General features: G+C 39.2%; 2 protein-coding genes across 4 annotated transcripts; one reads left to right on the forward strand and one right to left on the reverse strand.

Moving 5' to 3' along the window:
• Positions 1–22,956: 22,956 nt before the first annotated feature.
• On the reverse strand, positions 22,957–83,522 carry Klhdc10 (kelch domain containing 10). Of its 3 annotated transcripts, XM_026392783.2 has the most exons (10): positions 83,270–83,522; positions 56,365–56,451; positions 38,561–38,782; positions 36,997–37,151; positions 34,874–35,022; positions 33,314–33,398; positions 31,753–31,819; positions 31,181–31,228; positions 28,856–28,995; positions 22,957–27,941 (listed from the first exon to the last, which is right to left on the reverse strand). In XM_026392783.2, the coding sequence occupies exons 1-10, from the start codon at positions 83,433–83,435 to the stop codon at positions 27,732–27,734; spliced, it is 1,329 nt and encodes a 442-aa protein (XP_026248568.1). In that variant the 5' UTR covers positions 83,436–83,522; the 3' UTR covers positions 22,957–27,731. The 3 variants fall into 3 exon arrangements, with proteins under 3 accessions (XP_026248568.1, XP_026248567.1, XP_026248566.1); XM_026392782.2 differs by lacking the exon at positions 56,365–56,451 and having other exon boundaries at positions 83,366–83,522; XM_026392781.2 differs by lacking the exon at positions 56,365–56,451.
• Positions 83,523–105,334: 21,812 nt separating this feature from the next.
• Zc3hc1 (zinc finger C3HC-type containing 1) lies at positions 105,335–130,210 on the forward strand. The gene is made up of 10 exons (XM_026392786.2): positions 105,335–105,486; positions 107,488–107,599; positions 113,888–114,038; positions 114,572–114,655; positions 121,321–121,448; positions 122,590–122,744; positions 123,831–124,074; positions 126,302–126,514; positions 127,124–127,330; positions 130,057–130,210. Exons 1-10 carry the CDS (start codon positions 105,341–105,343, stop codon positions 130,123–130,125), a joined length of 1,509 nt encoding a protein of 502 aa, XP_026248571.1. The 5' UTR covers positions 105,335–105,340; the 3' UTR covers positions 130,126–130,210.
• The last annotated feature ends 13,969 nt before the right edge of the window (positions 130,211–144,179 follow it).

Consider the following 144,179-nt stretch of genomic DNA (forward strand, 5'->3'; position numbering starts at 1 on the left):
TCATCCTCATCAACTCTCTGGGGATTCCCCTCCCATCGCACACTCTCCCCCTGCCTTGAGACTCTCTCTGATTAAACCTGCTGTTTGGACCTCATCCTAACTACACCAGCTGGCACGAATTCTCCCCAAGGGCAGAATCTGTGCCCCTTTTTTGGCACTCAGCAGCCATACAAATGGACTCAAAAATGACTTTTAGTACAACAGTAGGTATCAGATCACATCTCCTCTTCACACAGAACTGAGTTTTTACTAGTTGGAGCTATAAATGCTGCTGTTCGAGAATACTTGATGGGTAAAGCTACCTTTTGGAAAAGGTGTGCATCCTCCTTTCTGAAGCACACCTGTGAGCCAACCAAGCATGCTAGCTTTCCTTTTGTGGTGAGGCAAGGCCTGAGGAGGAGGAGGAAGCATTCCCGGCCTAAAGCGTTAGGTATTTGATGCAGCTGAGCCATGTCTTCCTCAGTGATGGGGGTGAAGTCCCTGCACCTATTCACAGCAGTACATTGTTCCAGATACTACAGGGATTGCTGTGAGGTTTCAGGAGAGCCTACCCATCCCTCTAGATATCTCTAATCATCGCTGCCCCTGGACTAAGAGTTGGGGCAAAAGTGTTGGAACATAAGCAGGCTCTGGCAGAAGGCTCTGGGAAGGATCCATATAGGGCCTTGTCTGCCCAGTAGAATATGAGCAGTTTGCACAGCCAGCACCTTCTGTTCTTTGGCCCCTGCAACACTGCCTAAGTCACTGGGTCTGCCAGCACTTTCTGTCATGTCTGCAGGATTATTAGGTATCAGCTCTTTGCCACCTCCCTCATTTGATCCCTGGACAGTCATCAGTAATTTAATTTCCACATTGAATGAACTTCAGTGACCTGGGGTGGGACAGATTATGGCTTCCACAGAAGGGGCACTCTGACAGGGTTAGGAAGAAGCAGCCCAACAGCAGGATGGAGATGGCCCAGGTGTACCACAGAGGGACAGAAATACCCAAAGGTATTTCTTAACAGTTCACATCCAGACTATATCAGACACTGATATGGATGAAATTCCTGCCCCCACCCCAGGCCAAAGTCAATATCCCTAAATTATTCTGCCTAGAAGAGCTGCTGGCCTGAATGGACAGGTAGGGACTGAGCTCTGTCACTAATTGGGGCAGGGAACTAAACTTTCACGTTAGGAATTTCTGAGAGAGATACAAATACTCTATACCTCAGAGATAATCAGGAAGTGTTGGTAAGAACATACAGGCATAATAATGAATGACAGTGCCTAAAAGCAGGTAAAGAAAATTACTTTGAAAAGTTTTTCAAAATAACAAGTTAGTGTAAATCTAGGGAATGGCCCCTTTGGCATTGGAAAGTAACTCTCATTCTTGGATCATGCTGAGATGGAGATATTCATGACTTTAAAACTTACACCCCACCCCAGCTGGCTCAGCCCAGCTGTGTCTACCTTCTGCTCCCTCTCTGCCTCCCCACCTCAGACTTGGCCCCACACAGACAGAACCACCCTTGTGTCCTGAAGGCTGGGCTTTATGGTATACCAAGAAATGCCTCCTTCCTATCCCACTTCTAAACTAGAAGGAAAAAAATAACAACTCAGAATCAGACTCTGCTTTCATGAACTGCATCCCATAGGAGGAAAGTCAGAAGGTGACAATCTACTCTAGTGGGGGCAAAACTTGTTTTTCCAGGAGCAGCAGTCGGGTGTGACTCTTCCTCAAACACATGGCATGTAGACTGGAATCAGGCAGCCCTGTGATGGTTTTGGCCCAGAATACAGGCACCAGTTTACTGAACTCCAGCTCTGAAGAAAGGCCCCTGTGTTTCTGACAGGGAGGGGTGTTGTGGCAGGACAGCCTGCGGCTGGAGGGGTCCTGCTGCCTCCTGTAAGAGATACTGAAATCATCAGCCCTGAAACCTGGTGGCTGGAGGTGTTACAAGGCTTCCATCGCAAATTAGCTGACAACCCTTAAAAATAAAATTCAGTACAATGCTCTGCTGTCAGTTCAGTGTTCTGCACGAGTTCTTCATGTTCTTCTTATGCCCATCTTGGAAATTCCAAAAGTTAAGGACCTTAAAGTAGTGGTTAGACTCTGCTTAGGCCAAGTGGCTTTGATCAAACTCTGAAACAAATCCCAGAAAACCAAATGCTGAATGTCGTCTCTGATATAAGGATGCTGATTCATAGTGAGGATGGGGGCGGGGGTGTGTGTGTGGGAGAAATAGATGAACTTTAGATAGGGCAAAGAAAGGGAAGCATAGGAAAGGGAGGGGCCGGGGAATAGGAAAGACAATGGAATGAGACAGACATCATTACCCTAAGTACATATATGAAAACACAAATTGTGTGACTCTACTTTATGTACAACAAGAGATGTGAAAAATTGTGCTCTATTCATGTAATATGAATTGAATTGCATTCTGCTGTCATATATAATAAATTAGAATAAATAAAATTTTTAAAAAACTTGGAGGCAAATCTATATCCTACAATATGATGTCTCTTAAGTAAGACACTAGATATTTTCTGTGTGGTTAGAAAAATTATCTTGAATTTAAACTGCTTGGTTGCCGTATCAGAAAAAATTGCTTCTTCCCCCTACCCCATCTTTATTTCCCCACTTCCCCACTCCTAGTAGTGTGTGTTGGTGAGAACATACAGGCATTTCTGATGTGCTCCTCCTGCCCCTCCCCTGGCAAGTGCAGTGTTGGAGCACTGCAAAAACACATCTCTGAAGAAAACTAGAGGTCTTTGAGGGAAAGTGCATGCAAGGTGCTCAGTAAGTATTTGTTGAGTTAATAATTTGGCTAAGTAAACAATTCACTTGAAAAGCAGACCTTTCCTTTTCTTGAACTGGAATTTGGATGAATGTGTCTTCTCTGTTGAAGACCATGAAGAGTTCTCTGCCTAGTAGGTAGAAGGGTGAAGAGAAAAGAAGCAAGGAACTGACAATTGGCAGTAGGAGCTAAACCCTGAAAAGAAGACCAAAGGGTCCACTCCAGTTCCATGCCCGCCTGTTGATGAGGCTATATGGAAATTGATTCAGTAGTAAAGGATCTATAAATGGGGCTGTGGTTGTAGCTCAGTGGTACAGCACTTGCCTGGCATGTGTGATGCACTGGGTTCCATCCTTAGCACCACATAAAAGTAAATAATTAAAAAAAAAAAAACAGGATCTAGGGTTGGGGTTGTGGCTCAGTGGTAGAGCGCTTGTCTCATGCGCATGAGGCCCTGGGTTCGATCCTCAGCACCACATAAAAACAAATAAATAAAAAATATATTGTGTCCATCAACAACTAAAAAAATATTTTTTAAAAAAGATGTATAATTGCCTGGAAAGAAAAAGGCATCTTAAGCTATCTACTGGTAGTTTCTCTGCAATGTGCAAATTTGGTGACATCTTACAAGCCCTCTGAGAACTGGATCAGGTTGAGATGTAGTCCTGAAGGCTGGAAATATTCTGACCTATCACAGGATACCCTGATTCCTTTTCTTGAAACACTGGAGAATTACCTCCAAGTACATTTCTAATTGGACTAGTGGGTTTTTTGTTTGTTTGTTGTGAGCTATTTATCGGCCATCTGCAGTCCAATCTAGTCATAGGCTGAGTCCCCTGGTCAGGATAATCTCACAAATGCTTGCTCTCATTTACCTATATTTTGAACAAATGTACAAGCATATACCAACTGCCAACCATGAACTCCACCAAGGACTATAAGCAAGAATGCAATGATATATCCCCCTCAAGGAACTGACAGTTTAGAAGATGAGATCTCGTGAGAGAGGTATCCCCAAAGAAACCAAGCCAGTGCATGAGATTGTGGTGAATCTGCCACATCCCTCTTCTGTAGTCAGTGCAAACTAGTACAACCATCAGGGTAAAGTGAAACTACATGTGTATTCCAATCACTCCAGCTCCATAACAAATTATCACAAAACAACAATAAAATAGCCATTTAGTATTTTCCTATGGATCAGGAATTCAGACAGGCCTCAAAAGGGGTTGGCCCCTTTCTGCCTCCACAATGTCTTTGGCTGGAAGACTGAATCATCTTAAGGCCTATTTATACTCTGTTTATGAGTGTCCTAACAGGATATAAACAGAGCACTTTGGCCTCCACGTGTGATTTGGGCTTCCTCATAACATGGTGGCTGGGTTCCCAGAGCAAATGTCCTAAGTGAGAGAAAACAAGAGGGAAGGAGCTAATAACAAACATCCTTAGAAGTTCCACAGTGTTTCTTCTGCTTCTGTCAATCAAGGCAGCTACAAAGAGCTGCCCAATCTTTTTTTTTTAACATACTTTTAAAAAATATTTTCTTTTTAGTTGTAGATTTATATTTTTATGTGGTGCTGAGGATCAAACCCAGTGCCTCACACATGCAAGGCAGGCACTCCACCACTGAGCTACATACAGCCCAAGCCCAAGAACTGCCCAATTTTTTTTAATATTTATTTTTTAGTTGTAGTTGGACACAATACCGTTATGTTATTTATTTTTATGTGGTGCTAAGGATCAAACCCAGGGCCTTACACATGCTAGGCGAGTACTCTACTGCTGAGTCACAGCCCCAGCCCAAGAACTGCCCAATCTTAAGGGGAGGAAACTCCCACCACCACCACTACTCAATGGAGAAATGCCCCAACACCCAGTGTGAAGGTAGCATGGGATATATACATATATGTATACATGCCCATTTTTAGAAAATACAGTGTCAATATGAAATGCAAAAAATGTGTATTTGTATGCTTTAATTCATTGATCCCAGGAAATTTTCTTCTATTCAACAGAAAAAAAAATAGTTATGCCTAAGGTATTTATTGTGTGTATTTATTATTTATCCATCTATCCAGTAAATACTGATTGAAGTACTTTGCTAGGTGCTAGGAATACAAAGAGAACATAAGGTAGCCTTTTTCCTCTTAAATAAACTTCTAGTGTGTAATAGCTTAATACGACCCATCCTAATGCCCAGTGATAAAATGATTTAATAAATCACAGTACACAATTCTATGAGATACAAGCTTGAGACAACATAATGAAACATCAGTAGACTTTTATTTTGATCTTTTAAAAAAAATGGCTTTGAAAGACTATGTAGAATGATGGTAGAAATGTTGGATAGAACTGAAAATGGGGGGGGGTGCTGGGGTTGTAGCTCAATGGTAGGACGCTTGCCTTGGCATGCATGAGGCACTGGGTTCGATCCTAAGGACCACACTAAAATTAAAAAGGTATTGTGTCCACCTAAAACTAAAAAATAAATATTAAAAAAAGAAATGAAAAATCAAAGTTGTGTGTCTACCATGATAACAATTATGTAAAAATATTCATGCAGGGCTGGGGTTGTGGCTCAGAAGTAGAGTGCACGCCTAGCATGCGTGAGGCACTGGGTTCAATCCTCAGCACCACATAAAGTAAAATAAAGACGTTGTGTCCACCTATAAATAAAAAATAAAATATTTTTTAAAAATATGCACGCATATCACTAAGAACTAGAAGAAAATATACAAATGTGAACTCACTTGTTGAAGTGGGAATATGGAAGATTGTTTTTCTGTTTTCAGGGGATTTTTTCCCCCCTAAAGTACTTTTCAATGTTATATTGCCTTTAAAATTGAAAAAAAATCTAGATAAGAAGAAAAGGGGTACAAATAAAATTTTATAGATTAAGAGAAGGGAAAGTTCTCGTAAGTGAGAATCTAATGGGAGAGAATTCATGCAAGAGGTGGCATCTGGATTTTAGTAGAAGGAAGAAGTAGGAGTCAAGACATGAAAACAGGAAAAGATGTCTCTAGAAAACTATAGAGAAGCCAACCTGAGCTGGGTTTAGGGGCACACAGGATGATGGGACTGAATGGAAAACGGGGTCTGAAGTACTATAGGAAGGATCACAAATGTTATTAGGAGATACCCTGAAGCTTGTGGAACAGAAACTCAAAGCAGTGCTGAAGGAGGGTGGCTCTGCCCAGAGTCCTGCAGGTGGACCAGAGCTAGAACAGCTGATGAGAGAGGGGCTTTCTTTGAGGAGGCTACTGTAGTAACCCAGGGCCTGGCTTCCTGAGGTGGCAAAGAAGAGAGAGCATTAGTTGAAGGATGACCACAACCAGTGCACACAACTCGAGGTTTCAGTCTCAGTGGTTGAAAAGATGGTGGCACAAATAACAGCAATGAGGAAGGAAAAGGAGTGGAGCAGAAGAGAAATTTTTTTTTTTTTTAAGAGAGAGTGAGAGAGGAGAGAGAGAGAGAGAGAATCTTTTTAATATTTATTTTTTAGTTCTCGGCGGACACAACATCTTTGTTGGTATGTGGTGCTGAGGATCGAACCCGGGCCGCACGCATGGCAGGTGAGCGCGCTACCGCTTGAGCCACATCCCCAGCCCTCAGAAGAGAAATTTTAACCATGTCACCCTTGAGCTATTATTGGAACATCCACGTGAAGATGACAGTGGATTGTTAGAAATCTGAATCTTAAGTAGGAGATCCTTACCTTAGGCAGAACACCTTGGATGTAACCCATCCTCAGAATGTTCTTCCTTTGGCTATCTTTACCAATTCCTTCCTGTCTTCATTAAGATCTCTATCCAAAAAAAAAAATCTCTGGGCTGGGAGTGTGATTCAGTGGTAGAGTACTTGCCTAGCCAGCAGAAGGCCCTGGGTTCCATCCCCAGCACTGGGGCAAAAAAGATCTCTGTCGAAATATCACTTCTGCGTTCATTTTCATGGCATGTGACATGCCATCACCTCACCCTTTCCAACCCTTCATTGCACATACCTAAATGCCCCAACTAACAACCTCTGTAGAATGGAACCCTGACTTCATCCTCCTGTCAGAGGAACTGAACACTAACTATGTAGCCAGACACCATGATGGATGCTTGTAATCCCACTAATTCAGGAGGCTGAGGCAGGAGGATCACAAATTCAAAGCCACCGTGATCAACCAATTTTGTCTCGAAATTAAAAGGATTGGGAATATAGCGCAGTGTTAGAGTGCCTCTGGATCCAAGCCCCAGAAACACACACACACAAACACACGCAGGCACACACAAAAAGCAACTCCACAAATTTCTACTGTGAATTTATGCAACAAACAGCATGTTTTTCTGACTCCTTTAGTTCAAGGGTTTATATTTTTCCTGCTATGTTATAGGTCAAAATTACAACCCATCTGGGCACAGTGGCAAACACCTGCAGTCCCAGTAGTTCAGAAGGCTGAGGCAGGAGTATCACAAGCAGGTAGTGTTGGCTTTTCTGCTGCTTCAGCTTTTAGTTGAGATGTTTTTTCTTCTTGTCATGGCTCAGGAAAACTTAGAAGTGGTTTTAGAGATCAAGCAGTTGGACTGTCGTTTTACAAAAGGCCTGGAAGCCCACAGAAGGCCTGGAGTGTCCCCGCCCTGCTTGGTCCTGGCATCTGAGGAACCAGGCTGCTGTGCTCTTTTCTCCTCTCCTTTCCCTTCCCCATCATGCTGGCTCTCTGGTGCCGGGTCTCCAGTCTGGTCTGACACTGCTGGGACCTCCCATTGTCTCCTTGGGTCAGACTGTTCTTTCAGCTTCTGGTTAAAGAGACAAGAGGCTGCCCAGTCCGTGCCTCTCTTGAGTGGAAGTGATGGGAAGACCTCATGGTGGCTGAGAAAGGAGAGTGGATCACGGTGCTGATTCTAGCTCCCTTTGAACCACTCAGAGTCTACCCCAAGATGGCTGGAGAGGCTGCAGGAGGCCTTCCTGGCTGGACCTAGCCTGGGTGCAGGCTCACTGGGATGGAGCTGGGGGCAGGCAGACCTTCATCCTGGGGAAGGCAGGAGCAGGGGGGGACGGACTAGGCCCTGGGGTTAATATAGAGCAGAAGAGCGACAAGGACAGATGAATGTGCCACAGGGAGCCAGGGGCAGGCGGGTGAGGTGTCAGATGGGCACGCTTTCCTCCAGGGGCAGGCAGGTTGTGTGAGAACTGAGGTGGAGGAGAAGGGAGTGATTAGCAAGTGGGGAGTGAGTCACACATCCAGTCCCCTGGCAGCCCCATGCGCTGTGCGCCCTCCTGGGTATGGCTCCATGCCAGGCTGCACAGCTGGTACCAGAAAGGGGGCCAGGGCTCCCATGGGGCCTCTAGAAGATGAGCCTGGAACCTGGCTTCTAATGGCCACCTGCTCCTGGCTTGAATTCAGAGTCGTGTGGCAGCTCTGCCTCTGGGCCTTGCTTGCTTTTCTTTTCATGGCTCTGAGCAGACCCTGAGCTAACAGGCAGTATTGCTCCCCACTGCCCTGGCCACCTCCATAGACTGAAGGCTTCTGGTTTCTAGGTTCTTTGAGCTGTGAGGGAAGCAGGAGCAGCCAGTGTCCCCCCACAGCACTCCTTTCACCTGGGCCAGCCCTGAGGAGGACAGCAAGGCCCAGGCCCACCTACTGCAACAGGGAGAATCTGGCACGACAGAGACCCAGAGAGAACACGGTTGTCCTCACCCTGGAGGGAAAAGGCACTCTAGAGATTCATACAGAGGTACTCTTAAGTGTGGCCCTGGCCAGGGAAGCCCAAGGTAGCCATGGCTCCCCAACACAGCCATGCTGCCTCTCTGATGACATTTAGGTCACTAGTTTTCCATGATACGTTGAGTTGTGGGCAAAAGAAACAGCTGGTTTTCATTCCCTACCATGGGCTGAGAACTGCAGTGGTTCTCAGGTGGCCAGGTCCCTCATCCTGCAGCTACACTCCGGGCCAGTGTTTTCCAGAGCTGACTGACCTCTCTTCCTCACCCACATGAAACCCAGGTTGACATTTCACTGTCTAGTTAGAGGTCCCTGAAAGGGTAGGAGTGGGGACAGGGTGGCCATGGGCAGAGAAGACCCCAACTGTAGAGAGGGAACCTGCCACAAGAGGCCCCAGGATGAGCCAGCACTTCCCTGGAGCTGCCATTTCTTAGGAGCTTCTGCTCCTAATGCTACCCCCTGCATAGGACCTGGGCAAGGAGAGGGATGAAGGGCCACAGTGATCGTGCCATCCTGACCCTTGTTGCTGTTCAGGCAAGGTGCTGCTGGCTCTTCTGAGGTACCCTTTGGATGTGGGCAGTAACTCAGGTGCCACATGCCAGGTGTAGCCTTTCAAGTTGTGCCAACAGCCCCAAAGGACCAGAAAGTTTTACATGCCCTTGTGGTGATCCCTTATGTTTGCTCTCTCCTGCCAGAAACAGGGTGGGAAGAGGGGGTTGGGAAGCTGGAGGCCACCCCTCTCCTCAGCTAGCCCCAGGACAGGGAAGAGCCAGGGGTGCTGCACGCCCCTTCTTTCCCCTCTGCTAGACACTGCAGGAGGGGATCTGGCCTCTGGCACTCAGCATCCCTCCCCTGCCCTCTGCGTCAGTCTGCGGATTTATTGAACAGTTAATCTGCTCAGGGCCCTGTCTGCTTCACCTTTGGCTGATCACTTTCTTTCCCTGTATCCATTTTCTCCGTCTGCAAAATGAGATCAATAAATCTCAGTGCTGAGGTACGAGGCCCCTTAACAGCAGAGCTGGTAAAGGAACAATAGCCAAGGGCCTTCACTCTTCTGCGCAGCCTGAGCCAGTGTGAGGCAATGACGCAGTTTCTCTCTAATGGCAAAGACGTGCAGAGAGTGAGTCATGGTCAGGACCCTTGTCTCCTTGCTGCCTCATGGCGTGGGTGACAAACTTGGCCTGTTCAAGTCACAGATTCACTGGAGGCCAGGAGTGAATGGGCTCCTGGTATATTTGGTGGGGGTGGGGGGGTATATATGGGTGTGGTATGCATGTGGTTTGTGAGGTGTATGGAGGTTTGTGAGTGTGTGTGTGGTATTTATGGTGTGTAAGGTGTGTCTGTGTGTTCTGGTTTGTGGTGTGTGTGGTGTGAGGTGTGTGTGTAGTTTGTGGGGGTGTGGTTTGTGGTGTGTGTGGTGGGTTGTGAGGGGTGGGTGTGTGTAGTAGGAAGTGTATATGTGTGGTACTGAGCCACGGAGGGTGCTGCCCGGTAGCTGGAGTCAAACCATGGGAAATATCCCGATTTATTTTGCCCCCAGGGACTGCTCTAGGGAGGGGCTTTGGTTTGAATTCCTGATTGTGGTTCTTAAAGTGTGGTTTGCAGCCTGGCTTAGAGCAGAACCCATCTGTGGGTTTTATGTAAAGTGCAGGTTCAGTTTACTGACTGAGACTAGGTTGGCGCCTCACCACCTGCACCTTTCCACAAGATCCCGATAGCTCTTCAGCACACTCAGGCCTGAGCACCATGGCTGCAGCCGGTTGGGTTCACACAGACCCCTGCCTGCTCTGTGCGGGTCACCACTTGCCAGTGTGTACTTTCAGGGGTGGCAGCAGTCACCACTACGGGTTACTGTCATCCTTGTGTGCTAACATTCTTGAACTTTTTTTGGGGGTGGGGTGGGGTACAGGGTTAACCAGGAATTGAACTCAGGGGCACTTGACCACTGAGCCACATCCCCAGCCCTATTTTGTATTTTATTTAGAGACAGGGTCTCACTGAGTTGCTTAGCGCCTCACTTTTGCTGAGGCTGGCTTTGAACTTGCAATCCTCCTGCCTCAGTCTCCCAAGCTGCTGAAATTACAGGCATGTGCCACTGCACCCGGCCCATTCTTGAACTTTTAACATCGCCTCTGATTAGCCTGCATCACATTGCACCATTTTGTGAGTGGATTTGTTTCTTAATCATTTTATATCCTTGAGAGTAGACCCATTTCCTGTTTTTTTTTCTTGTTTCCTTTTCCCAGTATCTAATGTGGGTATAGAGTGTGTGTGTGTGTGTGTGTGCGCACGTGCGCGCGCACGCACACACTGGGCCAGGATTCATATGTGCTTAGCATATGCTGTACCACTACACCACACCTCAGCCCCTGGTATGGGAGCTTTGCCCTCAGCCTGTGCTAAACTATTTGCTGAAACAAAATGGTCACTTAGAGAGGGCCTGGAGGACCCTCAGAGCCATGTGTGGAGGAAGCCCTCTTTGCAATGGACCACATACCTTCAGCTGCCTGTTCAACAGCCACCCCTTCCTGGGGTGACCTGCCTTGTCTGGCTCACCTGCCCTCCCCATGTAAGATGAGGGCCAGGCTCCTTCCAGCAGATCCAGAGCAAAAGAAGACACAGCGGAGGCAGCAGCAGGTAGCACCCGTGTCTTCATCTTCTAGGGGGGTGGGTGGGGGCTCATGAGTCTGGTCACTTAGCCTGGCCTCAGTGCTCAGCCCTCCCAGCCCTTACCCCACTGCTTCCTGTCAAGCCCAGCAGCAGTGAGAGCACCCTTCTGCAGGGAGAGACCCTGGTGCTGCGACTCACCATGAGACTTCAGAGAGCAGGATCTGGGAGAGGGATAGCATGTCTTCAAAGCCAAGCAGCCCCTGGTGGGAGCAAGAGGTCTTGAGGGCTTTCATGATCTAAGGTTTCTCAAGCCTTTCACCTCCCCCTACCCTCATGTTGAATCAAATTTTAACTGAAACCTGTAAAGTGCAAAGTCTTGCAGAAATCATTACAAGAATCTTCTGGAAAATGGGGATTGACAACACTCCCTGCAGGGATGAGGATGAAAGTAATTCAGGGCTTACTAAGCCCTCTGGGCAACAAGTCCCAGGGCACCCAGCAGCCATCTTTGCCATCTCAGTGCTATCCTATTCATGGTCTCATTAAAAGAAAACCAAAAGGGCCATATTGGAGCTGGGGGTGTAGCTCAGTGGCAGAGCGCTTGTCTGGCATGTGTAAGACCCTGAGTTCCATCCCCAGAACTGAAAAACAAAGCAAGCCATATTATTTGGCTCCCATCTGGTCTTTTGAAATGTAAGAAGGACTTTAATCCATAGAACATTAAAGAATTAAATCACTTTGCAATAACAAGGAAGCTACCAGCTGGCCCTTACAACGTGACCTTGCCAGAGTGGATGGGGAGTGAATGGCACCACATGGGCCTGCCTTTCCTCTCAGGGAAGAGTGAGCAAGGGCACCATTTCAGGTTCCAAATTTACCCGAAAATGACTTCCCAAATGCAGAAAATTTATGCCTCTGAACAACTTATATCCAAAACATCACTGGCTTTCTTCATCCCACTGTACCCACCCTAAGCCAGCCCCCTTCAGTTTCCTATTCCAGGTCAAAAATTCCAACATGCCCTTGTCAGGAAGTGTTGGCCTTTCTAGGCCCTCCAAGAAGGCCCCCAGAGGAACAGTATGGAAAAGTCTAAAAGGAGAAAATAAATTACCTTGGTAGATGAAACAAGAGTTCACCTCATTCTTCCCCCAAGCCTGAATCTAGGACGTACCACTGCTCTTCCTGAAGCCACCTTTCTCTCAAGGGGAAGAACCCGACACTAAATCTGTGGAAGAAAGATGAAGAGGCAAACTGCCCAACAGTCTGGGAGCACTCTCGTGGCACAAACTGGCCTGCCCCTTCTCTAGGAGCCACAGAGAGGGAGCCTAAATGTCTAGACCTGGGAGCGCAACCCACAGTGGAAGATTCCCACACATGCTCCTCTGGCAATGGTGCCCGAACTTTTGTGTCCCCAGGAAAAAGAGAAAAAGGGGAGTGGAGAATCTTTGGGAGGCAGGATGGAAACTGGAGCCGGCCTTGGAAGCACTGTGAGGAGGCAGCTTGGGATCTACTTTCCCCAAAAGGGCTGTTGAGGAAGCAGTTTGAGGTCAATCTTCCCACCAAATGATACTCTTGCAGACTGAGCCACTTGGCTGGCTCCCCTTTCATCTCACTGCTCCACCCTGGGCTCTTTACCAGCTGTGGAAACTACCCCCTGGTACTTGTTGAGTACTAAGGCCTCTTGACCAATGGTGCCCTTTTGGAGGAACTGGCCATTATCACCCTGGGTAGCACTCTGGCCCACTCAGATTGGGGAGGTCCATCTGAGGTGTGAAGTGGTGAGGAAGATATCTCCCTGAAGGTGAGTAGTGATCCTGGGAAGAGCCCTCCTGACGTGGGCATTGGCTCAAGGCATGTGAGGGTGTGGGGCAGCTCATGTGGCTGGAACCACATGTTCCACAGGCTCTTAAATGTGGCTTTGTGGTCCTAGCCGTGTCTCACAAGACTCCTACCAGACACTTTTCTGGTCACCCTTTTATAATTCCTGTACTTGATCTTCACAACCTTTTCAGTGGGGCCCAGGTGGTCATCAGAACCCTTCTGCCTGCTGGGCTGTTCTCCTCAGGACATGGCCCCCCACAGTTTCAGGCTCAGAGCCTATGAGTTCAGCAACCCCAGAAGAAAGCAGCTCTTTTTGACTTAATTCTTTAAAAGAAAACCTAGAGAATAGCATAGACAACAACACTTGTACCTCCCACCCAGAATTGTCACATCATCCCATTATGTAAAATCTGTGCTTAAATTTTTTTAATGAGAAAGTTTTATTACAGAAATACCAAAACATCAAAAACACTACCACCCAGGTCTTGACTTTGCATGATGCCCCATTGTATAGTTCCCTGGCTGAGTTAAACGAGAGACATTTATTCTCCCATATTCTAGATGCTTGAAGTCCAAAATGGAGGTGTCAGTAGCGTTAGTTCCTTGTGAGGGGCAGCTGGGTCCATGCTTCCCTCCTCACTTCTAGAGGTTTGCTGGCAATCTTTGATGTTCATCAGCTTGTAGACATATTACCCCAAACTCTGCCTTCATATTTGCATATTGCTCTGCCAGTGTGTGTGTGTGTCCAAATTTACCCATTTTGTAAGGATAACATTCATGTTGGGTTAGGGCTCATTCTAATGACTTCATTTTAATTTGATCATCTTTGCGGAGACCCTATTTCCAAATAAGGTGCTGTAGTTTAGGACTCGAACATATCTGTTTTGGAAGGGATATCATTCAGCCCACCACACCACTAAGGACCTAACTTGCCCTGACACGTGGCCGCCATGGAGCCTTGAGGACAGCGTTGATAACTAGCCTGGGCAGAGTTGACTGTATCCCATCTTGGAGCGCTCACAGGTAATTTCACAAGTCAGATGCAATTCACACCTCCATGTTCCATCACAGCAACCTGTCAACACGCCTGTCGACTTGGTTAGACACAATTTCCAGGTGTCGCAGGACCATTCAACATGTGGCAGGTCAGCCTTCGCTCAGCAGCAGGGACAAGCCTCCTGCAGTCAAATGCAGAGGCTGTCCTGGAGACCCGGATGCTCCGGTAGCTTTCAATTTCTTACTCTGTGCCAGTGCACCCACGCCCGACACTCTGCCAAGCAGGCAATTCCAGCAAGAGTTTTCTCAAGATCTATTGCCCAAAACATACTTACGTTTGGCATGGCCATTTGTATTCCTTCTAAGTCCATTTTTGCATTGCTGACTTCAAGAAAAGCTAATTAATTATTTTAGACACCACTATTAAATTGACATAGTGATTAATCTGATAATCCTTTTTATGAAATTACCTCTGAAATGCTAACTTTTCATCTTTTGAAACTCACTGTGTAAATTACTCTGAAGATTACATTGTACCAGCTTTGGGCTCTGTAAATCTTAATGGCAGTTTTTTTTTTCTTTTCTTTTCTTTTTTTTTTTTGCCAAAAGCAATAAAAGCTGTCCTGAATTTATCAGGTCAATCAGAAAAGGAGGCAGGCAGGAAATTGAAGGTGACTCATGCTGCAAGTGGAAGTTTCGACTGATGGAACTGTTAGAACCTGCTGTTACTGGTTAGATAGGAGCCTCATGAAGCAGAGGAGCACACGCAGCCCCTGGTTGCAGATATCCCTGAGAGAAAGCCAGCATGAGTCTGAGAGATGGTCCCCTCCCCTTCTCCCTCACCCCTGCATCTCCACCTAATGCATAGGGCTGGGTCTCTCTCACTGCCACTTACTCTGTGCAATCCCCAAAATTCTTTGGCATGGGGCAGGAGCATACCTGAGCTATTGTCTTCCACCCTGCTGAACCCAGTGGACAGGACCCTGGCACTCCAATGGTGCTAGAGATACTGCTGCATAGGACCTTAAAGCCGGGCTGGAGCTACCAAGCTTGGTAGAAGTAGCAGTATCTACTTTTAGTCTTTTTGTTAAAGCTAGTTTGCTGCTTTTTTGATTTAGTAGTAACCCTTGTACATCTCTGTGTATGCCTATCTTAAGGCACAGGTCTCACTTGTCTGGAGGACAAAACCTGCTGAACCTGTGGTCCCATTTATCTACTGTTATAGTTTTGATATGAAGTTCCCCCAAAAGCTCCTGTTACTACAGGAATGGAGGTGGAATGATCAGATGAGAGCTGTGATCTAATTAGCCCATCCTAGTTTGAATGGATTGACCGGGTGGTAACTGTAGGTAGGTAGGGCATGGATGGAGGAGGTGGTCACTGGGGGTGTGCCCTGGAAGGGTGCATCTTCCCTGCCACTCCTTCTTTTCTCTGGTTTCCTGCTGCCACAAGGTGAGCAGTGCTCCACTGCTAGGCTTTCCACCATGATGCGCTTTCTTACCTTGGTCCCAGAGCAACGGAGTTGGCCCTCTATGGACTAAATCTCTGAAATTGTCAGCTCAAAAGAATCTTTTCCTCTTCCAAGTTGTTCTTGTCAGGGATTTTGGTCACTGTGATGAAAAGTTGACTAACCCACCATCCATCCATCCATCCAACAGCGAGGCTCCAGATAGCACAAGAACAAGGCAGATGATTCCGGTCCTCACAGCACTTCCATTTTACAGAGGGAGTCAGACAACAACAAGATGATCACAAAGTGAGATGGGAAGAGGACAGGGCTAGGGGAGGAGAGGGTATAGATACAACTTAAAATCAAGGCACCAAGGTCTGGTGGCCTCATGGTGATACCCTAGCCGTGGCTCTGCCTCACTGAGATGGCATTTGAATAAAGAACTGAAGTTGAAGAAATAAAGAACTGATGGTGTTAGTATGGAGGACAGCATTCCAGGCAGAGCCAGCCACCAGTGCCTAGGCCTCAAGAGGGAGTGTGCCTGACTAAGGAGCAGCAGGGAGACCTCTGTGGCTGGAGTGAGCCAAGGGACGAGGTAGGTGTTCAAGTTAGGGAAGTTTGGAATCTGTGGGCCATGGAAAGATCTGAGATGTGGCATTTCAGGATTTTTTGCAAGGGAAAAGCAGGCCTATTTGCCTTTTCTTGTCTTTGCCCTTGGTTCTTTCCTGAAGGTATCTCCCAGGAAGACCACAAGCATCTGAGGTCTTATGTTAAGAGAGGAGGCCTGAGGCCTGGATTTCCTGGGCCTAGAAGCCTCACTGCCAGAGGGGGTTGTTGTCTAGCCAGGGGAAACTGAGCCAGAAGAATCCAGCTTCCGGCCAGCATCCCTGCTGCTGCGTCAGGGGCCGCGGGTGGAAGCTACTCAGGTTCACTCAGCTTTGCTGGGACAGGAAGCTTACCCACCCACATCTCCCTCTCTCACACAGAGGTGAGAGCTGAAGGATAAAGCCAGCTGCTAGCACCCCAGGAATGGAATGAGTTTCTGAGGAATCTGACAGGAAGTCTCAAGAGGTTTCTGACCCCCTTCAGGTTGCTCCTGGGAGAAGGGCTTTGGTGATATGGCTTCCGTCAGTGGAGACTTCATTCAACTACTGGAGAGTGACATGGTGACAGTCTTGGCCTTCAGGACAGGAGGGGGTAACCCCTGAGACCCACACCCACAATTCCAAGCAGGAGTTATTCCGTTGTTCCCTGCGGCTCACCTCTTTGAGCAGCCATTGATCCCATACTGAGGGATCAGGCTCCAGAAAAACAGGACAGGTCTTAAGGAGGAAGATGGGGCCAGCCAGGTGCTCCCAGGGGAGCAGTGTCCTGCCAGCTCTCTGAGATGGGGAACTAGGGATCTCTCTGTTTCACACAGACTCGGGCCTGAGTCCCTGGGTCTCTTGGTCCCAGCTCCGGGGCTGCCCCTTGGAAGGGCTTTCTGGAAAAGGGCAGTGAGGTGGGAGTGGGAAGGTCTGGGACCTTTGGTATCTGTTTTCTGTTTCTTGGGTGGATGACTGCATTTTTGGTGCAAACCCACTCCTGGGGTGTCTCTGTCCCCAGGCCCTGGCTCATCTGCCACTCCACTAAGGGTGCCCAAGGTCCCCTCTCCCCCCAACACCAGGCCCATGTAGTTTTCCAGAATGACTCCCACTGCGACCACGGCAAAGGCTTTTGCAGTGAATCTTTTTCTTCCCTGAAATTGCACGCACACATCGGAGAGCCATGTCGACCGCCCTCTGGGTTGCCATGGAAACAGAGCGTTCTTTCCTCCCCACCTCCCCCCTGTTTACCTTGGTCAGGGACTGCGGCAGAAATCAGCCTGTCGCGGGAGAAGGGGTGGGCGGCAAAGAGGAGGAGGGAGAGCCAGCCCGCCCTAAACCAGATCATTCCGGTTCGGAGTGGCTCCCCCTCCCGCACTGGGAGCCGCCCTCTGCAGTCTGGTGGCGGGGGCTGCGTAAGCTCCGAAGAGTGGCTCTGGTCCCTGAGCAGCTTTAATGGAGAGGGTCCGAGACTTCCGTGCCAAGCCCCTGCCCCAGTTCCACACAGGGTCCTTGTCTCCCTTCCTGCCAGGGCCTGGCTCTGGGCAGCCTCTACAGGAGCTGCCCCAGGTTGTGGGCTGTTTGTCCTGAAGGATGTCACTACTCAAGAGTCCATGCTCAGGGTGGGTGACTGAGCACCCCGGGTGCCCAGGCCTAAATCGGCCGGGACCAGGGGCTTGCCTCTTGCTGGCACGCTCCCTGTGGCGCCAGAGGGGCCCTTGGGTGTGGCTGTTGGGCTGAAAGCTTCCCGTGCTGTTAGGCGAGGTGACCAGCGATGCCACAGCTGCCCGCTGCCTCTCCTTCCTCACTTCCCACGCCCCCTCCTGGGCTTCCCCTGGGACGCGGCACCTGAAGGCACTTGGAGCTGGGTACTGTGTCTGGAAACAGATGGAGTGTGCCACTTTCCAGCACCCTCGAGTACGCTGGCTCGGTCCTCGGAGGCTTTCGAGAACTTTCCGCACAGCTCCTGGTCAGCCTCCTCCCCTCCTCCCATGGAAGCTCCCTGAAGGCAGCGCCGTGTCCCGGGTGCATCCAGCCCTGCCCGGGGCAGGGCAGTATCATGTGCTCAGTTAGCAGCGGCCCAAAGGAGGGCCACCGCTTAGCTTCCCCGAAGCGGTGGCCATCTCCTAGCGGAGCACCGCCGGGCTCCGCTGCTCGCTAGGGGGCGGCAGAGAAGCCACCCCGCAAGGCTTTTTGGAGACGACTTGGCGTGAGCACGAGGCCATCTTGTTGCGACCTGAAAACCGCGACTTTTGCTCTCCAGCTATGTGTGCGGCGGGCGTCCTGCCCCAGCTGGCAGGGATCGGGGGGCTGGTGGGCGGCTGCGGGCAAGGTGGCGCTTTGGGGACTCCCCGCGCACCGCTAGCAGCACAGCTTCACCGACCAGTCCCGGGCTTCACGGCGCTGCTAGGCTGCTCCGCCGTGAGCTCCGCCCACCCCGGGAAGTGTCCCTTTTTAAGAGCTCTGTTGGTGGCGATGCAGGTTAATCGGTAACCAGGCGGGAGGGTGCAGGAAGGATGCGATTTCTTAAGCATAGGCCTTCTTAGGATCATAGGCTGCTCATCCTTTCTCTGGGCTTTGAGGGCCAGGGAACTCCCTTGTTAAACCACTTACCTTGGCTAGCCTTGGCCTACCAATCTGTGAAATGGGGCTAGGATCTCCAGGCATACGTTCCTCTACAGATTGGCTGAGAAGAGAATGCTGGGCTACCAAGGCACAGCTTGCTGGTGTGGTGGGGTGCAGAAGCAGATGGAAAGCGGACGATCTAGGCCTGAACGTCCCATTGTGCAAGTAGCTCTGTGCAGCCTCCATGGTCATCATTCTTAGGGATCATGTCTTTGTGGGTAGTGCAGGATGAGCAAGGGACAGATGCTGACACCCTGAACCATATTCTGATCTTGGTTGTCTTCAGGATGACCTGGTTCTGGTGATAAATAAGAGCCAGATGCATGCTGGGTGTGGTGCTGACCACCTGTAATCCCAGCGACTCAGAAGCCTGAGGCAGGAGATTTGCAAGTTCGAGGCCAGCCTGAGCAATTGAGCTTGAGACCCGTCTCAAATTTTGTAAAAAGGGTTGGGGATTGAGATGTAGCTCAGTGAGTGGATAAGCGCCCCAGGGATCAATCCCCAGTACCAAAAAACACAAACACAAAAAACAAACTCCAGGTGCGGCAGATGCCTGGGTAGTCTGAACGTATTTCTTCGGGGTTGTGCACTAGGTAAATTTGCTTCCTTACAAGGGGTGGAGGGGATTTGGGGACACACCCTTGGCAGTTATGGTAAGAGCCTCCTCAGCTCCAGAAGCCAAGCAGCTTTAGTATAAGAAGGATAAACTGATCTGTCTGTGGGCCTCTGAGGTGACAAACTGAATGACAGCTGTTTTCTCTTCTCACAGATGCCATTTGCAATAAAGACTGTTCTAAAGATCCCCGCCTAGTGTGGAGTCCCCAAACAGTAAATGGCCACACTCCCAGTCATCTCTAGTCTTCTCTTTCCTGGGGCTGGAGCTGGGCTGCAGGGCTTGTTGCCCTTTGACTCAGGTCTTGCCGTTCCTTCCTGCCAGGCTGCCTGCGCCTCCCAGTTGATCTGTCTCACTTTTTGCATTCAAGGTTTCATTGGCAGGACCCTGGGCAAAATGAGCAAATCACTGGGTAAGCTTGGTATGCCACTCAAGATTCCCCCCGGTCCTCCTCTTACCTGGCTATGGAGTGTATCAAAAAACAAAAAAACTCTGCCCTTGTTCTTGAATAAACAGATGGTAAGGAACAGACTGGGCAACAGGATAGGAGCACACTTAAACTGACAAATTGTGATTTTTCTTTCTTTTTTTTTTTTGGGGGGGGGGACCAGGGATTGAATCCAGGGTGCTTAACCACTGAGCCACATCCCCACTCTTTTTATACTTTATTTAGAGACAGTCTCATTGAGTTGCTTAGGGCCTCACTAAATTGCTGAGGCTGGCTTTGAACTCACGATCCTCCTGCCTCAGGCTCCTGAGCTGCCTCGGCACCCAGCCAGTTTGTGATTTTTGTTTTTGTTTTGTTAGGTACTGGGGATTTAATCCAGGCTCCCTGTACCGGAGCTATATCTCCAGGCATTTTATTTTTTATTTTGAGACAGGATTTTGCTAAGTTGCTGGGGCTGGCCTCAAACTTGTGATTCTCCTGCCTCAGCCTCCCAAGCACTGGAATTACAGGCTTGTGCCATGGTGACCCTAACCGTGTATTTTTAAAAAGCCCCTCCCTTGCTCTGTTTTTTCCTCTCACTAACCTCTAGGATTGGTTATTAAGTTAAAGATTCTCAAATGCCAGTGGAGCTGAATCTGAATAATGAGAGACTAATACTCTTTGAGTCACCCAATCTGAAAGTCTCACTTAGAAGAAACCCACATTCATAGTATTACATACAGCTCATTTGTTTCTTTCATTCTTTCTCTTTCCCTCTACCCCCCACCCCACCCCCCTTTTTCACAGTACCAGTGACTTAACCTAGAGACACTCTTCTACCAAACTACACTCCCAGCCCCTTTTAACTTTCTTTAAAATTTTTTCAGACAGGGACTAAGTTGCCTACAGTGATCTCAAACTTGCTATCCTCCTGCCTTAGTCTCCCAAATCTCTGGGAACACAGGCTTGTACAACCATGTCCTACTCATTGCTTCAATTTGAGACATTCCAGGTATCCCGTTTTGGGGTGGAATGGAGGACTTGACTCCTTTATATCCCCATCTCTCCTCCTCATCCTATGTTTAGTTTCCTTATTGGTTAATTTTCTACTTTATAGTAAATATTTCACTTTCATCAGCTACCAAGAGCAGCAGTAGGTCAAAAACCATGTAATGTGTACACAGCTACTCATTTAAGCCCCACAAGAATGTCAAGAGATAGGATATTATTATTATGAGTTCCATTTTAGGAGGAAACTAAAGTCATTTCATTGGCTCTCCAAGAAGGGGAAGAGATAAATATGTGTGGCCAGTGTGTCATCTTGACACTGAGTTCTGACAGGGCAAGGGCTGGTGATATTCACTCTTGGCTCTAGAGTTCCATGCTGGAAAATTATGACAGGATTCCCAAATGTCTTAAGCCAGCTAAATCCAAATCAACTGAGTTTGTTAAAACAACACATCTACTATACTGAATCTCTGTGATTTGGGCCCAGGAATCTGTATTTTTAACAACCATGCACCACATTTTGGAAACAGTGGGTCACAGGTGGGCCTGTTTTGTTAGGTACTGGGGATTTAACCCAGGCTTCCTGTACCGGAGCTATATCTTGTTCTATTTCCTACTCTGTCCACAGCACTCATACTCAGAGCCTGCACCTCACAAGTGGGGATCCAGACTGTAGCACTCATGAAGGAACTGCCTGGCCTGTGCTGCAGGCCACCAAGCACCACAGTGGAACCAACTGTCTTAGTATCAAATCAAGGTGCAGAAGAAACTCTAGTCCAGGCCTAGCGCTGTATAGATGGATGCTCCAGGCCTTTGGCCAAGCATCCTAATGGCAAAATGTTGAATCTGAACGGGATGTGGGGGATTATCTAGCAAACCTCCTCTTTGACCAATGAGTTAATCAAGGCCCAAAGTAAAATGAGTTGCATTCAAAACAGGACTATTATGAACTGGGCCAAGAGCAGAGCCCTGGTGTCCCAATCCCTGGGTCATCTCTTTCTAGAATTGCCCTAATAGGTAACCACATGTGGTTATTTACATTTAAAAAAATTTAAATTACCAAATTCAAAATTTAGTTCCTCAGCCACAATAGTTACACGTGGCTAGTGGCCACCACCCCAGTGGATGGTGCAGATACTGAACATTTCCATCACTGCAGAAAGCACTACTGGTTCACAACCTAGGCCTTTCATCTGAAAGCACTACAGAAACTGGGTGGTTTTGCCAGTGTCCTCTCCCTTCAAGCAACAACTGAGGAAGATTACCTGCAAGAGAATGTGTTGTACTGTTCAATCATGATAGCTGAGTAACAGCAGGCTGACAAACTAGAATCATAAATGTAACTGGAAGAAAAAGACACCCCACTGAAACCTCTTCCCCTAGGCCAAGATGGGGCTAGATGTCTAAGAACCCAGTCAGAAGCAAATAAGAGTCCATTTCAAAGCTCTGACTGATTGAAATCTAAAGGTACAGGGGGGCTTACTTCTTAATTCTGGCAGATCTGAGGGGAGTACACTTTTGAAGAGGTGGTGGGGGAGAAGACAACTTGTGATACATGTCAAGTATTAACTGTAAGGTGGGTGAATAGGAAGAAATTGTTTCTTTTTCCTTGTAGATTTACATTGTAGTATTTAAGCTTACTTATCCTTGGAAGGTATGTTTGATCCATAATTAGCCAATAGAAACACTGAAAATTAAGAGGTATATTTGCAATTCTGGAAGGGAGACCTTAAAAGTGACCAGACTTGGAATGTCCTTGCCTACTCTGGACTTAGTGGATTTGGGGTGACACACTGCTGGCAGAAAGGTTAGAGGGTGAAGTTTTGGAGAAGCAGCATCTGGAAGACTAAGGCCAGAGGTAGGAACTATGGTTTCATCCCCTGAAAAGCCCCCTGCACGGGGCTCTCCTCCTGTGGTGGCTTTTCCCTTGGACTATAAAGTCCTATGACTCTCTATGTAGAGATTTCCATTTTCCTTTCAAATTCTCTGAATCTCCCCCAACCCTTCGAAAAACTCTCGATGTACCCATACAAACTTGCCCAGCAGTTGTTTGGGGAATACAGGATGGGGCAGCTGCTTCTTTGCTGAGGTCCTTGTGGAGGGAGTAGCTTCTACTGAGCGAACTACTACATGTCCAGGAGTTCCAGATGGTGAGCAGACAGAAGGACCCCCAGGAGGCAGATGACTCTCAGGTATTACAGAAAAAAGCTAACCCACAGGGAGATGGTAAGGGGATTGATGGAGATGGTGGGATTGATGCTTATGTCAAACAGGTGAGTCCATATACATACAAATGACTGTCAGACAATCAAGGTGGACTTGAACCAAATAGATTTGGATAAGATTTATTGATCAGATTGTTTTAGAAAACCAACAGCAAAACACTGACAAGGTACATAAATACAGATTGGACATTTCAGGGTAAATTCACTACATTTCCCACTTGATTGTAGGAAACCAGGGAAGGTGGAAAAGCTGTCCTGGTCATAAGGCATGCACACCAGACTGCAAAAGGACTTTCACACTATTTAACAAGACTGTGGCAAAAGCTTTAAAGTAAGGCAAGCATTGTGTGTGGCCTAAGCATACCCTGCAGAGGAGCTCAGCCTAGGCTCACCCCTCAGAGACAGTTTCAGAGACAGGCTTCCCTTTCTTGCCTGGATTCTTCCAGTCAGTGACTTGTCACTGGCAAGTATCTTTACTGGGAGATGCCTGGGCTCTCCCTGCATAGACTCTGTACCAGGAAGTGGCTTTAGAGAGTCAGTGTCTCCTGACGCTTCCTTTGTATTCTATACGTGTAACTAGTAAAATAGCAATTACTACTACCTGGTGAACTTGCTATTTCTCTGAAAACTGTCTCTGACTCACCCTGTACATTGACTAAGCAGGGCCTTTAAAAAACATCTCAAAAGTAAAAATTGAAAACATAAAAATTACACCAAAAGATGGTACCACTTTTGAAGCACAACTCAGAACTTCTGTTTATAACACCAGACAAGGGAAGAGGTCACTTTCCACCAAATTTCACGACGATAGAAGGGAAATTTCATTGCTAGATATAATCTGGTGGCGACATATGGAGGTTCCAGAACTCTACTGAGCCTACCTCAGGCCCTGCCAAAGCTCCTAGAGTCCTAAGATATTTGAGGAACCAAAGCAATTTAAACCAACGGTGACCAGTTTTTGGAACTTATGGTCATAAGACCATAAACCCTCATCTACCCTGGAGCTCAATGCCAGAAAAATGGGACGAAAAAAACAAAAAGAAGCAAAAATGGCTTTTTGTGCTACATCAGAATGCTGGCAGATAAACAATTCGGTAACCTGTGCTACTTTCTAAACATCTGTAAGACCACATAAAAATAAACTGGTATTATAGGATATAAAGACCAACATAGTCAGAAAGGACAGTCCAACCTTTCCTATATGCCAGGCAATCGGGAGATATAACTGGAGAAGGTATCTCCAAAGGAAAACAAAAAACAACAACAAAAAAAGCAAGGACTCATCAAGAGTCAAAGCAATGTGTTCAAATGATGGAATTTCCTGTCATACACAGCTTTTTTCTTCCCACAGGTGCTGAGTTCTTTGGTAATTTAAGAGTGACAGCCTAGAACTCAGGGCAGGAGATGATGCTGAAGAGTGACAGCTAAATTCGGGATTGCACCTGTGGCTCCTCCGCTCAGTGTTCAGCAGTGCCAAGTGGACCAAGTGTAGCTAACCAGGCTGCTCTTGTGTACGCTGCTTGCCAGCCCCTCTGGGGGTCTTCCTTTCCCTTTTCTAACTACTCATTCCACTGAAAAGGAGGTGCGTGTGGCACAGGGACGGGAGGGAGAAGAAATACAAAGGAATCAATTGTTTGATAGAAAAGTTGAAACATTGATTATTATCTATGGATTTCAATTATCTGTGCTTTACTCTTGCTACTGTGGGTAACCAAAGGTCACTGTCAATGTACCTTTTGCTTAGAAATGTTAATATGTTTATTATTATACTTTTTAAATCTAGTTATGTAATGGACAGGAATGGTATAGAGCAAATTTTTACATCGTGTCATTAAGACCCTGAAAAAAGAAGAATCTGCCAATGGAAAGGATTTTATTTGGCTCCTGAAGAACAGTTAACATTTTATTCTAACCTTTATCAGTCTGAGGTTTCTCCAGGGTGTGGAAAATACTTTATTAAATGAAAAAAAAGCATCTTTTTCATCATTTAATAAGATATTACATTCCCAGATAAATAGTGTACATGTGAAAAAACTGATAGTGCCAAATATTAGGTTTTGATTCCCCATGTAGGAAACACCTTACACTAGTGACTTCCTTGTTCCTGGGCAAAACACACAAACATGAGATAGTATAACGAGGTGACTGGGGAAAAAAATTCTCAACTCTAACAAACCCAGGGAACAATAAGTCTCTATGACCTGGAGTAAGAAAATATGGACTTGAAAATCCAGCTTTACCAAGATTTAGCTTAAGCCAGCTGATCACATCAAAAATTCTAGGCATAATTTTACTCTAAAGCAATGAGCTGGCTTCGCCAAGACAGATACAAAAAAGTAGTGTAGCTGCTTTATAGTCACATCCTCTATATAATCTGTATATATCCATATGTGTTTCTATATATTGCACTTCAATTTCCAGACTGTAGGAAGATGACTGGGAATACCTCAAAGAGGCAGAGGAGCATCAGGCACAAGCTTTCCCACATCAAGTAATGGTGTCGGGAATTCCAAGTGCTGGTTATAGGTATACTAAAATGCCTGGTGACTGTTACATAAAAGTCCAGTCATCTTCATTTAAATCACCATACACACAGTCTCATTTGGCATTCAGAACTTGTGCATGTGAATAGCACTCAGAGCTGGTCATACTACATAATTTTCACAAGTGTTATATTCAAAGAAGACACCGTAGACCAAGGATGTGCACTTTCATGAAAATGTCACATGCAAGGTCTTCAATGTCAGGCCTCCAAGATCTATCTCAAAGAAAACTGCCCTCGGAAGGCTTAAAAAGGATGCTGGCAAGTGTGGACTGTCTCAGATCCCCTCTCTCTCCAGCTTTCTGGTGCAGCAGAGCCAGAGACCTGCTAATGTTCCAAGGACCAGGGAAGTCTAAGCATAGAAGCTAAGCATTCAATCTTTGGTCCCTGCAAAAATCAATGGAAAAAAATCCTTTTGCCACCCTAGACAGCATGACTTGGTTGGTTTCGGATGTAATCCCAACAAATGCCCAGAGGCAGGCTGACGTCATGCACCAAAGCTCTGGAGAGAGCTCCTCTGAGGAACAAGCCTAGCAGTGGGTGGTAAGAGGTTAAATGCCTCACTGATTGGGAATGGCAAGAGGTGGGGGCAGGGGACCCCTAGAGGAGCTGTCCTTTTCCTGCCTCTCCCTCACATTCCTCACTCCCCAGGAAGGACCCAGATTCACAGATAAGTGCTTATTACAAGACTCTGCAGAATACAGGTTCCTCTGACACAACCCAACAAGAATGGGATATAATAAGGCCTAGAAGTTAAGAGTCCAAGTCTATAGGCCGCAGTTGTCTCTTCCCCAGAACTGAACACTAGATGGTATCTTTTTAGCCATAATAAGTCAAAGGTGATTTTTAAATCCACACATAAGCTAAAGAGATCCCTTCTGGGGTAATGGGGGAAAAAAAAAGAATCACTTTAAAAGCTAAGTGAAAAAGAGGCACTTAAAGAAAAATGTGTCCCACATCTCCCACATGAATCTCCCTCTGTGAGGGGATGGCGGGAGGGTCAGCACTGTGCCTTCTTGCATGCCTTCAGCACCTTTGAGAACACCTGTGCACATCCAAATGCTCATGGCAAGCGACTGCTCAACCTCTCTAGCAGCCTGCTGGCAAAACAAGTGAAAACCCATATCATTTTTCTTTTTAAAACTAACAAATCAGAACTAAAATTTCACACATGAGAAAGCAAATTCCTTCCTTGCGCTAAGTATCTGATACTTGGGTTTCAGGAAGGATGACCTGTGGCTTTTCCCTCAAGACTACTTATCCAATTATTACACAATTTCAGCACCATGCGCATTAAAGCAGACAGAAAAGGAGACAGCAAGCTTCGGGGAAAATTGAGGACCAACTGCCTAAGGAAATGGCAGGTACATGGTCCACAGATTAGAAAAGAAGCAAGTTTTGAAAAGGAAATGGCCAGTGTGACAGTCAAAGGCCATCATTCTGAACAGAAGCCAAGTTATCAAATCTGAAGGCGCTCTTTGCCTGCTTTCCTGTTCTGTGGCCATTTACACCACACATTTCTTCCCCATGAAGAAGTCAGAGAGAGAAGCACAGGAGAATTTCAAAACTGCCTAGAAAGAAGAACTTGAACAACATTAAATTTCTCAATTTAAAATATTCTTGGTGCCATAATTTCTAAGAGCAACAACAAAGACCACAACTCACATAGAAGTCTCCTGGACAAACCAATCTAACAACTGCTGGCACCGTAAGGAAGAGAAAAGATATCATTAACCAGGAGTTGCTGCGCTGCTTAACTTTCCTCCAAAGTCAAAGGTTAAGCTTAGGTATACATGCAGCAAGATGTCAATCACTGCTGCCATGCAATCCAACTACTCAGACACACCTTGAAAATACCAAGTTAAACATCCTGTTTTTTAAGAATAACCTGCAAGATTCTCAAGGTTAGTTTTCTCAATCTATCCCCCAAACTACTTGTAGCTGTTACTACGTTTTTATTTTTGTTTTTGTTGATGATGTTTTAATCTGTAGAGCATTGGTTGACATGGTCATTATGTCCAGAATTCTTTTTAAAAAATTTCTTTATCTTATCTTGATCAATGACATTATTAAAGTACTTTTAAACTTTCCCTCAACTCCATCAAGAAAGAGAAAGTATGTGGGTATGTATTGAGGCAGGAGGAAGAGAAGCAAAGAAGAAAGCACATGGAAAAGTGAGATGTCCATAAACTTAAAAACCAATTTACAGAAAGGCATCTGATGTATTTTCTGAATAAGGCCTTGATCAGGGTAACCAATTCTCTTTGTAGCACATCCTACACTGCCCATAAATAAAGGAGTCTCTTTAAATTAACATTTCCAGCATCAATGAACAGTCCAGATATCCTCATTTCAAGCGCTCGATGAGTCCCTGTGTTAGTCCAAGGTGCAGAAGCTGTATTTGGGAGAGGTTTGCTAGGTTGGGGAAGGCCGCGAGCAGCTTCTCCCATGCCAGTTCCAGCAAGCTAGGTACCACCAGCCAGATCTTAAACAAAGACCCAGTCCGCTTGTTTTCGTGGATGTTCACCACTCCTCCATGAATGTACATGCAACCAGCCTATGAACAAATGGCAATCAAAAGAGGACAAATTCAAATGGAAGAGAAATAGATACCAGTGCTGAAGACTCAGCAAGAAAAAAATTAACAAAACAAATAAACCATTGCAAATTAAATCCAATGAGTTGAAACAGAATTTCTCAGGCTGTGCATGTAGCTAGCTCAATGGTAGAGCACTTGCCTAGCATGTAAAAGGCCCTGGGCTGGATCCCAGGTCTAAGAAAAAATTTAAAAAAAAAAAGAAGTTTTCACTGATCCCAACATATACAGAAATCAACAGAGTTTAAAAAAAATGAATGGGTTACTAAGAAAAAAACTATAGGTGTGTGTATGTGTGTGTGTGTGTGTGTGTGTGTGTGTGTGTGTTTTACAACAAAAAACTTCACTATTAACTAACATTAAATTTTTAAAAACTTTTTTTTTTTTAGATGTTGATGGACCTTTATTTTATTCATTTATTTACACACAGTGTTGAGAATTGAACCCAGTGCCTCACACATGCTAGGCAAGCGCTCTACCACTAAGCCACAACCCCAGCCATTAAATTTTCACTATTCTAAGTACCCCAAATGCTAAATGTTGGGAATACAAAATTGAAAATAAAGGTCTCTGCAGTGATATCTTCAATAATATGGTACAGGAGAATAAAGTTATTTTACCCTCTCAGGAAACACCTTTGATATCATTGCCAGGACCTAAATGCCATATGTAGTGTTTCTTTTACATTTATGTTGTTTGTTTAAACTTGGGTATGTTGGTATTTTCCTCCCCTTTTCTCAGAGGAAGGGCTAGCTTCAAAAGGAACTTTTAAAAACAATTCTTAATTCAAGGTTTGCCAATATCAGCATTTTTTTTCTAAAAGATTTTCTTATCATCTACAATTACATAAAGAAGATACAAAAATAAGAACTTACTGGTGTAACAGCTGCACAGTGGAAATAAACTGGCTCTGGCATGGTAGCAGGAAGCTTCACCCATTGAAATGTCTGCAGATTCAACTTCCAGATATCTCCCAGGATCACTTCTCCATTATAGCCCCCACAAATGAATACATCTATCAAAAAAAGAGAAGGCCAAGATCACACAAAGGAAAAGGGCCAAAGCTACAGAGTGATTTACAATAGATCACAAGGCTGGCTGACAGTTAAGGGGATTGCCCCATAAGAGAGAGGACTTCAGCTGTGTGGTCCGACACGCTACTGGCTTGTCCTTCAACAGAATTGGGATACTGTGTTGGAAGAGTCTTTGGGGGGCAGGGGCTAAAGCTTTTTAGGAAGTTTCATATCAAGCCTTTCAAATTCAAATACCTCTAGGTTCCAGGCAAGGGGTTGAGGGGAAATAAATGTCAGGAAGTCTCAGTACAATATATAGGCGTACTCATGTTCTAAAGAGAGCTGGTTATGATTAGTAACTATCAGATCTTCCATTTTTTCAAGAGAAGATGAAAATCTGGATTTTTTTTTCTAATGAAGTATTTTGATTATAAGTATTGGCCACTAATTCAAAAGAAATTTAATGCACGTAGGAGCCAAACAAAACACATCTATAGATCACTGGTTGCAAGTTCTTCTTTTAAATAATGTTCTGGAAAGTACGTACATTTATTTGCCCACAGAGACTAATGTCCTCCATATGGATTCCCCCTTTCTCATACTGGGGATTGAACCTAGGAGCAGTTTACCTCTGAGCCACATCTCCAGTCCTTTTTATTTTTTGAAACGGGGTCTTGTAAAGTTGTTGAGGGTCTCTCTAAGTTGCTGAGCCTGGCCTGGAACTTGCAATCTTCCCCCCCTCAGCCTCTGTAATCACTGGGGTTACAGATGTACACTGCTGCGCTCAGTTTCCCTATAGACATTTAACCTGAGAAGCACTCAGTGCAATGTGCAGCTTGGGTACACAAAAGAAGTTCTTCTAGGCTTTCTTTAGTTGAAAGAAGATATTCTGAAGCTCTATTTGATCTGTACAGCTCTTTGTCAGAAACACAATTTTCCCCAAAGGAAAGGTGGAATTTTAATTTTGTTTTTGTAAAACCAGTTAGTTCTAACTAGTTAGTCAACTTGTAATAAAGACTATGTGAATAGTCTAACTAAATGCCCAGAATTAAGGCCGAATTCCATTTGTATGGTGCTTGGCTACAAAGAATCAAACGGATAAATATCTTAATTCAGGTCTAAATCAAGTTTAAGCCAATAATTAATTAAACTATAAAATACATCACAATTTTTTTGGTTAGGATTCAAGGAAAAGTTTTTAAGAACAGCTCCATTCTCAGAGAGGCAAAGCTAAACAATGACAGTATCTATATATCCTATCCCCAAAGCAGAGCATTAAAAAAAGCCCCTCTCTGGGGCTGGGGATGTGGCTCAAGCGGTAGCGCGCTCGCCTGGCATGCGTGCGGCCCGGGTTCGATCCTCAGCACCACATACCAACAAAGATGTTGTGTCCGCCGAGAACTAAAAAATAAATATTAAAAAATTCTCTCTCTCTCTCTCTCTCTCTCTCTCTCTCCCCCTTAAAAAAAAAAAAAAAAAAAAAAAAGCCCCTCTGTACTAGAAATGGTAGAATAATTCTGGTTAAATATGAATGAACTACGTTGTTGAAAAGATACAGTCTATCCAGCTCATTTATACACACCTTCCTGGAGTGGGGGAAGCACTTGAGGAAGTATATCAAAGAATAAAATAAACTGTAAATGAAAAGACAGGAAGTATCCCAAAAAGAGTCATTATCACACTCAGATAAAGGAGCTGCTACTGCTTTCTGAAGCCATACAATGCCTTTGTTATAATATGGCCAAAGAATGAACTAGTTCTATTTGACATTAGTCAGAGAACAGGATAAACTTTATGAAATAATACTCTGAAGGAGTTACTATCATTTTAATATAATATCTACCAAGGTTTCCACTATATAAGCAATCACCCTTATTTGTGTTATAAACATAACCACAGATATCTATTGAGGTCAGATGCTGAAAGATTAGGTATACAATAAAAGCTTATTTATTGCCAATTTTTGAGTTCTCTGTTAACTGCAGGAATCCAGACACTAGTTTAGTTTACATCATAACAACTGCTAAGAGAGGCACAACTCTATAGTTTTCCCTTTAAGTTTAAACTATCAGAAATGGATTCTTCCCAAAGTTATGAACCTCTTTTGAGAAATTATCATTAGGAAATAAGTCATTCTCGGCAGATACAATTACAGAAATGGATCAAAATATTATTTAGAATCCTTACCATTTTTTATTTGAACACAACTGTGACATCTTCGGGCTGCAGGAAAACCTGCCAAACACACATAAAAACAGAAATTATTCCCAGAAAGATAAGGAATGATGTTGATATGACACAGTGAAAGATATATTTGTAAATAACTCAAAACAATCCCTTTTTTGTATTAAGCAAACATTGACTAGTCCTTCCAATCCTTCCTTATTTCAAAAGCCATCAAAACTTCTCTCTTTATAGCAGCACAATGCTAAGATGCCACGGGAACAAAGTGGGGTGCAGGGACAGGGGTTACTAGTGGCTTTCCCCAACCCTTTTACTCATAAAAAGTTAGGGAGATCTTGATTTCTCTTCCCACCCACATTTCCCCACTTCTGCCACAGAATTCAATAATCCCTGGTAAAATTCTTTGCTCAGTTGCTAAAAATAATTGTGTTAAGGAAGAAGTGATTTCTAATATCAGTTCAACAGATATTTTACTTGCCATGTAACTCAAGAAAATTACCTCCCTCTCCCCCCCAAAAAAACACAAGTAAAAGTATAAAATAAATTCGTTAAATGAATTAATACTTTTAATTTACCTATTTTTTCATGAGGTTTTGTCGCAATTTCCTCCCATGCATTGGTTTCAAGGTTGTATGCATGTATCTTGGGCGGGGAAAAAAAGAACATATATACAGATAAATAACTTGCAATTTTAATTAGCCTGAAAAAAATTTTTTTTAAATAGACATATTTTTTAGAGTAGTTTTTTAAAAAAACTGAGCACAAGGAACAGAGATTTCCCATATAGAATAACTTATTTTTTTTCTTTTTTTTTTGTGGTGCTGAGGATTGAACCCAGGACCTTGTACATGCTAGGCAAACACTCTACTGATAGGTAGACACAATATGTTTATTTAATCTCCAGCCCCAGAATACTGAATTTTTAACAACAGCCTACGCAAATATTCTGGGTTGAAAAAAATTCTTCTTTTCCTTTGCTTTTCTCTGGTATTTCCTTTTTTTTTTTTTTCCTCCTCACCCTACCCCACCCCATAATACTGAAGATTAAACCTGGGCTACTTTACCACTGAACTACATTCCCACCACCTTTTATTTTGCGTTTTTTTTTTTTTTCAATATTTATTTTTTAGTTTTAGGTGGACACAATATCTTTATTTAATTTTTTTATGTGGTGCTGAGGATGGAACCCAGTGCCTCATGCATGCTAGGCAAGCACTCTACCACTGAGCTACAGCCCCAGCCCTTATTTTTTATTTTAAGATAAAGTCTTGATAAACTGCCCAGGCTAGCCTTGAACTTGGGATCCTCCTGACTCAGTTTTTCTAGCAGCTAGGATTACTAGCATGTACCACCACACCCAGCTTCTGATCTTTCCATATTAAATAAAATAGGACAGTTGAAAATTAAGCACATATATGATAATAATTTTTTAAATTCACAGGGGAAAAAAGTGGAATAAAAAGTAGAAGTGCACACGACACTTGATTTTCTTCTGTGTGCTATCTGCTCTGTAACTTCCACATTTTCTACAGTGAATATGTATCATTTTAAAGCAAGCTTTGGTAAGGAAATATGGGAAGATAGCTTTGACAAAATTTGAAAAGTTCAATAATGTTTCAAAGCACACCAAGAACTCTGTTGCCTAATTGAGATTTCCCTTGGGATATGTAACCATGACATTTCAGAAATGCCACAAGGATGGGTGAATAAAAGCTCTTCAGAACTCAGCTTTCTAAAATTAGTCATGTGTATTCCTAAAAATGTCTATTCTTTTTAGCATCGACGATGAGAGGGATGTGACATTGTGAGAATCCTGATTCTGATTCTAATTCATTGCCCCATTCAAGCTACTATACTTCCCTTCTAGTCATTTTCCTCATCCAGCATGAAGGGATAATTTTCATAATATACTCTCAGTGTGTGATAAATGCAACTGTCAACTGAAGAGTATCGGGAGCAGAATTCAGCCTTATATTATAAAAAGCATCTACCACAAAGCAGGTGTTGATGAGGAGGATGCTTGAAAATTAAAATACCTAAAGCAATAGAATTATTTCGCTTAGTAAGACACATGCCTCTGTCTACTCTTCTCCCTATCCTTTTTTTTTTCCTTTCTTTTTTTTTTTTTAAATGTACCTTGTTTAAGGAATAAGCTGTCCAGGAAGTACCACCTCCCAAGATGTAAATCCTCTGCCCATCATGAGCAATTTCATGTCTGTACCTGAAAATATACCCCCCAAAATATTTATAATTAAGTCAAAAATGATCTAACTAAGGTTTAGCTATAATATTTTTATTTCATCATTATTTATAATAAAAATTACTGGGAATAACCTAAGTGTTTAACCACAGTGAAAACTGGTTAAATGAATTACAGAATACACAGAAATGGGTTAATATACAATCAATAAGAATGTAGGCACCAAGGAGATTAATATATTGACAACCTCTTTTCATGATATTTACTGAAAAAAAAGCAGTTACACCAAAGTAGATAGGCCATAATCTCATTAAAAATGTATAGATATGCAATACACATAGAAAATGACTATAAAATATAACCTAAAATGTTAATCCTAGTAATCTCTAAATTTAATTTTTAATTTTTTTTCATTTTTGCTTATTTGTATTTTTTAACATCTTTTTGTGATAACTTTGCATAAGGGGGAAATGGTTACAGTTTTATTTTTGCAGTGCTGGGGACTGAACTCAGGGCCTCATATATGCTAGGCAAGCACTCACCCCTGAGCTCAGTCTTTTTATGGAGTTTTAAAAAGTGATCTACCTACATTTAATTAGAGACCCTAGATGTGAGTTTTCAAATTAGAACCCTTATTTTGCAGAAAACTATGCTATATAGAACTGTGATATGAAATACCTACCAGGATTTTTATCCAGGCAGTCTAGTCTAGCTAAAAGCTGAAATAATTTATAATATGTCCATAAAATGATTCAAAGAAGGCAACCAGGTCAAACTACTTTGAAATCTACTTCCTTCTTTCCCTAAAAAATCTAGTGCGGATAAAATAAATTTCATTGAAATCATTCCAGTATCAGGCTGTCTCCCAAGTCTTCTCATGGGAGTTTTGCGATAATCAGACCACTAATATACCATACAAAAGATAAATATTATAGGTGCTTCCTTAGCATCCATAGCCATTTTGTTTAAAGGCAAAAAAAAAAAAAAAAGACACTGGATAGACTAAACACTGAATTAAAAAATTATTTGCTGTCTTTCTTTTAAACTTGAGGGGAAATAATTTCAAGTTTTTTAAGGAATTCTAAGAGGCAACTACTATTAGGAAAGGAAAGTGAAAGGTCTAGGACTACTAGTAGAAAGCCACTAGAGAGAACTATGTGACACTGGAATGTTTAACAGAGCATTTAAAACAAATAAACTTTTTCACCCATCCACCTATCCAATCAACATTCATTGATCACCAATATGAACTTTTGCTACCATTGGTTTCTTCTTCAAAGTATTACAGAAAGATTAAAAAGTGTAAGAGGAAATAACATGAAAACATTTTACAGTTCAGGGGGAAATGTCATATTCTCACTAGAATACCTTTCTTTACTGCTGACCTGAGATCTCACAGCCAATTAGCTATAGTAATCAGGGTCATTGGATTTTCTTCACATTACCAATATTCTAAAAGAGATCAATCTTAGTATGCTTTAATATTAGAAGCTTACCTCTCTTCCGGCAGGTCACAGGACAGGTTGTTTGGTTTCAGTTGTGTCCACTCTCTGGTATTGAGATCTAACTTGTGCAGGTCTGTGCTGTAAATATAGCCAGTTGTCCCCCCAAAGACATAAAGGGAGCCATTGATGATAGCCATTGCCTGGGTAACAAGGAAAAGCAGACAAGAATGACTTAACACTTTTTAAAAATATATATATCTTTTTAGTTATAGATGGACACAATATCTTTTTTTTTTTATTTTTATGTGGTGCTGAGGATGGAACCCAGTGCCTCATGCATGTGAGGCAAGTGCTCTACTACTGAGCCACAACCCCAGCCCAAGAATGACTTAACACTTGATTACAAAATGTAAACTTGTTAAATGGCCCAAATCAGGTTTTATGAAATTCTCTTGAACTTTGTTTGTTTGTTTACTGGGGATTAAACCCAGGGGCACTCAACCACTGAGCTACATCTCCAACCCTTTTTTGTTTGTTTGTTTTGTTTTTTATTTAGAGATAGGGTCTCGCTAAGTTGCTCAGCCTTAAGTTGCTGAGGCTCGCTTTGAACTTGCAATCCTCCTGCCTCAGCTTCCGGAGCGCCTGGGATTATAGGTGTGCGCTGCTGCACCCAGATCTCTTGTACTTTTTAACCATTAAAAATACCAGACCCAGGGCTGGGATTGTGGCTCAGGGGTAGAGCACTTGCCTCACAGTTATGAGGCACTGTGTTCCATCCTCAGCACCACATAAAAATAAATAAAGGTATTGTGCTCATCTACAACAAAAATATATTTTAAAAAAATACCAGACCCTAAAGCTGGGTCGGTGGTACATGCCTGTAGTCCCAGTTACTTAGAGAGCTGAGGCAGGACAATTGCTTAAGCCCAAGAAACAGAGGCCAGTCTGGGCAATACAGCAAGACACCTTGTCTCAGAATAATAAAAAATAAATATCAGACTCTCAAAGGAGTAAAGATTTTGAGGAATCTAGGTAATATTTTTAGAACCTGGAGATTCCCTTTAGAATGGTAAAGTTTTGTGAATTCTACCTAGAAAGGTAAGGAGAAATGATTCTTAGAGTCCTAGTCAAGAATGTACCGATCATGACATGAACATTTCCACTGAAAGCTACTTCTCTTTCTAAGCAATCTGAAGAAAAATGTTCTCAAGAAGCAACAGCAGAGATGAAAATAAGCCATGAGAATTCTGTAGATAGGAAGGCTAGAGTTGGCAGTCTCAGGAACACAATAGCGTCCATCAATCTCTTCTTCAATATAAATTCAGCTATCGTTATCACTGTGGTCAGATAGAGAGTATGGTCCAGTATGTGCCCCTTTCAAAGCTAAAGTTCACAAGCTGTTTATCAGTACCAGTGCCAGTTAGTCAATAAAGAAATCAAACCGTGGTATTTTAACTTAGTCCATTATTTTCAAAGAGTCTCTAGTGTAGAGTGGGCAGCTCCCTATCTTTCTGGATATAACTTTGCAAATCTAAGGTTGAAACACTGGAACCTAAACTAACCTGCACAATGTTTAAGCTCATGTAAAAGCCTCTTAGCCAAGTATAGGGATCATCTACTGTACTACTTAGGATTCTATGAAGAGCCTTCTCGCCCATCATTCTAAAAATGACAGGTTGTAGACTGTCCTAGAGCCCAGTCTCTCATTTGGTGTGGAGATGAGGTGAGGTTCTAACATTTAAAGAAACTTCCAAACAGGCCTAGATGATGGCCCTAAACTGGATTAGAAACAAAAAGTGAAGGAAAAAGGAGAGAAATGGCAAAATTAAAGTTTCACATCAGAACTGAAAAATCAAATATTAATCACACTGAATTCATTCTCCATTTTTAAAAAAGACCAGCAGCATGTTGCGTGCCTGTAATCCTACAAACTCGGGAGTCTGGAGCAGAAGGATTGCAAGTTCAAGGCCAGCCTCAATAATTTAGCATGATCCTGTCTCAAAATTGGAAATTAAAAACAAAACAAAAAAGGACTAGGGATGTAGCTCCGTGGTAGAGCACCCCAGGTTCAATCCTCAGTAACCATCCCCCTTAAAAAAGTAGCAATATAAATATCCTGACACGGCTAGAAAAATATGAACATACAACCACAGTAACTGGCCACAGACTGTTACCTGTCCATATATACGACTGGGTTTCTTCCCCCGACAGCTGAGTAAAGCCCATCTCTTGTACTTCACATTACAGACATGGACATCATTGCCGTTGCTCTCACCAAATGGAATGCCTGTACCTCCAAACACTAACAGGTTGTTTCCATGCAGCACAACTGAGAAGGAAGCACAAATTCCATTTATGTACTGGCTACCTGGAATGTGTTCTCACACAAACTCAGAATAGCTGAAAAACTAAAAAATATCTAGTGATCTTGTAAGCTAGCCCAGCCATTGGCTATTTTATCTAATTAGCAACCCAACATCTAACTACTATAAAGTTCTGCAGAAAAAGGTATAATTCATACTGTGTGGACTATATCATATAGTTTCACCATTAGGAGTATGATACACAGTCAGTATGTATCTATGAAATCTATTAAATGCCATGTATACAGCAATGCTGAGTTCTATGAACTATAATATGCCACTGTTGCTCAAGACAGTTCAAGTATGTGATAAAGTAGAGGAAAACCAAAAATATCATAAACCCCCAGGGGACTCAGGATGAAGAGAGTACAGGATCATTGAGTGTGTGTCAGAGAAATGATCTCCACATTTAAATTGTGGTTTCTGACATCTTAATCCCTTATCAAATACTACTATACTAATATACTGCATACTAATATCCTATAGGGAACACTCTCTCTTCTGTTCCTGCCACCCCACCAACACACACGTTCTCCTTTCTCTCTCCCCCTTTTCTCTCTCTCTCTCATGCCTGTTTTCTCCATCTCTCAAAATAGTACCACTGTATTATTTCAGTGACTATTTTAAAAAACCATATTTTAAACTGATACACTATAGTGGTCAACAGCTGGGCTCTAGAGCCAGCAAGAATTGGCTGTGACCTTCAGAAGATATTTAACTTCCCTAACTTAACTTTATTTTCACAGCAATTTTACGAGGCAGGAACTATTATTATCTCTCCCTTTTTTATAGATGATTAAACAGAGGTGGAGAGCAGTTCAAATAACTTGCTGAGGGTTTCCTAAAAAGAACCTTGCCAAGCTGGGATTTAATCCCAGGCAGTTTGGCTCCAGAACCTTCACTCTTAACCATTAACCTTAGGGACTCTAAAAGTCTCAGTTTCTTCATTTGTACAAATGGCAATCACTGTAGTAACTGCATCACAGGGATGCTGTAAGGATTAAACAGATAATGTGTGTTAAGTATTTCAATAGCTACTTACTCTCATCATTATAACCCTATTTATTGATCTCTGAAAACATTTTCCCTTGCATATTATGATGCTTTTTATTAAAACCTCTGAGATATTATTAATCCAATTTTACAGGTAAGGAAATTAAAGCTAAAACATCTGGCAGTAAAATGATATATAAATGGATTCAAACTCAGGACTTAATTCTAAATCACCATGCTATATTATTACCAGAGTAAAATGCATATTAAAAAGGTTTAACATATTACAATGTTATAAATTATTAACAAGGAACATGTAGATAGTGAACCTGGACTCTCAGATATTTCATAAAATAAAAAATTCAAAACTGTTTGCACTCACGTGACATAGATGCCAATTCCCGGGGCATATAGCCATCTGTGCCCATTTGGTGCCATACTCCTGTTGCAAAATGATACCTCCAAAGCTCCCTGAAGAGAGGATAGTCTTCATTATCTGGCCCTCCCGATTCATCATAGTCTGGGTTATAACCTCCAAACACATACAGATTGGTATTATCTGCCACACAACGATGTCCACTGCGTGCTGGTGGAGGTCTGTGGCCTAGGAGAGAAGAAGACCCTTTTCCACAAGTGGCCCACTAGATAGAAAGCACAAACAAAACTGGATAACAACCATTTGAGCTTTAAAAGGGAATCAGGTAAGATTTATAACATGAATGTACTTTTCATTTGTTTAGGTTATTTTATACATTCGCACATACTACTTAAGATTTAAGGAGCTAGTCTCCATTTTTATTTCATATGACTACTTTTAAATTTTAGTAACTGTAAAAAGATATTTCCCAAGGAAGGTTGCATAGCATGATAAACTCAAGAAAATGGCTGACAACTTGGAATTTTCAAGAAAAGAAAAAAATGAGGCTTGGTAATCTAAAAACTAACAGGATAAATTTCTTATTTCCTTAGAGAAAAAAACACAGGAAAACTAAACTGTGAATATTAGAGAACTACATAAATATAACCACAAATGTGAATGAGTCATGTATAAATAAAAATACACACACATAAATCTATGATTTTTCCACAATATATACTTATATACTTTAAAAGAAAACTGGCTTTCAAGGGGTCAAAGAAAAATTTTAAATTTAAAAACAGTTCCAGATATTTAACAAAGAATATCCTTACAAGTATCTCAAATAATATTTTTCATTCTATTAAAAGTAAGTTTAAGAAAAGATATTTCTATAATTTATACTTGAAAGTTCTCTGAGGTTTAAATTATATCAACTAGTTCACTAAAATATACTTTAAGGTTATTTTAGAGTTAAAAAAACCCAAAACTTTATATTATTTCTATTATCCTTACAAATTTTTATACTAATCCACATAAACCCTTAAAGAACTATAGAACAAAGATCCTTAAATATATATGGGATAGAACAAGACACTACTGTAGCTGTCTATTATCCTAAAGATTAACCTACTTTCACATGTTAGTAATACATTCTAGTATAATATTAATTAATATATAGGGTACTGTTAGACATTTGATAAACATCACAGGCCTTACATTATTTTTTAAAAATCAAAATCCCACTTTCTAGGGTATGCTTTTAAATAAGAACTGAAAAGAAATTTTGCACAGATCTAGAGCAACTAAAAATTTGATGGTTCCTTACTGCTCAAAGACCAAGACCTTGGCCCAGGATTTTAAAGCCTATTTTCTCTCTCTTGCCCCTCTTTTTGGGAAACCCAGAGTCCTTCCCTTATTCTTGGCCTGGCCCTTCAGTCCCTAGTAGATAAAATGTCTCCAAATATCCCTTGCAGCCCTTTCTCATTAAGGACCTAGGGCCCTTCTGATTTGGGTCCATACTCCTCATATTCTAAGATAGATGTATACAATTAAAAAGATGATTGTACGATAACCATGTAAATACATGAATATAACAGCAGTAAACTAAAATCAGTTGGTGTATTTACCAATGAGCCACAATTTACCTTAAATGAAGAATTCAGTTTCTCTTTCTAGAGCTCTGAAAACAGAAGAATGTGGTATGGAAGAAAGAGAGCCAAGTACCCTCCTCATATCCAGGTCTGAATCCAGGTTCTTTCTGTCTGCTACCTTGAGCAAGTCACTGACCTTTACTGAGCCTCAGCCTCCTCATCTATATGTGGGGATATTATTACTGTACTTCACAGATTTATTTATGTTAAAATGTATATTGGTTTAAATATGCATCTTTCCAGGAGGCTGTGAACTATTTGAGGAAAGAGGAAAGTATTAGTACTCACCTTCCTATAACCAAGCCTAGGCACAAAGAAAAACACTGATCAAAGTTAGGAGCCAGCTAATTTGCATTTAATTCTACTCTATTCATTTAATCAGCTTGTTTTCCTCTCCAAATAGAGAATAAGCTCAAAGACAAAGATCATGTGTAATAATTATCCTATATCACCCACAACACCTAAAATAGTTGGAGATATATTAACAGGTCCAAAGTTTGGTTGACTTCAATTCTGGTAAAAGTCAACAGTGACAGGGATCATCAAAACAGTGTCCCACTCTCTGTGGACTTTGATATTATTATGCTTAAGAGACAGATGATGGGGCTCAGTGGTAGAGTATGTGCTTGGTTTGTGTGAGGCCATAGGGTCAATCTCCCCCACCAAACCAAAAAGGAAGAGGGAGAAAGAGAAGGTGAGAAGGGGGAAGGGAGAGAAAGATATGATCTAGGGGATAGGTATTGGATTATGAAATGGTCTTCTCAAAACACAATGCAAATCAGGTGTAGTAGCTCATGCCTATAATCCCAGCTACTTGGGAGGCTGGGGCAAGAGAAGGGCAAGTTTGAGGCCAGTCTTGCCAATTTAGTGAGACCCTGTCTCAAAATAAAATTTTATAATGGGCTAGGGATGTAGCTCAGTGATGAAGTGCTTGCCTAACACGTATAAAGCCCCGAGTTCAATCCTCAGTCTTGCAGGGAAAAAAAGACAGCAATGCTTCCAAGAACTAATATCAAGACAATCACAATTACACAGATAGGAACTCAAAGAACTCTGTTATTTGTTCTATTATCTGCAGCCAGTAGATAATTTTTAAAGCTATTTTTGAGCAAATATGAAAAGAAATACAACATATTCTAGATTTTTCTCTAAATGACCATACAGCAAGAAAGGTATTATAAGTTTACTACCAATTATTTCTGTAACAAACATGACTCAGTCACATGGATTACAGTTGAGTCAATGAGATAATGATTTTATGTTTGTTCATTCATCCACTCATTGAGTGAAAATATTATTGGGGGCTGGGGTTGTGGTTCAGAGGTAGAGCACTCATCTAGAATGTGTGAAGCCCTGGGTTCAATCCTTAGCACCACATAAAAATAAATAAAATAAAGGTATGTGTCCAACTACAAATAAAAAATATTTACAAATAAAAAAATTGGACACCAGCTACGTACTATGGTATACCAGCTCCTGGTATACAATGATAAACCAATTACTATCTATGTCCTCTAGAGCTTACAGTCTGGCCCTTCGTTGGTCAATGCCATAGCCAGCCACTGGCCACATATGGCTATTAGACACTTTAAATGTGGCTAGTCCAACTGAGACTATGTTAAACCCATTGGATTTCAAAGATCTCCAAAAAGAAAATGAAATTCTAGTTTTTATGTTGATTGCATGTTGAAATAATATTTCAAATATACATCACTTTTTTTTTTTTACTGTTCATGTGGCTACTTACAAAACTTTTTGACCCACATAATATTTCTATTGGACAGTGCAAGTCTAAACCAATTATTATTGGCCTCTGTTAATAATTTCATGATCTATGCAAATTAAACTACTGAGTAAAGAGCATCTGATCTATGTTTGATAAATGTTAACCTTCCTGCTGGGCGTACACAGGTGACTCACTCCTCTTTTTCTAGTCAGAAACTAGATTTCCTTTTTTTTTTTTGAGAGAGAGAGAGAGAGAGAGAGAGAGAGAGTTTTTTTAATACTTATGTTTTTAGTTTTCGGCGGACACAACATCTTTGTTTGCATGTGGTGCTGAGGATCGAACCCGGGCCGCACACATGCCAGGCGAGCGCACTACCGCTTGAGCCACATCCCCAGCCCTGGAAACTAGATTTCTTTCTCATATTTATAGCCAAGAGCGATTAACATATTAGAGAGCCACTTCATTTTTAATAAATCAGAGATATTTGTCAGGGTGAATACCATGGATATTAAGCATTAATTTTCATTATATGGAATACAGCATATGCTCCTCAACATTGACAAAAATGAAACTGGGTTTTAGAGTCTAAAGTAGCTCTCTGAATGCTCTCCCAAATTCTCCATGTACAAATCCCTTTCTTAAAAACTACCTTGCTGCTAATAAAATCACCCATAGAATTGGGTTACTTGGTTTGGGAATGCCTATTAAAAAATGCAGAAGTAGGGGCTGGGGTTGTGGCTTAGTGGTAGAGCACTCACCTAGCACATGTGTGGACCTGGGTTCAATTCTCAGCACCACACAAAAATAAATAAATAAAATAAAGTCATTGTGTACAACTACACCTAAAAAATTTAAAAAAAAAAAAAGCAGAAGTAAAAAAAAAAATGGGGCTAGAGCCCTGTATTGTGGCACATACCAGTAATCCCAGTGACACAGGAATCTGAGGCAGGAGGATCACAAGTTTAAAGCCAGCCTTACCAACTTAGATCCTGTTTTAAATTAAAAAAAAAAAAACAAAAACAGGAAAAAGGGTGGGAAAGTAGCTCAGTAGTAGAGCACCCCTGAGTTCAATCCTCAGAGGCTAGGGGGTATGTGTGTGCTGGGACATGGTTTAGTGGTTGAGTACTTGGCTGGAATGTGTGAGACCCTGGGTTCCAAACCCAGCACCAACAAAATGAAAAGAAAAATTATCTATACACAGAGATAAACATTTTTTTTTAGTTGGGAGGATTACTGGGGATTGAACCTAGGGATGCTTTACCACTGCGCTACATCCCTAGCCTTTTTTATTTTGAAACAGATTCTCATTAAGTTGCTGAAGCTGGCCTGGAACTATCTATCCTCCTGCCTCAGCCTCCTGAGTTGCTGGGATTACAGGCATGTGACACCACACCAGGGTCAGAGGTAAACTCACTAGCTAGAGGAGACCAGGCAGTTGCAGGGTTGTGTACCTGGGTTATCTGAGTTCATATTCTCTTTCCATTCGCAGGCACTGTTCTTAACCCCAGGGAGAAAGCAGGAACTTATGGTAACCAGGGAAATAGGTTTTAATTTCTAGCCCAGAGGCAGAATGAAACTAGCTGTCTGAGATAATATGACAGATGATTAGGTTGTTCTCAATGTTTTCATTATTACGAAGCTTTCTCTACATATTCATATGCAAATGTATGAGTGTTCCTGGAAGTCGAATTTCTGGGTTAAGGGAATACTCATTTGAAATTATTACAGACACAATATTGTTATAGAGCCACACTGCTCTCAAAAAGATGACCAATTTATACTCCCAGCAATGTGTATGGAAAAATCTATTTATTCACGCCCTCTTTAACCTTTTCATTTGTGCCAATCTGATGAGCACAAATTGATGCCAGGTTAATTTGCATTTCCCTGATTTTACTAGTTCACATGTTTATTGGCCCATTTATATTTTTTCTTTTAGGAATTGCCTTATCATATCTTTTGCCCACTTTTTCTATTAGGTCATCTTCTCACAGATTTTAAGAAATTATTTTTTTTCTTCCAGCTTACTTCTTGTCTTTTAATTTTGTTTATGGTATTTTTTAGCATACAGAGGTTTTGTGTAATTGAATCCCTCAATTTTTTTATAGCTCCCTTGCTTTAATATTTTATTTATATATGCACCATTATAAAATAGTTATTTATTTCCAGTTAATTCATAGTTTTGATTTTATATTCAGAATTTAAATTTACACTCAGAACTTTTTTTTAGTATTACATGAGGTAGGGCCCTATCCAAAAAAATGGATAGACTACCTCAAACCACTTAAGGATAGCCATCTCTACTACACTCACTTGAAATGCCATCCCTATTCCATATAAATTGACGGTTCTAGAGTAGAATTAGGAAACTCCTAATATTCAAGTCTAATCAGCATGGGCACAAAATTCACTGCTCTTAAAGAATGTACATGTATATATAATTTAAATTATATATAAATACACACATATATATAATAAGTATAAAGCCACATCACAATCTTAAATGTAGAAGCTTACAGATAAAGTAGCACATAACACTTATTGCTTAAGTCTGTTACTTAAAAGATATAGCCACCTCCAAATGTGCCATTCACTGTTTGTGCTGAGGCCATTTAAAAAAATTAAAAAAAAAAAACTTTTGTTGCTAAAAGTACTAATTATAAATACAAAATATTGGGATGGGTTGTGGCTCAGTGTAGCACGCTTGCCTAGAATGTGTGAGGCACTGGGTTCAATTCTCAGCACCACCTACAAATAAATAAAATAAAGGTCCATCAACAACTAATTAAAAATAAATAAATAAATACATAAATACATACATACAAAATGGCTTAAAGATATATAATTGGTCACTTATTTCCAAATACAAAATAACCATTATCTCTCCAATAAAAGACACGTCTTCAGTTGTGCCCCTGGAAGCCTGGACAGGAAAGCCAAGAAAGCCTGGTCCAGCGGACTCCTGCCCTCAATCAGTGGGCAGAATTTTTTACTGCTCCCAGAGCCCAGGCAGCTCAAGACCAAAGCAATCCATTCATGCTAGCCCACAATATTACTTATTGGTTATGTAAGCATCTCCTACCACAGGAGCTCCACATCCAGTATGAGATGCATATACAAAGAGCTCTTGGCTTCTTAGGATACGATTATCTTATTGTCTATGACAGCAGCAATAAAAGAAACTTGCTATCACAAACTGTAGTGTTAGCATAAATTAGTTTCAAGTGCTGAGCAAAGCATCCTTGAGATAGCTGTCATGCTCTAGGTGCACCTTTACTAAAATGATGCATATATATATATATATATATATATATACATTGGCTTCTGGGCTCTATTCAGTTTCACTGTCCATTTACCTATTCCTATAGCATTAAACTACCGTTCTAATTATTATAGCTTTGAAGTATCTTTCAATACTGGGGAGGACAAAATTTTCTATTACTTTTTTCAAAAACTTCTTGGCTATTTTTCTCCATTTACTCTTGCAATGAATTTCAGTTTGTTAAATCTATAAAAAGTGCCTTGGACAGACAGTATCTTATCCAGGTGATCAAAGTTAACATCACCAGTAATGGGACAAATCAGTCAACATTACTTCAATAAGATGAGCACAGCATTACTTCAGGAGTAGTCCTGCCCAAAATGCATGAGGAGAATGTAATCATGATAAAACAGACAAGCCCAAACTAAGGAAGAGTCTATAACCAGTATATAGACTATTCTATAATTGTTCAAAAATATCAATGTCAAAAAAGACTAAGTGAGTTCAATACATTGTCCACACCTGTAATCCCAGCTCCTCAATGGGCTGAGGCAGTTCTATGGCAAGTTTGAGGCCAGCTGGGTAACTTATCAAGAAAAAGAAAGGGAAAGAGGGAGAGAGGGAGGAAAGAAGGAAGGAAGGAAGGAAGAAAAGAGAAGAGAGAGAGGGAAGGAGAGAGAGAAAGGGAGAGAGGAAGGAAGAGAAGGAGAGGAAAAAATAGGAAGGAAGAAAGAAAAGGCTGGAGATACAGCTCAGTGGTAGAGTGCTTGCCTAGCATGCTTGAGACCCTGGGTTCAACCCCCATTCATACACACACACACACACACACACACACACACACACACACACGAAGACAAAGCCTAAGAAACTGCAACTCACTCCCAAATAGCTTAAACAGAAAAACAATACATATATGCCTGTTTATGTTCCTATGAGTTATGCATAAGGGGAAAGAAGGAACAGGATAAAGCAAATGAGATAAAATGTTAACATTTGGGAAGTCTGGATGAAGGGTACAGAAATTTTTTATGATTCTTGCAGTTTTTTTTTTTTTTGGTTCTTTTTAGTTATATATAACATTAGAATTCATTTTGACATAAATTATAAAAGCATGGAATATAATTTGCTCTAATTCAGTCCCTAGTACTACTTCCCTCCTCCCACCCCATCCCCTTCCCTCTACTCTATGGATCCTTCTGCTATTTACTATTTTTAAAAACTTAGCGATATACATAATGGTGAGATTCACAGTGGTATATTCATATATGTACACAGGCAAGTTAGGTCAGATTCATTCCACTCTTCTTCCATATCCCATCCATCCTCCCTCCCCTTCAACCACCTTTTTCTCTACTCCACTGATCTTTCTTCCATTTTGAAATTGTAACTTTTATTACAATTTATGGAATAAAAATTAAATTAAAAATGTTTTATTTTCTGAACTCTAGTGGCAATCATTAATTATCTCAAATTTTATAGGTAGAAAATCAAATCAGATTACTATTAATCATGATTTTCAGCCCTTTCTCTCCAATATATGGACCTTTTTACTTTTTTTTCCCCTTTTGGTTTCTTCTGTTATTTTAGCTGAAACCTCTAGCTGAATAGTGGAGATGACAATGAGCATTTCTGTCTCTTTTTTCAAATGAGGATAGATATTGGCAGGTTTCACTATTAGATATGATGTTGGCTATTGGTTTCTTATAAACATGTTAACAATACAATAATTTTTTTCAATACCTAAATGACTATGAATTTTTTTCCTTACCAGAAAAGGTATGTTTGTTTTGTTGTTGTTATTGTCTGCAGAACTGAGGATTGATCCCAGGATCTCACGTATGCTAGGGCAAGTGGTCTACCACTGAACTACATCCCCAGCATTTTTATCAATTTACAAATATATGTATAAACTGATTTTAAATTATCAATTTATAATTAATTTATACACACATACATACACATACATGGGATTAAATCCAGAGGCACTTTACCACTAAGCTACATCCTCAGTTCTTTTCGAGACAGGATCTTACATTGCTGAGGCTGGTCTTAAACTTGTGGTCCTCCCCCCTTAGGCTCCCCAGTAGCTAGATTATAGGTGTGTGCCACCATGCCAGACCAAGGGTATGGTTATTTAAAAAATAAAATTTTGCTGGGGTTGTGGCTCAGTGGTAGAGCACTTGCCTAGCATGTGTGAGGCACTGGGTTCCATCCTCAGCACCACATGAAAGAAAGAAAGAGAAAGAGAGAGAGAGAGAGAGAGAGAGAGAGAGAGAGAAAGAAAGAAAGAAAGGTATTGTGTCCATCTACAACTAAAAAATATTTAAAAATAAAAATAAATAAAATAAAATTTGGTGCTGTGGTTGTAGCTCAGTGGTACAGCACTTGCCTAGCACATGTGAAGCTCTGGGTTGATTCTCAGCCCCACATAAAAGTTAATAAATAAAATAAGGGTATTGTATCATATATATAATGTATGCATATATATACACATACATATTATATATATATAAAATAAAAATAAAATTTGTTTTGAAGAGTGCATATATAAGGGCCTAGCTTTATTTCAACAATGAACACAGAATATCAAACTTAATTAAATGCTTTTTTGATATCAGAAAAATCACACTTTTTCCTTTAAATATAATCCACAGATAAACTCCATTTGATTTTTATTTATTTATTTTTATTTAAATGTATCCTCAACATCTTATATGTATCTTAATGCATTCTGGAAAACAAAAGTTTTATTTTCTATTAACGTTTAGAATAAACCATGTCTGCAAAGAAACAGGCCTATTAATGGTGGTTACCTCTGAAAAGGGGAGTAAGTTGTGCGCACAGGAAAAAGACCTTGCTTTTATTATTTAGTTCTTTTTTACTGTGAAATATATAACACATGAATAGAAATGTACATATATATAAATGTAGAATTTAACATATTATTTAAAAAGGAACATGTAATCATCACTTAGGTCAAGAAATAGAAAAACACATAAATGTAGAGTTTAATAAATCACTAAAAAGGGAACGTGTAAACATCCTTGAGATCAAGAAACAGACTACTGACAGCACCTAGAACCCCTTGCCTGCCCTTCTTGATATGAACACTCACTGACTCACCCCCTTCACTACTAGAGGTAACTTTTTTTTTGAGAGAGAGAATTTTTTAATATCTATTTTTCAGTTTTCGGTGGACACAACATCTTTATTTTTTATTTTATGTGGTGCTGAGGATCGAACCCAGTGCCCTGCGCATGCCAGGCGAGCGCATTACCGCTTGAGCCACATCCCCAGCCCTAGAGGTAACTTTTAAAGGAGATTTTTATCATAAAACTTTGTGTGTGTGTGTTGGGGGGGGTGCTGGTGATTCTACCACTGAACTGCATCCCCAGCCCCTTTTCTCTTTCATTTTGATACAGGATCTTTCTAAAGTGCCATAACTGGCCCTTTATCTTCATGCCTCAGCCTTCTGAGTAGCTGGAATTATAGGCATATATCACTGTGTCAAGCTCCTTATAGCTTTATTCAACCTAGACATGCATCTCTAAATAATACTTTTTATTTTGGCCTTGTTTTGAAGTGTATTTGAATGGAATGATAGAATATGTATTCTTTTGGGTTTTTAAATTTGTGATTATGGGGTTTAGGGATTTGGGTACCAGGGATTGAACCCAGGGATGTGTTACTGAGTATATCCCTAGATCTTTTATTTCTTGTTTTGAAACAGGGTCTTACTAAGTTGCTGAGGCTGGCCTGAAATTTTCAATCCTCCTGCCTCAGCCTCCTGAGTTGCTGAAATTGTAGGTAAGCACCACCATGCCTGGTCCACAATTTTTTGAGATTCATCAATGTTAAGAATAGTATAGATGATCTGTTAATTTCCATTGCAAATATTATTTCTTTATATGAATATCTATTACAATTTACTTTTTCAGTCTAAGTTTTGTGAATGGACATTTGGATAATTTTAAGTTTTTGGCTTATAATGTTGCTATAAACATTTTTGTACATATTTTCAGGTGCATAGGCCCACATTTCTCTTAGCTATTAACCTAGAAATAGAATTGAATCTTAATGGAAATCTGTATTTTACTTGATAAGGTCAATATGGTTGTATGAATTTATACACCCAGCAGTAGCATGTGAGAATTCCGGCTGTTCTACTCCTGCTGTTCTACACCCATGCCAATACCTGTTATTGTCATGGCAGTCTTTTTATTGGCCTTTTAGATTTTTCCTTTTGGGCAACTGTCTGCTCAAATCTCTTCGGTATTAAGATAGTTTTTTTTTTTTCCACTGATTTGTACAAATTCATTGTGTGTGTGTGTGTGCACGCATACTTGCAATAAGGATGCTTGCTTTTACCCTCTTTCCATATTATTTGAAATTTTAATAAGTAGATATTACACTTGTATATTTATCTATTTATTTAAAAACTTTTAAAGTTATACATGGACACAATTCCTTTATTTATTTTTATGTAGTGCTGAAGATCAAACCCAGTGCCTCACATGTGCAAGGCAAGCGCTGTACCACCAAGCTACAACCCCAGCCCCAGTCCCATTTGTATATTTTAAAACCAAAAGTCTAAGATGTTTTTTTAGAAAATATTCTTTTAGTTGTAGATGGACAAAATACTTTTACTTTATTTATTTTTATGTGGTGCTGAGGATCGAACCCAGTGCCTTACACGTGTGAGGCAAACACTCTACTGCTGAGCCACAACCCCAGCCCCAAGTATAAGATTTTTAATATTAATACTCCAAATTTGTTTTAGTTACAAAATATCATATATATTCTCTCTCTCTCTCTCTCTCTCTCTCTCTCTCTCACACACACACACACACACACACACACACACACATTCGTATTATTCCTCTATATTCTTAGATATCTCTTTAACTATTGTACTAGGCTTCATGGTATCTTTATTCAGATGCAATTCTAAATTGTACTGTTTTAATGCCCACTAGTGCTATTTATATCCACATCTTTTTTTTCATTTTACTGTATCTCTTCAAATATTTTTTCCCAAAATGTGTATATGTCATAAACTTTCAGAGTTCTTATTTACTTTGATCTGACCTGCACTAAAATATTAGTGAGACTAGGTAAAAAAAATTGATCTTCTAAATAATTTCCACTTAGAACACTTAAGATACTTACCTTTTAGCAGTTGATACTGTAGGTAATAAAACCAATGCCAGTCTGATTATCTTTCTATGTAACTTGTTTTCTACCTCTGGAATCATAAGCAGTTCAGTAACATACAGAATGGTGCTTTTTGTTGGTTTGTTCTTGTATTTTCCAGCTTGGACCTTGGTACAACCTTCATACTTGAAAACTCAGTCTTTCTTTAGTATCGGAAAATATTTTTTCTGTATTTTCTTCCTTCAAGAGTCTGATCTTTACTTTCAATTTCCTATGAAATGGATTTTTATCATTTAGATCTATCCTTAAAGCATGAAATTTCCTCATGTATTGATTTTCTTACTTTATGGTCTGCATATTTCTTTTATTTTAATTTCATGAAAATGACTGGATTTAAGCATGACTATTATTTAACTTCTAATTTTTATTTCAGCAATAAAATATTTCAGTTTTTCAATACAGAACTAACTGTTCTATTTTGTTTGAGATGGGATCTTACTACATTGCCCAGTCTGGCCTTGAACTCTGGGGCTCAAGTGATCCTCCTGCCTCAGGCTTCCAAGTAGTTAGGACCACAGGCACACATACCAGTGCATCCAGCTTTTACTTCTTATCTATGGCAGTTGACATATATATATATTAGTTGTAGATGTACACAATACCTTTATTTTATCTATTTATTTTTATGTGGTGCTGAGGATCAAACCCAGTGCCTCACAGGCACCAGCCAAGCGCTTTGCCACTGAGCCACAATCCAAGTTCCCAACAGCTGACTTTTTATTTACAGATGCAATTCACTTCTTGGCTCTGTGAGGATATCTTTTGTGATTAGGATTTCCTAAAGTTACATTCTACTATCATATTATCATCACAGTACCACGAGGTGATTGTTGTAATTGTTCGTCTTAGTCGCCCTCTTCCAAATTTAGTTTTCCTCCAAAGTTCTGGTGAGCCTTGATCACCTATTCATATTAATAAATGAAAGGACTATATACTACTTAGTACTTATAAGAAATAAGCATTTTTTCTCAACAGCTATGTTTATCTGTCTTCAAAACATGCAAATGAAATTTTTGTGGGTCTCTGCAGGTAAGCAGTATGTGAACAGACAGGTTTCCCTTTAGAAGTTTAGAAAAAGAAAGCAGTTTTCCTTTTTGCTGCCAAAATAAGGTAGACTGTATTTATATTGTAGGGTCCCACCCTTCTCACCCAATCTATGGTGGAAGTTCATTATTTAAAGATCTGTGTTGTGCACTTTTTCTAGTTCCAGATCCTGCTTAGAATGCCTACCCCCAACCCACTTCAAGGTAAACCCCCTTCTTTGCTTGAAAAGCTATTCTTATGCCTCATCTTAGGAACCAATGCCATCCATAGAGCTCTTTCATAGCAAAGGAGGGAGAGAGGAAGTAGGAGAAGCAGCTGTTTTGTAGGCAGTTCTTTTTTTTTTTTTTTTTTTGAGAGAGAGAGAATTTTTTTTTTTTAATATTTATTTTTTAGTTCTCGGCAGACACAACATCTTTGTTGGTATGTGGTGCTGAGGATCGAACCCAGGCTGCACGCATGCCAGGCGAGCGCGCTACCGCTTGAGCCACATCCCCAGCCCTTGTAGGCAGTTCTTTACTTATTTACCCTATTGTTTTATCATCCCCAAACCTGATCCCTCTTCTTAAACTTGTTAACTTTATGTTTAGAATTTGGGGAAAGAGACCTACTAAGAGATTCTCTGACTTCATCATGCAGCAAGAGAATCTATTTTGGATTGCATTTTATTTGGTGCTGGTTTCCTAATCAAAATAATTCCAATTACTTTTGATTACCCGGAAATTCCTGGTATTATTTTTTTTTAATTTTTTTTTAGCTGCAGATGGACACAATATCTTTATTCATTCATTTATTTTTTATGTGGTGCTGAGGATCGAACCCAGTGCTTCACATGTGTGAGGCAAGTGCTCTACCACTGAGCCACAGCCTTAGCCCCCAAATTCCTGGTATTATAACAATAAAAATAATGATAGCAGCTAACATCAATTCCACATTTGCTAAATGTAAAAAATTCCAAGTGTTTTATATACATTTTTTCTCTTGATTTTCATAATTTTAGGAGATACAAACTATTATCATCACCTATCATCATCCTAATTTTATAGATAAGAAAACGGAGGCAATAAAAAAATAAGAATAAGCAATTTGCCCAACGTCACACAATTGGCAAACAGCAGAGCCTGGATTCAGACACAAATAATCTGGCTTTAAAGCCCCCCCCCTTTTTGTTTAATATAATTGTGATTTATTGTCTTATATTTGTTTTGCCATTTTTAGTGATACCTGAGAAGTAGAGGAGGTAAATGGGTACTTTCAGTTCATTATTTCATGATGGAAACCCACCATTTTTACTACATCAGAACTGTTCACTTTTAATGGTAGAAATATATTTTGAGAAGATGCGGGATCTAGTGAAGAAATTTAGTGACAGAAAGTAGGCCAAATGAAACTCTTCAATCACCAAAAGAGGTAAGGTAAAGGATTCCCAAAATGAGAGGCTTAAAAGTGGCTATTTCCAAAGTGTAGATAAGTTAAAAAGGAAAAAACCTAATGAAAAATTAAACAATAGCATTTTCATATTCTTAGCAGTTCATTAGTTCACTGTCACAACCACCAGAGAGAAGCTGAGAACATACTAAAATTTTAGACCCATCCTATGCCCTGACAGCAGCCTTTTAAATAATTCAACTCAAACACACATGCACTATGCTACAAACTAGAGATAAAGAAATGAGAGGCACTGTCCCACCATCCCTGCCCTTACAGAGCTTACAGTCTAATGGGAGGCCCAGACAAGAAATAACTATAATTCCATGATATAAATGTTAATACAGGTAGGTACACAGGGTACCACAAGAACAAAGAGGGGTCAGGTTTGCCAGGGAAGTTTCCCTGGAAATAATCCTTAAGACTAAGTATTAGAGAATCAAAGTGGAAATGGGCCTACCAAAGAAGTTTTTCTGGGAAAAACAAAAAACTTTTAAACTAAATGTTTAAATGATGAACTACTGTTAGTTTGCAGAGATGAACCTGAATTATCATGTGTTTCCTAACCCTGACCCTCTTGTCTACCTACATAACACCTAGTGAAGACACTATGGTGTCTTTTTGATTCTTCCCTCCTCTTCAATTAATCACTAAATCTTATCTAATTCACCCCCCAAAATCAATCCCCTACCCTCCATTCCTACTATAACTACCTTAAATCAGGCTTTGTCATTTCTCACCTTGATAACTGTGATAATTTTGTAACTGGTCTTTCAATTAAATCTCTCCTCTGGCTAAAAAAACAAATCTGATCGTGAACTTTCCTTGATTGGTGTCCACTAGAGCCAGGCCCTCTCCAGCTTCTGCCCACCCCTTTCCTACTATGCTAATTGAGTAAATGCCTTTACTCAAGCAACTTGCTGGTCCCAGTGGTTAGGAACACTCCAACCTTCCCTTGCTAACATCCAGTCTATAAGCACAACCCTTCTGAAAAGTCATCCTGAGGGCCACTCCTTTCTCCCCCTCCTTTCTCCCCCTCCTCCCCTGAAGCTGAGCCAGGAACCTCTTCTGTATACCCTTTTGCCACAATGCCTCACTGCAACACTTATCACAAAGAATTATGCTCAAATTCCTTTGTAATTGTCTGTTTACCTGATTCTCTACGTCTATACATCATCAAGCTAGGACAGTGCCTGACATACAGGAAGCAACTGAGAAAGAACGAAAGAATGAACAAATGAACAAATGAAGATAGTTAAACCTGAGGAAGTTGATGAGACAACCAAAGGAGATCATGGAAAGGACAGAACACGGAGCCAAAACCCACCTTCAGTGGGCAGGAAGAAAGAAGCTAGTGAAGGAAACAGAATGAATAACCAAAGGGTAGAAGAAAACATCTAGGACCCTATAGCAATGCAACCCAAAAGAAGAGAAAAATTTAAGAAAGTGCAGTTGGTTCATAGCATCAAATACTATAAACAGCTCAAAGAAGGTGAGCACTAAGACAAGGCCACTGATTTAAAGGAGGTCCTTGATGATCTTGACTGCTACTGCTGTTTACTACTCCTCACTCTTCTCAGAACTGTCTAAGACCAGCTTTCTCAGCCATTGTTTGCATTTAGGGATTACAAATAACCAATAATATGAAACTTACCTGTGCAATCTTTTTTTCCATGATTAAAAAATTGGAAAAACAGAGACTATACAAAATAAAATCCCACAATCTGAATATAACAGTGATTTCGCTATCTCCTTTTTTATGTTTATATTTTTATATTATTATACTGAATTCTATATCCTAATTAAACTGATTATGCTTATATTTAGTAAGCATAATTATAATAAGATTAAACATAAATAATATATTTAAATAATAAAGTTTAATTTATGCTTCATTCAGCCCAAGTTAGATTTCTCACTGTGAATCAATAAATTAGCATTCCAATTTATAAATAAAAAAATATTTTATAGAATTAGATGCCTGCTTGGCCACAAGTATACAATGGTTTTTCTATCACATGCTGCTAAAATTACCTCTTAATTTTTATCAATAACATTATTTTACTCTAAAAGGTGGCATGCTACACTATTTAATCATATCTTGATCCATTTAGGCCTGGTTTTATTCTTTTCATGCTCTGGAGCTTGGCTGCTAAAAATAGGTTAGGCACTAGATATAGAAACTTCTATAGCAGCTGCAGGATTTTTTCTTAGGTTTTTGTTTTAATCTCTTCAGTTAAAATTAGATATACTGGTTTATAAATAATTTAATGAAGTCTAAATTACAACGTGCTTGTCTGACAATTTGTTATATCTAGAAAAACAGTGTGAACTAGAATTTTCAGTCCTTAGATTTTCTTTCTTTTTTAAAAAAGAAAAATTAAATATACTTTTTAGTTGTAGGTGGACACAATACTTTTATTTTTTAAAAAATTTTTTAGTTGTCAATGGACCTTTATTTTTTATTAATTTATATGCAGTGCTGAGAATCAAACCCAGTGCCTCACGTATGCTAGGCAAGTAATCTAACACTGAGCCACAACCCCAGCCCTTTATTTTATTTTTATGTGGTACTGAGGATGGAACCCAGTGCCTCACACCTGTTAGGTGTATGCTCTACCCCTGAGCCACAACCCCAACTCCCCAGATTTTTTTCCATAATTATTGGATACATTTTGGTGGAAAAAATAAAAAGTAAAAGGAATGTGACATGTGTAAATCTAAGAACTACAAGTCAAAGGGTATAAACATTTTTAAGGTTTCTGATACATTTTGCCAAACTGAATCCAGAAAGGCTGCATAAAATTTATACTTCTTCCATCTGAGCTTTGTTTTCCCATATAATTAGTGTATGCCAACCCTAGCAAATGAAAACATCTTATTTTTTTAGTTGTCATGTTTATAACAGTGAAAATAAATATATATATATTGATATATATCAATATATATTGGCATTTCTTTTTTTATGAATTAATTATTCACATTTCTTTACCTATTTTTCTTGTGGGCATTTGCTTTTAACATTGATTTATAAGAACTCTTTATATACTCATGATATTAACTATTTGATACAAATATTTCCCCCTTATCTTTTTATTGATGGGATCTAACATAAAAGGGATATTTTATACTATCACATAAATTAATCTTTTATTTTTTCCTTGGAATCATATCTATAAAATTGTTCCTACATTCATATTTTATGGATTATTTACTCAAAGTTCTAATATAGTTACAGTGGAACACCACTGATATCAATCAATGAGATGATTTATTTCTACCATCTGATATACATTAAGAGATTCTAACTTCCCAAAACTTATAATTACAGTTCTAACAGTGGACAATATGAAGCACAGGTTTAAAACTAAGTTCTAGACTTTTCTTACTTCAAATTTAGCTATTCAAGACAATTTTTTAAGAAAACAGTTTTGGATTTAGAAAATTCATTCAAAGTCCCATTTAACCCATATGAAGCACAGATCTCTTGCTAGTTATCACCCACCTCTCAAAAACCTGTTAGGGATCCTTATGATGGGACAGGACTGAATGAAGCGCCTCCTAACTGGGTCCCATCGTATTTTCTTCTTACCTGTTACCACAATTATCAGCAATAAGTCAGACACATACAACACATGGCAAATAATACAGTTACTGTAGTTATAAAGACAGAAAAACAGGAAACAAAACAATACTTGAATACAGAAAGAAAGTGATGTACAGTAGCATTTAATTCTGTTTTGGAAGTCAAAATTAAATTAATATATAAGCAGTGATGAAAATTTTAAACTCTTATCCCCACAAGAATGTAAACAATTGTGTGCACCTTTCTGGGGGATTGGTTCAATAGTACGTGCACTCAGTAATCACCAATGCCATCTTGTGGCAAAAATTTACCAGAAGCTTTGCAAACAGATTAGAAACAACATATTTTTCTTAGGTCAGTGAATGTCAAAAAAGGAGCCCTACCCCACACTAACTGGGCATAACATAGGCTCCTGTTGTCTTCACAGCTCGGTACTCTTATTTTATTAGTTATAAATCAATGGTTACCATCTTTTAAGCACAAAGTAAGTTGATCTTATAATTAAAATTATATGATAGCAACCAAACAGAACAAACATTTACTATCTTGGCATTTCCAGGGAGTGGAGGAAGTTCATCTGCCTTCTCAGGAAACGCATTAGCTTGTTATTAACCCCAATTAAAACTTGTTTTCTTATAGAACAGAAAAAAATGCAATGCATTTATGAAACTATTAAATGGGGTGATTTTTCTCTCTTCCCAAAGTTGAGAGCTCCCAAAGATAGCTCTTACTGACAATAACAACAATTAATGTTTGTATCGTGAATAAAGCTAAAAAGAACTTTCACATATATTTCCTCATATAATTCTCACAACAATCCTGTACTGATTCAATAGTCATTTTATCAAGCACCTGCTATGCCTAGATCCCTGTGCTACAATCCAGGGTTGCAAAAGATGGATATGACTCCTACCCTTAAGAGCACAGGCTCTGGTGAGGAAGGCAGATGTATAAGCAAATAACAACATTATAATCAAGTAAGTGCTGTAACAGAAACTGTCAAAATACTCTGAACAAGATATTATCATCATTTTATAAGTAAGAAAGCCAAAGAAAAATTAAGTAAATGAATGCCAGAATCACAACTCAAACCTAGGCATTCTGAGTCTAAAACCTGCCTTCTTGTACTATACCACACTTACCCTGTCTCAAATTCCCTAGAAAATAATAGTCTTTGTTTTTGGCAATTGGAGGTATATTTCAATGTCCATCAGTGAGGTCTAGTTTGCTTACTAAAGAATTTATACATGGAGATACACAAATTCTGTGTAATGAAATGCCATTACCTGCATACAAGCCCTTAATATTGTGGAGAAATGGATTTGTGGGTAAAGGGGAGACTTATTTATCTTTCAAAGGGTTTATCTTTTAATTCTCTAAATCTTTAAATCAGCGGTTCCCAAATGTTGGTCTATAGTCTACCACTAGGCTAAGATGAAGATCCCCAAACCAACACAAAATGAGAAAAATATGGACAAGGAAATAAGTTTTTCAAAAAACTAAAATGTTGCTTTAAGTCCTATCCATTTCTCACAGATCTGAAACTTTTTCTTATTCAATATCTTGTATTTTATGGGATAATAGTGACATAAAATGGTAATTGGCTTTGTTTTTTAATACTCTTTCTTAGAAAAATAGAATACTTGCAAGGTTATGTCTACTTTAAAATAAATAAATATATGTTTGAGTTTATAAGTTTATGACATCCAAAAGTCTGGAAAAACACTGCTTTCGATCAATAAGATATGTGTTGATGGCTCCTGAATCCAACACTGTAAGCCACACTGTAAGAAACTTCCCTTACCCTCTAGAAGCTTATGTTCTAATCAGGGAGACAAGACACACATAAAACAATTAGGTAGCAATACAAGACAGATTATTAACAAGTGATCAGCTTAAAATTTGACATTTTTATGTATCAAAAGTGTTAAAATGTACATACCCTTTGACCCAGCTATTCCACTTCTAGGAATCTATTCCTAAAGAAACAATCATAGATGCATAGAAAGATGTATGGACAAAGATATTAACTATGGTATTACTTATAATGGTAACAAATTAGAAACACTTTCAATGTCCAATGATAGGGAGATGATTAAGTATGCTAAATAAACATACTTAAATATGTTCATATTCTATACACCATTTAAAAATAGTATATATGTCTGTTTATTAACATGACAAGACATTCACAATCTATTGCAAATGAACAAGTTATACAATTGTATTAGAGTGTGATATTTTAGTACAGAAAAAAGTGTGTATATTTATAAAAAAAGTACTGGAAGAATATACATCAAATTTTAATTGTGGTTATCTTTGGGTGGTTATTAGGAGTGATTTCTATTTTTTCCCCTTTGTGCTGGTCTTTATTTTCTAAGCTCTCTCACTGAACAGGCATTATTTTGGACTAGAAGAAAAACAATACAACACTACTGTAATTTTTTTAAAGTATGATTTAAAAAATACTGGAAAGAAACATACAAAAAAGTGTTAACAGTGGTTATGATTGGGTTGGGATAATCATCGCCTTTTGTGTTACCTGAAAGCTTTATAACATATTATTTTATTTGCCATTTGAAATCTAAAACTACTTTAGAATACCACTGAGGAAATGACACTGAAAATTAATGAACCAAAGCTGTAATCAAAGATCCTTTTTTGGGCTGGGTGTAGCTCAGTGGTAGAACTCTTGCCCAGCATGTGCAAGACCCTGAGTTCAATCTCCAGCACTGCAAAGAAAAAAAAAAAAAAAGATCCTTTTTTAAATGTTTTCTCAGAGCTTCTTTCAAACACTTTTGGCATATTTCTCTCTCACAACCAACATGACCGTCATGGGCAAGTTCTAAAGTTGTCTCTATGGAGGTTATTCAGGCAAGGTGCACACTGACTTTGGAACCCACCTTTCTTCTTTCTCAAAAAGCAGGAAAAAAGGTAAACCAGCAAATAGCAGGTTAGCACTAACAAATGTGTATTTACTTTTTTTTTTTTTTAAGAAACACATGCCTGTTCAATTTCATATACATTCCTAGTCTTAACTTTTGTTCATGAAAGTTTTCATTTTATGCATTCAAACTGCCAAACTGTATTTGTGATTGCTTGCAATCTTCATCAAAATAAAAAAACATAATTTCTTCAATTATTTCATCAATATTTTTTGGAAGTTTTTAAATTTTTTTTCTTCTTTTAGTACGTTTACTTCACCAAAAGACAACATACAGAGTCACTGAGTGGATCAAGGTGGTAGCTAAACACACTGCAAGCAAACTCAGCTTCCAACATCTCATTAATAACACAAAGCCATTAAAAAAAAAATCCATAATCAAAAGAAAGCAAGGAAAAAAAAAAAAAGCTTTTACACACGTTAAAAAAAAAGAAAAGAAAAGAAAGCAAGACTAATACTATGAGGAATCACTACAAGATGAAAAGCTGATAAAATCAGACTGAAGGAGGAAACTAGAGTACTACACTCCCAGAATAAAGGGCTAGGACAAGTAGTAGAAGTTCCCAGGGTAAAATAAGCCCAGAGATGGAAGACAGCAGGAAAAATTGAAACAATTTACAAAATTTACAGTACAACTAGTTGAGGGTGACAAAGAAGTTACACAGCAGATTAACCTCTTCCACCCATTCACCTGTTTAAGTCAAGAGTTGTGGAATAGAGGTATTTGCTCCCAGATGGGAATAGTGGCAACAGACAACAAGAGTCCTGTGTGGGAAGGAACAATGAGTGTGAACGCTTGGACAGACAGAACAGAGCCCTGTCTGTGTGAATATTAACAATTAGGCAGAATAAAGGACAGCTATGCTAAAGAGGACTGGCATACTGGTACACTTCATCTCATCACACATTCAGTGTCATTGCCCTCTCATCCCTTCCCACTATCAGTGGGGACCTGTTACAATAGATAGAAGTGACATTCACAGGAAGGCTAACAAGGACTCTCCAATAAGGATGAGTGAGCATAAACCTAAGATCCAAATGTGAAAAAGTAGAAAATATTTTAAAAGTTAAGATACTAAAGAGAATGGAGAATGGAGCACTCTCGTGCTATTTTTTTTTTCTTTGCTGAATGAACAGATTAATCCTCAACTTCATGTGGAAATGCAAGGAACCCAGAATACCAAAACAATTTTGAAGTTGGAAGACCTGTACTTCCTGATTTCAAACTTACTACAAAGATAACTGCATTCAAAACTGTAGTAATAGCATAAAGGCAGAAATACAGATCAATAGAACAGAAATGAGGGTTCAGAAGTAAACTCAGACACCATGTCTATTGGTTTTTCCCTCCAGTATTAGGGACTGAACCCAGGATTACATCCCCCATCCCTTTTTAAGTTTTTATCTTGAGACTGGGTCTTACTAAATTGCCCAGGCTGGCCTCAAACTTGCAATCCTCCTGCATTAGCCTCCTTATGTAATTGGGATCACAGGAGTGCACCATGCATTTGGCTATTGATTTTTAATTTTCATTTTTTGTTTTATTTTAATTTTTTGTTTGTTTGTTTGTGTTTTCTGTAGGACTTGGGATCAAATACAGGGCCTTTCACATGTTAGGTAAGCACTCTATCACAGAGCTACCTACCTCCCTGACCCTTTTTTATTTTGAGACAGGTTTTCACTAAATTGCTCAAACTGGCCTCAAGCCTCAGCCTCTCAAGTCACTGGTTACTGGAATCACAAGTGAGCACCAATGGCATCCAGCGCAGTCCACTGTCCTTGTTTGTTTGTTGGTACTGAGATTTTAACCCACAGGAACTTAACCACTGAGCAACATCCCCAGCCCTTTTTATTTTTTGAGACAGGGTCTCACTAAATTGCTTAGGGCCTCACTAAATTGCTGGGGCTGGCTTTGAACTCGAGATCCTCCTGCCTCAGCTTCCCAAGCCACTGAGATTACAGGCATGGCCATCACACCCAGCTAATCTATTTATTTTTGACAATGTGACAAGATTATTCAGTGGGGAATTAATCATCTTTTCAACAAATGTTCCTGGGACAACGAGATACACTTTTAAATCTAGAATTCTAAACCTACCCAAACTCTTGTTCAAAGATAGGAGAAAAAGATACTATGGATGTGCAAGTACACAAAAGTTTGCTTCTCTCAGAATCTTTACTAAAAAATGCCAATCACAATAGTACACATTTGTAACTTAACTACATAGAGGGGAGCAGAGCACCAAGACAGATGGATCTCAAGTTCAAGACCAGGCTAGGAAACTTAGTGAGACCTTGTCTTAAAATATAATAAAGAGCTGGGGATGTAGCTCAAAGGCTGAAGGTTCCTGGGTTCAATCTCCAGTACTGTGGGGGGTTTGGGGGGAGTTCAAAGATATATATATATATGGAATAAAATAATAAATAATAATCTAAGAATAACAAGGCATAAGAAAAGAGTAAACAGAAGAACCTTAAAGTCTAAATAAACACAGATAAGGGGGAAAAAAGAAGGACAAAACTTTACTATTAACATTCAAAAACTCTGATACAGATGATATCAACAGAAGTACCTGCAGGAATACAAAGAGGAGTTTTGAGAAGGGAAAGCAGAAGAATGTTAAAGACTTTGTGTTCAGAAAAGGATATAGAAAGTGATAATACAGGTTTTAGATAAATATAAATTTTAGAATCGTATAAAACATTGCAATGGTGAGTTCCTCTAAGTATTTAAGTAAGACACAAACATTTTCAAAGAATAAAAAAAAGTCATTTATGAGATTAGAATCCTTATATCAAAACCTGTAAAGAACATTAAAAATTATAGGTCAATATCCTTTATAAATATTTCCCAAAAATTCTAAAAAAAAATTAGTAAATCAAACTGAAGTTAAATAAAAAGGTTAATATGTCATGAGCAAATAAAATTTATTCCAAGAATGTAAGGTTGATTTAACACCCCAAAATTAATCAATGTAATTCAACACCTTAATGGAATAAGAAAAAAAAAAAACATATGGTAATCTCAATGGATTCAGAAAATACTTTCAATAAAATTCAATACTAAGTAAAATAAGAAAAAAAAATTTCTTCAACCTGATTAAAAAAAAAAAAAGAACATCATTAACCTATAGTTGACATTATACTTAATACTGAACACTTTCACTGGACGTCAGAAACCAGACAAGCATGCTCAGTTCTCTCCATAAAGAGTACTGAAAATTCAAGCTAGAGTTATAAGACAAGAAAAGCAAAAATAAAAGGACTAGAGACTGAAATGAAAGAAGTAAAATTGTTATTTATAGATGACATGGTTCCTTAAGTAGAAATCCCAAAGAATCAACAATTAGAACCAAGAAGTAAATTTAGAAAGTTGCTGGATACAAAGTTAATATCCAAAGATAAAAGTATATTCCTCTAAATTATCAACAACTAATTATGAAATGAAAATTTTAAAGTGTTATTTATAATAGCATCAAAAGTTACCAAATAGTAAAAAGTACCATAAAATATCTATGAATAAATTTAACAAATAATGTGTAAGATCTTTACACTGAAAATTACAAATTCTTTTTTTTTTTTTTTTTTTGCGGGGAGGGCGAGAATGGGGATTGAACTCAGGGGCCTTAACCACTGTGCAACATCTCCAGTCCTTTTTCTTTTCTTTTTTCTTTTCTTCTTTAGTTTTAAATGAACACAATATCTTTATTTATTTATATGTGGTGCTAAGGATCGAAGCCAGTGCCTCACATGTGCAAGGCAAGTGCTCTACCACTGAGCCACAACTCCAGCCCCCCAGTTTATCTTTTATTTAGAGAAAGGGTCTCACTGAGTTGCTTAGGGCATCCCTTAATTGCTGAGGTTAGCCTTGAACTTATGATCCTCCTGCCTCAGCCTCCAGAGCCGCTGGGATTACAGGTTTTTGCCACTGCACCTAGTTGAAAATTTAAAAATCTTGCTTGGAGAAGCTGAAGATCTAAGTAAACGGTGCCTCTATACAGAAGAGGAGAGATTTTGATTGCCTTTTTCCTTTTAAGGGCCATTCTTTCAGTCTCTAAAATCCTGTGGCTAGCTGACTTGGCAACCATCCTTCCTACATAGTTGGACTTTATAACATCCTTATAGTAACTGCTATGTTCACAAATGAGTATATCCATTCCTCAATATAAATTTATTCTGTAAATATATATTAAGTGCCTTTTATGTGCAAAACAAAAATGCCTGTGGACATAATAATATGAAGATGACTTTGGTTTGTGGATGACAGTGATGCTAATATTCAAAAGGACTACACTATTGGGGGCCAATTTCTAAGTCAATTGACCTGAGTTACTAAAAGGTTTCATTCTATGGTAACATGAAGGCACGCAAATATCAGCTAATCTGGAGTTTCTTAAATCCAGCAAAATTGTTCTTTTTTGCCCAAATACAGTTTTATCAAAACTGATTAAGGACCACATATTCATCAGAATGGGTAAAATTTTAAAAGAGTGGTAACACTAAATGTTGGTGAGCATACAGAAACTGGATGGCTTAACATTGCTGGTAGGAACAGAATGGTATAGCCACTCTGAAAAGGGTATGGCAGTTTCCTACAAAACTAAATGTGCTTACCACACAACTCAGCGATTACATTATTGGGCTTATCCCAGAGAAGTGAAAATTTATGTTCACACAAAAATATATATACAAATGTTCATAACAACTTTATTCCTAATAGCCAAAATATGAAAAGAACCCAATGACCTTCCGCGAATGAATTAAATAAACTGTGTTACCTCTATGAACTACTGATATGGGAATAACTTGGAGGCTCTTAAGTGGATATACTGAATGAAAAAAGTCAATGTGAAAAGGTTACAGAATCATATGATTTTATTTATACAACATTCTTGAAATAACACAATTATACAGATGGGGAACAGATCAATAGTCACCAAGGGTTTGCTAAGGGAAGTGGCTATGACTATAAAAGGGTAACAAGAGGGAGGCTTGTGATGGAATTGCTCCATGTCTTGACTGTGGTGGTCACACAAATCTACACAGGAAAAAAATGTAGACTCAACACAAACACACACAAAGAAGTGCATGTAAAACTATGAAATCTGAGTTAGGTTAGTGGACTGTATCAATTTCAATTTGCTTGCTTTATTAATGTATAATACTAACAAATGCTATTATTCTGGGAAACTGGATGAAGGAGATAAGGATCTCTCAGTATTGTTTCTTAAAACTTCACGGGAACCTGTATTATCTTAAAATAAAAAATATAAAAATCAAGTAGAAACAAATATGAATTTAAAAAGCATTGAAGTGGATATAGGATAGATGATGTTTAAAATCATTTATCTAAAACATCATAAACATTGTAATAATTAAACTATTGATAGAGAACACGATCTAGAAATTCTTTCTTAGGAGGCTATGCCATGTGGTATAACTATACAATCCAGCATCTATAAAGAATTTCAAAAGCAGGGCTGGGGATATAGCTCAGTTGGTAGAGTGCTTGGTCCCTGGGTTCAATCCCCAGCACCACAAAAAAAAAAAAAAAAAAAAAATCAAAAGGGAAATAAATTAATAACATTCAGAATTACTGCAGAGTTGCACTGGTTGCTCACTGTATAAGAGCTCCAGGCTAAGTGTCTAAAACCCAGTCTTCACTTTACCCAAATGCACCCATGGGACAAGGTCTATTAAGAAGAAACATCTTTTTAAAAATTTCATAATGGCAAACTTTGGACTAGCATGACCCACCTGTTAAATAACTAGCATTCTTTTTTAAAAAAATATTTTTAGCTGTAGATGGGTACAATACCTTTATTTTTTACTTATTTATATAAGGTGCTGAGAATCCAACCCAGTGCCTCACACGATAGGCAACGCTCTACCACTGAACCACAACCCCAGCCCCAGTAGCATTCTTTTAAATTTTAGAAGAATCAACATTTATTGAGTACCTGTGCCTAGCACTTACATATACTTATTTTTAAATTTCTACCTTTCACCTTTCAACACAAGAAAATCTGAACCCATATCTTAACTCTGTTGAGCTTCTTTCATGTACAATCTTCCTTAGAGGCTACAGTTACATCTCAAAGTCATTTTTAAAACAAAATGCTATCCAAAAAAGTGCAAACTAAAATACAAATTAGAAAGCTATATTGCCCTGTGTTCTGATTTGATTAGTCACAAGTGCAAACTTTAATAGTACTGTTAAGAGAACTTACCTCTCCATTAATTCTATGAGAAAGATACTGTTATAATTCCCAATTTACATATGAAGAAACTAAGGCAAAATAAGATTTAACGTATTCTGCACACTTAGGTAGCAAATGAAAAGTTTGGAATTCAAACTCATGCATTTTGAACCTAAATTACTCTTAACCACTATAACGCTCTTAGTTAATGCAATCTGGGGAACTGAAAAGATACATCTAATAGAGGCACTTAATACTTGTTAAATAATGAATATTAAGGCAACGATTCTCAACAAGAATGTAGGTACAGTCTCCCTAAACCTCAAAGAAGTTGCTCTTCTCTTCTAGGATTCTAGTATTATCCCCATTATACTATGTCACTTCCTCATTAAAAACCAAAACCATAGTAATTCATTGTAACTAACAGAATAATGGTAATATTTCCCATCCCTTGGGTTTTTAGAAGTTAAGAAATAGATTAAGAACAACTGTTGTGGTAGCTTGAACATGCACTCTAATGCCTTTATGAATCTTCTAGCTAGGATGTGAATAGCTGTTGACTACTTACTCTTTTCTCTGGTACTTCCCTAACACAAACACAAGAAATAGAACTTTAAGAAGTTATTGAGGCAAAGTGACTATTTGCTCCTAGACAGCAGACATGCTATAATCTCTTCCACCTTTAGCCACACTATAGACATTTATTTTAAACATTCTATTTTCATAGGTATCAGTTTATAAATCATCTCAAAAAATTTTATTCTTAAGAGAGAAACAAATGGATTAATGAATAGAAACTGCTGGTTCTTGCCTTCTCTGTTGCTTGCTATTTATTTCTGTTGTTCACGAAAAGTCTCACAGCTGACTGAACTCCTTCCCATCATGCTGCAATCTTGCTTTTTTCACTTCATTCTCTTGCCTCCTCCAACACTATTCAGTTTTTATATAAAAAGGTAGGCCTGTCATAGAACTTCTTCTACACATACGAAGCAATCACAGCACATTGAGCAATATCTTCAAATCTTAAATTATTCTTTGTCATTTTGATTTATAATATTTGTTATTCAAATATCCCTTTGCTGAAAAAATAGTCTCATTAGCTGAGTTTTTGTCTTTAGGGGAGCAAAGGGGCACAGGCAGATGTGATATTGAAACTACTTATCTTTACGAATGACTGAATTCTCAGACTCTTCTTCTGAAGAAACAAGCTGAACTTTTACATATTTACATATATTAATCAGAAAGTATTATAATTCATAAACCTGTGCTAGATTAAAATATTAAATCTGAATCTAATAAACATAAAATTCCTGGGAGCACTCTGATTTAAAATAGTGTCATCACATTCTTAATGTTTATGAATGGCTGCTAAGGCTTTGAAATACATTTTGAAATAAAAACTCCATCCTTTGGCTCAGTGTAATCTTTTGTTAGGAAGAATTAACTATATATGGCCTATGAACCATATATATACTAGATGGTCTCCAAAGCACTAAAAATTCTACAATCCTTAAAGGAATCACAAATATAATCAAGATCCTTATAACTACCTATTTGTAATGGTTTCTAAGACACCAGATTAGCTGACTTGTTGTGAGCTTATTTTTAAAAATAAATATATAACATAAAAACAAAAACAAAAAGTGCCAGGCCCATCCCAGCAGGACTGGTATATTAACTTTTGGGAGGATGTCATTGGTCTCCATTGAAACTAAAAAATAAAAGTGTATATATACAAAAAAAATATGTGTGTGTGTGTGTATATATATATATATATATATATATATATATATATATATATATATATATATATCATTAGCTCTCTTCATAGAAAAATGCAGATATATTCATAAATTTTTACATATAATATAATCTCTTGAAGAACATCCATAAACTCATGAACTGATGGACCCCAGGTTTTAAAAAACAAAGAGAACGCAGAAGCTCACACTTATATACTGGCTTAGGAGGCTGAGGCAGGAGGATCGAAAGTTCATGGGCAGCCTCAGCATCCAGCAAGACCCTGTGTCCATCTACAACTAAAAACATATATATATTTTTTAAATGTTCAGAATACATTATTTGGTCTTCAGTTGCTTCTGGATATTTGAGTGTCCAGAGGATCACCTTTCTCCCCAAAAAAAATCATTGAAGAAAAGACTTCGTGCTAAGGAGTGTAGGTGTAGGATACTAAACAGGAAATCTGGATTTTAAAATTGATATATTATGATAATGTCTTTTGAACTAAAAATTTGCAACCTCCCTCCTTTTAATGAACACCAAAGATGCCTACCTCTCTAGAGCCACTGGATCCCCCTCCCTATTTCTGCAAGTGAGACTACAGAACTAAGCAAAAGAAAATCTGCAAATTCCAACAGGTAAATGATTGTATCTACAAGTGTTATTTGTTACTTTTTAAAAAAAATATTTATTTTTATTTATTTATTCTGCATTGAAGTGTTTTTTTCTATAAAGTCACACGTAAGTTTGACTTAAAATCATAATTTAGGTACAAAAAAATTTTCCACCATGCCCAGAAAGTCCAAAAAGATATTTTTGGTGTTGGTACTGGGTTTTGAACCCAGGGGTACTTAACAACTGAGCCACATCTCCAGCCCCCCCTTTTTATTTTTTGAGACAGTGTCTCACTCAGTTGCAAGGCTGGCCTCAAACTTCAATCCTCCTGGCTCCCACTCCCAAATCACTAAGTTTACAGGTTGTATACCTCCACACCTGGCCCCCCCAATTTTTATTTAACCTTAAGATGCTATATTCTTGAATGATTTTCAAGGCTTCATATATGTGTGTAAAAGCTAAATATATTTTACCTCAAGTTCAGAGTACACATTAGAAATTTCATATTCGGGTTTTTACATGTTTTTAAGTAATTTGTTTTATGTGACACCAAAATATTTGTGGTTAGCATTTGATCAATTACACATCTGGTTCAAATTAATTGAGTTGACAGTTTGTTAATGAAACCATATGGCAAGGAGCTACTATGTGTAAAAAGGGAAATAACTCAAGAAACAGCATTATTCAACTCCAAAGATTATTTATAATCTCAAGCTTCTCTTTCTTTGCTTTCTAGTCTTACAGACAAGTCAATGTTTATATCTTTTTTAAAAATACTTTTTAGTTGGTGATGGACCCTTATTTTAGTTATTTTGTGTGGTGCTGAGAATTGAACCCAGGGCCTCACACAAGCTAGGCAAGCACTCTTCCACTGAGCTAAAACCCCCAACCCCAGTGTTTATATCTTAAATAAAGCAAGACACAAATTTAATGAGGACTAGAGAATATAAAAGGGAAGAGAATGAGATTGGGCTGGATTCTAAATGAGGCGGAAAGCCACTGAAGGATTTTGATCTGGAAAGCAATACTACAGTCCCTTACTAGGAAGATTAATTTTATTCTTACAAGATGGATCAGGAAAGAAAACCTGAGAATGGCAAAAAATATTATCAGTATAGTTCAGTTTAAGGTAATAAAAGCCTAAATGTGATGGTAACAGAAAGAACGGAGAAGGAAAGGGAACAAAACCAGGCAAGATGGCACATACCTGAAATCCCAGCAACTCAGGAGGATAAGGCCCTAAGTTCAAGGCCAGAGCCTCAGCAACTTGATGTGACTCCCAGCAACTTAATGAGAGCTTTTCTCAAAATAAAACATAAAAAAAATATTGGGGATGTAGCTCAGTGTTAAAGTGCCCTATTCAATCCCCAATACAAAAAGAAAAGAAAAAGAAAGAAAAGGGTACAGAGAAGAGGACAGCAGATTGGTAAAGAGCAAGGATTTTAGAACCACACTCTGCCTGGTTTCTGTCCCTTGCTTGCTACATGTCATTGGACAAAGACTTACCCTTTGCCTAGACTTCTTTACCTATAAACAACAGGGACAGAAATAGATCTAGCCCTTAATAGGTTATAAGTAAATATGAAAGTGCCTAACTAGTATTATTAAGGGAATAAAACATAAGGACTTAAAAGAGAAGCTGGATGGGAAAGGGTGTGCAAAACAAAGGGATACATATGTTTTAAAGCTCTATAATCTAAAGTACACTTTTAAAACACAGATGTCAAAGGGCAAGTTGTCAATAGTTATCACCTTGCATTGCAGCGATGTTTTTACATAGCAGAAATCAGAAAAAATCTAAATATCTATCAACTGGGTGGCTGGTAAATTATAGTACATCCATACAACATAATACTTTCAGCCATGAAGAAGAATGTGATAAATATAAATGTGCTAATGCAGAACAATTTTCCCAAAATACATTTTTACGTTTAAAAAAAAAATAGGTGCAAAAAGAATACCTAATGTTGCACTCTAATTTGTTTAAAAATAAAGGTAACACATGCATATGAATACATATATAAATTATATTTTTGGAAAGACAGACCAGAGACTCTAACAGATGACACTTCTAGGGACAAAGACTCCGAGAACAAGGGATCTCAAATGGAACACATCCCTCCTTACATACTATAAGATTTTACTATGTTTACACAATGTCTTTCAGTTTTAAAAAACAATGAAAAAATTTTAGGGTGTAAACAGATGAGTTCAATAACAGGAAGTCATATTTACATGTTTAAAAAAGCATTACCTTTATGTTTTACAAGTTGCCCATTATACAGGTAAAAGTCTAATGATACTAAGGTTTCAAAACCATTAAGGTCATTTTTAAAAAGAAGGGGAAGTGGCCTTAAAAATAGATGAGGGAAGCTGAATGCAGTAGTGCACATCTGGAATCCCAGTGGCTCAGGAGGCTAAGGCAGGAGAAGCAAGTTCAAAGCCAACCTCAACAATTTAGCAAGTCCCTAAGCATCTTAGCAAGACCCTATCTCAGAATAAAAAATAAAAATGGCTGGGGATGTTGCTCAGAGGTTAAGCACCTTTGAATTCAAAGCGTCCTAGTACCCCAAAAAGAAAAAAAAGATGAGGGAGGCCAAGTATGCAGGAGGCCAGCCTGGGCAATTTAGTAAGACCCTGTCTCAAAATAAAAATTAAAAAGAACTGTAGCTCAGTAGTAGAACACTTGCCTACCATGCATGAGGCCTTAGATTCAATTCCCAATATTAAAAAAAAAAAAGCAAAGTATACAGGCTATTAAAAATTAGGCTGCATTTCTAAATTCTAAATTAATATGTCAGTTGTTATTTTGAAAATCTGAACATATTTCCCCATGCTGTAAATAGTTAATGTTCCTGAGTCAATCCACAAAGCCTACAAAACCCATAGTAATAGCCTACAGTACTGTACTATTAGTAATAGTGTCCACCATTTTAGAACTTTATCTTCCTCAAGTTCTCAGGCAATATCAGACAAAGTAACCTCTCCCTCCTTCCTGAAACACTTTCTTCTCTTATCATCTGTGAAACCAAGGAGTTCCGGCCTTCCTCCTATCTTTAATTTAACTCTTTTGCTGCTTTTCCTTTCCTTCTCAATTTCAAGTGTTACAATTTTCTACACAATTTTTTCTAAAAAATTACCTTTGATGATCTCATCCAATCCAATGGTTTGAAATATCATTGTATGCTAATAATATCAAATTTTTACATTCAAGCCTCCACATTTCCCTTGAGTCTAAATTATATGAAAATTGCTACCCAATATCCTCTACTTGGAGGTCAAGTAGACATCACAAGCTTAACAAAACTAAAACAAAAATCTTGATTTACTCCCATAATCCTGTTCCATTCAGTCTTTTCCATCTCATACAAGAACACTATCACCCGTCTAATTGCTCACGACAAACCTTGGGAATCATCATGATTCTTCTCATTCATACCTCACAGAAAATCCTGCTAATGCTACTTTCAAAATATATTTCATATCCAACCTCTTCTCACCACATATACACTGTATCTTAATCCAAATGACCATGTCTTTTTAGAAACCCGCAACAGTCTCCTAAATGGCCTCCATGCTTCATGTTCACCATTTGCTACAATCAATTCTCCATTTAGCAGCCAGAGGGAGTTTTTAAAAATGTAAATCATATTGCATCATTCCCCTGCCTAAAATTATCCAATAGCAAACTTCATGACAAGTAACACAACAGAGGCACAGACATTGCTGAAAACAAAGCAAGGGATACAGACCACAGGATCAAGAAAGGCAAAAGAGATATCAAAGGACACAAACCTTACAATAAAGAAAGACCACACATTTCAGTTTCAGCAAACTGAACACAAATGGTATAATAAGTGCATGGTCCGAAAGAGGGATTTTGGAGGAAGTTAAAAAGGGACATGGTATATGAATGAAATTTCAAATTATGGATTTGAAAGAGAACACCTCAAATAAGCTGAAAAGAGAATAGTGAGGACACAGGACCAAGATTTGAGACTCTAATTGATAAAAATCTGGTAGAAGAACAAGAGGTAACAAAGAAGACCAAGGATATGAGGTCAGTCACATATAAAGAAAACCAGACCTGATACTGGGGAAACTAAGGGAAAGGACAAAATGAAGAGAGATAAGTCAGATGGAGATGTTAAAGCATCCACTTGATTTGACACACATAAGTTATTTGTGACTTTAGTGGGAGTCTTTCACACAAGTGATGGGAAGGGTATGACAAATGAAGACAGTAATTCTAGGCAATGCTTTCCTGAACTCGGCTACACAAGAAAGAGATCAGAGAAAAACTTAAGCAAGTTCAAATGCTATAGGAAAAATTCAATAAAAATAAAGAAGATGAACACATAGAACATGGGCTGGGGATGTGGCTCAAGTGGTAGCTCGCTCGCCTGGTGTGCGTGCAGCCCGGGTTCGATCCTCAGCACCACATACCAACAAAGATGTTGTGTCTGCCGAGAACTAAAAAATAAATATTAAAAAAAAACACATAGAACAGAAAAGTCATCATAATATAAATTTTTTGGAAAGGCAGGAGGAGAAGAAATCAAGGCAAGATAGAAGAATGGGGGGGCTGGGCTTGTGGCTCAATGGTAGAGCACTCACCTAGTATGTGTGCAGCCCTGGTTCATTCCTCAGCACCACATAAAGAGAAATAAATAAATGTATTGTATCCATATACAACTAAAAATATTTTTTGAAAAAAGATGGAAGAATGGTACAGCCATTTCTGATAATATTCAACATAAAATCACACCTTTTTTTAGTGATAGAGATGAACTCAGGGTCTCACACCCTTTAAGCACATGCTGTACCATTAAGTTATACCCTCAGTCCCTAAAATTGTACTTTAAATTTTTGGGAGGTATTTGGAAAAGCCATACAAACACTGTATGTGCTAAATTCCAAGGTAAAAAATAAAATAGATTTATATAATGTCAAATAGCCTAAGCTCCATTCTCTTGCAGGGATAACTATAAATACTGACAATTACTAACTCATCCAATTAACAATTAATAAAAGTCTGCTACAAGTCAGGTGGTATTCACAGATAGGAAGACATTACTTTTTGCCTTTAAGGAGCCCATAAATAGTAAGCACACAAGCCCAAAACCAAATAATTGTAATTCAGAGTAACTACTATGATCCTTTTTATAAACAAAACAAAATGGTGGCCAAAAATAAGGAAGAATACATGGGTTTTCTTTTTTTTCTTTTCTTTTGCAGTGACAGGAATTGAACCCAGGGCCTTGTGCATGCTAGAAAAGAGCTCTACCACTAAGCTACTCCCCCAGTTCCTAGCAGGGGCTTTAAAGTCTAGTGGACTGGGTGTGTTTCCTGATTCTGACATCTATAGATCAGCAATAAAGACTTTGAGCAAGTTAGGGAGCTTCTCTAAGTCTCAGTTTCCTCTTCATAAAAAGGTAAGAGTTATTTACCTCACAAAATAATGAGGATTAAGTAAGTTAATTTTTATGAAATACTTTAAAATAGAGCCAGAGTAACTACTCAATAAACTATTTGCACTAAAAGAGAAATGACCAAAAAAAAATGTTGTATTAATTGAAAGGACATGTGGGTAAGACTTGGAGGACAATTATGAGGATGGTACTCTAATTGCAAGTTCTTCTATATAGATGAAATATAAAATGAAAGACATAGGCCAAGTATAGTGACACACCTATTAACTCCAAGTACTTGGAAAGCTAAGACAAGAGGATCCCAAGTTTGAGGCCAACCTTGGAAACAGCCAGACCCACTCTCAATGTAAAATAAAAAGGGTGGGGGATGTAGCTCAGTGGTAAGTGCTTGTCTAGTATTGTCCTGGGCTCAATCCCCAGTATTGCAGAAAACAAAAACATAAATGATAAGGTTGGAAAGATAGAAAGGTCAAAGAAAATAGGGTAGGGATGAAAAAAATCAACAAGTTTTTTGACTAAGCTGGATAAGGGGTGAGAAAAAGGAAGGAATCTAATATGATTCCCAGGTTTCTCATTTGACTCACTAAATCTATGATATAGCCATTAAAACATTAGTCAGGATAAGAAGCACAGGAAGAACAGGTTTGACAAGAAAGATGATGAAACTGTTTTCTGGACATGCTGGATTTAAGGTACTTATCAGTCTTTTGGTGGAAATGTCTAGTAGCCATTGGCCAAGAAGCCAGAAGAGAAATCCGAGTTGGAGACACATTTGGGCATTATCAGGAAAAATAAAAGAGTAAGAAGGCAAAAATAACAAATGAAAAAGATATACTCTTGGATACAATTATGAAGGGATATGTAAAAGAAAACTAATGGGAAGTTCAAGAGATAAAAAGGTAACTAAGAAGCTAGGTGCAGTAATGCAAGCCTGTAATCCCAGCAGTTCAGGAGGCTGAGGCAGGAGGATCACAAGTTGAGTGCCTACCAATCCAGTGAGGCACTCAGCAACTTAATGTAAAATAATAATAAAAAGGGCTGGGGATGTGGCTCAGTGGTCGAGCGCCCCTGGGTTCAATCCCCAGTACCAAAAATAAATTTAATTAATGTAATTAAATTAAATTAAACCCACACAATTAACAAAAATATAACTAAGAGCTCTTTATGAGTAGGGATTTTGTCTAATTACAATGTGCTTCCAGGGTCTAGAATAAAAAGTAGTTAAAATCAAATACTAGAAAAGCTGGTTGGGATGAAGACGAAGCATCTACTGGATTTTTAACAAGAGTTCCTGAGTGGAAAGATGAAGACTTAAAGTAAGCCTATAATCTTCTCTGTTGAAGAGAAGAAATCAAAGAAATTTAAAAAAAAAAAAAATCAAAGCCTATTCTTTCTGAAAGCTTGGCTATGAAGAGAGAAGTAAAATAGGCCGGAAAAAAAAAAAAAAGGACATTCATACAGAAAACTGAGAAGAAACAAATTCCATCAATAAAATAGCAGAAAACATAAACAAGCCTCGTGAGTAAAATATTTATATATTGAACAGTTTTAGGAGAATCTCAAGCTCCTAATGTGATATTTAATTATTTATAGTATTCAGTAATTCACTAATAAAGAACTAAAAGGAAAATAAAATATTAACATGTTGATATACTATGGATGATTTCCACTGGTTTCAATTTTTCTATATTTTTCAGATTTAGTAATGAGTTTATATTCCTTTTATAACAGTGGTGATAGGAAGTGGGAGACAATAAGCTTCACCAAAATTAGTAATAGCTCAAGTGCAGAAATTACTTAAAGAGATTACTTAAAGGAAGATAGACAAGAGAAAGAAATTAGGCATATTTTAATCCCAGGGACCCAGGCTGAGGAAGGAGCATCACAAGTTTGAGGCCAACCGCAGCAACTTAATGAGATCCTAAGCAACTTTGTCAGATCATGTCTCAAAATAGAAACAAAAAAGGGACTGGGGGTATAGCTCAGAGGTAAAGCACCCCAGGGTTCAATTCCCAGGCTTCCCTTTGGGGGGAAAAAAGAAAAAGAAAAAGTAAAAAAGAAAAGAAATACAAGCAGTCGGAGCAACAGAAAGGAAATGTAAAACTTCAATCAATACAGAAATGAAATCTTTTATCAGAAATAACACAAAGGAAGCGCCGACACTGCTGAAAACAGTAAGAGACACAGACAGCAGGATTGAAAAAAGCAAGCAAAATATCAATGGACTCTGAAAACCACAAAACATCGTTGAAGAAATTAAAGAAAGCTAAATAAATGGGGAACTATCTCATGTTCATGGATTGGAAGACAACATTATCAAAATGGCAATATTTTCCAAACTGATCTAAAGATTCAATGCAATTTCAATCAGGATCCCAAATGACTTCTTTGTACAAACTGACAACATGATTCTTAAATTTATGTGGAATTGCAAAGTACCCAGAATAGCTAAAATGACGCTTTAAAAGAAGAGTAAAGGGGCTGGGATTGTGGCTCATGGTAGAGCACTGACCTAGCACTTGCAAGGTGCTGAGTTGAGCCTCAGCACCACATAAAATAAATAAATGAAATAAAGGTATTATGTCCAACTACAACTTAAAAAAAATTATATATATATATATTTTTTTTTAAAAAAAGAAGAGTAAAACAGTAAGACTGATATTTTAAAACTTACTACAAAGCAATAATAATTGAGGCAGTGTGCTACAGGCACATGAGTATACATATAGAAAATGGAATAAAATTGAGAATCCAGAAATAAGCAAATGCTTTTAAAAGTCAACTGATTTTTCACAAGGGTGGCAAGACCATTAGAAGGGAAAGAAGATCTTTTAAACAAATGTTGCTAGGACAATTAGATAGGCAGTTGAGATAACCCTTATACATCACACCAAATATAAAAGCTAATCCAAAATGGATCAAAAACATAAATGTAACAGCAAAACTATAAAACTCTTAGAGAAAAACATAAAGATGTCTTCATGACCTTGTATTTGGCAAAGGACTCTTAGATAGGACACCAAAAACATGAGCAACAAAAGAATAAAATGATATACTAGACTTCACAAAAATTAAAATCCTTTGTAAAAAGACAACCACAGAACTGTAGAAAATATTTACAAACCATATATATGATAAGGAACTTGTACCTAAATATATAAACAACAAAACAAATAACCCAATTAAAACTTGGACACAGGATCTGAATGAATATTTTTCCAAAAGGAAATCACCCACACATACAAATAACCAGCAAGTATATGAAAAAATGCTTAATATCATTAGCCACAAGAAAAACACAAATCAAAAACCACAATGAGGGTTGGGAATATAGCTTGGTGGTAGAGTGCTTGCCTCGAACGCATGAGGCCCTGGTTAGATACCTAGTACCACAAAGGGAAACCACCACAAAAGAAATCTATTAAAAACTAAAGGAAGGATTTAAAACAATGAAAGAAAAATATTAATAAAAGAAAACATATTTTTAGAAATCTGAACTCTGGTTATAGAAAGAAAAGGGCCAAGCCTCACATATATAAGAAGTGATAATAAGTAAATATCAGATATGGGAAAAAAATTGTTTAAATGGGTAGAGCACTGCCGGGAGAGAACTTTTTTTAAAAAATATTTTTATGTGGTGCTAAGGATTGAACCCAGTGCCTCAGCCACGCAAGGCAAGCACTCTACCACTGAGTTACAACCTCAGTCCCAGGAAAACATTTTTTTTTTAATCATAAAAGAATATCTTAAAAAAAAAAAAGAATATCTTGCTTCACTTCACACAATTTTGAAAATTTGAATGGAATGGACAGTTTTCTAGGATAATATAAATTATCAGAGATTCCCCCAAACATATAAATTGTTAGCAGCCAAATTATCATAGAAGTAGATATAATTATCCAACAGCTACTACTGCATTCTACAAAAAAAAACGCAAGGTCCAAATGATTGCAAAGGGACTTTAACCAAACCTTTAACTTTAATAACATTTAACCAGACAGGGAAAAAAAAACCCACACACACACACACAGAAAAAGAAAGCTCTGAAATAATTTCCATGAAAAAAAGCATAACCCAACAAAAATAAAAGAAAACTAAAAATAGCAATTTAGCTTACAAGGAGTGACATAAAATTTCTAAGTTTAGCAAAGGGAACCCAGCAGTACATTTAAAATAGTAATACACCCTGACAATGCAGTTGATTCAGAAATGCAAGGATATAGTTCAGTAACAGTAAATTCATTAGAACAATTCATTGCAAAAAAAAAGAGAGAGAGAGAAATTATACATTAATTCCCATAAATTCTGAAAAGGCACTGGAAAAATTTATTCCCATTTATTTTAAAAAAGAAAACTTTTTAAATGATAACAACTGAATACTTTAATGCATAAAATACATGTACTTCAATCCAAAGCTAGATCTAATATTAATATAAAAGCACTAAAAACATCCTACTGAAGTCAGGAAAAAGGTCTACTAGTATCTTATTTAATATATTTGAAATGTAATAGCCAAACCAATTTGACAAAGGGAAATAAATATAAAAACTGCAAAGGAAGACATAAATTATCATTATTTGATATGATATGATTACTTAACTGTCATTGTTTTTATCTAGAAAATTAATACTCAGAAATTGGTAGCCTTAAAAAAAAATTTGGTAGCCTTCCCATATTCCAACAATCATATAAAAGATAACAGAAGTAGAAACTCCACTTACAATAATAACAACAACAACAAAAAAAAAAATAACAACAACAAAAAAGGCTGAGTGTGGTACCATACACCTGTAATCCCAGTGACTTCAAAGACTTGAGGATCACTAGTTCTAGGCCATCCTCAGCAACTTGGTGAGATCCTGTTCCCCCAACTCACACACTCACAACAAATAATAATAACAATAATAACAAAAAAGATTAAGTACCAAAGAATAAATGCATAAATGTATGGAGGAAAAGTAAATGTATAAATATGTGGAGAAAAAAAGAAACATTAAATGTCATTGAGGAGACGGGTATAGTGCACAGGCCTGTACTCCTAGCATTCAGGAGGCTGAGGCAAAAGGCTCATTTGAGTCTGGGAGGGTTCCAGACCTGCCTGGGCAACCTAATAAGATGCCTCTTAAAATTAAAAACAAAAAAAGTTATTGAGGAATGCTAAAAACTTGGAGAGAAAAAAAAATGAATATATACTCTGTCCTTGAACTTGGACCTCAAAACAATATCAACTATTTCTAAATCAGTCTATAAACATAATGTGCCATCAACAATATACCCACAGAGTAACCAAGTGTAACTTGTGCCTGTGGTCCCAGCACTTGGGGAGATTATTTGAGCCCAAACAAGACGGATCCAGCCTGAGCAACCTAGTGAGATACCATCTCAAGGGAAAAAAAAAAAAAATCAGGATATGAGGGGCATGATTAGCTAATTCTAAGTTTTCCTGGAAAATAAGAAAAACTTCTAGAATTCTGAGAAGTAGATAAAAGTCCAATAGTAACCTCAAATTACATGTAGGAATAAAGTACCCCTATAGTCAAGATTTCAAATCAGTAGGAAAAAGTGAGATCATTTAATATAGGATACTGGGATAACTAGGTAGCTACCTGAAAAAAAGATTGGATTCCTATCCCAATACTTAACTTATATTTGTACGGATAATACATCTAACTTAAAAACAAAATTATCTAAGTACCAAGGGAAAAAATAAGAATATTCACTTTAATTTTTAGAAATAATATTGGAATAGGAAAAGTCTTTCTTATGATACAAAACTTTAGAAAGTAAAAAACACTGATAAATTTAACTACATTTTGGGGCAGTGTTGTGGCTCAGTGGTACAGTGCTTGCCTAGCATGCATGAGGCACTGGGTTCGGTCCTCAACACTACATAAAAATAAAATAAAGATATTGTGTGCCTCTAAAACTAAAAAATAAATATTAAAAAAATTAACTACATTTTAAATTTTCTGCTGAAAATATACACAAACAAGGTTAAAACACAAATGAAAAAACGTGTATAATATCTGCAACCTATATTAAAAACTGAGAACTAATTTCCTCAAAACATAAGAATTCCTATAAGCAACAGAAAACATTTCAGTAAAAGAAAAAAAAATGAATAAAAAACTGGGCATGGTGGCACGCTCCTGCAGTACCAGCTATTCAGGAAGCTACAGCAGAAGATCACTTGAGCCCAGGAGTTGGAGACAGCCTGGGCAACACAGCAAGACCTCATTTCAATCAAACAGTAAGTAAAATTTCCATTTAAAACGAAAAAAGAAAAATGGATAAGAAAATATAAAGAGATGTTATAAATAATGGCAAATATGGCTCTTATACTTGTTGAAAATATGTTCCATTACCAAGGGAACAAGGAAGCCACCAGCATTCTTAAAACTGACAGTGGAACATAAACTGGCACAACCTCTATGGAGGGCAATTTGATGGTATCTTATCAAAGTACACACTATATTTTGACCCAGCAATTGTACTTCTAGGAATTTATCCTAAACATAGACTCAAGACTATGTGCAAAATTCTATACATACAGGCACATTCATTGTATCACTGTCTGTCTTAGCAAGACTGTTAACATTTTAAATGCCCATCCAAACAAAGAAATCTTAGTCTTCCTATCTACGCACGCGGGCACACACACATCCATTCCGGAAAATACACAGGAAATTTATCATTGCTTGTTTCTAGGGAAGGAAGCCAATTAGCTAAGGTCAAATGTAGAAAGAAACTTGCCTCTTACCATATGCTGATTTGTACCATTTGAATTTTAGACATTACTTATGATTTTGGTATTATTTTCTCACAGCTTTACAAATTGTTATATTTTCTTCCTCTTTGCTAGTATTCCATTTCCTGTGTTTGCCATTATGTTTTTAATTGTTTTCTCAACTAATATATTTCATTTAATCAAACCCACACAGTTAAATTATAATAGCAACATGGATTCAATTAGCCCACGATTTTCTTGCTTCTGAGCTTGCTTGCTCTCTGCATACTATTCTACAAAAGCACTGTTCCCTGTTCCTTACTGGGTGCACAGAAATTTCTAATTATCCAGGACTAAGAAGCTATGAATTTCTTAGTCTACAGGGCAAATACATCAACACCACTGTATTTAATATATAAGCAGAAAGGCAAGGAGGGTGCTCAGCTTCACAAAATATTGTTTGTGCTTTCACAATGGATGCAGAGTCGACACAACTTTACACACTAAAAAACTTGACTTTATCTGCTTGTCCAGAGTTAGTGGGGCTATAGGAACTGAACCAAACTAATAGATCAAATTCACTAGTCACCAATGTCTTATATATAATGCCAATGTACTTAGAATTTTTAAATCTATATGAGTGTGACGTATTTGCATGTATAAAACTGCATTTTTTACATAAATAGCGCAAGCGTGCGCGCGCATGCGCGCGCGCGCGCGCGTGTGTGTGTGTGTGTGTGTGTGTGTGTGTTTGTGTATGTGTGAAGATATTGATATGCTATTTGAACTGGAAGGCAAAAGTAGAAGCAGGGAGATTGCTTAGAAATCTACTGTGGGAGATCTAAAATGAGGGAATTTGAGTAATGACACTTGAAATGCGAGGGAGAGGAAAATATTAGCAGGGCTGCCCAAGTTTCAGGTTTGCATAACTGGATGGACAAAGAGGGTATCACTGAAAAGGGGTAAGTACACGCCATGAAGACCATGCTGTTTTGTTTCACGGAGAGCTGGATATAGGGTAGAGATGCAAAAAAGAAGAGAAAGGGTTTCTCCAATGTGTACAAATCTTGGTAAAGAAGGATGAGTAATGTCAAATGGGACTAGAAATTAAAGGAGACAGAAAGTTACCTACAGTGATTAAAAAAAAAAAAAAAAAAAAAAAAAAAGCTATACCTCCAGGGTCGGCCATAAAATAAGCCTAGACATTCCTATTCTTCCCCACCACCCAAAATCTTTTGAAATACCTCAAAATAGAATACAAAGAAAAAGTAAGAAGGTTGAAAAATGTAGTACCTTGGAGAATAAGAATTAATATGAAAGAATTTCAAGGTGTATATTGAGATATCAGATATTTCCCCAATTTTGAGAATGAGGGAAAAACGGCCACAGGGAAGGAGAAATGAAGTATCAGTTAGGAAAAAGCAAGCAGAAAGAAGAGACTGATGACCCCACTTTCCTAATTTTCACAGTTTAGACACGTTTTATCTTTACCTCTAGACAAATAGCTGTTTTTGGCCTTGTGTGCTAAGAGAATGCAGAAATAGTTCCACACCTAAGGCCTTATCTGAAATCATGGCTTCCACTGCCCTCAGGTGGTGGCAGTGGGGAAGTGCACCAACCAGGTTCTAAGAGTCCTGATGCCCACATTAAACCCACTGTATAATAATTAATCCATGACCCAAGAAATACAAATTGCAGTGGTAGAGGGCAAGCTGGTAATAGTCCTTGCCAAGATATTTATCTTCTTCGCTACAACACTCAAAATTCAGGTTTTGTTATTAATTTGGAATAAGAAAAAAGATTACTTCTTTCTTCTTCTCCATGTTAAAGATTGCATATGTGGCAATTCTGGATGCCCCATCTGATACTAACACTTCCAGCCCAACTCCTGGTATTTTATATATTTGACTATTTACCAATGCCTCAATTTAATTTTAATGGCACAAAGAAATGGAAAAATGTACATTTCTAGAACATATCAATAACACTATCATAAACACGGGCAATTGTCTTTTGAAACGTGTGAAATTTCCTTTGTTATCTTCAAATTAATCATTAACTACACTGAAATACAAGGCACAGTAACAAACAAATAAAAAAACCATCATGTTCTCAAAACTCATCAGCAAAACAAACATATCACTGATATAATAAATTTCAACATGATTCACAAAAAAACATGGTGAATGATTAACAACATCATTCCTAACAGTTCTCTTGGTAAAAATAAGCTTGCCCGATATCACATTTGACAGTCTGTGATTATTCAATTCCATACCTTCTTACTATTATGCGGAATACTCTCTTACAAATGGATCTCTTTAAAACTGTCTACACACATGCAATAACTTGAACTGGTTTTGTTTTTTAAGACATTTCAATTCAAAGATAAGGCACTACAGGCCAGAACGCGAAATTATTGTATTGGGTACATTTTTCCAATTCTCAGTTGTTTTTATACCATAGACAAAGCAAAATTTTGTCACCAAGTATATTCTCGATTTTCGTTTTCCTCCTTTAAAATCTACACACTATTATCCGTTCTATCTCTGGGCATTTCAAAATATTAAGAATTCAACTAGTTTTCCCTAATCCCCTTGGTTCTCTTTCCCATACATTCCCTAGACAACAAGCCCCCTCCCGCCCCCACCACACATATACTCTTTTCTTCTGTTTCAGATACCCAACTCTTACACACATGGGTGGTTTTTTGTTTTGTGTGTGAGTGTGTGTGTAACAAAACCGCTCCTTGGAATGCTCTTCCGTCTCTTTTCCTTAATTAACACTCTTTTTTGACATAATATTCCACAGCTAGGCGCCAAAGTCTTTCTTTCACAAGATCAAACTGCGGAAGGGGAAGAGATTGGGAACCGAGTAAGCGAAACATTTGGGAATGTCAACGAGACAGTGATCTCTCTTTGGGAAGGAGACAGAACTCTCCGCAGAAAGCTTTCGACAGGGCAAAAAATACTTTTCTTCGTGGTGCTCCGGTTCCCTCCCTGACCTCAAAGACACCTTTGCTTTTCTTTGATTCCCATTCTCTCTGCTTTGCGTGGGGGCCTCCCTTTCCTTTTCCCAAGGAAAAGAAAGCCGGGGAGAAAAGACAAGGGAGCAGTCACCTTCCCGCGGCACCCGCAAGCTGTCACGACCCAGTCCCACGACTCACCTGGCAGGTGCGGCCGCCCGGAGAGTTGCACGAAGCGGTTGAGCTGGCCAGTCCCCCGACCCCCGCTGCCCCCACTGCCCCCGCCGGCCCCGCTACCTCCGCCGCCACCGCCGACCGCTCCTCCTCCCCTCCGGCGGTTCCTGTCCCATCCCTGGGCGGCCGACATGACCCGCTAACGACTGCCGCAGCCTGGTCCCGGCAGTCCCTGACCCGGCGGCACCAGCGGAGCCTTCTTCCTGGGCTCCTCAAGAGACCGGGGAGACAGGGAAAGGGGGAGCGCCCGGTCTCACCAGGGACCAATGACTAACGACCTTGGTGACAGAGCGCCAATGGGTAGTCGTCTTCTTGGTAGGTGGAGGGAGGCGGAGAGAGACGTGGTAACCATAGCTATGGCTAAAAAAAAAGTGTGGGGAGAGAAAGACAGAAGCAGCCACTTATCAATCGCATCCACCGCGCTGAGCAAGCCCGCGTAGCCTCGACTCCTGCGGGTCAGGCGGGCCAATCGAAGCCCGAATGAACGAGGCCACGCCTGCCGAAAGACTCCCGGAGACCGCTGTACTCCAGGAGTACATGTTTAGGACTCGGGAACTCTTGGCCATAAACCTTGCATTCAGAAGCAGGCAATGCACATAATGCACATATTTGTGGGCGATACACTTTTGCTGCCAGGTTTTCAGATGAAGAGTCCATCCCTTGACTGTTGGCACACACAAAGGGCTCGCTGGGGAAGGGAGGAAAACTCAGGGCGGAGTCGAAGCTTGAATGTAAAAACGAGATATTCCTGGGTTTCATCGTTTGCCTTGTCTTTCCGTGGGACTAGCTGAACTAATCCCGATATAAGCCACATCCCAAGCAAACAGCTTTAAACCTTTTAACAAACATGGGAAAATGTTTAGTCTTACCAGTAATGATAGAAACAATTAAAACCCTGATGAGAAACATGTTCTGGTTTATCACATTGGAAAGGCTTTTTGAAATGACACCCGGCGGTCTGTGCCAAGAAAAAGATATCCTCATAGATGACTGATGGCCATGTAAATGTTTTTGTTCAATCAACCCCTTCTTGCTCGCAGAAAATGTTAATCGGCTTAGAATGTGTACAATAAGAATTAGAATGTGAAATAAATGACAGGAACAGGTACGGATGACCAAGATCGAAGATAGATGTAGATAAGCAGATCAGAAATTCCTATTGTTCCAAAATTGAACAGAAAATTTGGCTTTGAATTTAGGGGGCGCAATTCCAAGTGGGAAAACACAGACCGATGTTTCCAGTAAGGAAAAAGCATATAAATTCCTTAAGGCAAACAAAACTTTTTGAGGTTCTTGGATCTGATGGATTTTTCTCCCGTGGTGTTTCACATCAGGAAACCTTACGTGTGGCAAAGAAAAAGGGAGAAACTCTGCCCAAGCTGAGGGCAAATACCCTTACACCCTGATATACAAGTTTTAGATCGCCACCTTCAGGCGTCGAGTGGTTACTTTCCTACGTTCAGTGTCTGCAGGAAAGAGAGGTACTGTAGCCATTAAGTTACCATGAACACTTCCCCATAGAACGGTTTAGGAAAATGTTTGAGACCTGAAAGAAATAGACCTATGGCTCTAAGATAGGAAAACCAAAATTAAGAAATTATACCGCTCAATAACCAAAGTGTAGCTGAATAACATTGTTCTTTTTATAGGAATATTCCGAACAGTAATAATGAGAGGCGAGACATAGCAGGTTGTGGTGGCACACACCTGTGATCCCAGCGGCTCAGGAGGCTGTGGCAGGAGGGTGGGGAGCTCAAAGCCAGCCCTAGCAACTCAGCAAAGCCCTAAGCAACTCAGTGAGACCCTGTCTCTAAATAAAATATTAAAAAGGGTTGGAAATGTGGATCAGTGGTTCAGTGCCTCTGGTTCAATCCCCTTTGCCAAAAAATAAAAAAGAACACAAACATGACTATGAAAATCTTGCAGAAAAGAATTAAACCTGAGTCTCATCAGACATCTAGATACAACACCAATTTATAGGAAATACAAAGGAATGTTAAAAGATGCTACAGCAAAGTTGACTACAGAAATTCAACAACATGCAAGTTTCTTCAAAAAAATAAATTGAAAGAAAAAAAGAAATTTAGAGGAGGAAATATACAAATTAAAGAGACTTCTGATGGGTGTTCCACCTTGTGAATATGCTAAAAATCACTGAATAACAATGGTAAATATATTAAAAACTTTGTAAATATATTAAAAACCACCAAATAATGTACACTTTAAAAAGATGAGTTATATGGTATATAAATTATATCTTAAAGAAATTTTAAATAATACGAGAAGGGTGAAGTGGATGACAAAATAGATGAAACAAGATTGATTTCACTTTAAATCTTGAATTATGTATGTGAATTAAATCTCAATAAAGATGTCAAGATCCTATGTTCCTTATCAATGGCATCCACGGAGTTATACATGACCAGTATAACTCCACATCATGTTCAACCACTGCCCCAGTCCGGCTGCAGCAACATAGGGGGGGGGGGGTGATGAGCAACTTGTGTACATTGATACAGCAGGAGTGGGAGCCATTTATTGTAGGACAGGAGGGGTATATATACATTCCACACAGCTTATCTTAATTAACATAAACTAGATACAGCAGTCAACCAGTCAACCAATAAGGAACCTCCACACTTAATGGCTTGATGGCACCACCTCACAAACCACTCCCCCTGGCAAAATGCCAGGCGCCATCCTGACTTATTTACAGACTCTAACAAACCACAAAAATAGAATCCTAGTTAGAATAACTTGTATTCCATGTGTGTATAATATGTCAAAATACATTCTATCATGTATATTTAAAAAGAAATAAAATTAATAAATAAACTTGTCAAAAAAGAGAGACTTAAAAACATAACAACCAAGTGCTGTAGTGGACCTTATAGGAATCCTGATTCACATCAACTGAGGAAAAAGCATTAATGACAATATTGGAAATTCCAACACTAAATTTCTTTTTTGGGTGCTCTATCACTGAACTACATCCCCAGTCTTTTTTTTCTCTTTCCCACATTTTTTATTGGTGCATTATAGTTGTACATAGTGACAGGATTTGTTGTTACATATTTGTACATACACACAATACACAATATAACAATATAATTTGGTCAATATCACTCTCCCCTAGTTCCTCCTTCCTCCCTACCTCCCTCACCTTGGTCTCATCCCTCTACTTATCTCTTTTTGATTTTCATAAGATCCCCCCTTGTTTCTTTTCCATTTCTCTCTCTAGTTTCTGAATATGAGAGAAAATATATGACCCTTAACCTTTTGAGATTGACTTTTTTTTTTGCTTAACATAATGGTCTCTAGACATATCCATTTTCCTGCAAAGGACATAATTTTATTTCTCTTTATTGCTAAGTAAAACTCCATTATGTATATATACTACATCTTCTTTATCCATTTGTCCATTAATGTACATAAGCTGGTTCCATAATTTGGCTATTGTGAATTGTGCTGCTATAAACATGGGTAAGCGTATATCACTATAATATGATGACTTAATTCTTCAGGATAAATATTGAGAAATGATATAGCTGGGTCATATGGTGGTTTCATGCCCAGTCATTTGAGGAACTTCCATACAGATTTCCATTGTGGTTGAACTAATTTACAATCTACCAAGAGTTTAAAAGTGTTCCTTTTTCTACACATCCTCTCCAGCATTTATTATTATTTATATTGTTGATGGCTGTCATTCTGACTAGTGTGACATGGAATCTAAGGGTAGTTTTGGTTTGCAATTTCCTAATTGCTAATGATGTCAAATATTATTATTTCATACATTTATTGGCCATTTGTATTTCTTATTTTGAGAAGTGTCTGTTTCATTCATTTGCCCATTTATTAATTGACTTATTTGATTTTTTGGGTGTAAAGTTTTTTGACTTTTCTATGTATTCTAGATATTAATACTCTACCAGAAGAGTAGCTAGCAAAGTTTTCTTTCATTCTGTGGGTTCTCTCTTCACATTCCTAATTGTTTCCTTTGCTGTGCAGAAACCTTTTAATTTGATGCCATCCCATTTATTAACTGTTGACATTATTTCCTAAGCTTTTAGGGTCGTATTGAGAAAGTTGTTGCTGGTGCCTCTATGCTGGAATGCTAACCCTACATTTTCTTCTAGGAGTTGCATAGTTTCTGGTCTAATTCCTAGATCTTTAATCCATTTTCAGTTGATTTTTTTTTTTTTGTAGGATGAGAGATAAGGGTATTGTTTCATTTTTCTACATATGAACAACCAGTTTTCCCAGCACCATTTATTAAAAAGGCTGTCCTTTCTCTGATGTATGTTTTTGGGATCCTTTTTTAAAATATTTTTTTAGTTGTAGATAGACACAATATCTTTATTTATTTATTTTGATGTGGTGCTGAGGATCAAACCCAATGCCTCATACATAGGCACTCTACCACAGAGCTATGTTTTGGGGATCTTTGTGAAGGATCAGATAACTGTAGTTGTGTGGGTTTGTCTCTGGGTCTTCTATTATGTATCATTTGTCTATGTGTCTCATTTTATGACAGTACCATGCAGTTTTTTATTACTATAGCTCTGTAGTATAATTGGAAGTCAGGTATTTTGATGCCTGCAGCATTGCTTTTTTGGCTCAGAATTGCCTTGGCTATTCTGGGTATTTTATTTTATTCTTCCAAATGAATTTTAGGACTGCTTTTTCTAGTTCTATGAAAAATTTAATTGGTATTTTGATGGGGATTGCAATGGGATGGCATCAAATTAAAAAGCCTATGCTTTGGGTAGTATTGTCATTTTAACAATATTAATTCTGCCTATCCATGAACATGGGAGGTCTTCCATCTTCTGAGGTCTTCTTCAATTTCATTCTTCAACATTCTATAGTTTTCATTGTAGAGGTTTTTTGCCTCCTTGGTAGGATTTATTCCTAGGTTTCTCCAATTTCTTTTCTTTCTTAGTAGATTTGTTGTTGGTATATAAAGGAAAGCTCTTGATTTTTGTATGCTAATTTTGAACCTGTTACCTTGCCAAATGTATTTATTAGTTCTAGCTATAGGATCCTATCATCTCCAAACAGTGATAATTTGACTTCTTCCTTTCCTATTTTTATCCTTTATATATCCTTCTTTTGCCTAATTGTTCTGGCTAGAATTGTAGCACAGCATTAAAAAGAAGTGATGAGAGTAGACAGTCTCATCTTGTCCACAAATTTAAAGGAAATGCTTTCAGTTTTTCCCCATTTACTATGAGGTTGTCTTTGGGTTTTTCATATATAGCCTTAATAATGTCAAGGTTTCTTCTATCCCTAGTTTCTTCAATGTTTTTATCATAAATGAGTGCTGAATTTTGTTGAAGGACTTCTCTGCATCTATTGAGATAACTAAGTTATTTTTTCCCTTAATTCTGCTTATGTGATGAATTATATTCATTAATTTGTGAATGTTAAACCATCCTTGCATCTCTGGAATAAAACTAACTTAGTTGTGGTGTATAATCTTCTTTATATGTTGTTGAACATGGTTTGCTAATATTATATTAAGAATTTGCGGGGGCTGGGGATGTGGCTCAAGCGATAACGCCCTCACCTGGCATGTGCAGGATGCTGGGTTCGATCCTTAGTACCACATAAAAATAAAATAAAAATGTTGTGTCCACCAAAAACTAAAAAATAAATATTAAAAAATTCTCTCTCTCTCTCTCTCTCTCTCTCTCTCTCTCTCTCTTAAAAAAAATTTTAAAATAAGAATTTTTGTATCTATGGGGCTGGGGTTGGGGCTCAGTGGTAGAGCACTTGCCTAGGATGTGTGAAGCACTGGGTTCAATCCTCAGCACCACATATAAATATAAATAAACAAATAAATAAATAAAATAAAAATAAAGGTTAATTCATACACACACACCATATATATATATATATATATATATATATATATATATATATATATATATATTTGCATCTAAGTTCCTCATGGATATAAGTGTGTAGTTTTCTTTCCTCAATGTATCTTTATGTGATTTTAGCATGAGTGCAATACTGGCTTCATAGAATGAACTTAGAAGCATTTATCCTTTTCTATTTCATGGAATAATTTGAGGAGTTTGGGCATTCGTTTTTCTTTAAAGGCTTGGTAGAATTCAGCTAACAATTTATTAGTCCTGAACTTTTTTTTTTTTTTTTTTTTTTTGTACCAGGGATTGAATTCAGGGGCACTCAACCACTAAGCCACATTCCCAGCCCTATCTTGTATTTTATTTAGATACAGGGTCTCACTGAGTTGCTTAGCACCTCACCATTGCTTAGACTGGCTTTGAACTCATTATCCTCCTGTGTCAGACTCCCTGGCCAAGCCTCTGGGATTACAAGCATGCATCACCACGCTGGGCCTGGGCTTTTCTTTGTTGGAAGGCATCTCATTACTGCTTTTATCTCATTGCTAGTTATTGGTCTGTTTAGGTTTTGTATGTACTCTTGATTCAGTTTTGACAGATCGTATTTGATTAGAAATGTACACATTTTTCTAAGTTTTCCAGTTAATTGGAGTATAAATTTTCAAAATAATTCCTAATGATCCACTGGATTTCTGTGATGTCTGTGGTGATTTCTCCTTTTTCATATATAATTTTATTAATTTGGCTTTTTTTCTCTTTTTCTTTTGGTTAGGTTGATTAAGAGCCTATCAATCTTGTTTATCTTTTCAAAAAACCAACTCTGTTTCATTAATCCTTTGTATTTTTTTATTCTAAATTTCATTGAGTTTGACTTTGATCTTAATTATTTCCTTCCTTCTACTGGTTTTAGAATTGGTTTGTTCTTCTTTTTCAAGGGCCTTGAGATGCATATTTAGGTTGTTTATTTGGAATCTTTCTGATTTTCTTTATGTAGTCACTCATAGCTATAAAATTTCCTCTTAGAGCTCCCTCTTAAAGTGTCCCAGAGGTTCTGATATGTTGTATTCTCATTTGAGTTTAAGAATATTTAAATTTCTTTTATCATTCATTCATCATTCAGAAGTGTATTTTTCAATTTCTATGTATTTGTTCAGTTTTTGTAAGTTTTTGTCACGTTGATTTCTAATTTCTCAACATTAGGATCTGATAAGATGTAAGGAATTATATAAATTTTTTTATATTTGCTAAGAGCTGATTTGTGGTTATGTTAACAATAATCCTTATCTTTTAGAGATATATCCTGAAATATACATGGATGAAATTATATGTCAATCATTTGCTTTGAAATAATACAAAACCCAGTAATTCCACTCCTATGTAAATCTCTAAGAGAAATTAATTTTTTTTTAAAAAAGAGAGAGAATTTTTTTTTAATTTTTTTTTTTAATATTTATTTTCTAGTTCTCGGCGGACACAACATCTTTGTTGGTATGTGGTGCTGAGGATGGAACCCGGGCCACACGCATTCGAGGTGAGCGCACTACCGCTTGAGCCACATCCCCAGCCCGAGAATTTTTTTAATATTTATTTTTTAATTTTTGGGTGGACACAACATCTTTGTTTGTATGTGGTGCTGAGGATCGAACCCGGGCCGCACACATGCCAGGCGAGCTCTTGAGCCACATCCCCAGCCCTCTAAGAGAAATTAAAACATATTTACATACAAAAATATGTACAGCCAGGCACAGTGGCACACGCCTGTAATCCCAGCAGCTTGGGAGACTAAGACAGGAGGGTCACGAGTTCAAAACCAGTATCAGCAAAGGCAAAGCACTAAGCAACTCAGTGAGACCCTGTCTCTAAATAAAATATAAAACAGGGATGGCAATCTGACTCAGCGGTCGAGTGCCCCTGAGAGTTCAATCCCCGGTACCAAAAAATCCCATTAGGGTATGGCCTTCCTTTTGGGATGGGTCTTTTCTTCTCCCATCTTAAAAAAAAAAAAAAAAAAAATTAAAAGGGCTAGAGATGTGTCATGGTTGAGCACCCCTGGGTTAAATCCCTAGTACCAAAAAATGAAAAGGGGGGAAATTTTATGGCATAAGAATTATATCTCAAGAACAAAATCATAAATGACACAGATGTGAGAAGTGGATGAAGAATTAGATGAAACACCATCAGCCTAAACTGACAAGGTGATGAGTACACGAGGATTCATTGCACTGTTCTGCCTAGTTTATATATGTTAGAAAATCTTCCTAATGAAAACAGCAAGAGGGGAAAGAATGTACAAAAAGTAAGACCATCAATGTGGTTTGGATGTGAGTTGTCCCCAAAAGCTCATGTTTGAGACAATGCAAGAATTTTCAGAGGTGAAAAGATTAGGTTAAGAAGTATAACCTAATCAATGGGTTAATCTTCTGATAGGGATTAACTGGGCAATAACTATAGGCAGGTAACTGTGTGGCTGGAGGAGGTGGGTCCCTGGGGGTGTGCCTTTGAGATTTTATAGTTTGGAGTTCATTCTCTCTCACTCTTTCCCTCCCTCCTTCCTGGTTTCAAGTCCTAACCTGCTTTCCTCCACCAAGCTCTTCTGTCATGATGTTTTATTTCACCTTTGACCCAGAGATATTGAGTTGGGTGACCATGGCCTGAATCTCTGAAACCATGAGCTAAAATAAGCTTTCCCCTTCTGTATGGTTCTTGTCAGGTCCTTTGGTCACAGAAACCAATGCAAAACCTGAATAAAACAATCATACTTGCTTAGTCTGCCCAAAACCCTGGGTTTCAACCCTAGCAAGTAACAACAATAACAGATAATAAATATAATTTTAAAAAAGAACCAGTCAACTGCAAATCATCAGATATATTTATGTATGTATATACATGAAATCAAATTTAGACTATAGAAACAAAATGAATAATTTATTCTTAAAACTTTGAATCATTTGGAGGCTGAGGCAGGAGAATGGAGGGTTCAAAAGCAGCCTCAGCAACTTAGAGAGGCCTTAAGCATCTTAGCAAGACCCTGTCTCCAAATAAAAATATAAAGGGCTGGAGATGTGGTCAGTGATTAAGTACCCCTGGGTTCAATTTCTAGAACAAACACACACACACACACACACACACACACACACTAAATAAATAAATTATTAAATTATTTTAAAATTCTTCGAAATGGTTATGACTATATATTCTTTAGTGTGGAAAGGTGGGTACACATTGATGGCTATGACATGATTTGTAGAGGAGTCTTCAAAATAAGGACATACTAGGTAATATGTGCTAATAGGACACAGTAAGTACATGATATCACCTATGAAGTAATCTTGCCAAAAATATTTACTTGAATCTAATCAAGGTTCAAGCTCTAATGTTCAATTTATAGAAATTTCATGAGACAAAGGAAGAAGTTAAATGAATAGGAAACAACTGAACAAATTCATAAGAACAATCTCCAAAATTATCTAGCTTGATCTCATCAACAAGTCAATTTCACAAGAAACAAAATGAAATAAAAGAAAGATGAAATGGGAAGGGGATAACCTCCAATGAAATAATAAATTTAGGCAATGGTAATCAATGTCTACTAGCATAGCAAAAACCAATTATCACACAGTACTACCTGCTGATAGAAGTATGCACAATGATCTGTCTATAAAGTAGTCTGATCAAAAACATGAATCAGAATAAAATAAAACCTTTAGCTCTACCTGCAAGTTTACAGTAAATAAAGGTTTAGAGAAGGGCTGGGGATGGTTTAGTGGTACAGCCTGTGCTTAGCAATCATAAATCCTTGGGTTCAACCTCAAACACCAAAAGCAAAAACAAAAATGGAACCAAAAAAGTTAAAAGAGCCCTGGAATGATGGCACACTCTCATAATCCCATAATCCCAGCCATTTGGGAGGCTGAGGCAAGAAGACCTCAAATTCAAGGTCAGCTTCAGCAATTTAGTGAAAGTCTGTCTCCAAAAAAAAAAAAAAGGAGGGTCCCAGGGATGTAGTTTAGAGAGTGCCCCAGGTTCAATTCCCAGTACCAAAAAGAAAGAGAGAGAGAGAGACTTGGGGAGTATAATCTGCAAGACATACATTATAGGAATTTCTATAATCTATTTTCTATTATGTCATTTTGCAAGGAAAAGAAAGAGGAAATGAGAATCTACAGAATAATAGAGTTTTAAGAGACATTATTAACCAAATGCAATGTTTGCATATTAATTAGAACAAACCAACTAGTTTTTTAAATGGGAAAATTTAATTGAATATTGGATAAGAGGAATCATTACTCTTTTTAGATTTTGTATAAAAGAGTTCTTATCTTTTAGAGAAGCACAATGAGATATTTATAGGTTTAAAAAAAACACTATGATGTCTAAAATGTGCTTAAAAATAATCAGGGACGGGATTGGTGGAGGACTTTGGAGGCAAGGTGAGGGTACAGACTAAACAGGATGACAGTCAGAAGAGGTCGCCCACCCCATGATCCTAGTGACCCAAGAGGCTGACACAGGAGGAGCAAAAGTTCAAGGCCTGCCCTAGCAATTTACCAAGACTCTGTCTCAAAATAAAAATATAAAAATACAAAGGGATGGAGATGGAACTCATTGGTAGAGCAGCCCTGGGTTCTGTCCCCATTAACACATACACACACACACACACACACACACACACACACAAAGGGTCTGGGGTTGTGGCTCAGCGGTAGAGAGCTTGCCTGGTATGTGTGAGGCCCTGTGTTCGAATCTCAGCACCACATAAATAAATAAAATAAAGGTCCATCAACAACTTTAAAAAAAATCATTCTAAAAAAAACAAAGATATCTGTGAGTTGATGCTTAATGTAGCTAGATGATGGTTATTCCACGTTCATTTTCTCTTTTTGTGTGTATTTGAATTTTTTCCTCATAAAAAAAGGTTTAGGGGGCTGAGGATGTGGCTCAAGGGGCTAGTGCACTCGCCTGGCATGAGCAGGGCACTGGGTTCCATCCTCAGCACCACATACAAATAAAAAAAATAAAGATGTTGTGTCCACTGAAAACTAAAAAATAAATATTAAAAAGTTCTCTCTCTCTCTCTCTAAAAAAAAAAAAAAGGTTTAGTTCTTAAAAGAACAATTCTAGATTGCACTAATGTGGACTTGGCTGAAAATGACATGTCACTATTGGTTCCTTGCTTATAACAAATGAGCGACACACTGGTGTGGGGTATCGATGCAGGAGGAGGCTGCACAGGGAGGGGGGAGAGGCGGAGACTCTCCCTTCCATTCGATTTTGTTGTGATCCTAAAACTGTTCTGAAAAAAGAAAGAGTATCTTAATTTAAAGGGGGAAAAAATGTGGGATTTGGGGGATGGGTGTAAAAGGAACCTGGAAGATCTTGAAAAATCGTACCCGTAGATATTCAAGTTGGACGGCCCTGCTCTGGAGGACAAGGTGGATGTTTTAATCAGGTGTTCCACCACTATAACCAAAAAGACCTGACAAGAACAGTTTCAGGAGAAAAAGTTTATGTGGGGACTCGCTGTTTCAGAAGCCTCTGTCCATCCGTGGTTAACTCCGTTGCTCTGTGCGAGAGAGCTCCACTCAACAAGGACAAAATAGATACCTCAAAGGCACCCCAGTGACCCCCTTGTTCCAACCACCCCTATCTACCTACAATTACCACCCAGTCGATCCCTATAGGGGAATTAATGCACTCATTAGGTTAAACTCTCATAACCTAATCATTTCACATCTAAATTTTCTTGCATTTTTCATACACGAGTTTTTGGGGGACTCCTAATACTTAAACCATAACAATGGACTATAGCACCTTTCAATGTCCCTCTCCTGATGCTTAGGCAGGTATTTGATCAATATTGGAGTAAGTAATGATTATGTTTAGCAAAGTTTTACATGTCCACAAGCTGGAAAACTTGAGCCCTGTTTAAGAAAAGAATCTGAATTTTTTTTTTTTTTTTTTTTTTAAAGAGAGAGAGTGAGAGAGAGAGGGAGAGAGAGAGAATTCCAATATTTATTTTTTTTTTAGTTCTCGGCGGACACAACATCTTCGCTGGCATGTGGTGCTGAGGATCGAACCCAGAGAGAGTGAGAGAGAGAGGGAGAGAGAGAGAATTCCAATATTTATTTTTTTTTTAGTTCTCGGCGGACACAACATCTTCGCTGGCATGTGGTGCTGAGGATCGAACCCGGGCCGCACGCATGCCAGGCGAGCGCGTCACCGCTTGAGCCACATCCCCAGCCCAAATCTGAAATTTTTAATTGAACCCAGGGGCACTTAACCACTGAGCCACATCCCCACCCCTTTTTTCTTTTTTTCTCTTTCTCTTTTTTTTTTTTTTTTTTTTTTAATACTCTATCTTGAGACAGGGTCTCACTAAGTTGCTGAGGCTGGCTTTGAACTTGTGATCCTTCTGCCTCAGCATCCTGAGCGGCTGGGATTACAGGCATGCACCACTAGGTCGGGTTACTTCCATATGTTTTTACATATATCTCTGGACAGAAAGAACTAAATTTGTCTTTCTAAAAAAAAGACACATAATTATACATATTTATGAGGTATGATGTGATAATTCAATACACATATACAATTTATTTTTTAATATTTATTTTTAAGTTTTAGGTGGACACAATATCTTTATTTTACATTTATGTAGTGCTGAGGATCGAACCCAATGCCTCGTGCATGCTAGGGGTGCACTCTACCACTGGGCCACAACTTCAGTCGCCACATATACAATTTATAATAATCAGATCAAATAAAATAGCTATTTTATTCTTAAATACTTAACCATTTCTTTGTGTAGGGGTGTTTCAAACTCCTCTCTTCCATTCTAGATCTTTATAAAATAGTTAATAAATTGTTGCAAACTGTAGTCAGCCAACTGTGTCATAAACATTAGAACTTATTTTTCCTATCAAATAGTATTTTGAGCTGGGGATATGGCTCTGTGGTAGAATGCTTGCCTCGCATGCGTGAGTCCCTGGGTTTGATCCCCAGAACTCCAAAATGAAATGAATAAATATTTCCGGACCAATTATCTGACCTCCCTCCACCCTCCTCCTCCAAATTTGACTTTGAGGTTTTTTGGGAAAGAGCTTGGGCGTTGCTACATAAAGGTAAAACCACGATTTCATTCTGGAGTGGGGAAGGAGTTAAATAATTCTGCTTAAGATGACATTGGAAAGGTAAGTCTCATCAAGGAGCTTTGATTGAATCCTAATGGAGCGAGAAGCCATTGCAGGCTTTAGAAAGGAAGATTTATGTTTTCAAAGATCATTTAAGCTCAATAAATTGGTTGAGAATTTATATGGAGTCTCTCCATTGCCATGGGTGGGGGATGCCTGTAGGCAACAACCTCAAGAATAAAAGCTCCATTCCCAAATATCTCCCACGTGACACGATGTGTGAATGAAACTAAAGACTGGAATTCCTGCTTAGACTATGATTTAAATGCAGTACAGTTCTAATACTAAGTAAGTCCCATGGTTTTATAACCATCAATTATAAAGATAATTCTCAGGTCTGAGGATGTGACTCAGTAGTAGAATATTTGCCTAGCATGCTTGGTACCCTGGGTTCAATTCCTAGAACTGCAAAAATAAACAAAAAAGAAACAAACAAAAGCAATGTTTTCATAAGGGTGCTTTGTAACTGAAAAACGAAAACAGAACTGATTTTTTAAAAGCTATTTAATAATTTTTTTTTAACTTGGCATCATCACTTTAGGTATTACAAGCTAATAAAAAGAGGAGGATGGCTACCATGTAGCATTTAAATAGGCTCCCATGTCAAATGAAACCAGCATGACATTACAGCAGATGGTCCAAGAGTAAGTTTCACAGTGTCCTAATGTTTCAAGTAAAAAGCCAGTGCTTGAAAACAAAACTGATTTTTAATTTATGAGAATGAGACTTTTGAGTATTTACTTCCTTCCTTCAGCAATCCTAAAAGAAAGTTCTAGATTTAAAAAAGGACATTTTTTTAATATCTTCAATAATTGAACTTGAAGCCCAGATATTATTTCCAGTTCCCAGTTTCAGCAATAATTGGTTTAGATACTTATTTAATGCAGACTTCAATAACACTGACTTAACTACAATGGGATCAAGACAATTTGATTAAACCACCAAGTCACATTTCATTAAATTGACCTTAGAAGATTGCTCCCTGGAAAAATTTTGTGAACTATTAAGTTCAATTATCTTTAAAAAATAAATAAAGCCTTGAAGTAAAAAGCTTTTAAATTAGTCATCTAGGAGAAATGAAATAAGATACATAATGTTTTAATAATCCCCATATTAGCCAATAGCTGTATGGGTGTCTGAGTCCATTTTCTGTTGTCATAAATGAATAACGCAGACTGAGTAACTTATAAGAATTGAGGTTTAGTTATTTATAACTAAAAATAACAACAATAACAACAAAAAGAAACAGAATTGAGGTTTATTTAGCTCATAGTTCTGAAGGCTGGGAAGTTCACGGTCATGGCCTGGCCTCTGGTGAGGGCCTTCTTGTGGCATCATAACATGATAAGGATGCATGATGAACACAGCAAGCAGGCCAGCTCAGGTCTCTCTTCCTCTTCTTACAAAGCCATTAATGCCACCAAGTTCACCCTCCATTACCTCCCTTGATGCTAATTGCCTGCCCAAAGCCCCACCTCCAAATATCATTAACATATGAGTTTGGAGTTTCCAACACATGAACCTTGTGGGGGGTACATGTTTCAACCAGAGCACTGGGTAACTCTACTGTGTCTTTAAATTAAATTTTAATTTTAAAAATAATGAATGCAGGGCTTGGGATGTGGCTCAGTGGCAAAGTGATTACATACCATGCATGAGGCCCTGTGTTCAATCCCCAGCATTGAAAAAAAAAAAAAAAGCATCTTTATTGTAAATATTCTTCAATAAATAAAAGAAAATAAAGAAAAAGTTAAACTCTCTCTTTCACTCTCCCCACAATATTACTCTCCTTTCCCAAATCCTGTTAATAGTTTGATGTCTATCCTTCCAGATTTTTTTTCATGTATTTACATATGCGTGTGTAAATCAATGCAGGTATTCAATTTTTATTTATCACATTAAGGGGATTGTACAGAATGTGCTAAGCAACTCAGTCAGACCCTGTCTCTAATAAAATACAAAATAGGGCTAGGGATGTGGCTCAGTGTCCTTGAGTTTAATCCCTGGGCCCCCCCACCCCCCCCAAAAAAAAAGGGAGAAAGAAAGAAAGAAAACAAAGGCTCTGGGTTTTTTTCCCCCCTACTTTACACCAAAATCAACAGAGACTTCTGTGATATCAAAGTATAGGGGCTGAGGTTGTGACTCAGCAGTAGAGCACTCACCTAGGAGGTGGAGGCCGTGGGTTCGATCCTCAGCACCACATAAAAATAAATAAAGATATTGTGTCCTACTACAACTAAAAAGTAAATATTTTTTTAAAAAGTATAGTGAGTCAGTTATGGTGGCACAGATCTGTAATCCCAGCTACTCGGGAGACTGAGGCAGGAGGATTGAAGATTTGAGGCCAGGCTGGACAAGTTAGTGAAACCCTGTCTCAAAATTTTTAAAAATGAAAATTAAAAATAAAGTATGGGGCTGGAGTTGTGGCTCACTGGTAGAGCACTTGCCTGGCATGTGTGAAGCCCTGGGTTCGAGCCTCAGCACCTCATATAAATAAGCAAATTAATTAAATAATTAATTTAAAGATCCATTTACAACTAAAAAAATTTAAAAAAAATAAAGTATGGAGCTGGGGTTTTGGCTGAGTGGTAGAGTGCTTGCTTCACATGTGTGACACGCTGGGTTCAATTCTCAGCATCACATGTAATTTTTTTTTTTTAGAGAGAGAGAGAGAGAGAGAATTTTTTTTTAATATTTATTTTTCAGTTCTTGGCAGACACAACATCTTTGTTTGTATGTGGTGCTGAGGATCGAACCCGGGCCGCATGCATGCCAGGCGAGCGTGCTACCGCTTGAGCCACATCCCCAGCCCTCAGCATCACATGTAAATAAATGAATAAAATAAGGTCCATGGACAGCTAAAATAAATAAAGTAATAAAGTATGGGGGATGTGGCTCAGTGGGGAAGTGCCTCTGAGTTAAATCCCCTGTACTGCAAAAATGAAAAAACAAAGCCTAAACTTCACTTGATAACAAGAAAAGTTTTTTTTTGCCTAAAGCTGCTTTCCTGCACCTTTTGTAAAAAAGGATAAGGTGGAACTCAGTTCCTTTTCTTGTCTTTTCTTTCCTTTTTTTAATTTTAGTGTCCATGTTACTCAAAGGATCATGTTTTTTTCCTAGCCAATATAACTTTGGAGTACATAGGACTTGAAATGAGGACAAAAAGAACCAAAAGTTCATATTTTTCCATTTGTAGCACTTGTAACTTGTTGAATTCTACCACTGATTAGAATCTAAGCTCCTTGCCTGTCCTCAGCACCTAGAACTCTACCTGGCACATAGTAGGTATTCAATAAATATTTTCCATATTAATAAGTAAACAATTAATAAGTGCTAACTTAGACCAGGGTAGTTTCTTCCCAACTCTGATCACATTCCCATTGCCTTGTATGTATTGGACCTGCTCTCAATTAAAATTATTTGAGTTTTTTGTCTTACTTCCATAATCAAGCATTTTTTCTGACCCTCTATACCATGACCACTCCCACCCTCCACCTTTGTTGATTAATGAACCACCCACTACTTTACAAACTATTTGAAGCAGGGATTCTGTGGTTCAGTAAATTTTGTTAAATAGAAGGGAACCTTGAGCAAGAAGGAAAGGACAGTGAGAAGATATCACCCTGTGTGCTCTGAAGATTCCTGCACTCTCTCTGAAGCACAGAAATACAGAGAATTATGTGCAAAGAGACAGAATTCTCTCCCCTACTTCTCAACTTCCCAAGCTCTGCTTATACAACAACGGCAGAGAAAAGGGTCAGACAGAGCATCTTCAGGCGCAGTTTTCTTGATATCTGTAATGGGGTGATGCTATGTCTGAGGACAAGCAGGTCTTCCCCATGGAGTGTTTCAGGTAAATCAGAATACTTCACAAATGTTCTGAGGGAATTGTGTGGGAACAAGAAGATGGAATCTAGCACCCTGTAACTCCCAAAAACTGTAGTAGAATGGGCTGTACACCTATTTTCTAGACTTCTTCCTACCATGGAATCTTCCTACCATGGTTAGTGGTTGGAGATGATTGTAATAATTAAAACACACACACAAGGCTGAAATGTAACTCAGTGGCAAAGCTTATGCCTCACATTTGCAAAGCCCTGGGTTTGACCCCCAGTTCCAAAAAAGAAAAAAGACAAAGCAAACACACACACACACACACACACACACACACACACACACGCAGCCTGAGGGCCTACTAAATTTTCAGGCTGGGAAAAAGTGCTGGAGCTATAAACAGGAATGATAATCTGGCCCAGAGATGCACACCTGCAATCCTGTGACTCAGGTGGCTGAGACAGGAGGATCACAAGTTCCAGGCCAGCCTCAGCAACTTAGGAAAACTCCAAAATACAAAAAATTGAAGATGGACCTCAGTGATAAAGCACCTCTGGGTTTAATCCCCAGTACCAGTACCAAAAAAGAAAAAAAAAAAAAAGGCATAGAGTGCTTCCCTAGAGCATGCTCAAGACCCCCGGGTTCAATCACCAGTGCGAATTTAACAAACAAACAATAACAACAAAACCAAGAGAGCTTCAGGGAAATTGAAAGGGTATTCAAGATAATGTAATTTTAACCTGATTTATTTTATTTTGCTTTTTATTACAATACTGTCAAACGCATTCTATAGAAGAAAGAATAATATTATGAACCCCATAACTCTATCACACAAATCCAACTGTTGAAAACATTTTGCAATCTTTTATCATCTATTCTTTCCTGTTTTCTTTCTTTCTTTCTTTCTTTCTTTCTTTCTTTCTGTGAATTTCAAAGCAAATCCCACACATCACACCAGTTCACCCATAAATACTTTATTATTAAAAAGACTTTTAAAAACCATAACCACTTAGCAAGACATGTGTCAAGCCAGGTGCAGTGGCACATGCCTACAATCCCAGAGGCTTGGGAGGCAGAGGCAGGAGGACTGTGAATTCAAAATCAACCTCAGCAACTTAGTGAGGCCCTAAGCAACTCAGTGAGACCCTGTCTCTAAAATACAAAACAGGGCTGGGCATGTAGCTCAGTGGTTAAGTGCCCCTGGGTTCAATCCCCAGTATCACAAGCATACAAACAAAAAACATAAGCACAACACCATTTTCAGGTACAAGAAAATCAATAGCAATTCCTTAATAGTCTATGAACTAATCCTCAGCAGATGTTCATATTTTGCAAAGATGCAATGACAATATTTAATAATGAATTTAAGATGGCTAAGGAAAGAAGAAACAGGAGTGGTGTTGGAGTTAGGAACAGTGGAAAGATAGTTAGATCAATAGGTTGCAGGTCCTGAAGGATGGGAAACATTGTTGAAGTCAGGAGCCCATTAAAGTGAACTGGAAGAGTAGAGGAAATCCCACTTTCCTCTTTGACCATTGTTCAGTCACATCAGTCTTCCAAACTAAAGTGTTGGAAGATTCTGTTTTAATTTCTTCTCTGCAATCTCATTTATCTCAGCTCTGAAAGCTCAGAGCTTCTCTCAGAAGAAACTGCAAACCAAATTAGGTCTTCCTGTTATACCCTAGGTGGGTCTTCTTTGGAGCATTTATAATCACAATTTTTAAACTGTAGGAAGGATCCAGGCACAGTGGCGCATGCCTGTAATCCCAGCCACTTGGGAGGCTGAGGCAGGAGGATCTTGAGTTCAAAGCCAGCCTCAGCAACTTATCCCTAAGCAACTCAGAGAGACCCTGTTCCTAAATAAAATCCAAAAAAGGCTGGGGATGTGGCTCAGTGGTTAAGTACCCCTGGGTTCAATGCCTGGTACTAAAAACAAAACACGTGGTAGGAGGGGTCTAGGAATATAGGTCAGTAATAGAGAACTAGTGTGAATCCCTGGGTAACAATCCTGAGCACTGCACTGCAAAACAAACAAACAACGACAATAACAAAAACTGTAGAAAAAATACTTGTTTGGTGTCTAACTCCACTAAGCACCACGTCACCTCTATTCACTCACTACTGTCATTGCCGTGTTTAGTGCAGTGTCAACAGGATATGTTCAATAAATATGTTAGACAAAGGAGGGAGTGTGCAATAGTGTCAAATGCCACATATTTCTATAACCACCCGCAACATGATTTCTTTCTTTCCTTTTTTTTTGTACCAGGGATTGAACCCAAGAGTGCTTACCCATTGAGCCAAATCCCCAGCCCTCTTTACTTTTTATATTGAGACACGGCCTCAGGGCCTTGCTAAATTGCTGAGGCTGGCATTGAACTTGCAATCCAACTGCCTCAGCCTCCTGAGTTGCTGGGACTACAGGTGAGTGCCACCACGCCGGCCCACAACGTGTTTTCTAAGATTACCATATTTCACCTCATAATCGTGGTCATCCAGTTTTTTCAGTCCATTTTTTTTTTTTTTTTTTTTTTGTACCGGCGATTGAACTCAGGGGCACTCGACCACTGAGCCACATCTCCAGCCCTTTTTTGTATTTTGTTTAGAGGCCGAGTCTCACTGAGTTGCTTAGCACCTCGCTTTTGCTGAGGCTGCCTTTGAACTCACGATTCTCCTGTCTTAGCCTCCCGAGCCCCTGGGATTACAGGCCCGCGCCACCGCGCCCGGCATGGTTGATAACTTTTTATTGCATTATCGTCGCACGGTATAATTCAGTTCATCGTGCCGCTTAAAAGGTAAACGGAGCACCAGGGTCTTCACCAGTGGCCTACGGGAATGCTCATTTGTCTTCGCCGGCGCTGCCAGCTTTCAACCTAGAATTCTCAGCGCATGCGCTGTGTCCGTGCATTGCCGAGGGAGCCGACTAGCGCGGGTTGTTTAGAGCGCTGCTGTACCGAAGGTACTGTCACTCAACCCAACCGAGGGCTGTGGGTGCAAGGGCAGCGCGCCCAGGAAGCTGCCAGCAGACGGGGTATGTATGGTTCAAGGTGCATCTTCCTGTGATATAAACTTCACTGCCTCTTGCGATACTTCAATGTGCAAAGCATTTCTTGCTGGTTGTGGGTAAATATGAAAACTATTGTGCGGGCTTCAAGCTGAAAGTGATTAAGTTGGCTGAACAGCATGGAAACAGCTGCATGCAGAGAATTATCGGTGAATGAAAAGTTGGTTAGAGGGCTGGGGTTGTGGCTCAGTGGAAGAGCACTTGCCTAGCATGTGTGAGGCACTGGGTTGGATTCTCAGCACCACATAAAAATATATGAATAAAATAAAAGTCCACTGATGTTTTAAAAAATTAAAAAAACAAAGAGAAAGGTTGATCGGAGACTGGCGGAAACTAAAAGACTAGCTGAAAACCACAAATCTTTCTAGATGCAAGGTTCGAGGTCCTAACAGGGGCAAGTTTCTACAAATTGATGAAGTGTTTGTATACATCAACAAAATGTGTAACCATGGCTGCAGTGTATTGTACGAAATGTTGCAAGAGGGAGCCCGCAAAAACAACATTCTTAAAACTCAGTTTTAGGCGAGTCAAAACTCAGTTTAAGGCGAGTCGAGGCTGGGTTATGAGACTGATGCGAAGATGCAATCTATCTATCTGTGCGAAGGAGCCGCTAGGATCAGAGTGCGCCACCACGCCTGGCCAACATATGACCCAAATTGCTTGCTGATTACAGTGAAAAATTGTAGCCCTGCAGAATCTTCAGGGACAGATTAAGTTTTGTAAATTCATATTTTGCAACACTAGTAAGTTTTCTCAATTGTAATATTTCAACTATAATACAAATCAATAACAACTAATGTGTTAACTTCTTTCTTTTCTTTTCCAAACCAGAAAAATATTCACTATCCGGGAGCGGTGGCGCACACCTACGATCACAATGGCTCAGGAGGCTGAAGCAGGAGGATCACAAGTTCAAAGGCAGCCTCAGCAAAAGCGAGGTGCTAAGTAACTCAGTGAATCCCGGACTCTAAATAAAATACAAAATGGGGCCTGGGATGTGTTAAAGTGCCCCTGAGTTCAATCGCAGGTGCAAAAATAAATAAATAAATAAATAAATAAACAAACAAATTGTTAGGAAGAAATGATGCGAATCGATTTGGACTATTCAGTTTAATGTATATTCACAAGTATTCTGTGCATCCTAATCCTGCTCTAAAGACAGTTTAATAATAAGTGATGTTTTATTATTATTACTTTGTTTTGTGGTACAAGAGACTGAAGCTAGGGCCTTCCTTGCACATGCTAGGCAAACACACCACCACTGTTACACCCCTAGCCCTGTAATAAATTATTATTATTATTATTATTATTTTTTTTTTTTGTACCGGGTATTGAACCCAGGGGCACTTAACCACTGAGCCACATTCCCAGCCCTTTTTTTGTGTGTTTTATTTAGACAGGGTCTCGCTGAGTTGTTTAGGGCCTCACTAAGTTGCTGATGGTAGCTTCGAACTCGTGATCCACCTGCCTCAGCCTCTTGAGCTGCTGGGATTACAGAGTGCGTCACCACGCCTGCCCAATAAACGATTTATTTTATTTTTTAGTTGTAGTTGGACACAATATCTTTATTTTCTTTGTTTATTTTAATGTGGTGCTGAGGATCAAACCCAGGGCCTCTTGCATGCTAGGCAAGGGCTCTACCGCTAAGTCACAACCCCAGCCCGCAATAAATGGTTTTAAAGTAATATCAGCACAATTTTTTTTCCTAAAAACAAACAAACAAAAATCAAACCTTCATATAATTCTCGTACCCCGCTTTTTTGCTTAAAAAAAAAGGCATATAATCTGCAATGATTATTCGGTAAAATACGGTACATTGAGTCCCTTGTCCCCGCTGAAAGCTCTAAAGATTCTTTACCGACCTAAATATTCTGATTAAAAAAGGAACCAATCAACCTAAGTTTGGTCTTAAACAATGCGACCATCCTTAAATCCTCTTCCTAAAAGCACCAGGAAGGGGCGGGTCCTGCGATTAGACTTGCGTGCGAGATTGCTTCAAGAGGCGGATCTTAACCCCTCAGAACGGAAGTTCCTGAGCCTTCAAAGCCGCGGGGAAGCAACTTTGCAACGGACCAACATGGCGGCGTCCAGTGAGGAGCAGGCGTTTGCTTCAGGGGTTGAAAAAAAGTGGGGTACAGTAGTCCGTTCCCCAGAGGGGACCCCTCAGAAAGTCCGGCAGCTGATAGATGAGGGGATTGCCCCAGAAGAGGGAAGCGCAGAAGCGTGAGTTCTAGAGTCAAACCTGGCTCAGGCACTGGGAGAATGGAGATGGCTTGGGGAAGATAGCCCTGGAGCAGGGGCGGATGGTATTGGGGTCCCCTCGATTGGCGACTTGGTCAGTAGGGATGAACAGTTATTGGGACCAGAAGGAGACTGAGACGGCTGGGATAGGTCGACTTAGATCTTCTCAGGATGTACCTGATTTCGCACCACGGGAGGAATTTTGCCATAAATTGTTTTTGGAAGGAAATATAAAAAGAACCGTTAGTTAAGCTCACAAACTTCTTTTAGTTGGGGTTCTTAGTCTTTTTGTGTGTGTGTGTGTCGTATGGAGATATGTTTTTAAAGTGCTTAAAGCAAATAGGGGATTATAAATGAAACCCGTTATGTTGGAATGTAGTTATCAAGACAGTAAAAGAAATTGTTATGCATAACGTGCGTTTTTTTTATTAGAGTTAAATGTTATCTGTAAGTATGTCTACTATCAAACTGTTCTGAAGTAGTAAAGAACATCAACTGTGTTTCGAATTATAGCCAACAACCATAATGTGAGAAAATTGTTTTCATTGGTGACAATAGTTATTGCTCTTGGTGACAGATTTGTAAGTACTGCTTATACTGCGGGTTTTTGTTGTTGTTTTGTTCTTCCCTCATAACTGAAGAAAATGTTGAATCTCAAAGGTTAGTGAACTCAGTGCCGTTTTATTCCCAACTTTATGGATGTTTTGAATTTTTTCCGAGAGGGGCTCGGAATCTTTGAGGAAGATTAGAAAAAAATTGCTTCTTTGAAGCTGTGATTGTTAGTGTAACCCGATTTTTATTAAAATGATACTTGTCTCAGCAATTCCAACACCGATCTCTACTCCCAGGCACCCTTGAAATGGCTTTCATTGAAAATGAACATTGCCGGGCTTTCCCCCCCCCCCTTCTGTAAAATTTTTTCATGAAGTCTCTTAAAGATTCTTACTTTGATTTGAATTGTTTAATTGGTTATTTTTGGAATGGAGCCATCTTCAAAAGAGTCTATTCAGATAGCAATATCAGAGTTACTTTTTCTCCTATTATAACATTGCATTTCAGATTGTATGGTGAATACCTGAGGACTTCAGTTCTTATTTTGTGATTACTAAAATTGTGCCAGGTACTGTTGGAGAACAGTAAATGAGCTAGGAGAATAGCTTGTTGGTATTAGCAGAGTACTGTAGAGGTAGAAATTGACTGAAAATTAGATATGGCTAAACTGTAAAGAATTTTCGATGCTAAGTTAAAGAATTTGGAATCTATTTAGTAAATGTTATAAAATGATTTGAAAAAAAAATTTGACACCAGGAATTGAACCCAGGGGTGCTTAACCACTGAGCTACATCCCCAAACATATTTATTTATTTAGTATATATATTTATTTGTTCTAATTAGTTATACATGACAATGCATTTTGACACATCATACATAGATAGAGTATAAATTCTCATTTATTTGGTTGTACATGATGTAGAGTTACATAGGTTATGTGATCATGTACGCACATAGGGTATTAATGTCCCATTCATTCTATTATCATTCCTACCTCCATGTCCTCTCCTCTCCCTGTTTATTTTTTATTTTGAGACTATGTTGCTGAGGCTGACTTTGAACTTGCAATCCTGCTGCTTCAGCCTCCCCAGCTACTGGAAATGCAGGCTTGAAAAATAGTAAGCAGAGGAATAACATTTCTGAAATGATTTTTTTTTTTTTTGAAAGCTTAAAATCCAGTGTTGGGCGGGGCTGGGGTTGTGGCTGAGTGGTAGAGTACTTGCCTAATATGCATGAAGCACTGGGTTCTATCCTCAATATCACATAAAAATAAAATAAAGATATTTTGTCCACCTAAAACTAAAAAAATAAATATTAAAAAAATCCAGTGTTGGTATGATTGATGGTGATTTGCAGAGAAGCTAGATATGAAACATTTAAGTAGAGTGGTACCATGAAAAGATTACCAACAATTCTATCACTTTGTTTTAGGAGGGATACATCTGCCACATTCCAGTCAGTTAATGGATCACCCCAAGCAGAACAACTTCCATTGGAATCTACAAGCAAAGAAGCCTTCTTTAGCAGAGTAGAAACATTTTCTATATCCTTTTTCAGTACATGTAAGTTGTGCTTTCTACCTGTTCCTGAAGTTTTTATTCCTTCAGGCCATTAATTACATCACTTACTCTGATATTTTAACTTGGTAAGAACTTTTATAGGAAAATTAACATCATAATATGCTATCAATCAAAAGGAATATTTGAGATTATCTGACCTCTTCTTTTTACAGAAGAAAAATTAAAGACCTGAGAAAAGGAAGAATAATAACTAATACTTCTATAGTGTGTTTTCTATAAATTACTACATTTGCTCTTCATCTTAAGCCTTTGAAAATAAGTATTATGATTACTATTATTATACATTTTACAAAGGAGGAAGCAGTCATAACAATAGGTTATATGACTTGCCCAAAACAGTCTTCTAGCAAATGGCAGAGCCAAGACTATAGTTTAATTTTTAAAAAATATTTATTTTTCAGTTGTAGTTGGACACTATACCTTTATTTTATTTATTTATTTATTTTTAGGTTTTGCTGAGGATCAAACTCAGGGGCTCACACATGCTAAGTGAGCGCTCAACCGCTGAGCCACAACCCCAGCCCTTATAGTTTAATTTCTTAAAGACTGTCCTACTCCATTATCTCTTTCTAGATTTTCCTTTGTGTGTTAGTCCTCGTTGTTACATAAAAAATTGCTTTAAAACTTACTGGCTTTGGGCTGAGGTTGTGGCTCAGTGGTGAAGCGCTTGCCTAGCACATGTAAGGCACTGGGTTCAATCCTTAGCACCATAGCAAAATAAATAAATAAAGGTATTGTGTCCATCTACAACTAGTGACTTAAAACAACAAACATTATCTCACAATTTTTGTGGATTCAGAATCTAGGCAAGACTTAGTTGAGTCTCTGGCTCAGTTTCTTACTGAGAGTGCAATCAAGGTCACCTGAGTACAGTCATCTCAAAGCTAAGCCAGGAAACGATCCACTTGTACCCTTTCTCATGATTGTTAGTAGGGTTCGTATTCTCGTGGCTATTGGACCAAGCCTTCAGTTTTGTGCTGCCTGTCAACCAGAGACGACCTCTTGATTCCTTGCTGTGCAGTCCTCTCAGTAGGAACAGTTCATGACTTGGCAGCTGGTTTCCATCAGAATGAGTAAGCAGGGGAGCAAAATGGAAGCTATACTCATTTTTGTAAACTCATCTAAGAAATGGATGCTCTGTCTCTATTAACTGGTGGTAACTCTGCAGGAATCATAGACAGAAGGTGGAAGAAATGGTGGTCCACTCCAAGTACTCCTTTTTTTTTTTTTTTTTTTTTAATATTTATTTTTTAGTTTTCGGCGGACACAACATCTTTGTTTGTATGTGGTGCTGAGGATCAAACCCGGGCCGCACGCATGCCAGGCAAGCGCGCTACGCTTGAGCCACATCCCCAGCCCCAAAGTACTCCTTTTTTGATGACTTTGTCACCCCATGTGCAAGGACCAAAAGGCCCAGCTGCTATTTTTTAGAATTTTTATTTTTATAGTTTTAAAATAGTTAATTTTGTCTCTAAGTTTCCATGGGGGATTGGTTCCGTGGCCCCCTTGGATACCAAAATTCAATGAAGCTTAAAATCCTAATAAAATGGCACAGTATTTGCATATAACCTATGCAACTTTAAGTCATCTAAGTACTATGTAAAATAATTGTTATACTTTATTGGGTAGGGAATAATGACTAGAGAAAGGGTTGTACATGTTCAATAGAAATGCCTTTTCTTTTTTTTTTTTTTTTTTTTTTTAGTATTGGGGATTGAACCTAGGGGCACTTTACCATTGAGCTACATCCTCAACTCCCTTTTAAATTGAGACATGGTCTCACTAAGTTGCCGAGGCTGGCATCAAACTTGAAATCTTCCTGCCTCACCCTGCCAAGTAGCTGGGATTACAGGCATTTACCACTTCACCTGGTTCAAATGCCATTAATTAATTTATTTATGTATGTATGTATGTATGTACTGGGTGTTAAACCCAGGGGGACTTATCCACTGAGTGACATTCCCAGGCTTTAAAGGTTTTTTTTAAATCTGGACACAATATCTTTATTTATTTGATTTATTTATTATGTGGTGCTGAGGATAGAACCCAGTGCCTCACATATGCCAGGTAAGCGCTCTGCTGCTGAGCTATATCCCCCACCCCCTTTTTCATTTTTTATTTTGAGACAGGGTCTTACTGAGTTGCTGAGGCTGGCCTCAAACTTATAATCCTCCTGCCTCAGTCTCCTGAGTCACTGGGATTACAAGCATGAGCTAGTGTCCTCAGTTTAGATGCCATGTTTGTAAAAAATATATATATATTTTTTTTAATACCAGGGATTGAACTCAGGAGCACTCAACCACTGAGCCCTATTTTTGTATTCTATTTAGAGACAAGGTCTCGCTGAGTTGCTTAGCGCCTCACTTTTGCCATCCTTCTACCTCAGCCTCCTAGCCCCTGGGATTACAGGCATATGCCACTGCACCTGGCTAAAAAAGAATGTTTTTGATTCTATATGGATATAGACCTTGAGAATACTAGGGGCTGACTATACAGACTTAGAAAAAGTTTGCATAGATTATAAAGAATATATATTTTTTTAAATATTTATTTTTTAGTTTTCGGCAGACACAACATCTTTGTTTGTATGTGGTGCTGAGGATCGAACCCGGGCTGCACACATGCCAGGCGAGCACGCTACCGTTTGAGCCACATCCCCAGCCCATAAAGAATATTTTTTAAAAACAATTTTTTGTGCCAGGCATGGTGGCACACATCTGTAATCCCAGTGGTGGGGGAGGCTGGGACAGAAGGATCGAGAGTTCAAAGCCAGCCTCAGAGACTGGGGTTGTAGCTCAGTGGTACAGCTCTTCCCTAGCACTTGTGAGGCTGAGTTCAATCCTCAACACCACATAGAAATAAATGAATAAGATAAAGATATTGTGTCCATCTACAACTAAAAATAAAAAATGCAACAGCAAGGCGCTTAGCAACTCAGTGAGACCCTGTCTCTAAATAAAATACAAAAAAGGTCTGGGGATGTGGCTCAGTGGTTGAGTTCCCCTGAGTTCAATCCATGGTACCAAAATTTTTTTTTTTTTCTAGTTGTTTGCAAATAATTTCTTAAAGTGATGCCTCATTTACTCCCAAATAATTCCTACAAACAAGGACTTTTTCCTACATAACCAGAATGTAACAATCAAAAGTAGGAAATTGACATTAAGTTACTACCATGTAATCCTTATACCCCAGGTTTATTTGTTTTTTTTTTTTTTTTTTTCCCTTTGAGATAGGGTCTTGTGAATTGCCCAGGCTGGCCTTGAACTTTGGATCCTTCTGCCTCAACCTCCTGCATTGCTGGGAATATAGGTGTGCAGTCACCACACCTAGCATCCCAGCTTTTATTTGTTTAAGTCAATTGTACTAATAATGTTTTTTCGTAGCAAAAGGATCCAGCTGAGAATCACACATTGCTTTTAGTTGTTGTTAGTCTCCTTTAACCTGGAACATTTTCAGTTTTTCCTTGAATTTCCTGATTTTGATACTTTTGAAAGCATTTGTCTGAGATTTCTTTATGGTTTATATTGAATTATGTACAAGAGTCATGAAGTGATGGTACATTCTCATTGCATTCTGTCATGTGGCACACAATGAAGATTTATCCCTTTAGGTGGTGATCACTTTGATCACTTGATTAAAAGAGTGTTATACTTTTTCATTGTAAAATAATGAATTAAAAAATGTTTCACGGGGAGGTTCTCTGAAATTATATAAATACTCATTCCTCATCAAACTTTTTATTTGGACTCATGGTTTCTTTTTTTTTACTCAGTAGGTTTTATATATATGTAACAATCAGTATATATTTTGATGCTCTAATTGTCTTGTGTTTAGTCAGCGGAATCCCCTTCAGAATGGCTTTTGTGTCTTTTGACATGTCCTCTGTAATTGTTTGATCTTCTTATTGCTTTCTGGGATAAGAAATAATTAAAGGGGCTGGGGATGTGGCTGGAGCCGTGGCGCGCTCGCCTGGCATGCGTGCGGCCTGGGTTCGATCCTCAGCACCACATACAAGGATGTTGTGTCTGCTGAGAACTAAAATAAATAAATAAATTCTCTCTCTCTCTCTCTCTCTCTCTCTCTCTCTCTCTCTCTCTCTCCCTCTCCCTCCCTCCCCCCCTCTCCTCTCTCTTAAAAAAAAAAAAAAGAAATAATTAAAAAATTTTTTTCCTGTAGTGCTGAGAATCAAATCCAGAGCTTTGCACATGCTAGCCAAACATTCTACCACTGAAAACAACATTTTTTTGCTATTATTTTTGGTGATACTAGAGATCAAAGCCAGGAGTGCTTTACCACTGAGCTACATCTCCAGCCCTTTTTAAAAATTTTGAGATATAGTCTTGCTAAATTGTTGAGAGTTGGGTCAAAATTGGAATGAATCTTCCTGCCTCATCCTAGCTACACGATGAATTCTCTCTCTTGGTGCTTGGTTTCAGCATCTTGACATGGGCCGTCCATCTTTATGGACACCCTTTTCACCCCAATTGGGTTCAGCTACCTAGTACTGAGCTGCCTCTTTACATCCTGGCTCACACATCTTCCTTATTTCTCACCTGATGTTTTAAGATGAAATAGCTCAGGAAAGGGAAGGTATTTTAAATCATTTTTTATAGTTGTTTATTGCATTCAATTCTGATTTTGATGCAGTACTTAGATCTATTTCTTTTTTGTTCTCATAGACTATAAATTGATTACCATTTTCTTCTTTTTTTAAATAATTTAGCTTTTTTAATTTTGTTTTTACGTGATGCTGAGAATCAAACCCAGGGCCTCACTTATGCTAGGCAAGCACTTTACCACTGAGCTATAAACCCAGTCCTTGATCACCATTTTAGATATAATAATCAGTTAATCAAGTTAAATGATTCTATAAGTAGGATAATCCCAGTTCCTTTAATATTTATATTTAAATTCTGTTTTCTAGTCTTCATTTATTCTTTTTCAAATGTCCATATCATGCTAGGCATGGTGATGCATGCCCATAATAACAGCTACTAAGAAAACTGAAGTAAGAAGAGGCTGAGCACTGTGGTACATGCCTGTGATCCCAGTGATTTTGGAGGCTGAGGCAAGAGAATAATAAGTTCAAAGTCAATCTCAGCAACTTAGTGAGACCCCGTTAATAACAAATTAAAAAGGGCTGGGGTTATAACTCAGTGGTAAGGTGCCTCTGGGTTCAATCACCAGCACCAAAAAAAATAAAAAAGAAGAAGAAGAAGAAGAAAAAGTTCAAGACCAGTGTCGGTAACATAGCAAGACCCTATCTGAGGGGGGAAAAAATTCTTATAAAACTATAGAACTTTCCTGCCTCACATTTTATGTATTATCATTTATTTATTTATTTTTTTCCTGGTGCTTTATAAAATAAGGGCTGTCAAGGTTGGCAATATAGCTTAGTTGGTAGAGTGCCTGCCTTGCATGTATAAGGCCCTGGGTTCAATTCCTAGCACCACAAAAAAATAAATAAATAAAATAGAATAAAATGAGGACTGTCTAAAAAGGATCTATAAAAGTGAGTGTTGAATAATAAGGATCAATAAATGTTTAAGGACTTAACCTATGCTTGGCTGTTTAACACATGTACTCTGAATAAAATGGACTTGATAACCCTCAAATCATATATGCTCACACAATATATAACAATTAAATTTGGGGGGGATAATAATAATAATAACTATTATTATTTTACCACTTTTATTCTTTGGAAAGTAAAGGTGGATGTGCTACAATTGGAAGACATAGACAAGTTGCAGAAGATATTTCTGCCTTTTTGACTTTGCTCATCCCTTATTGCATAAACAGGTCTTAATGCTTTCACTAGTGTTTTTAAGTATCCAATATTTCAGATAAAATGAAAATGAATGGCTTCTATATTACACCCCACAACCGATAATAAAAGAAACCTTTTTTTTTTTTTTTTAAGATATGGTCTTGGCTATGTTTGTTGCCTAGGACAGTCTCAGCCTCCTAAGTAGTTAGGACTATAGGTAAGCTATAAAACCTTTGAATCATATAAAATACAGAAGCTTCCTACAGAAAAAATTAGGAACTTTTTTCCCCCCTTTGCTTATTACTCAGATGACCTTCATTCTGCAAAGCATATATCTGCTTTAAAAATGGTCTTTACCGTTTGTATTACTGCTTTTCTCCTTAATTTGATGTGTTTATTCTTATATGAATTAAGAATGAGTTTTACTTCTGATTTATTCATGTTAATATACTTGCAGTGTTGTTTTTCTTAACATGAATACTCTTTGAAATGGGCAGGGAAGCCCCCTGAGCTGTCTCCACTCGTCTGTGCAAAATATGGTTGGGTCACAGTTGAGTGTGATATGCTCAAGTGTTCCAGCTGTCAAGCTTTTCTCTGTGCCAGTTTACAGCCAGCTTTTGATTTTGACAGATGTAAGTATAAAACACGGATTATGTTTTCCTCTACTTTTAAAGATACACTAGCTTTTCTCTGGGTGTGTCTGGGAGGGTCACTTTGAGCAAAGAATATATTTCACCATATATAATAAGGTGAATTTGCAGTTGCCTTCACCCTAATTGTTAGTTTCATTCATTACTTTTTTAAAAAATTAAGCTACCCTAGAGTGGACTTGAATCTTGAATTCATGTATTCTAGGTAGCTGATGGCAGTCTGTTTACTTTTTGATTTGAAAATTTATACTTTTAGACAAAGTACTTTCTGAAGTCTCACACTTTGGAACGCCCAGCCTTGTAAATTAAGTGATATATCTTATTTGTTGATTTTAGGATAACAGTTTAGAGCTTTTTCATGGAAAATGTTAAGATGAAATATTTCTACTATTTTTGTGTATTTTTAAATTGTCTTAGTTGTTTCTATTTGTAGTTGTATTTGTACTCTTTAAGGCTTTTGGTTTTTGAATCTATACAGTGTTTTTTTAAGGCATTGCTACCTGTGTGGATTTCAGATAAGGAACGATGTGCTGAGCTGAAGAAATCCTTGTGTACTGCCCATGAGAAGTTCTGTTTTTGGCCAGACAGCCCCTCTCCAGGTACTTATTTCTGAGAATTCTCATTTATTATATCTTCTGGGTCATTGCATTTCTAGTGTTGTCCTTTTGTGTGTTTGTGTGTGTGTGTGTGTGAGAGAGAGAGAGAGAGAAAGAAAGAAACCTAATCTTTCTTTTTCTTCTATTTGTGCTTTTCAAGAACTTGCATTCATTTGTTTTTTAATTTTTTTAAATACATGACAACAGTGGAATGCATTATAATCCTTATTACACATATAGAGCACAATTTTTCATATCTCTGTATATAAAGTATGTTCATGTCAATTTATGCCATTATACATGTACTTTTTTTGCATTATAATTCTTAATACACATATATACCACAATTTTTCATATCTCTGTATATAAGGTATGTTGACACCCAATTCAAGTCTTCATAAGTGTACTTTGTATAATGATGTCCATCATATTCCACCCATCCTTGCTAATCTCCTTTCCCTTCCCTTTCCCTCCCATCCCTCTTCCCTATCTAGAATTAATTTAATCTTCCCATGCTTTCCCTCCCTACCCTACTATGAGTCACCCCCCCTTATATCAGAGAAAACATTTGGCATTTGATTTTTTGGGATTGGCTGACTTCACTTAGCATTATCTTCTCCATCGCCATCCATTTACCTGCAAATATCACGATTATGTTCTTTTTTAATGCTGAGTAATATTCCATTGTATATAAATGCCACATTTTTTTTTACCCATTCATCCACTGAAGGACATCTAGGTTGGCTCCACAGTTTAGCTATTGTGAATTGGGCTGCTATAAACATTAATGTGGCTGTGTTCCTGTAGTATGCTGTTTTTAAGGGTTTTTTGTTGTTGTTGTTGTAGATGGACACAATTTCTTTCTTTCTTTCTTTCTTTCTTTATTAATTATGTGGTGCTGAGGATCGAACCCAGTGCCTCATATGTGCCAGGCAGGCGCTCTACCAATGAGCCACAGCCCCAACCCCTGTATTCATGTATTTTACCACTTATTAAGTGCATAATGTGTATACATTATCCCATTTAATCTTCATAGGGCCTAGGATGTAGATATCGTCAACTGAGCTTTTTTAATTGAGGAAACTAAGAATCAGAGATCCTAAGACAAACTAAAGAGAACCATAACTATGATTTTATCTGATTCCAAACTCTGCTTTTCCCATATACTGTGTAGCTCCAGGTTCTACCAAAGCTTCTTTAGAGGTAAATACATTTTGGTTGTTACAGGAGGCTCACGGGACCCCAAATAAGAATGGTGTCACAACAGAGTGTGGAAAGGCAGGTCCTAGTCTTCTCTCCCCTTTGTGTAAGGGCCATGGCAGGACATAGTCTCCCTGAAATCAGGAACCACTGATGTGTGCACAGAGTGCTTTATAATAAGCCAAACATACAGTATCAGCTAGGATTTTGAAATATTTTGTTGTTTATGCAGACATGTTTCTGCTAAGTAAATTGCTTCAACAGCAGAGCCCTCTGGTGGGGAATCTCACTAAGAGCAGAACAAAATTTTTCAGACCCATGTTTACAAAGCAGAACTGTTCATCTGTATTTGTCATTCCTTGACCATAGAACAGTGCAGTGTAGGTATATTTTTTATTTTAGGAAGACAGCTCACGCTAATTCCAGGGTCACTAATGGCTAGGAATATTCCATGAATGACTACTAAGAGGATAAAATAAATTGAAAGTGACTGTGGATTGTTATCTACCTCTGATGACACTTTCTAAATGGAGTTAACATATGACAAAGATTTCCTACTGTTGGTCTAAATTGTATCACTGTATAGCATAGCTCAGCCCTGTGAGGACTGAAGTCCATCCTTGCCCAGTGCACTGAGTTTAAGTTTATAGGGTCTGCCCAGTGCTCTGTTCATAACTTGTAACTCTTGTAATTATACACATTGCTTTCTTGATCCCATTCACAATTTTACTACCTTGAAGACCTCTAATTCCTATCTAGACCTGTCTTTTGAACTTGATTCATATTTTCAAGTATTCTCTAAATATTTCCACTTATTATTATAGGTACCTGGAACTTAACTTACACAAAGTTGAACTCTTCTCATATACCCAAAGCTTTGCCCAGCTCAGTAAATGGCACTGACCTCTCCATCCATTTGTCCTAAATCCAGAAGTCATTTTTAGCCACCCTTTTCTATCGTCACCCATTGTATCCTATTCATTCTTTCTCCTAAGTAGATCTCAGATATAACTTCTTAATTACACCATTCCTAGTTTGGTTCTTTAACATAAAAGAGATTTTTATGTGGAGAAAGGAATGTGCACACTATTTATGTTGTAATTCGAATTTATTAAGCATACCTATTAATTTTTAAGGTAATTTTTTTCTAATAATTATACAGTTGCTTTAAACATTTAAATGACATTTACTAACTTACTAGGGCTGATTATTTTGAATATGTTCAAACACTTTATAAACAAAATACAAATACATTAATTATGAAACATATTTAAGCTTATTATGTTAAGACGTTTTCATGATGGGTTTCATTTCCTCTCTGTTCTTTTACCTTCATAAGATTTTGCTGTTGCTTTCTTAGTATTATAGCAATCACACAAAACACTAAATTAGAAAATGATTAGAAGGGCCTTGGGACCTGGTTTCTTTTCCCAAATTTTGCCAAACCTAAGCCACTGGTCATCAGAACATGTGCCTTTTTATTGTTAAACATTACTTGATTTTTAAAATCTATACCTTTTCCTTTTATTTTAATTTTACTTTTTTTTTTTTTTTTTTTGTAGTGCTAGAGTTCAAGCCTAGGGTCTCACTCATGCTAGGTAAGCACTCTACCTTTGAAACACACTTCAGCCTGTAACCTGATTCCTTAGTAAAGTAATGTTCCTTAAATTGATGGTGCTGGTTGCATTGGCACACACCTGTAATCCCAGCTACTCAGGAGCTTGAGGCAGAAGGATTACAACTTCAGGAGAGTCAGAGCAATTTTGCAAGACCCTGTCTCAAAATAAAATAAAAGGACTGGGGATGTACCTCAGTGGTAGAGCACTTGCCTAGCATATAGGAAGCCCTGAGTTGAATCCCCACTATCACAAAATGAATAAATAAATTAAGTTAATTGATGGCATGTATTTTGACATATGTGATTATAGTCGTCCATTTTATCCATGAATGCTTGGTTCTAAAACTCCCTTTGATACTAAAACCTGCAGATCCTCAAGGCCTTTATATAAAATGGCATAGTGTTTGTATAAAACCTACTTTCTTCTTCCTATATACCTTAAAGCATCTCTAGATTACTTATGTTACTTAATAGAATATACTGTATCAAATAGTTGTTATAAAAGTCTGTACCTGCTCAGTACAGATTTTTTTCCTTTTTTTTTTGCAGTGGTTGAATCTAGGATGCAGACCCCATGGATTTTGAGGGCTAACTATATTTGAGATGACTTTAAATAATTTGATTTAATCACCCCGAAAAATAGCAAGTACCACTTTCAGTTACTCATTGTAGAATGTTTGCCTAGCACATCATGCAGGGCCCTAGGTTCAATCCCCAGTACTGGGAAAAAGAAAAAGAAAGTATTCCTTTGTTTTCATTTTTTAACTTTTAAAATAATTTCTAAAATTTTGAAAATTTTCAAATATAGACAAGATTTCTACCACCCAGACCCACATAATGCCAACATTTTCTATCTTTGTTTCAAACCATTTAACCTTGCTTGTTTTTATGTGTGTTTTGGGGGAGAGGGGGTTGTGTGTATCTTAGTTATACTTTCCAACTTCACAGTTTCTAATTTTTCTCTTTATTGCTATTCTTTATTTAGTAAGATATCATTCTCATGCTTTCCTTTAGTTTTTTGAACGTTTTAAATTTCTACCTATGTTTCATGATGTGTCAACTTTGGAAATCCACCCCCCCCACCACCAGTGTTTGTTGTTATTACTTATTGTTTGTTTAGTTACTTTTTCTGAGCTGATTCTTTAAAGTACATCTTCTTTATCATAGGTGTTGCTGAAGTCTCTGCTTGGTTAGATGATGATTTGTTCAGAGATTTCCTTAAATGCTTACAAACAATAAGTCCCCCAGTCTTTGTCAAGGAACTCTGTGCTTTGGGTCAAGTGGTCAAGCAAGCAGTTTGCAAATCTGCATTAGGTCTCACTTCCTCCTTGCACAGAGCCACGAACTCAGCCATAGATGAGAGCTTAGGGCCTTTTTAGGTCTTTCCTGAGCTTATGTACAGCCCTATACATTCACATATCTCAGATTCCAAGGAGTGTGTCAGAGCTTTTCAAACCCTCCTATGGCCATCTCAGTTCCCAACTTTTCATTTTAAGGTTTGTGGTCCGTTTGTTGCTTGCCCCCAACTGTTTTGGTTGCCTCAGTTTTTTTTTTTTTTTTTTAAGTGATTCTTCATTTTTTTTAAAGTATTTATTTTTTTAGGTGGACACAATATCTTTATTTCATTTTTATGTGGTGCTGAGAATTTAACCCAGTGCCCCACGCATGCTAGGCGAGCACGCTACCACTTTAGCCACATCCCCAGCCCTTGGTTGCCTCGGTTTAACTATGATGCTAAATATTTGCTTAAAACAACTGTTCATAAAAACCATTCTCAGGAAAAGAAGGCTTCTCATATGCTAGACAAGTGCTGTACTACTGATTTCACTGGGCCAATATGATTTTTCATGTACTGTTAGATCGTATAATAACAGTCTCTAAGATGGGGCTTTGGAGGAGCAAAGCTCCCCAATGTCCTCTTCCAAGGCTGTTAAGCTGCTGATTTGCACCATGATTGTGGAACTCTTGGTTTTCTGGGCTATATGGAGGATCTAAGCTGGGGAAAGAAGGATGGAAACAATACAAATTAAAATGCCATAAGTTCATTTTCCAAGCTGACTAGAGCCTTTATTCTTATCAAGATTCTGCCATTTTTTCTTGAATAAACACTTCCCAGATTATTGCAAGCCTTTGGTTAAATTTGAGAATGCTAAGAAAGTATTGTTACAATTTTGCCAACATTCTTATTGCTTTTATAGGAGACAGGATTTTCAGAGGTTCTCAGTCCACCATTCCCACAAGGACATCCTACAGAGAAGCAAGAGACATGTACTTAACAGAAAAAAGTACTCAATACATCAGTGCTCTCCTACTTACTAAAATTGATTTAAAATTAACAATTAGCTAGGTGCAGTGGTGCATATGTGTCATTCCAGCTACTTGTGATCTTAGTCTAGGAGATTAAGGCAGGAGGATCACAAATTCAAGGCCAGACTGGGTTACTTTGGTAGACCCTGTCTCCAAATAAAATAAAAAGGGCTGGGGATGTAGTTCAGTGGTGGAGCCACTCCACTTGCCTAGCTTGAGCAGTGCCTTAGTTCAGTCCTAGGACGGCAAAAAAATGTTACTCTTTTATGCTTGTTTGTATTGTATTTGTTTGCATATCATTAAGAATTCATAGCCTTTCAAAAGCATTTTATTTTAATTATAAGTTATTTTCTTATTTGAGTTTCAAGGTATTCATAGCTGGAAATAATGGATTGATTTCCTTTAAACTGGCTCTTCTGAACTTTCAACATTTTCTCTAACATTCTTGAAAGCATCCTGCTTGGCAGCAGCAGACTTCTATTCTGGATACAACTTGATTTATTTTCCCTACCCCACAATGTGAAATCAGCAGCTCTCTCAAGAGCTTGATCCTTTTACTAGCATTAGAATAGTATTAGAGACCAAAATCTGATTGCTAATGAGGCCTATAATTATTGGACAGAAGTGCTACTGTTACTATTAATACAAAATAAACTAAAATATTTAGAGATACAAATTGGTAAGTTTTCACATATGACATATGTGTACACCCTTGAAATCATCACTGCTAAATATTTTTATTCTTTTTATTTATTTTTTTGGTGATGCTGGGGATTAAACCCAGGGAAGGCCTTGTAAGTGCTCTGCAGGTGATCCTAGGTACATCCCTAGCTGATGGATACTTTTTTTTTTTTTTAATTTGTAATGTTTATTTTTCAGTTTTTGGCAGACACAACATCTTTGTTTGTATGTGGTGCTGAAGATTGAACTCCAGGCTGCACGCATGCAAAGCGAGCACGCTACTGCTTGAGCCACATCCCCAGCCCTGCTGGATACTTTTTAAATAATCAGTTTAGGATGACACGTGAAATCTCATGTGTGTCGCGGAGGGTGGTACTGGGGATTGAACCCAGGGTCACTACCACTAAGCTACGTCCCCAGCCCTTATTATTTTTCATTTGAGACAGATCTCACTAAGTTTACCTCAAACTTATGATCCTTCTGCCTCAGCCTCCCTAGTTGCTGAGATTACAGGCATGGCCACCATGACTGGTCAAAATATATTTTCATTCTTCGTCAGAGCTGATTAATTGTGGGTTCTACTAATTATTCTTGGCCAAATAGCCTAGTCTCCTTAGGAAGTACCTCAGCAAGACCTTTATGTCCTCAATGTGCATTTGCCAGTGTACCAGATTCCATAGATGAAGATGAAGATAGGGTTTATCTATAGGTTTTTTTCCTTCCTGGCTCACAATAAGTTATGTATCTGACAGCTTGGTAGTTGTTATAAAAGGCTGGTTCTCTAAGCTTTGTCACCTATTTGAGCCTCTGTGTTTTTTTATTTTGTATACCAATATCATCTTCCTGTTTACTTTTTCCATAGATCGATTTGGGATGTTACCATTAGATGAGCCTGCTGTTCTTATTAGTGAATTCCTAGATCGTTTTCAAAACCTTTGTCACTTGGACCTCCAGCTTCCTTCCCTGAGGCCAGAGGACTTGAAAACTATGGTGAGTTTTTCTTGGCTAGGTTGTAGTGACCTCCACTTGTCATCAGCATTTGTATATGAAATAATTCTTTTAATGACAAAATGGTGCAGATTGTTAGGAAGAGAACAACTCATTCATTTCTCATCTGATCTTTTCGATTTCAACCAGAAAGTGACTATTGAGGGTTGAAGCAAATAAGTTCCACTTAAATGTTTAGGTATGATTCTTGAAGTGGCAAATTTAATTTTATCTTGATTAGTTACTTATATTGCTTAACAGAAGACACTGACATGTGACTGCATATCATTTTTTGCATATAATTTTCCATAGTGATAGAGGTCAAGTAATAAACTCTTCCTGTGAATAGAAGTGTTGAAATACTCTGGCCCATCTGTACTTTGAAATTGCATATTTACTATCCCATTTCATTAGCCTGTTAGTGCTGTGAGGAAAAGCTATATTATAGGAAATAGCAGCTTATTTTAGTCATCTATTACACTACTGTGACTAAAGGACCCAAACCAGAAGAACTATAGAGGAGGAAAAGTTTATTTGAAGTGCTCACAATTTCAGAGGTCTCAGTCTATAGATAGCTGGCTCCATTCCTCAGGGCTCCAGTGAGACTGAACATCATGGTGGAAGACAGTGTGGCAGAGGGAACCAGCTCACGTGATGATCAGGAAGCAGAGAGGGAGAGACTCCTCTGCAGATTCAAAATACATACCCCATAGCCATGACCCCATAAATTATTTCCTCCAACCACACCCACCCATATCCAGTCATCAGTTAATCCCATCAGGGATTAATTAACTGATTGGGTTAAGGTTATGACCCAATCAGTTCTCTTACATTGTCTCACACATGAGCTTTTGGGGGACACCTCAGCAACCGAGTAAGACCCTGTCTCAAAATTTTAAAAAAAAATGTGGCTCACTAGCAGACCACCTCTGGGTTCAATCCCTAGGACCATAGGAGAAAAATAAAGCTGCTGTGTGATTCCTAGCCCTGCCTAAAATAAATCTTCTCTATGAGGTCAGTCTCATCATATTTGTCATTTTTTTCCCCTGATTTTTGCCTTGTACCATATAAGTACATCATATGAATGATTTTTCTTTGTATAATGGTAGAAACTTGAAGGTTTTTTATCTTGGTTTCTTTGTAGTGCTTGACAGAAGACAAGATCAGTCTTCTGTTACACCTGCTTGAAGATGAACTTGATCACCGAACTGAAGAGAGAAAAACTCCAAGCAAGTTAGGCTCCGACATCCAAGTCCACATCACTGCTTGTGTTCTCTCTCTGTGTGGCTGGGCATGTAGGTCAGTCAGCAAATTTTGCCTGAGGGCATAAGCAGTGATGATGGCATACACCCATATGTATATCATTCACTTATAGTATTTGGAAATCACATGATGTTTCCAGTGAGAAAACAGAAGCAAGAGAAAAGTGAGGGGAGGAGTGGGATGGGTGCGGGATAGATAATAAGAATTAGTAACAAAGAGAATTAGAACTTGGGGATTCCTTGTGTTCACACTTGAACTTTGTTTCTTGTACTGTAACTATCTAGGTATATTCCTATAAGCAGTGCCTTTTTGAAAATAGAAAATAAGCTATTTTTAGAAAGAAAAAGCAGTGTAATTGAGTAAAAACTACCAGAGATTGGTGGGGGATGCAAGTGTAACCAGATAGAACACTTTCCTAGCATGTGCAAAAAACCCTGGGTTCAGTCCCCAGCATCCCCTAAAATTTCGGAAACACCAGTTGGTATCCCCTTGCCCTATGCTGATGTGTTTTTTTGTTGTTGTTGTTGTTGTTGTTTTAACTGCTCAATTTGGCAGAGACTGCCTCTGAGATAGAAGATTTTTGAAACAAAATTTTTTTTGGCCCCCAATGGGGAGCAAAGCTAGGCAGGGCCTCACACACCCTAGGTGAGTGCTATGCCACTGAGCCGTGTCTCTTTTGATTTTTTGTATTTGAAACAGGGTGTTAACAAGTTGCTGAGATTGGCTGAAACTTGCAATCCTCCTGCCTCAGCCTCCCAGATTGCTTGGATTGCCGGCATGCACCACCATGCCTGGTTTGATTTACCTTTGATATGCTTTCTTTGGTAGATTAGGAAAAAGTTTAAAGAGGGACAGGACAATTTTATAAAATGTACTTCCTACATAGCCTTGCCATAGAGAGCACACCAAGACCTGCAGACCTTTCTACAAGAAATAATGTAAGAGGTGATGGAGAGACATAGGAAGATGACTGTCCTCAGATCAGAGGATGTAAGGACATGGTTTCCAGTTCCCTGAACCACTGAGATTTTTTTGTTGAGATGAACCATACTCACATTACACTTGGTCACATAGAAGTGTTATCCTTCAGAAAGACCCAGCTTGTTTTCCATTTCTTCCTAGTTCTGCTTTGGAACCCATGCAGCTCTCCCTGATAACATGTTCACAGTGTATGAGGAAGGTGGGGCTCTGGGGCTTCCAGCAGATCGAATCATCCATGACTGACCTGGATACATCCTTTGGCCCAACCAACTCTCCAGTCCCAGGCCCTGAAGGTCGTCCAGAGCGCTTCCCTCTGGTGCCTGAATCGCCTCGGAGGATGATGACCAGGAGCCAGGATGCCACATTTTCCCCAGGCTCAGAGCAGGTATTGACTTAACTTGTGTGAGGTGGACATTTTAAAGACATTGTTGCCAAAAGTGTTGGTGGTAGAAAGTGGAAAATTGGTGGGTAGGTTTCACTTCTGGCCATATTGATCAGAGTATTATGTCATTTTTCTGTTCATCAATTGAGAAGCTAAATTTGTTATAGAAATTCAATAAAGAAATATAGTATTCTTAGAAGAGTGTACTTATGTAGGCAATTCAAAAACTAAAAGAATTTTTTTTTTTTTTTTGGTGGTGGTATTGGGGATTGAACCCAGGGTGGTAAGTACCCATTGAGCTTTATCCCTAGCCCTTTTGTAAATTTTTTTAAAAATATTTTTTAGTTGTCAATGGTCCTTTATTTATTTATATGCAGTGCTGAGAATCGAACCCAGTGCCTCAAACATGCTAGGCAAGCGTTCTACCACTGAGCCATAAGCCCAGCCCCTTTTTGTAAATTTTGAGACAGGGTCTTGCTAAGTTGCTGAGGTTGGCCTTTAATTTACAACCCTCCTGCCTCAGCTACCTAAATACCTGGGATTACAGGAATGCACTGCTGTGTCTGGCAGAAACTAAATTTTTATTCATTTATTTGTAGTTCCAGAAATTGAATCTAGGAGCACTCTACTGTGGAGCCACATTGCCTTCTGTTTTGTTTTGTTTTATTTGAGACAGGATTTGACTTAGTTGCTGAAGCTGACCTGGAATTTGTGATTCTCCTGCCTCTGCTTCCCAAGTCACTGAAATTATAGGCTTGTGTCACTGCACACTGCTCCAAATAATTTTTTATATATATTTATTTTTAGGTGTAGATAGACACAACACAATGCCTTTATTTTTATGTGGTGCTGAGACTCGAACCCAGGTCCTGCCCATATTAGGCAAGCGCTCTACCACTGAGCCACAATCCCAGCCCTCCAAATAATTTTTTAGTAATGTTTTGTTTTGTTTGTACTGGGGAATTGAACCCAGGGACTCTTTACCACTGAGCTACATCCCCCACCCTACACTCCCTCCTTTTTTTGAGACAGGGTCTCAATTGCTTAGTGCCTTGCTATGTTGCTAAGGCTGGCCTCAAACTTGGAATCCTCCTGCCTCAGTTTCCCATGTCACTGGGATTATAGTCATATGTAACCACAGACAGCCTAAATTATTTTCTTTCTTTTTTTTTAATGTATTTATTTTAATTAGGTACATATGACAGAAGAATGCATTTTGACTCATTGTAAACAATTGCAGCACAACTGTTCATTTCTCTGATTGTACACAATGTAGCTTCACACCAGTCATACATGTGCCTAGGGTAAGGTCCATCACCTTCCACCATCTTTCCTACCCCCATACCCTCTGCTCCCTTCATCCCCTTTGCCCAATCAGAGTTCCTCCATTTTTCCCATGCCCTCCCCCATTATGGATCAGCATCCACTTATCAGACAGAACATTTGCCCTTTAGATTTTTGGTATTGGCTTACTTCACTTAGCATGATATTCTCCAACTCCATTCGTTTACTTGCAAATGCTGAGTAATATAATAATTTTATTCTCTTTTAATGCTGAGTAATATTTTAGTGTGTGTGTGTGTGTGTGTGTGTTTGTGTATGTATCACAGTTTATTTATCTATTCATCTCTTAAAGCGCATCTAGGTTGCTTCCACAATTTAGCTATATGCTGATTTTAAGTCCTTTGGGTATATATGAGGAGTGGGATAGCTGGGTCAAATGGTGGTTCCATTCCAAGTTTTCTGAAAGACTTGCTTTCCAGAGTAGTTGCACCAATTTGCAGTCCCACTGGCAATATATGAGTGTGCCTTTTCCCCTACATCCTCACCAACACTTATTGTTGTTTGTATTATTGATAACTGCCATTCTGACTGGCGTGAAGTGAAATCTTAGTTTTGAGTAGTTTTGATTTGCATTTCTGTGATTACTAGAGATGTTGAACATTTTTTCATATATTTGTTGATCGGATGTACGTCTTCTGAGAAGTGTCTGTTTAGCTCCTTAGCACATTTATTAATTGGGTTGTTTGTTTTTTTGGTGTTAAGTTTTTTGAGTTTTTTATATATCCTGGAGACTAAATTATTTTCAATGTACCAATTAAAGATTTTCTCTGAAACCTAATATATTTATAACTTAAACTATAAAATACTTGATTTCATATGTTTTAAGAAATACTTCTGGCCATAATCATCAACGTGATGCATGGACTTTCCTTTATTTCCTCTTCAGGTTGAAAAGAGCCCTAGTCCCATTGTCTCCCGAACCCGGAGCTGGGATTCTTCTAGTCCTGTTGATCGGCCTGAGCCGGAGGCAGCCAGCCCCACCACCAGAACCCGGCCAGTGACTCGAAGCATGGGAACAGGAGACTCTGCTGGCCTGGAAGTACCCTCCAGTCCCCTCCGGAAAGCCAAACGAGCTCGCCTCTGCTCTTCCAGCAGCTCAGTGAGTCCACCTTCTCATGTAGCCATCACTGAGCACAAACAGCAGGCTGTGCTCTCACCACGCAGCACTGAGACACAAGCGTGAATCACCCCGGGTCCTCTGGCTAAAGGTAGACTGCGTGAATAGGGTTAAAGATGAAATAGGTGACCAAAGGGAAAAGATTGAAGGGTTTTGTCATTTGTTCCTTTGGGTAGACTCTGGAGAGGTAATAAATATTTAAGGCTAATGGTACAGCAGTGAGGTGGGGGGACAAAGCTGATAAGGTAGTTTGTTTTAACACAAAAGGACTGAAAGGAATGGGCTGGGGTTGTGGCTCAGCAGTAGAGCACTCGCTTAGCACGTGTGAGGCCCTGGGTTTGATCCTCAGCACCACATAAAAATAAATAAATAGAGATATTGTGACCAACTACAACTAAAGAATAAATATAAAAAAAAAAAAGGACTGAAAGGAAAATAAAAAAAGACAGAATTTAAAAGCATTAAAACTAGAAGTGAGGACAATTATGAGATTTTGGACTTTATGACTAATAATATGCCTATAATAATATTCCTCCCTGAAGAGACATAGCATCTACCCTTCATTAACACTCTCTCTTCCTCCTCCCTCAGGACACATCTTCCCGGAGCTTCTTTGATCCCACCTCTCAGCACAGAGACTGGTGCCCTTGGGTGAATATCACACTAGGCAAAGAGTCTAGGGAGAATGATGGAACAGAGCTTGATGCCAGCACCCCAGCAGAGCCGGGCTGGAAGACAGTGCTGACCATCCTGTTGGCCCACAAACAGTCTAATCAGCCAGCTGAAACAGACTCCATGGTGAGATAAGCTGTTGCCCTGCTTGTATGCAGCACTTGCTCTTTATGGGATAAGCAGTAGCAGTTAGTCCTATAATTAGCACCCTGCCTGCCTTCAGCTTTCCTAAGTCTTGTAGACTTATTCTGATTTATCCTAAAGAAAGGCATGGAAGTGGTCAGTCTTTCTGCGGCTTAGTATATGGCATTCCATCAAATTCTGTTAAGTTCTTTGTTCTCTCAAATAAAATGACTCAAAGTGGAAAAGTAATACAGAAACAGAAATAGAGGAATAGGCAGCTGCTGTGGCCTCATGTTGCAGCGCAGCTGCTTTCTCCATCAGTTGCTGTCACTTGCCTTTGAAGCCTGGCCCGATAACGTAGCCTTTGGATCTGTGCTCTGACACCAAGCCAGTTTCTTTACTCCCTGTATCAGTCAGGCATGTGCGTTGGACCATCATTAGCCATCACAGTCATGGCTACTGTGGTTAACAAATGTGGGTACATGCAAAGCCATCGTCAAGAATGAGAGTGATGTGTGTCCTTAGTGTCCACCATGATTCCCTAATGGAGTGTTAAGAACTATTTTGTTTTGTTTCCCTTTGCGGACTTACTTTCATATTCGCCTAAAAGTTACTGATCTCTACACCCTCCAAGGTCAAAGCAAAGTAATACCTGCCAGCCAGTGTTCCCAAATTCATGGTTTTGTAGGGTCTTAGGAAGCCACTGGAAGGAGCTGCACTGATGCTTTTTTTGGTACTAGAGATCGAACCCAGGGGCACTCTATCATTGAGCTACATCCCCAGCACTTTTTATTTTTACTTTTTTCTTTTTGAGACCAGGTCTCATTAAGCTGCTGAGTCTGGGTCCCAAGTTGCTGGAATTATGGGAGTATGCTGCCACTCCCAGCTTGTACTGATGCTTAAAGCCCAGCAATGAACAATGTATATTAGTGCCTTTAGAAAATATGTAGATGAATGTGTCCAAGTGTTTGCAGGAAAAAAAAAATCACTTCTTTTCAATTTAAAAACTTTTGGAATTGTGTAAAGCTATTTAAAGAAAAATATTTGCCCAACTATTCAATTTGGAGTTATTAAATCTATATTTGCACATAAGTTCTCTCTACCTAGACCTTTAGGAAGTAATATTTTGGCAGTTTTACTAACAGTTCCCTCTGTTACTGTTATATCAAAAAGAAACCACACAGAGTTAGGTTTTTCATTCGTTTGTAGAAAATGTTGGCCTCATAATTGGCCCTGGATTCTGGGGCTCTTAGAATTCTTTTTAGTAGCATGTCTTTTAATCTTCCCACCAGCTGCTATGACTGGGTGAAACAAAGCTTGATGGGGCTATGGTGAAGGAGCTTGATGTTGGAAAAAGTTTATACTATTTTTTTTTTCAACTTTGTTTCTTTCAGTTTTTTTTTTTTTTTTAAGAGAGAGGGAGAGAGAGAGAGAGAGAGAATTTTTAATATTTATTTTTTAGTTTTCGGCGGACACAACATCTTTGTTTGTATGTGGTGCTGAGGATCGAACCCGGGCCGCACGCATGCCAGGCGAGCGCGCTACCGCTTGAGCCACATCCCTAGCCCCATCTTTCAGTTTTTTACTAAACTAAATTCCCTTAATTCCTTGAGTCAGAGCTCAAACTTTTCCTCCTGGCTCCTCGTTTTATTGAAAATTTCATCCCACAAAGAGGAAAGGAAAACAGTAGAAATGCCATCTTATATGAGAAACTGGAGGTTATTTTATGGCTCATCTTACTAAATATTCTTTTTTCTCTTACTGAAGTTCTTGCTGTGTGAAATATCTGCTGTTTATTATCTCAAAGACAGAGAGAACCAAGTGTTCTGATTACCGAGAACTTTTATCTTCTAATGAATTGCTTTGTCTCCTGTAACACTATTTCTCAGAATCTCAGAGCACTTGATAGGTATGATCTAGTGGCAATGAGAGTCTTCCTATTTTTAGCTCTGCTGGCTAAAAATGAAGCTGAGAAAGTCAAGGTCATAGTTTAGACTCTTAGGGGTTATTCAACGTTTATTTCTTGGCCTTGGATTATACTGTTAATCCCAAGTAGGTAGGTTCCAGGTAAATTTGAATCCTGTTCACAAGAAATAATGAACTTGGGTCATTTGAACATCATGAATTTTTTAAAAAATGCTAAATGAATGTGTGCTCTATTAATGGTAGGTCAGAAGTGTCATCATCACATAGAAAGATTAGACACTTAGAAAAGATGATGAGCCATGTTTGTTGCCTCAGTTTGTTAAAAGCAGTCTGACAGTAGAACAAAGGCTTCTTGATTTCATTTAATCTTAACTGTACATTATAGCATATTATAAAATGGGTTTGTATTCAGTCCTAGATATATTTTGATCATTGTAGAAGAAATTTATAGATTCTGATATTGTAGAGTCTAAAAAAAAATAGTGTAAACTTTTTTTTTTTTAAAGGGAGAGAAGTGGGCATCTTTTTTTTTTTTGAGAATTTTAATATTTTTCAGCGGACACAACATCTTTGTTTGTATGTAGTGCTGAGGATTGAACCCGGGCCGCACGCATGCCAGGCGAGCGCGCTATCACTTGAGCCACATCCCCAGCCCTAGTGTAAACTTTTTTCCAACATCAAACTCATTCACCCCAGCCCCCTTAAGCTTTGTGTTGTCTAGTTAGATAAAACTGTTATGTATTATTTGTTATTTGTCTCTATATAAGAATTTAATCCTAATAATAATCTTTTTCTACCAATAGAGTCTCTCTGAAAAATCAAGAAAAGTATTCCGAATATTCCGACAGTGGGAATCTTTATGCTCATCCTGAAGCTACTCTACCCTGTTCCTGGAGAAAACTGAAATGAGAGTGACTTTTTGAAAAATAAAACCTGAATTTTCTTTGGGTCAGCTGATACTCTTTTTCTCCATTCTGGTTTAATCATAAAGAGCCCCTGCCATTGCAGAGGTAGTGAGCGTCAACGATCTGCATGTTTAACAGGAGACCCATTTCCCTGTGGGGATGTGGACAGGATAAGGTACTGCAAACCCAGTTCTATTAAAGGACTGTGAGGCTACAAAACTAGATGGAAGACCCAGGAACATGCATTTCAGCAGCTTTAGTGTGGGCAGTGTTTCAAGGACTGTATATCCCAGGATTTGACAGTGTGTGTTATTAAAGTATTTGCCAAGATGCTTCGATGCTCAAGATTGTTTTCTCCCTTGCCTGGTAGGCTGGAAAAATCTTAGGTTATATTATCAAGAGTTAAACTGTGGTCTGGGCATGGTGGCCCACACCTTTACACAGGAGACTGAGGCAGGAAGATTGCAAGTTCAAGGCCAGCCTGGGCAACTTAGCAAGATCCTCCACAGCTTAGAACCTGTGTCAAAATAAAAAGGCCAAGGGACATAGCTCTGCATTAGAGCATCACTGGGTTCAGTCCCAAGTACTGCCTTCCCTCCCCCCCAAAAATAGAGTCAAACTGGGTTCTCAGAGTGGATACAAAACCTGAAATTTATTTGTAATTCCAGTCAAAAAGGTATAGTCTTTTTTAAACTGGAAGCAAGGTGGTTTCATTCTGTTAGAGGCTGGAAAGAATTCTCTGATATGTTATACTTTAGTAACGTTGATTTATTTTATGGCTCACCTTTTTTTGGGGGGTGGGGGGAGGGCTTGCTAGGGATTAAACTCAGGGGTGCTCAACCCCTAAGCCACATCCTCAGCCCTTTTTTATTTTGAGGCAGGGTCTTGTTGAGTTGTTTAGGGCTTTGCTACATTTCTTGAGGCTGGCCTTTAACCTGTGATTCTTCTGCCTCAGCCACCTGAGTCAGGTGTCAGGTTTATAGGCATGTGCCACCATGCTTGGCCTTTTTTTTTTTTTTTTCATAGTTACTGGGGATTGAACCTAGGAACACTCTCCCTCTGACCCATGTCCCCAACCCTTTTAATTTTTTGAGACAGAATCTCACCAAGTTGCCCTGGCTGGCCTCAGACTCAAAATCCTCCTACCTGAGCTTCCTAAATGGTTGGGGTTACAGGCATGTGTCACCACATCTGGTTTATATCTTTATTTTTAAACTAAAGTGATTTAAAGAAAATAACATTAATATTTTATCCATACTATACTTTGGCTTATCTCTCTAAAAAATACACCTTTCCCCTTACAAATTACACCAAACAAAAATTAATAATCCCTGGGAGCTGGTTGCAGTGGTACATTCCTGTAATCCCAGCGATTTGAGAGACTGAGGAAAGAAGGATCACAAGTTCAAGGCCAGCCCCAGGAATTTAAAAAGACCCTGTTTCAAATTAAAAAAAATAATAATAATAAAAAGGACTAGGGATGTAGCTCAGTATTAAAGCACCCCTGGAGTTTCCCCAGTACCACACAAAAAAAGTAATTATCCATGAATATCATGTAATACCAATCTATATTCAAAATTCCTAATTGTGAGGCTGAGTTGTAGCTCAGTGGCAGAGCACCTGCCTAGTAAATATGAAACTCTTTGAGTTCGATTCCCAGCACCAAAAGAAAGTTCTTGGGCTATGGCTATAGCTCAGTTGGTAGAGTACTTGCCTTGCATGCACAAACCCCTAGCACTACCAAAAAAAAAAAAAAAAAAAAATTATTTTTTCTAAACATGTTCTTTATATATCTGATTTGTCCAAATCAGGATTGTGTATTGTATAATTCTCTTTAGACTTTTAACTCCTTATGTTATCAGATTTTAAATTCATCATTTCTTTTTTTTTTAATCTCCCACCTCTTTTTTTAAATTTCTTACATATATGACTCACGCCTCTTTCTTTAATTTATTTTTATGTGGTGCTGAGGATCAAACCCAGTGCCTCAGATGTGCTAGGTAAGTACTCTACCACTGAGCTACAAATTCATCATTTCTTTTTTTTTTTTTTTTTTAAGAGAGAGGAGAGAGAGAGAGAGAGAGAGAGAGAATTTTTCAATATTTATTTTCTAGTTCTCGGCAGACACAACATTCTTGTTGGTATGTGGTGCTGAGGATCGAACCCGGGCCGCACGCATGCCAGGCGAGCGCGCTACCGCTTGAGCCACATCCCCAGCCCGAAATTCATCATTTCTAATTCTAATTTTTAAAATGGTAAACAGTTGTTGATCTGTCTCCTAATCAAACTTTTTCCATTGGAGGAGGTCAGGTAGAGGCTGACAGGTTATTTTTCTAATGCTCTTCTTGCCTTTGACATTGGTAAATGGCTTGACTGTTCATTGTTGGTCTGCATGGTCCTCCTTAGAGACTAATGGGCAGTGTTCTGATGTTTATAGAAATTAGAATTCTGGTGCAGGATGGGAAATCATTTGCTGGCTGATGACTATGTGAATTAGAAATCCACTCAAGAAGTTCTGAGCCTGTAGATCATAGTACCTTTTCTTTTCTTTTTTAATACTGGGGATTAAACCAGAGCCTCATGCATGCTAAGCAAGGACTCTACCATTGAGCTACATACCCAGCCTTTTTATATCATTTTGGATATAGGGTCTCACTAAGTTGCCCTTGGACTTGCAATCCTCCTGCCTCAGCCTCCCAGGTAGCTAGGATTAAAATCATGTGCCACAATGTGTGGCTTCTAGGTAATAATTGTTCTTAAGGAGTGGTATAGAATCATTAATATAGGGGCTGGGGATGTGGCTCAAGCGGTAGCGCACTCACCTGGCATGCGTGCAGCCCAGGTGCGGCCCAGGTTGGATCCTCAGCACCACATACCAACAAAGATGTGTCTGCCAAAAACTAAAAAATAAATATTAAAAAATTCTCTCTCTCTCTCACTCACTCTCACTCTCTCCTCTCTTTAAAAAAAAAAAAAAGAAAAGAAAGAAAAAGAAACATTGGGTCTCCTGTGTGTTTGAGGCACCATGGGAGCCATCATAAATGAATGACTACCTAGTTTCTATCTTCAAGAAGTTTATAGTCTGGGCCAGAAGATAAAAATGTTGTTTGGATATACAGATGTCACACAAGACAAACTGTGCCAAATACTCTAGAAGTATAAAAGTCAAGGGAGTTAATGTTCATTATGGAATTGCAGAGAATTTCAGTGAAGGTGGATTTGAACTGCACCTGAGAGTGTAGTGAGAAATGGAGGCTCCATGAGAACAGGAACCTTGTCTATCATAGTTTTAATCTCAACATGTAGAACAATACCTGTGACAAATGGTGGACATTCAATAAAAAAAGGACATTAGAGGTTGAAGGAACACTGAGCAAATAAGCAGAGTGTAGGACATGTTCCAGAAACTGCAGGTGTTCTGCTAATGACTAGAGACTTGGGCTGAATAGAGGAAAGAGGTAGAGAATGGTAGTTGGACCAGTTTGAAGTCTTGTATGTTATACAAGGAAGTTTGGACTTGGTTCTGTAGGGAAAGAAGATCTTGAGGAATTTTTGAGCAGAGGAATGACATTCGTTCTTCGAAAGCTAATTCTGGTCCCTCTGAATATCTTGCATTAGGGGAGTCAGGAAGGATTAAGGGAGGTGTGTAGGCAGTGGCCCCGTAATGGTAGTAGAACATGATTTGATAGAAATGTCAGAAGTGCCTCCAACATGATTGGTGTGCGTATAAGGAAAAGGAGAAAAATCAAAGGTGATCTTCAAGTTGTGGCCTAACCAATCAAGATAGAGAACTAGGTGGGAAGGGAAGATAGTTGTTTTACTTTTAATCTGTTAAATTCAGTATATCTGAAATGCTTTTCTGCAGTTCAGGGAGAATGATTTGATGTGTTGAAATCAAGGAACATGCCAGGCACACATCTGTAATTCCAGCTGCTCAGGAGGCTGAGGTGAGAAGATCGTGAGCTCAAAGCCAGCCTAAGCAACTTACTGAGGTCCTAAGCAACTCAATGAGACTGTCTCTAAATCAAATAAAAAAAAAAAAAAAAGGCTGGGGATGTGGCTCAGTGGTTGAGTATCTCTGGGATCAATCCCTTGTACCAAAAACAACAAACAAGGAACATCAGTCCAAAGGCTCATCATCTATAGGGCTGTGCAGAGTGAAGCTCTCAACATTGTTTTCTTAAAGCCAGCCTGTCTTGGTCCCCAATGTGGAAGTATTGGCAGGTGGTACCTTTGAGAGGTATTTGGGTCTATTAAGAGGAATTAATGCTTTCCTCACAGGAGTGAGTTCACACTGTCCTGGGACTGGCTAGGTTACTGCAAGAATGAGTGGTTATGATATAAGTTTGGCTTCCTTGCTTCTTTCTTGCTTCCTCTTCCAATGTGTGTCCCTTCCACATGACCCCTCCATGTAATGCTATCCACCATGAGCCCCCTCACGGGAATTTAATGCTGTGCTGTGTCCTCAGACCTCCAGAACTAAGAGCTCAATAAACTTTTATTTACTTATTTGTTTGTTTATTTATTTGCAGTCCTGGGATTGAATTTAGCGCCTTGAAATGCTATGCAGATGTTCAACCTCTAAATTACATCTCCCACCCCTATTTTTATTTTATTTTGAAACAGTGTCAGTCTCACCAAGTTGCCCAGGCTGCTCCTGAACTTGTGATCCTCCTGCCTCAGCCTCCCAAATAATAAATCTCTTTATGAAGTAACCAATCTGCATATGATGTCTACAGAATTTTGTCATAGCAACGAAAACCAAGACTTTAATTTTCTACAAAGATGTTGTAAGTCAACCTGTTAAGAAATGTAGCTAACTTGTATTACCTACAATAAGTACATTATGGGATACTGTGTAATCTGGGTTAATTTGTTCCCTCCTAGTAAACAAAAATTTCAAAACCTTCCTCTTTGCCTCCCAGACCAGCACCTTCTTTTGCAGCATGGTCTCAGTGATAAGGTATCTTGAAGACCCCCTAATATTCAAGGTTATTTAGAGCCCCCTCTCTTTACTCAGTTATCCCAGTCTTCAGAATCTTCTTTCATTTTTTTTCACTGAGCCTCTAGAATTCCAATAAAAGTTGGAATTCTCATCCAAATCAACTTTTTTTTTTCAGAGAGGAAGACTGAATCTCATATTTAATAACTAGCTCTGCCATAGCTAGAATATGGCAGAGCTGCACTTCACTTGCTCTTTCCAGCCTCATGTTCTTTCTGTTACAGTACAGCTGGGATGATCTTCAAGCACTATAATTCTCAACAAAAAATAAAATAAAATAAAGCACTATGATTCTGACTTTCCTTTCCCAAGCTCAAAGTTGAATTCTTCCTCTTACAATAGAAATACCTTACAACCACTCATGGGATGGAAGCATCTTAGCTCTTTTTAGATGTTTAATAAATAGACTTTGCAAGTGGGGCATTTGGGTGGGGGGGCTTTAGGGGGACTTCCTTGTGAACTCATTACACTCAGATCAGTTGTGGCTGCCTCCAAACCAGCTTTCTATCCCTTCCACCCTATCCCTTCTTAGGCACTAAGAGCTGCATGTGCAGCTTGACCAACAACAAAAGTGCAGATGCTTCCTCCTCCAGTTTGCCTTTCTATTTTTAGTTATATTCCTATTCTCAGTTTTCTTTGGCTTTTTATAGCTGTCATCTGGGTCAGTTGACCCATGCTCTCAGAAAAGAGTATTACACTTGAGCCCTTTAATGAGAGACCATTCATTCCATCTTTAGCCATGTTCTCTTTTCTCTCATTGCTCCCTGGCTACAATTGTAGCGATTTCTACTTTTTTTAAATTTTATTTTATTTATTTTTATGTGGTACAAAAGATCAAACCCAGTGCCTCATACTTGAGGGGCATGTGCTCCACCACTGACTACAACCCCATCCCTAATAACTTCTCTTTTTTTAATATTTTATTTTTTAGTTTTTGGCAGACACAACATCTTTGTTTGTATGTGGTACTGAGGATCGAGCCCGGGCCGCACGCATGCCAGGCGAGCCCGCAACCGCTTGAGCCACATCCCCAGCCAGCGATTTGTACTTTCTATCCACAGTGCCTCTGATTGAATTGACTGTTGTGTAGCTGAGGCTGGTAAAGAGAAAAGGGACTATATAAAGGCCTCTGGACCTTTGGAAATTTAGTCTTTTATTAAAGATTCAAATCATTCTAAGAATATACTTGTCAGCCTCCTGTACTCTATCTGCTAGCTACTGATATCCCAGAAGGCGGATAGAGGAAAACTATTTCCCATGGCAGGTCAGCAAAGTCCTCAAGGGTATGGAAATAGGAGCCTAAAATGAGTGGCCTAGAAGGGATCCAAGATTCACCTCCAAGCCAGATACAGAGGCACATGCCTGTAATCCCAGCTACTCTGGAGGTAGATAATTTTGAAGCTAGTTTGAACAACCTAGCAAGACCCCTGCCTCAAAATAAAATTTTGTTTATTGAAAAAAAATTTTTTTAAGTTGTACATGGACACAATAACAATACCTTTGTTTTATTTATTTTATGTGGTACTGAGGATCAAACCCAGTGTCTCACACATGCTAGGCAAGTGCTCTACCACTAAGCCACAACCCCAGCCCTTGTTTATTTATTTTTTATTTCTTGTTGAGGTACTGGAGATTGAATCCAGGGGTGCTCTACCACTAAGCTACATTCCAGGATCTTTTTATTTTTTATTTTGAGAAGGTCTCACTAAGCTTCTCAGGGCCTTGTTACATTACTGAGACTGACCTGGAATTGGTGACCCTTCTGCCTTAACCTCCCAAGTTTGTAGGAGTACAGGCATTCACCACCATGCCCTGCAGCCTGGTAGTAATCCTATGAGGTGGGTACAATTACTATTCCTTTTTTACAAATGAGGAAGTTAAAGCATAAATTAATTACTTTGCTCAAGGTCACCTACCCAGTAGGTGAGGGCCAGGATTCAAACTCAAGCCATCTTTCTCCAAAGCTTGTGTTCCTAACACTATTCTTAATGCCTCCTGACCAAGGATATATTTCAAAAGAAAAAAGGCATATGTATGATGATCTTAATACACTGTTACTGATAATAAATTGAAAACAACCTAAACATCTAAAACAGTTGATTACAGAATATGTATGTGGAATCTAATTCAAACCATTAAAATGATCATTGTAATTGATCATGCAGCAATGTGGACAACTTTTTGTGATATATGTGAAAAACAACCATGACAAGAGGACAATACAAAGGCTGGGGTTGTAGCTTGGTAGTAGATCTTTTGCCTACTATACACAAGAATTTTAGTTTTGCAAGATGAAAAGGTTCTAGAAATCTGTTGCACAATACACATATAGTTAACACTGCTAAGGTGGGGACTAGGGATGTACTCAGTGGTAGAGCATTTGCCTAGAATGTGCAAAGCCTGGAGAAAAAAAAAAGGATGATCTTAGTTTTTTTTTTTTTTTTTTTTTTTTTGGCAGTACTGGAGATTGAACCCAGGACTTTACACATGTGAGGCAAGCACTCTACCACTGAGTTACATCCCCAAACTTTTGTATTTTATTTTGAGACAGGATCTTGCTAAGGTGCCCAGGCTGGCCTCCTACCTGAGCCTCTAGAGCGGCTGGGATTATAGGTGTGCACCACCACATCCAGCTTACAATAGTAAATTTTTTATATGTTCTTTACTATAATAAGGAAAATAGAAATGGCCTAACTTGTTATATACATGGAACAAGATTATTTCCCTTAATCCTTCAGTTTAGGCTTGGACAGCATCATTTGTCATATCTTCTTTCTTTTTTTTTAACATTTTTTTTAGTTGTAGATAGACAAAATTTTACTTATTTTATGTAGTGCTAAGGATCGAACCCAGTGCCTCACATGTGCTAGACAAGCACTGAGCCATAACCTCAGCCCATTATCATCATCCCTTCTTTCTCTTGACATGTCTGATTGTCTGCTCTAACACCTACCTGTAGTCATGGTCTTGGTCTTCCATAACCTTACATTGCACTTTCTCTGGTGGGGAAAGGATGAATGAAACCAAACGTGAGACTCTTATAGAGCCAGAGAAGTTACATGTCAAGGTAAATATGACTTACCAGATATGAAGTGGCTAGAAAATCTCCCCTTAACAATCATGCCATCTCCCATGTCTCTGTAGCCTACTTGAGATTCAAGCAAGGTCAGGTATGGGGCTTTAGTGCCAAGCACTAATGCTAGCAGTACCAGCCAGAGCCACTAGATGCCCCCAGTGCTCCATGCCTGACTTCTTAGCTTAAATTGCGGAGGCAAGACAAACCTGACCTCCCCATTTCATACCAATCACCATCAACAGTATTGGGCAATACAGCACTGACTTTTCAAATGATTTATCCTCATTTCTGCATCATTCTTACTTTGTCCTTATTTCTGTTATAGGTCTTCCTTCCTAGCCCTGCTTAAACTGAGTCTGAAGATGCCTAGTGTCAACCATAGGCTAATCCAGTGGTGGAAAAAGAGAGATTGAAAGCATTAAGATAATCCATATGGAAAGATTGGATATTTATTGAAGAGCCAGAGAAGGGGGAGAAAATCTCCCTTAATTGAAGGTTGGGGTTAGGACCCTGCATCCAGGATATAGAGGCATGAATGGCAAGGGTAAGGACCATGTTCACTAGAAAGTCAGCTAAAAAAGAAACCCAGGGGAAGATAAGCCATTGGCAGCCATCAGCACACATGAAAGTTCTGAGGCAGCCCTCTCAAGATGTCATCCTTGCCCCCTTCTCAGCACCAGCACTCTAGACTAGGTCACTCCAGGGCCAGGTCACCTCCAGGCCAATTCACAAATTTAAGCAAACCAGTAATGAAGTTTCAAGGACATATTCATAGGGGCACAGGCCAGTATGGTGTGTCATCATGGCCACAGGGCTGCTTAGACCTGGCAGGTGACCCTTTGCATATGAGGATTCCAAAGTCTGTGACTAATACTAATTAACTCTGACTCATGGTAGCACTGAGTACAGAGAGATCATTATCTCCCTAGATGGAGTGGGGAAACTGAGGTATGGAGTGGGGAAGCAGCTTTGCTCCATTAGTCAGTGGCACCAGGTCAGAGTTTATCACCGTCCTACTCCAGTGCCCATGAAGCTTCCCTTGATTGTCAGGAGTAAACACTTCCAATGGGGCTGTGCATGGAAGGAGGGAGGGGCCTTTCCTCAGTGCCCTTTCCAGCCCTGTAGAGCCATAGTTCTGGAATCAGTTGAAAAGACTATGTGACCTAACTCCCCTGAATTCCACAATGAATCCGAAGGTCAGAGTGGGGAGATGCAGCCAAGATCGCAGAGTGGGTGTGGCTGTGCCAGGCCTAGAGTCCTGGGGTTCCATGATCAGACCCCTGCCTGTTGTACAGCAAGGATGACAGAGCAGAAAAAAGGCAATATTCTGTGAGAGGTAAGAGTGCCAGCCTTAGGCCAGGTGGTTTGGCAGATGGAGCAAGCAGGCATTAGATTAGTACCCTGGGTTCAAATCTTGGACTTGAGGGGCTGGGGATGTGGCTCAAGCGGTAGCGCACTCGCCTGGCATGCGTACGGCCTGGGTTCAATCCTCAGCACCACATACAGACAAAGATGTTGTGTCTGCCAAATACTAAAAAATAAATATTAAAATTCTCTCTCTCTCTCCCTCTCTCTCACTCTTAAAAAAAAAAAAAAAAATCTTGGACTTGATGGTCACCAGCATGTACTTCTAGGCCAACAACCCAGTACTTCCATTTCTTCATCTGTAAAACAAAAACAATACTAGTAGCTGTGTCATAAGGGTATTTGAAAACTAAATGAGAGCTAGGCACAGTGACCCATGTCTGTAATCCCAGCCACTTAGGAGGCTGAGGTGAGAGGATCACAAGTTCAAGGCCAGCCTTGGCAACTTGGCAAGACTGTCTCAAAAGAAAAAGGACTGGAGATGTAGCTCCGTGAGAGAATGCCCCTGGGTTCAAACCCCAGTACTATAAGAAAAAAAAAAAAGAGAGAGAGAAAGAAAAGAAAATAAAAATAAATGAGAGATTGAAGTGCTTAGAGCAGTAGCTAGCATACTGTAGTGCTCATTCAGAGGTTCAGTACTATTTCAATGAGGCAGGCATGGTGCACCTGCCTTAGTGGCACACACACCTGTTGGTTTAAACCCAGTTGTCTCTGGCCAAATGCCTCTAGTTTGCCTGGCCTTGGGGGTCTCCTGAGAGAAGGAAGTGCTGAAACAATAAATGTTGGGATTAGGAAAAAGTGATAGCCTAGAATTTCCTCCACGGATTGGCCTTGGGTAGGGATCTTTTAGCTCTGCAGCTTCCACCCCGTCAGACAGTGCAGGTGCTGGTGGTTCAGCTTCAAGCCCAGCCGTAGAAGTACCTTGGGCAACAAAACACAAACCAAGGTAACCACATTCCTGCCGATCTCCTTGTGTCCTGGATCTGTGCCAGCAAGGCCACCCTCAGGAGGTGGTGGTACAATGACAACAGGAGGGCTAATTACAGGATCATCCTGCTGGGGTGAGGATGCTGGTTTGTTTGTCCAGCACAGTTTACCTGAGTCATCCATCCTGGAACTTGCAGCCACCTGGGCCTGGAGCTAGACCAGCAGGCTGCCAGCCTTCTGTGTGCTGCACCCGACTGGTGCCAGCACTTCCTTCCTGCTCTCCGCGCAGAGAGCCAGATGAGGAAGTTTTGGTTCTACAAACAGCCCAAACAGCGAAGAACTGGGCAGGGGCCTGACAACAAGTCAGAGACCCCAGGGCCCGGTGTTGGGCAAGCAAACAAGAGCTGAGGCCTCAAAGTATTTGGAAAATCACCTCACAGATAGATGAATCTAAAAGGTAGAGAACAAGCAGGATAGCAGCTTCCTCCACCCCTCCATCCCACCTCCAGGTCCCCACTCCCATGCCACTGAGCTCAGAGGGCCTTGGGATCTCTTGCCAAGCCCCAACTCTGCCCAGGGTGCCCAGGCCCACCCTACTGGTCAGCCATGATCTGGGTTCAACTCCCACAGCTCAATCTTGGGGTCTCCCAAAGTAAGATGGGGAGCAAAATGAGTCCTGTGTGTCACAAAAAAGTTTCCAAAATAATAACAGAAAGTACTTTTTCAAAAGGTGTTAAAAAATGAGAATCAATGTTCCCTGTTCCTTCTGACTTACTGGGTTAGGGGAACAAGGACATAGCAGAGGAGAAACGAAGTGGGGCACCCCCTTCCGAACTGGGTGTGAAGATGGCCTTGGATCTTAGCATAAGCAACTCCATTTTAAAACTACATTTTGAGGACTGGGGATGTGGCTCAAGTGGTAGCGCGCTCGCCTGGCATGCGTGTGGCCCGGGTTCGATCCTCAGCACCACATACAAACAAAGATGTTGTGTCCGCTGAAAACTAAAAAATAAATATTAAAAAAAAATTCTCTTTCTCTCTCTCTCTTAAAAAAAAAAAAAAACAAAAAAACTACATTTTGAAACCTGCAGTCTCATTAGACATGCCTACAGAGCACTCCAATATGGTCACCAGGCATAGCCCTGACATAAACAAGTCACTTCTCCCCACCCTGACAAACTCAGAGTGAAGTAATACCACCCTCGCCCCCATAAGGATAAAAGGCAAGAAAATCAGGGTGGGGACCACCAGACCAGATGCTTTAACCTCAGGGCGGATGATGTCACTGAGAAATTCAGTAGCAGCTGATAGGGATTGAAAGGGCAGTCAGATGCCCCAGAATTTAAATTTAAATAATGGAACAAATGAACAGACATTCAGCCAGCTGACACTGATGCCCTCATGCCGGAGAGCCTGATGAGGACCTGGACTGACATCCCAACTCTTCTCATCCTCTGCATCTTCCTCACCACTCTCAAACAGCCACATCTTGACCTTGGTGAGAACTGCAACATCTCCCTATGACCTTCTCCTCAACCAGCCGTCAGCTCCACCCCAGGAGAAGCCTGCCTCAGCTCCTGACCTGATCACCGAGGTCTGAGTGAGGAGTGAGTGTGCATCTGCTGGACTTAGAGCCTAAAGCTTGAGACTTTAGATCTGGCACTTGAGCTTAGCTCATGTCTGCCATGAGCCTGTCATGATTAAGAGTGTTTGCAGTGCTTAGAATTAACTTAGCATTGTTTGCTGTGGATTGATTATGTCTATTGCAGAGTCTAGCATTAAGGATTTAGTCATTTTCTTGATTAAGAACCTATAGAGTAAAATTGTATTGAGTGATCTGAGTGAATAAAACATTGAAAAGGGCAGAAGCACGTGGACATTCTTTATTTCGTAAGTGGCACCTTTGTCCCTTGTGACACTGGGAGGAAGACATTTGTGCCCTGAAGGGATTTCCACAGGAAGGCGCATCTGCAACCTGGCTGGCAGAGGGAATCTGAGAAGGCCTCTAGTGGGGACAACTATGGGTGGGACAGGAAACAGGAAGCCATGTCTTAAGGCAGTGATCCCATAGGCCTAGGAAGGAGGCTCTCTCCTCTAAGAAAGACAGCCAAAGAACCCACAGAAAATCCAGTATGCTAAGAGGCCTGGGCTGCTGAGGGGAGATTGCGTCAGGCCTGCCTCCCTTCAGCTGAGGTCCCACTTGTCTGCCTCGCCCCCTGCAACTCCCACGTCATTAGTCATGGGTGTTGGCACCCTCTGCCATTAAGTCTCAGCACACTCCTGTGGCCACCCACAGCCCCTCACGTTTTCTAGATCATCATGAAGTGAGCCTGACAATAGACTATCCCCTGAGGGGAGGGAGAGGCAGGAGGGTGGAGAAGACCTAGTTCTGGCCTTGCTGACTAAAACATGACCTCAGTGTCATAATGACTGGCTTTCTGGTTAACCTGCCAACCAGGGCCTACCCGCCCTGGCCTTCTAGATGGCCTCCTACAGGATCTCATGTCTCTTGGTGGGCAGGGAGCAGTGGGGTTTCACGTGGCAGAGGTCAATCAGGGGTGGCACTTGTTAGTTAAATCCTCATGTTGTGGCTCCCCAGAACAGGACCTGAACCCTGTAACTTGAGACAACTTTCATCATCACATATTCTGAGGGAAAAACCTGGACGAGGGGGCTAAGTAGGACTGACTTCATGAAGACAACATGACTATTTAAAAATGAGACTGTCCCGCCAGGTGCAGTGGCTCACACCTGTAATCCCAGCAGTTTGGGAGGCTGAGACAAGAGGATCACAAGTTCACAGCCAGCCTCAGCAATTTAGCTAAGCTCTGTCTCAAAATTAAAAACAAAAAGGGCTGGGGATACGCTCAGCGGTTAAATGCCCCTGGGTTCAATCCCTGGTACCAAAAAAGAGACTGTCCAGCCAGTTGTGATGTGTTCCTATAGTCCGAACCACTTGGTAGGCTGAAAAAAAAAAAAAAAAGGAAAGAAAAGAAAAAAATAGACTGTCCCAAAAAACTTGGGATATGTAATCTCTGTAATCTCTGTGGTGTACCCAGAGCTCGATGTCCAGGAGGCAATGTGGTGCAGGAGGCCCAAGTTAGGATAGGGAGCCTGGCTATCCTGGGGTCCCATCCGTCATCCTGGTGACTTGGGGGAAGCCAGTCTTCATTTTATTCTCTATCTGTCCAGGGGTAGTCATAAGTACCTAACAATGTTCAGAACAACTTGTTGATGTTCAGAACATGTAAAGTACTTTTGGGGAAAGTAAAACTATACATACACACCGTCAGTATGAGGTAACGGGTTACTTGATTTGGGGGTGAGAGGTTTCACCGCAGGTAGGAACAGTGACTGGCATCTGAGTCAAGAACAGGCAAAGATGCCAGGCACCGCAGTACATACCTTTAATCCCAGTGGCTCAGGAAGCTGAGGCAGGAGATTCACAAGTTCAAAGCCAGCCTCAGTAATAGCAAGGCACCAAGCAATTCAGTGAGACCTTGTCTCTAAAAAAAAAAAAAAAAAAAATACAAAACAGGGCTGGGGATGTGGTTCAGTGGTCTAGTGCTCCTGAATTCAATCCCCAGTACAAAAAAAAAAAAAAAAAGAAGACAGAACTGACATGGAAAGTCAAGGGCCAAGGAAGAAAGC

The sequence above is a fragment of the Urocitellus parryii genome, chromosome 3 (assembly GCF_045843805.1).
Source record: "Urocitellus parryii isolate mUroPar1 chromosome 3, mUroPar1.hap1, whole genome shotgun sequence".
In the NCBI taxonomy this organism is placed as follows: domain Eukaryota; kingdom Metazoa; phylum Chordata; class Mammalia; order Rodentia; family Sciuridae; genus Urocitellus; species Urocitellus parryii.

Bases quoted from the DNA above. Each gene is read 5' to 3' on its own strand.
- Klhdc10 (XM_026392783.2), bottom strand. From the start codon at position 83,435: ATGTCGGCCGCCCAGGGATGGGACAGGAACCGCCGGAGGGGAGGAGGA. The intron at 37,152-38,560 runs GTGAGTGCAAAC...CTTCCTTCTCAG, and splicing joins GGAATTGGCATCTATGTCAC to TTGTGCTGCATGGAAACAAC. The intron at 35,023-36,996 runs GTAACAGTCTGT...CTTGTTACCCAG, and splicing joins CCAGTCGTATATATGGACAG to GCAATGGCTATCATCAATGG.
- Zc3hc1 (XM_026392786.2), top strand. From the start codon at position 105,341: ATGGCGGCGTCCAGTGAGGAGCAGGCGTTTGCTTCAGGGGTTGAAAAA. The intron at 107,600-113,887 runs ATATCCTTTTTC...TAACATGAATAC, and splicing joins GCAGAGTAGAAACATTTTCT to TCTTTGAAATGGGCAGGGAA. The intron at 127,331-130,056 runs GTGAGATAAGCT...TTCTACCAATAG, and splicing joins CAGCTGAAACAGACTCCATG to AGTCTCTCTGAAAAATCAAG.